The following is a 144,179-nucleotide window of genomic DNA, read 5'->3' as shown; positions in this document are numbered from 1 at the left end:
ATTTCCTTTTTTATTCTGGAACGCATTATATATAATAAAAAATCTTCTTTTAAAAAATTCAAATAGCTATAGCTTAGATGTTAGGCATGAAACATCTTCTGGTGGTTGTCTACAAAGCCTTTGGGTCAAAATTGGCCCGGCCCCAAGGGGTCATTGTTTTCCCTATATGTATAAGGTAAAAAAATAAAAAATCTTTTTAGAAAACCCAAATAGCTAGAGCTGAGATATTAAGGCCTACACATCTTCTAGTGGGTGTCTATCAAGTTTGTTCAAATAAAAGCCCTAGGGTCAAAATTGTCCCCGCCCCTGGGGGTCATTTTTTTCTCTTTATGTATATAGTAAAAACTTAAAAATCCTTCTTTAAAAAAATTTATATAGCTAGAACTTAGATTTCAGGCATGAAACATCTTTTAATAAGTGTCTACCAAGTTTATTCAAATAAAAGCCCCAGGATCAAAATAGGCCCGGCCTCAGGGGGTCATTGTTTTCCCTATATCAATATGTATATGGTTAAAAACTGAAAAAATCTTCTTTTAAGACCCAAATAGCTAAAGCTTAGATGTTTAGCATGGAACATCTTCTAATGGGTATCTACTAAGTTTGTTCAAATAAAAGCCCTAGGGTCAAAATTGGGTCATTGTTTTTCCCTTTATGTATATAGTAAAAACTTAAAAAAAATTCTTTTTGAAAAAATCAAATAGCTAGAGCTTAGATTTTAGACATCTTCTGATGGGTGTCTACCAAGTTTGTTCAAATAAAAGCCCTAGAGTCAAAATTGGCCCCAACCAGGGGGTCATTGTTTTTCCCTTTATGTATATAGTAAAAACTTAAAAAATCTTCTTTTAAAAAAACACAAACAGCTAAAGCTTAGATTTTAAGCATGAAACATCTTCTAGTGGGTGTCTGCCAAGTTTGTTCAAATGAAAGCCCTAGGGTCAAAATTGGTCCGGCCACAGGGCCGAGGGGTCATTGTTTTTCCCTTTATCAATATGTATATGGTTAAAAACTTAAAAAACCTTCTTTTAAAAACCCAAATAGCTAGAGCTTAGATATTTAGCATGGAACATCTTCTAATATTAGGGGTATCTACTTAGTTTGTTCAAATAAAAGCCCCAGGGTCAAAATTGGTCTAGTCCAGGGGGTCATTGTTTTTCCCTTTATGTATATAGTAAAAACTTAAAAATCTTCTTTTAAAAAAAATCAAATAGCTAGAGCTTAGATTTTAGACATCTTCTGATGGGTGTCTACCAAATTTGTTCAAATAAAAGCCCTAGGGTCAAAATTGGCCCCGCCTGGGGGGTCATTGTTTTTCCCTTTATGTATATAGTAAAATCTTAAAAAATCTTCTTTTAAAACAAACACAAATAGCTAGAGCTTAGATATTAAGGATGAAACATGTTCTAGTTGGTGTTTATCAAGTTTGTTCAAATGAAAGCCCTAGGGTCAAAATTAGTCCGGCCACAGGGCCGAGTAGGTCATTGTTTTTTTTCCCTTTATGTATATAGTTAAAACTTATAAAATAGAAAAAAAGATTTAAACAGCTTCTTCTACAGAACTAATTGATGGATGATCACCAAACTTTGTCTGTAGCTTTCTTAGGTAGTCTTTATCAAGTTTGCTCATAATTATTTGATTAGCCCCTTTTAGGGGCTACTAAGCTAAAAATAGAAATACCTTTAAACATCTCCTTCTGCAGAACTACATTGTACAAGTGTTTGTGTTCAGTCATAGTTAATGTTGGATTTTCTTGAATTCTTACAAATTGGTCGATAATAATATTTTTTTCTCTAGAAATCAAGATGGCACATGAGATACATTTAAAGAACAACAAATACCGGCAGTGGGTTAAGGCTGGCCTAGGCTTGGGTTATCTTAAGGAGGGACTTGCGCCATTTTGTGATGACATAGGAAGACAGCAGCACAAAGATATTATAAAACAAATACAACAAACAAATACTCCTCAACCAAACATACCATGCAGCACCTGTCAGATAACAACTATCCAGCCAGATCATGTCAGAGTCTCAAAAGGGATATGTCCCCTCAAGCAAGATAAATGTAACTGTTGTTTTCCTAATAATAAGAGACCCTGTCCAAACAATGTATGTGGTGCCATCTATGACAGCATTATACAGTATCATGCATCAATACCACCAGCACCTTTTTGGAAAAACAGTGATGTCCAACAGTGGTCAACAGAACCGTGGGAGGTTTGCAAATGTTTTATAAATGCTCCTGGGTACAAGGACAAGACATCAGCAGTCGACACTGATTGCACTGGGTTGCTTCATGTTATCATAAATAACAAGTACTTTCATAGTCATATTGGATGCAAAGTTATGGTACCAAACAACATTTTTTCAAAGGTAACTCGATATGTATACTATAATTATTATGCTTATTTTAAAATTTGTAGAATATAAAAGCAGCACGCCTCCGTTTCATGCTTATTTTCATGAAAATTTTGATAATGTATTTGAATGTACAATATTAAGAAATAACTAAAAAAAGCCATTTACACATTTTCAATGGCACTTAAAACCCAAGTAATTTACAAAAAAGTGGTCAAAATATGCATAAATAGCCCTTACTGCATTAGTAACCCAGTAGAAATATAGTTGTAAATACTGACAAATCAGTCATTTATTGCACATAACATGTAAAATATTACTTGAATCTTGAATCATTTTACTTTTTCAAAAATATTAGTACATGTTTTTCAAGTTTGATTTTATTGAAATATTTTAACTCATCTGGAGGCATTTACTGTAATATTTAAATGTAGTTTGTTAATTGAGTATTACAGTAAAAGAGAATATTGTTACCTTAATGCAGTTATTGGTAAAGTTTTATTGAATTTTTATAGGAGTTTACCCATTACCGCACTAAGGTGAAATTATATCCATATAACTTTGAGGTTGTATTCTCAAATATATTTTGGCAATACAATCTTTTGGCTAGCTGTAATTTTTGTGGGTTTGAAACAAAAACTATTTCCATTTTAAGCCTTACTGTAAAATGTACAGAAGTAGGTTATTTGTGCTTTATAAGTAAATGCAACTCATTTAAATACCATTACTTCAGTAAAATAATTATAACATTTATCAAAAGCCATTTCTATTCCCTTTGCTTTTATATAATCTGCGGTTTACATGGTTTAAACACAATAATAATAATTATTATTATGTTAAGTATTTTAAAGTAACTCCTTTATTACACTTTTAATTCTCAACTTAAGAATTGTGTTTAGTCTCATTGCTGAACACTGTATTTATGTGAATGTTGTATTATTTGTTTTCTGTATATTAGGTGCGGCAGTACCGAAACGAGATTTTTCATTCTAGTAGTATGGAGTTAGAGGAGAGCAAGGCTAATTCATATATTGATGATATGATAGCTGTTCTACAAGATAGAAAGGAACTTTTACATCGACAAGATGCACAACAAGCTGTTAGGAAACTCCAAGATGTAAGTGTACATAATGAATTAAAAGTTTGAAATCTTAAGTTAAGTTGTAATAATTTAAAATAAGCTCACCTCTAAATTCAGGTAAATTGATGATAATAGAATAAAATGCTTTAATTTGTTTCATTATAATCAAATTTAAATAACAACTGCCTTAAATTAAATTATATCTATGAAATCAAGTAAAAATACCTACAAAATGTAAATATATAAGATGCATATCTTAGTTCGTTAATATTAGGTTAAAGAAGAAAAAAATGAAAATAGAAAAAGTAGTCCATAAATCCTGCCTTGATTTTAGAAGTCATAACAAAGTATGAGAGTAAAGATTTGAGATGATTTTGAAAAATAAAGTTTGACCTTATATAATATAATATGTTATAAATATTAAAAATCACATAGCAGCTACATTTGAAAATTGTTTCTTGTTATAAGCTGAAGAAGAAGGAATTTATTATTACCACTGAAAACTTTAAAGAAATTCTGACACAAATCAAAGAAAACGCTGCAACAAAAGAGGAATATGAGGAGATCAAACATAAATTTACTGAACTAAAAGCACAGATGTCGGAAGCTGAGAAAAACGTACAGAGTTGAAAAGAAAATTTACTGTTCTTGAGACAGAGCAGAAAGAGGTGGAATGTGTTCAATTGTTTGTTTCCATTTGATATACCAGAACAATTGTATTACTGTTTGTTTCCATTCTATATATACCAGTGCATTGTATTACAGTTGTTTCCAGTTGATATACCAGTGCATTTATAACTGTTTGTTTCTGGATGATATAACAGTGCATTGTATTACTGTTTGTTTCCATTTGATATATACCAGTGCATTGTATTACTGTTAGTTTCTGGTTGATCATGATATACTGGTGCATTGTATTACTGTTTGTTTCTGGTTGATAAACCAGTGCATTGTATTACTGTTTGTTTCCGGTTGATATACCAGAGCATTGTATTACTGTTTGTTTCCATTTGATATATACCAGTGCATTGTATTATTGTTTGTTTCTGGTTGATATACTAGTGCATTGTATTACTGTTTGTTTCCGGTTGATATATACCAGTGCATTGTATAACTGTTTGTTTCCAGTCGATATACTGGTGCATGTGTTACTGTTTGTTTCCAGTTGATATACCAGTGCATTGCATTACTGTTTGTTGCCGGTTGATATACCAGTGCATTGTATTACTGTTTGTTTCTGGTTGTTATATCAGTACATGTATTAATGTTTGTTTCCGGTTGATATACCAGGCAGTACATGTATTACTGTTTGTTTCTGGTTTATATACTGGTACATGTATAACTGTTTGTTTCTGGTCGATATACTGGTAAATGTATAACCGTTTGTTTCTGGTTGATATATCAGTACATGTATTACTGTTTGTTTCTGGTTGATATACCATGCAGTACATGTATTATTGTTTGTTTCTGGTTGATATACTGGTACAGTACATGTATTACTGTTTGTTTCCGGTTGATATACTGGTAAATGTATAACTGTTTGTTTCTGGTTGATATACTGGTACATGTATTACTGTTTGTTTCTGGTTGATATACTGGTGAATGTATAACCGTTTGTTTCTGGTTGATATACTGGTAAATCTAATTATGTTTGTTTCTTCTTGATATACCCGTTAATCTATTACTGTTTGTTTCTATTTGATATACCGGTAAATCTGTTACTGTTTGTTTCTGGTTGATATACTGGTAAATCTATTACTGTTTGTTTCTGGTCGATTTACTAGTACATGTATAACTGTTTGTTTCTTGTTGATATACGGGTACATGTATTACTGTTTTTTCCCGTTGATATACCGGTACATGTATTACTGTTTGTTTCCGGTTGATATACCGGTACATGTATTACTGTTTGTTATCCCCCGCCGATGGAATCGGGAGGGGGATATAGTTTAGGCGTTGTCCGTCCGTCCGTCCATCCGCACTACCGAATAGGGATAAGGGGCCATCTAACTGTAAACAGAACAAAAGAGAACAAAAGAGTTCATTCCGTAACAATAGAGTAAGGGGCCATTGGCCCTCTTTTAAACAATAGAAAATAACAAAAGAAATGGCCCATTATTCCATTTCGGCCGGACAGACGTCCGTCCGAATTTTGTTTCCGGAGTAGTTCTCTGCAACTACTGGCTGTTTTGGCCCTTGATTAGTTATGCAGTATGCATATGGAGTAAAAATCGTTTCCGCGCTACTTCTCTGCAACTACTGGCTGGAATTCAACGAAATTTTATGGGAACCTTCAATACTAAAAGGAGATTTTTACTCGTGAAATTGAACGTAAAGAAAGTCTCAATTTAAATGATAAAACATTTACAATATTCAACAATTATAATTAGCGTATTAGACGTAATAATTAGTTACACCTGTGAACCTGTGAATCGGTAATAAATGTTGCACTGTATTGTTCTAAAAATGGAATATGTGCGAAAGTAAACAACGGATTTTAATTACATTTGTATTATTATCAAAGTAACAATTGGACAATTTGCTTTCATGCGTTCTTTGATGTAGTTCCAATTACATTTTGTAATTCTAATCTCGTTTTGTTGTTAACTAATTTTCATCCAGCTACTGATTGCAAAATGTATACACTGTACACTGTACATGTTCAATTGCTAAATATTAATAAATTTACATGACATTTACAAGATTTTTTCCAAGTTTTTACTATATGATAATGTATATAGTGAAAATTAAAGACCCCCCGGCCAGACCATTGAAGTAGTACTTTCTAATACAATTTTTGCTGTAGATTCGCGGTAAATTACGGCGATACATCGAGGCGATTTTTCGTGAACCGCCATTAAATTTGGCGAACTTACACGCGGCAATGTTTTACCGGGTATTGTCCTGTCGCGTCATAGACTACACTCGCGGCATAACGCGACTTTTGTGGGTTTCGCGTTTCCAGTACTTTATAGAGTAAAAATTGTTTCCGGAGTAGTTCTCTGCAACTACTGGCTGGAATTCAACGAAACTTTATGGGAATCATCAATATCAAGAGGAGATGCGCATATCGTCGGCTTGTTCCGGTCCGACCCTTTAACTCAGAGTTATGGCCCTTGTTTAGTTATGTAGTATGCATATAGAGTAAAAATCGTTTCCGGAGTAGTTCTCTGCAACTACTGACTGGAATTCAACGAAACTTTATGGGAATCATCAATATCAAGAGGAGATGCGCATATTGTCGGCTTGTTCCGGTCAGACACTTTAACTCAAAGTTTTGGCCCTTAATTAGTTATGTAGTATGCATATAGAGTAAAAATCGTTTCCGCACTACTTCTCTTCAGCTACTGGCTGGAATTCAACGAAACTTTATGGGAATCATCAATACTAAGAGGAGATGCGCATATCGTCGGCTTGTTCCGGTCAGACACTTTAACTCAAAGTTTTGGCCCTTGATTAGTTATGCAGTATGCATATGGAGTAAAAATCGTTTCCGCGCTACTTCTCTGCAACTACTGGCTAGAATTCAACGAAACTTTATGGGAACCTTCAATACCAAAAGGAGATGAGCATATCGTCGGCTTGTTCCGGTCAGACACTTTAACTCAGAGTTATGGCCCTTGATAAGTTATGCAATATGCATATGGAGTAAAAATCCTCTGGAGTAGTTCTCTGCAACTTCTGGCTGGAATTCAACAAAACTTTATGGGAATCATCAATATCAAGAGGAGATGAGCATATCGTCGGCTTGTTCCGGTCAGACTCTTTAACACAGAGTTATGGCCCTTGATTAGTTATGTAATATGCATGTAGAGTAAAACTCATTTCCGCACTACTTCTCTGCAACTACTGGCTGGAATTCAACGAAACTTTATGGGAACCTTCAATACCAAGAGGAGCTGCGCACATCGTCGGCTTGTTCCGGTCAGACACTTTAACTCAGAGTTATGACCCTTGATTAGTTATGCAGTATCCATATAGAAAATTATTTGTTTCCTCGCTACTTCTCTGCTACTACTGGCTGGAATTCAATGAAACTTTATGGGATACTAAGAGGAGATGTGCATATAGTCGACTTGTTCCAGTCAGATACTTATAACTCAGATTTATGGCCCTTGATTAGTTATGTAGTATGCATACATCTCATGGGCATTTCCAGATTTTACTATTTAACACAAAGTTATGGCTCTGTTTTTGCCCTGAATATTTATCAAGTTCAAAGAATATTACTGTTTATGCCATGATTAATATATAAATAAAGCCTTATGTCTTCAGTTGTTGTGTTAATAATAACCAGTACTCGGTGGGGGATATAAATTCAACGAATTTGCTTGTTTCTGCTTGATATACCGGTACATGTATTACTGTTTGTTTCTGGTCGATATTCTAGTACATGTATAACTGTTTGTTTCTGGTTGATATATATATATATATATCGGTACATGTATTACTGTTTGTTTCTGCTTGATATACTGGTACATGTGTTACTGTTTGTTTCTGGTTGATATACCGGTACATGTTTTACTGTTTGTTTCTGGTTGATATACATGTACATGTATTACTGTTTGTTTTCGGTTGATAAACCGGTACATGTATTACTGTTTATTTTCGGTTGATATACCGGTACATGTATTACTGTTTGTTTCTGGTTGATATACCTGTGCATTTATTACTGTTTGTTTCTGGTTGATATACCTGTACATATGTTAATGTTTCTTTCTGGTTGATATACGGGTACATGTATTACTGTTTGTTTTAAGTTGATATACTGGTACATGTGTTGCTGTTTCTTTCTGGTTGATATACTGGTGCATGTATAACTGTTTGTTTTAAGTTGATATACCGGTACATGTGTTACTGTTTGTTTCTGGTTGATATACCGGTACATGTAAGTAAGTAAGTAAGTAAGTAAGTAAGTAAGAAAGTAAGTAAGTAACGACTGTATTTTATGAGGCTAACACATTCAGTTTCCCGATCTTCCATGCGGGCCTATAAAAGTATATATAAAACAACATAAAATACAATCACAATCAACATTTAGACAACATAAATATGTACATTAAACATCATATCAATACAATAAATAAGTAAACATTTTTTTCTTCTTACATAGAGAAGTGACATTTTCATAACTTCAGCATGGAAAGTATATGTTTTTGAAACAATATGTACAAACAATTAGTTAGAAAATTGCCACTGGATATAGGAGGATTTAAATTTCCTCAGGGTATCAGAATTTCGAATATGGATTGGTATGCTGTTCCATACCACAGGACCAGAGTAATTAAATGATTTTCTAAAAAATTCTGTTTTTGGTTTGGATACAGTTAGTTTTTCATTTTGTATAGATCTTATTAGTTAAAGTCATATTTGTCATTTATTGTTTGGAATTTAGTTTTCATATAAATAGGAAAGGATGGTTTATTTATAGATTTATACATGAGAATTGCCCTTTTGTACATAATTCTTTTGGTCAAAGGACATCCAATTTAATTCTTTAAATAGAATATTTGATGGGGTATCAAAACTTTTGTCTAATTCTTGCAGCTCTTTTTTGAAAGTTGACAATTTGTGAAAGTAATTCACTACTGCAGTTTCCCCAAAAAGTGCAACAGTAGACAATATGTGGCAAAATATAAGCATTAAAAAAGAGTTTTCTGGAGTGGAGAATCAAGGTACTGTTTGATTCTTAGAAGCAAATAGAGCTGTGAATTGCATTTTTAGCTCACCTGTCATAAAGTGACAGGGTGAGCTTTTGTGATCGCTTTTCATCCGACGTCCGTCCGTCGTCCGTCCGTCCGTAAACTTTTACTTTAAATGACATCTCCTCATAAACCACTAAGCCAATTTCATCAAAACTTCACAGGATTGTCCCTTTCGTGGTCACCTTTAAAAATTGTTCAAAGAATTTAATTCCATGCAGAACTCTGGTTGCCATGGCAACTGAAAGAAAAAACTTTAAATATCTTTTTTTAAAAAACCGAAAGAGCTAGAGCTTAGATATTTGACATGAAACATCTTCTAGTGAGTGTCTACCAAGTTTGTTATCCCCCGCCGAAAAAACAGCAGGGGATATAGAAATAGTCTCCGTCTGTCCGTATGTCCGACCTTCCGTCCGTCCGTCCGTCCGTCCGTCTGTCCGTCTTTCCGTCCATCCGTCCCCTTTTCTTGTCCAGGACATAACTTTGAAAAAACAAAAGGTATCAACATGAAACTTTGTAGGTAGATAGATCTCATTGAGTAGGTGTGCAGCACACAAGAACCGTAACTCTGCCTTGCCTAATTTTTGAATGATTCCCCTTTGTTTATTTTTACACTTTGAACTTTGTCCGGGACATAACTCTAAGGTATTAGAGGTATCAACATGAAACTTTGTAGGTAGATAGATCTCATTGAGTAGGTGTGCAGTGCACAAGAACCGTAACTCTGCCATGCCTATTTTTTTAATTATTCCCCTTTGTTTATTTTACACTTTGAACATTGTCCGGGACATTACTCTCAATGTATAAGAGGTATCAACATGAAACTTTGTAGGTAGATAGATCTCATTGAGTTGGTGTGCAGTGCACAAGAACCGTAACTTTGTCTTGCCTAATTTTTTTAATTATCCCCCTTTGTTTATTTTCACACTTTGAACTTTGTCCAGGACATTACTCTAAAACTATATGAGGTATCAACATGAAACTTTGTAGGTATATAGATCTCATTAAGTAAGTTTGCAGTGCACAAGAACCGTAATTTTGCCTTGCCTAATTTTTTAATTATCCCCCTTTGTTTATTTTCACACTTTGAACTTTGTCCAGGACATTACTCTAAAACTATATGAGGTATCAACATGAAACTTTGTAGGTATATAGATCTCATTAAGTAGGTTTGCAGTGCACAATAACTGTTACACTGTCTTGCCTACTTTTGGAGTTATTGCCCTTTGTTCAATTTGACACTTTGAACTTTGTCCGGGGCATTACTCTAAAATTATAATAGATATCAACATGAAACTTTGTAGATAGATAGGTCTCATTGGGTAGAAGTGCAGTGCTTAAGAATCAGTACTCTGCCTTGCCTTATTTTGAAGTTATTGCCCTTTGTTTATTTTTACTTTTTTGACTTTTGTCCGGGACATAACTTTAAAACTATTAGAGATATCAACATGAAACTTTGTAGGTAGCTAGATATCATTGAATAGAACTGCAATGCTTAAAGAACCTTATCAAAGCCTGGTCTAATTTTGGACTCATTGCCCTTTGTTCATTTTTATATGCCCGAAAGAATTTCGGGCATATTATGTTATACCCCCTGGCGTCCGTCTGTCCGTCTGTCTGTCCGTCCGTTAGCAATTTGGTTTCCGGAGCATAACTTAAGTTCCATTTGGCCCACAGTATTCAAACTTCATAGGATGATTGTCCATATTGGGTAGAAGACCCCTATTGATTTTGGGGTCACAAGGTCAAAGTCACTATTAGCTAAATACTGAAAATGGTTTCCGGAGCATAACTTAAGTTCCATTTGACCCACAGTAATCAAACTTCATAGGATGATTGTCCATATTAGGTAGAAGACCACTATTGATTTTGGGGTCACAAGGTCAAAGGTCAAGGTCACTATTAGCTTTATACTGAAAATGGTTTCCGGACCATAACTTAAGTTTCATTTGGCCCACAGTATTCAAACTTCATAGGATGATTGCCCATATTAAGTAGAAGACCGCTATTGATTTTGGGGTCACAAGGTCAAAGGTCAAGGTCACTATTAGCGAAAAACTGAAAATGGTTTCCGGAGCAAAACTTAAGTTCCATTTGGCCCACAGTATTCAAACTTCATAGGATGATTGTCCATATTGGGTAAAAGACCACTATTGATTTACGGGTCACAAGGTCAAAGGTCAAGGTCACTATTAGCTTAATACCGGAGCATAACTTAAGTTCCATTTGGCCCACAGTATTCAAACTTCATAGGATGATTGTCCATATTGGGTAAAAGACCAGGTCACAAGGTCAAAGGTCAAGGTCACTATTAGCTTAATACTGAAAATGGTTACCGGAGCATAACTTAAGTTCCATTTGGCCCACAGTATTCAAACTTCATAAGATTATTGTCCATATTGTGTAAAAGATCCCTATGGATTTTAGGGTCACAAGGTTAAACGTCAAGGTCACAATTAGCTAAATATGTAAAATGGTTTCCGAAGCATAACTTAAATTCCATTTGATCCACAGTATTCAAACTTCATAGGATGATTGTCCATATTGAGTAGAAGACCCCTATTGATTTTGGGGACACAAGGTCAAAGGTCAATGTCACTTTAAGCTTAATACTGAAAATGGTTTCCGGAGCATAACTTAAGTTCCATTTGGCCCACAGTATTCAAACTTCATAGGATGATTGTTCATATTGGGTAGAAGACCGCTATTGATTTTGGGGTCACAAGGTCAAAGATCAAGGGATTGCTATCACCTTTAAACTGGAAACAGTTTTCGCTCAACAACTCAAGTATAAATCGAACTACAGCTGTAAAATTTTATAGGATTAACAGCTTTATACCCCTGACGTCTTGGTGTCCATCCATTGTAGCATTTCTACTTACAAGATAACAACTTGATGGTGGTGCTTTGAAAACAGCAACTGTATATATACATGAATGTTCTTCAGCTATAAAGGAGGATTGCTTTTTGCAGGAGGTAATACTGTGTTTAATTCCCATGTCTTTCTCACTAAAAGAAAAAGTACTTTCGGGCATATAATGCTCCGCCTAGCGGTGCTCTTGTTACATTTTGAATTTTACCCGGGACATAACTCTGATATCATCAGGAAACTTTATAGATAGATAGATGTCATTGAATAGAAGTGCATTGTAAAAAAACATAACTCCGCCTTGCCTAATTTTGGAGTTTTTGCCCTTGTTAATTTTTTATACTTTCCTTTGTCCGGAACCTTCTCGGGGAGCATCACCCGGTTCAACCGGTTCTTGTTTATCCTGATGTACATGTAACGTTTTTACAATCAGTTCAAATACCACTAAAGGTACATGTACAAGAACAGTGATATTGAAAAGCCTATATTTAAGAATAAAATGCATAACTGACAGCTGTACTGTTGACTCGTGGAGTTCTAGTCTATAAAGAATATAATGGGGAAAAATCAGGACTTTCATTTGACCTAAACACATCCAGAAAATCAACTTTTAGAAGTTTGTCTCGTAGAAATTCTACTGTATATTTGGACGCTGTATGTTATACAAACCAACTGAAAATACAAATATTACTTTATACAATAAACATTTTTGAAAATTTAATGAATAAAACACAATTATTTGTATTATATTTTATGTTGTAGGAGATAAAAAGACTCAAGGTAGAAGATTCTCCTGAGCAAAAACAGTTACAATATGAAAAGGCTAAATCAGGTATGTTATATAGAATATTAAAAGGCTGAATCAGGTATGTTATATAGAAAATGAAAAAGCGAAATCAGGTATGTTATATGAATATAAAAAGGCTTAATCAGGTATGTTCTATAGAAGATGAAAAGGCTAAATGAGGCATGTTATATAGACTTTTAAAAGGCTAAGTTAAGTATGTATAGAATATGAACAGGCCAAATCAGGTATGTTATAAAGAATATGAAAAGGCGAGATCAGGTATGTTATATAGAATATGAAAAGGCTAAATCAGGTATGTTATATAGAATATGAAAACGCTTAATCAGGTATGTTATATAGAATTTGAAAAGGCTAAATCAGGTATGTTATATAGTATATGTAAAGGCTTAATCAGGTATGTTATATAGAATTTGAGAAGGCTAAATCAGGAATCCCCTCAAATTTTTCCCAATGGATACAATGTGATCACGATCATTATCTTTACATTAATATATGTAAATAACTTCAGTCAAAGTACATGACAATTTGCTAGAAAAGATGAAACACGTACATCTAATATCAGATTCCTTAACAAAACTTATAAAAAATATCTTAATTTGCTTCTTCTGACATGTTGACAGTCGGTTAACCAAGCGCTGAATGAATTTGCAACGCTATTCCCAAAAATCACGTGTTGGTATAGCTTCCTCATGTGATCTGACAGGAATAAAACAGGAGAAATAATTTTCTTCTAATGCACTTTGTTTAAAGGAAGAACATTTTATTTCTGTATAGAATATGGAAAGGCTTAATCAGTTGTATATCAGTGACTACTTGTTGACTTAATTCAGTCTGTTTGCTGACTTACTAATTTGTCTTTATAATTTTAGGAGGCTCTCAGTGCTGTGTTCTATTTCTTTTATGTATTTCTGCATCATTTTCTAATTGATTTCTCCTTAATAATTGGATTTCATATTATCATTTAAATTACAGAATGGCGGGGAAAGCTTATAGAAAAGTATCACAAAACCCTGCTGCAAGTTCCTACAACACCTTTACAACCAAAAAGTGAAAAATGTAGCTTTAATGAGATTTATATTAGGCCCAAAGTAACGAGGGAAATAAAAGTAGAAAAGGGGGTGACAAAGGAGGTGGAGGTTGAAACAATGTCAGAAATCTTCACAAAGAACGGAGTCGCCCAAAAATCTATATATGTTCTAGGAGATGCAGGGTCAGGAAAAACTAGTTTTTGTAAATATCTGGTTAACTGTTGGTGTTTGGCACACGGTAAGGAACATGGAGCTGACAATGAAAACGAAGATGGCAATGGTAAAACTGAAGGTGAAAGTGAAAAACATGGGGCTGGAAATGAAACTGAAGATGGCAATGGTAAACCTGAAGGTGACGGTGGAAAACATGGAGCTGGGAATGAAAATGAAGATGGCAGTGGTAAACCTGAAGGTGACGGTGGAAAACATGGAGCTGGAAATGAAAATGATGATGGCAGTAGTAAACCTGAAGGTGACGGTGGAAAACATGGAGCTGGAAATGAAAATGATGATGGCAGTGGTAAACCTGAAGGTGAGAGTGACAAATATGGAGCTGGCAATGAAAATGAAAATGGTAATGGTAAACTGAAGGTGACGGTGGAAAACATGGAGCTGGAAATGAAAATGATGATGGCAGTAGTAAACCTGAAGCTGACGGTGGAAAACATAAAGCTGGAATTGAAAATGATGATGGCAGTAGTAAACCTGAAGGTGACAGTGAAAAATATGGAGGTGGCACTGAGGAACCAGGAGGTGATAATGAAAAACATGAAAAAAAGGGAAATGACATTGTAAATGAAGAGGTAAAGGGGACACATAGTGGAGATATTGAAAACGAAGAGAGCAGTAAGACACATGGAGGTGTTAATGAGAAACGAGGAGATGAAAAACATTTGGGTGGCATTAAGAAAAATGGGAGTGACAGTGAGGACATTCAGGATAACAGTGATAACTTAACAGACCCCGAATCCCTGACTGATATGTATACATGTAATAGTATTTTAAAAAAAATTAGAAAAAGATTCTCTGAATATGATAGCGACTCTGAATATGATAGCAAAAATTATGAACTTAAATTCAATGGTGTAAAAGAGATGAAGAAATTTGATTTTGTATTTTACATCCCTCTTAGACAGTATAAAAAAATTGACAATATAGATGAAATGCTTCAAAAACGTTATCAAATGAAAATGTTACACATACTTCTTGAAGAAGAATCCTCTAGAGTTATGATTTTGCTTGACGGCTTAGATGAATGGTCCTCTGAAAATGTCCCAGAACATAGTATCTTTAAGGAGTACACAATATTAACTACTTCGCGGCCATGGAAATTTCATACATTAAGATCAAGTGATGTGGAGATTGAACAGTCACTGATACTGAAAGGGTTTGATTTAAGATGTGAAAGGGAAATGGTAAATAGGACAGTCTCACAATTAAATGTTAGCAGACATGCTAATAAAGAAGCTAGAGATTGTATGGAAAAGCTAGAAGAAGAGTCTCTTGAAAGTTTAAAACAGGTACCAATAATGCTACAACAACTGATATGTTTATGGTTTGATGGTAAACTCGATAAAACCTCAAGATGTGCCATCTACACCGGCATGTTAGAACTATTCTTTACATGGAATGACATGAAAACTACAGGACCAAGTACTCGACTCATGAAAGGTGCTCAGAAAGTAAGCCTCCCTCATTATTTATCTGGAAGAACAAAATTAAGATTAAACAACCATTTCATTTATGAAGTATCACAGTTGGCTTATGAGACACTATTTAATTGTCCGAAGGATAAATCCTTGACATTTGACATTTGTATGTTTGATGAACTAGAAATATCAGATGAAGTAAGAGAAAATTGCTTGAAACTTGGAATAATGACTGAAGATGAATGTCCAAGTTTTTCTGTATCAGAAGCATCAAGTCCAAGTTTATCTGTATCAGAACCACCAAGTTCATTGTTCTCTTTTATTCACAAATCAATGCAAGAATTTCTGGCTGCAGTGTATATTGGTATCAATTTCAGTGCAAAAATTGGTTTGTCAGATAGTACAGGAAATGTTGAATTAGCCAAGAAGTTTATTAATGAGGTTTTTCAGAAATGTTCAACAGTTAATGACATATTAGAGCAGTCAAATGTTATCATTATGCTATCTGGTCTAGAACCTAGATTAGCAACACATGTTTCAAAATACATATATGATACTGTGTCAAAAGACTGTCGTGTTCAGGAATACAGGAGAACAATAAGTAGTGAAGTATTATATTTAATTGATTCTGATACTAAATATATTGCTGATATTCAAAAGTTTATGTTTGAATCAATGGAAGAATTCAATGCAAAATGTAGTATAGGAAGTAATCCTGTATTTTATATAGGAGATGTGGTCATTACTGAAAGGAATCAGTATTGTGATATTGTTTGTTCAAGTATTGATAAAAAACGCATTGTTCCTGACTCTGTTCTGTCTATTAATGTAGATGCCACCACCGCAAAAAATGTTAAATTTACAAAATATCTACCAATGTTTCATCATCTTGAAAAAATTGAAATAAAATATGAATCTATACCACAAAGGTTATCAAGTACACAAAATGATAATACACAGAGTATTGAGCAGATGATTGATGAGATGAACAATTGTATTTCTGAGACAATTAAAGTAAATACTTCAACATTAAAATCACTGTCTCTTGTTAGTAAACAAGATTACAAATATTACAAAATATATAAAACAGTTGTTAGTAACCTACCTAGTATGATCAATCTTGTAGCAATACGTATGAGTTGTATGTTTGGTGTGCATGGTATAACAATGAGTCATGAGGATACTACTACATTTTGTAATTTTCTTGAGGGAACCAGTAATCTTGAACAAATACATATTGATAATGTTGAATGTGAGTGTAGGAACCAGCATGATGTAAATTTATCAAAACATAAACAACTTCAGTACCTTGGTTTTGATAGTATTGCTAGTGTGATAAATGCTGATACTACAAACCTTGAAATATTTAAATATTGTACACTAAAAAATAGTAATTATGGGAAAATATTTGATATTATTACAAAATCTTACAAATTAAAAGAACTTAATTTGTATGGACAATTTATCAATGAATCTCAATTATATCATACCAACATAACAAAGGGACTAGTCACAGTATTACCATTGTTACACAATCTCAGTAAGCTTGAGTTATGGTGGTGTAAGTTAACTGACAATATAATACAGTCACCTTTAGAGATGAAGAGTTTAAAGAGCATTGAGCTTATTGCAGTCAGAATGAGTTTGACACCGTGGCAGAAGTTTGTTGATAGTCTTCCTCATATTTCTCATACTGTAGATGTGAGTATGCAGGAATGTTATATAACAAGAGATGGTGAGGAGTTTAATGATGATATGTTAGACGGAGGACTTAGAGAAGGGAAGGGATATGAAGCTACACAGTATGTAAAAGATCAGGATCAGTTATTTTATGTTATGTTTGATAATTATTGTGAGTTTAAATTTTCAACAAAAAAGTGATATAGTATACATGTACTAAACATAGTGTTTAAACTAAATTATTGCATGTTAAAAGAGATGATAAATTTAGTTTTTCATTTTCATCAACAAAAAAATTATCTGAATTTTTAACATAGTGAGAGAGAATACATGCAGTTAACATTGTGCTTAATCTAAATTATTTCATGCTAAAAGACATAATTATTAAAATATACATTATCAGCAAAATAAATACTTAAGTTACATATTGATAAGTTAAATAATGAATGTAATACAATATGATAAATAACAATCATCAAAAACAGTTCATTAAATATCAATTTCTGATCATTGTAGTAATATTGAAATTGATGAAAATAATATCCAAATATGTATTTAAATAAATAAATGAAAGATATGCAGTGAAATATTAATAATATATGATAAGAAAAGGGAATGGTAAACGTAAATACTGGTTATATGATATTATATGATAGGAGAAGGGAATGGTATATGTAAATACTGGTTATATAAGAATTATGTCAAAAGAGAAGTATATATCAATGGTAATTATAGGACAGTTGAATGTTATTAATAAATAAGGTATATAGGACAAGGGAATATAAATAAATACCAGTTACATGTTATATAACACAAAGGAATGTTATATGTAAATACATGTTATACAATATTTAGACAATAGAATTATTTATACCAATACCAGTTATATGATATATAGGACAAGGAAATGGTATATATCAATACCAGTTATAAGATATAAAGAAAAATGGAATGGTATAAATGAATATCAGTTATATGTTATAAAACACAAATGAATGTTATATGTAAATACATGTTATACACTATTTAGACAATGGAATTATTTATACTATTACCAGTTGTATGATATATTGAACCAGGGAATGGTATATATGAATATCGGTTATATGATATATTGAACAAGGGAATGGTATATATGAATACCAGTTATTTGTTTTAAAGGACAAGGGAATTGTATAATAAATACCACTTATATGATATATAGTACAGTGGAACAGTATATCTTATTACAAATTATATGATATATAGGATTGTATGATACAGAGGAAATGTAAATTGGTATATATGAATACCAGTCATATGATATATAGGACAGGTGATCAGAATATGTAATAACCAGTTATATGATATATAGGGTTATATGATATAGAGGAATAGTAAATGGTATATATGAATACCAGTTATATAAGATATAGGACAGGTGATCAGTATATCTAATAACCAGTTATATGATATATAGGGTTATATGATATAGAGGAATAGTCAATTGTATAATAATGAATACTTGTTAGATGATAAATATGACATGTAAATGGTAAACATAAATTGTTTCATTTACATGTTATATTTTAGTGATTCCTTCTTGGATTGTTTTATATTGTAAATATTGAAAAAAGTTAAAAATTATATTTATGTAAAACAATTAATGTGTACAAGTTAAAACTGTTAGTATTATTCAAAGTGTAAAGTTAAAGGGACTCCACTGAGGATTTTTGACATGTTTGGAATTATATCTTCTTGATTTTTGACATGATAGGATTGGAGTTATGTTCTTGAGGTTTCCTACTATTTCAATATAACTATTAACTTGTGTGCGAAATTTCAGATCATTCTTCGAAAATACTTGTAATCAATTTAGCTCGACTATTAAGAGAATAGCTACAGCTATATACAGGGGCGGATACAGAACATGGTTTCCTGGGGGGCTGACATATGGGTGGAAGATTTTGATAAAAATAACAAAACAGGCAAAAATTGTGCATGTTTGAAGATTAGGCCAGCATCTTGCACATGTGACAAAGTTGTAATTGATGAGTTTTATAGCTCATCTTATGAGTGGCAATGTACTTTGCTTATATATGTGTATACTATTTTATTTGTAAATATTTAAATGATATGGAAAAAAGAAAACTATATGTATTGGGAGGGGTGTCCCCTCCCAAAGACTGAGAAAAATTTGAAATATGAGGTTGAAAATTGTGTTATTTCTTGATTTTCTAGTGCTGTTTATGGTTTTACATTCCACTGTATTTTGTAGAGGTTAGTGTTTGCAAGGTCTTTCAAATAGAATTCCCTTGTGTTTAGTAGTAAGCATTCACACTTACCAATGTATGCGCGACCTTTGATAAAAATAATTTCAAACGCGTGTTCAATTTACTCTTCTGAATAATAGAAGATTTTCCAAAGTAAAGTGGTATAAAAAAATACTGCCCTTCTATTGTACAAAAACATAATTTCAAAAACCAATATTCAATAAGAATTTTTTTCCATCATTGAATCCAGAGGTCAGTACAATTTAATTTTTTTTTCTTAATACAACTATAATTGTCATAAAAAGTTATTAAAAGCAAATGATCAATCATTTCATCTTGATAAAAATATTAGTAAAACTAGTTATTAAAACACGATTCCTTTAATATTATCTTCATAAACTCTCCATCTTTTTTATTTACAAATAAAAATTTTCTTAATTATAGGGCTTTCATAAAGAAAATGGAAAAACAAAGATAGTAAAATATGGTGTAAAATGTAACACATCTATTTGCCACTATTTGTGACTATTAATTTCATTGGACCTCTTGAAAGTAATAAACCAATCAATTATGCAGTTTAAACTTTGAAGTCTTTCAAGCATGTTGATAGATAAAGATCTCTGACAAGCCCCCAGGCAGGAGATTAACAACTGGATGACAGCAATAAATGTTTTGATAAGGGAGTACACTACAGCCAATAAAATTTGAAACTGACAAAAATATATTCCAGCACAGCTGATAAACGTATCTTTGGGCAGACCTGGGGGGGGGGGACTGCAGCCCTAAAGCCCGGGCCTGAATCCGCCACTGATATACTTGTAGTAGTTACAAAGGTGTCGCATTGGGTTCACACTTAGGTTAAGGTTTTTGCGTGCAAAATTGGTATCTAAAAAGTACTGAAGTAAAATATCAATTGACACATTTGATTACCACAAGTACCATAGCTGTTTTTTCATATTTAATCTCCTTTCTTCGACTAAATAATAATTGGTTAAAGCTTTACATGTAAGCTCTATCTCCATAACAACTACAGGGTGGATTAGAACTTCACACATAATTATATGAGAGTGACAGGAAGTCCCAGGACCATGAACTATAACATAGATATTTGACAGAGTTATTTCCCTTTTTGATGTTAGAAAATTCTGCATTATCCATCACTGTGAATAATTGAGCACACCGTGGTGTTGAGAGCTCTTGTTGTTCAAAATTATATATAAAGTGTTAAAATGTTTATAATCAAAGTCCGCCTGATAATAACAGTTCATTAATATCGATTTTCAATTTTATTACCAGTATATTTTCTTAGTATCATTTTTATTTTTTTGCCGTATTGAATACCCCGATTAATCTGTTTTTTATTTTCTATTATTATTCTTTTTTGCTTGGCTTTTAGGCTTCAGTGGAGCTCCTATAAGTGAACTCTTTGCCGTGTGTGCTATAATGATCATTTTTAACACAAGGCAAGTACATGTATAGATATACCGTGTTGTAAATTTAGATGTACTAGTTTATACTGTTACTACATAGTATAACATAATTTTTAATCAAAACAAGTTATACACCATAGATGTAAATATGATTTCATTATACCTTCATACATTTCCTCAATAGAAATGAACAATTGAGATAAAAAATATGTATGGCTTTAAGGTGAAAGTGCTTATTGACTCTTCAACTGGCTTTGTTGCCTTTGGGTTACACCTCAGTGCCCCTCTGGGATAAATTCAAGTTCTAAGCTGCCCCTCGGGGATATACAAGTTCTCAGGTGCCCTTCAAGATATAAACCAGTTATCAGCCCCGCCCCCTCAGGATTATTTACCAGACTAAGCTGTCCTTCCGTAATATATACCAATTTTCAGTGCCCCTCGTGGATAATGATATATACCAGTCCGTAGTTGCCCTTTGTGGATATATACCAGTTCATTGCCCCTTGGTGGATATATTGTTGTCAGCTACATCTAAGGGATATATTCCAGTTCTAAGCTGCCCCTTAGAAATAAATACCTGTTCAGAGCTACAACCCTGGAAAATGTACCTGTTCTTCACTGCACCTTGGGGGATATATATACGTTCTCGACTACCCCGCAATAGGCCATGTATTCCAGTTCTCGGCATAGGTCAGTTCTCAGTTGCCCATCAGGGATATATACAAGTCTCAGCTATACCTGAGGGATATATACCAGTTCTCGGATGCCAATATGCTCTTTCACACAGACAGCCATATTTTGTAAGTTTATGTATGATAAGATGTTTATAGATAATTTATGTAACGGTTGAATTAAAAATTCTTAATGAAACAATTTGTCATATTTTAGTACCAAGACATTATAACATTATAGGTATATATAAGTTATATTTCTGCTGATGTTAACATTATTATGGTATGTTAGTTTACATGTATTGTAAAACATATGTTACATGAAATTACTCAAAAGGTTTGTTGTAATCTTGTGTTTTAAAATGCAGTTTTGTAGTTTTATGCTTTCAGACAGTAATGATATAACTACATCTTATTAAAGGTATGTTAGTTTTTTATGCTTGCTGATGTTTATTTTATACCAAGATTAAGATATGTTATATATAAACATATTTTACATGTCTGTTTGTTACATGTAATTCTGATTGAATGTACATGTATATAGTACATATTTAAACATATTATTACATGTCAATAAAATGTATTTTGGTATAATTACAAGCTATTGCAATCATTTTATGAAAATAAGATTACATTATTTTATAACAAGAAATGTTATGTGACATGTAACTATACATACATTTTAAACAGTTATACCTGTTTGTTTTAAAGGCCCATTAAGACTGAAAAAAATGCAATCACTTTTATTTTTAAAAACTTTCATTTTTTGTCCAAAAAGTTTCTAATTGGCCATATATAAGCCATCTTGTTTTTTGCATTTTGGCAACTAGTAAAGTTATGATGAATAAGTATTTTATATGGATGTGAAATAATCATTTTGTTACATTTTGCTACACTAATCATATTTTCTTTTCAAACTTATCTTTTTCGTGATAAGAATATTACTTGTTGTAAATCTATAACTACAATATTATAAAACACAAATTTGCCCTTTTTACAAAAATTTTTGAGGCATGATATGTCTTTTAAACTTTAAATGTATATGTAGAATAAATTCATCTAGTATATAAGTAAACATAATAATTACAATAAGATTGCTATATACTGTTTACTAGGTATATGTTACATGTAAACACATGCATTAAACATGTTTTTGTGACTTGGAATATAGATTAAAGTTAACATATATAATTACATGTACATGATAACAAATTTATATTGGTGATGCTTATGCTTCAACTATTCTATATGAAGTGAAGATAAGTTATATCATTTGTACATAATTATAAACTAAGCATGACTGTTTTAAACGTGCAATAATCATTAAAAACATTTTTCAGTATATGTTAGTATGCTATTATAAATAAAACTTTTTCTGTGAACACTTAACGATCTTGAAAATTTGAAACAATTCTATTTACTTTATATGGAACTTTATAGTTTATCATAATTAGATATAATTGGAAGTTAATTGATTACTTTAGATTTGAGGCATTGGTTGACTAATATTTTTAGGTTTAAAAAGTTCAAACTTCATCAGAAGGGATACATCTATATTGAATTTATCAAACACTGGTGGCATGTATATTGGAATAAAGAAATGTTAACAACATGTAGGCAATATATAACATTTACATCATGTCATAGATAACCTTTATGAAAGCATTGTTATTTTGCTAGATCTAGTTTTGTAATATTAGTATTTTATAAATGAAATAATTTATCTATTTGTTTGAATATATTTGATAGTATGAATGATTGTGTAACTTTACTTAATAAAGAATTGTATAAAATTGATTTGTCTATTATTGCTTTCCCCTCTCTTACAGAACTGGTGTAGTAAAAAACTTGTTGGATGTTTTTCTTCCCACATGTTTCTTAGTAAACAAAAACTAAGCTGTCAGTACATAAACAATGTTATCTATAATATATGCAGACTACTAAGAAGAGACCTTGACCTTTACACTTTATCCATATTACAAAAACAGTACATAAACAATGTTATCTATAATATATGCAGACTACTAAGAAGAGACCTTGACCTTTACACTTTATCCATATTACAAAAACAGTACATAAACAATGTTATCTATAATATATGCAGACTACTAAGAAGAGACCTTGACCTTTACACTTTATCCATATTACAAAAACTAAGCTGTCAGTACATAAACAATGTTATCTATAATATATGCAGACTACTAAGAAGAGACCTTGACCTTTACACTTTATCCATATTACAAAAACTAAGCTGTCAGTACATAAACAATGTTATCTATAATATATGCAGACTACTAAGAAGAGACCTTGACCTTTACACTTTATCCATATTACAAAAACAGTACATAAACAATGTTATCTATAATATATGCAGACTACTAAGAAGAGACCTTGACCTTTCCACTGTATCCATATTACAAAAACTAAGCTGTCAGTACATAAACAATGTTATTTATAATATATACAGACAACTAAGAAGAGACTTTGACCTTTATATTTAGCCATATTACAATGACTAAGCTGTCAGTACATAAATAACCCTATGTGCAATTTAAGCACTGTACAAGGATTGAGAGATTGACTCGTGAAATAGAGCTGGAATAGAAGCAATTCCCGTGTTAAACATATATAAGACAAAGATTATTATCACCTGCAGTAACAATTTCGCAACCAATGGTGTATTTTTATACCATATATGACGTCATACGATGGGTAACCACTTACATCTTAAATAAACCGTGACTGGTTTACCATATCGCATAAATATAATATATATTCAGGGGCTAGGTGTTTATGCCATCATATGTGACGTCACATATGACGTGATAAAAAAGTATACCATTGGTAACGAAATTGTTACTGCACATGACATGATCCGAGCGTTCAAAGTACTGTGTGTTAAGTTTATTCTATGATCCGGATGCATAATTAGTAAGTCAGAATAGTTGCATTACATGTTCCTGGTCTTTCTATTCATTTACCCATCATATATTACGTCACATATGACATGGAAACTGTTACTGCACCTGATATATTCCGAGTTTTCTCCTTACTGTGTGTAAAGTTTATTATTGGACCCAGCTTCATTATAAGTAAGCATATAGTTCCACGAAGTTGGCCTGGTCTTTCTATTCATGATTCAAATACCTTTAACTCTATAAAGTAATTTCTGGTAAAACACAAGTTATATCATTATAGCATCTTAAATTTACAACACGTGTCAATATATATGTGGAGATACATACACCGTGACACTGTAAAAAATGATATAGCACACAGATTAGGTTATGGTAGGTCCAGCAATATGTCGGAACCTCTGTATATCTGTGAAATTTTAGTGTTCACTAAAAACCAAGAGAGACTTCTGGAATTGGGGCATTTTTCTATATATGTATCTAGCACTATCTCCAGTCGGTGGCGAGTATAATTAAACCCAAATATACACATACACAAATGTCATAAGAATACATTTTTAGTTATATAGTTTAATATCAGTAAGAAAGACACTGAAAATGATCACATTATAGTTATAACATATAAAATACAAAACGTTCAAAACGCGATAACCTGAATTGATAATGCAGTTAATTCAAGGGAGAATAATACTCTACTTAATATCAATCTACTTAAAAAGAATTATTTCTCTTTAATCATAATTGACATTTATTTCGGAAAGTCATCATGTTAAAGGGAGACTAGTCATATAATCAAGTATATTTTCTTTACAGGGGTAATTTCCCTTCGATCAGACAGCAATATATATATATTTATAATACTGCACGTTTGTAACGTCATTTTTCATTGGGTAATCGTGACGTTTATATAGTTTAAATACACGCTTGCTGCCGATTCATGAAGACATCTTACTTTTTACTCAAAGAATGATGATTGCTGTATTATAAATTCGTTATAAAGATTGTTGACAGGTTATATGGCCGTATATAAACGGCTGTTTCCAATATAACCCTCGCCTAACGGCTCGGGATATATTTACAAATAGCCGTTTATATAGGGCCATATAACATGTCAACGATCTTTATAACTAATAATATCAGACAAAATATGAAATATGGTCTGTTATTTAATTATTTCCCACTATATATTAAACAGGCCACGGAATTTGTCTTTATAATGGAAAGAAAAGGAACAAAATAATGAAATAAAGCAATGAAAAATATGACATAGAGTTGGCAAAAACTTTTAAATCATTATTTAATCATTCCAATCCGAGCTTGGTATTGTCCTTTTTTAACATAGAAAATTAAACATTCAAGAAGTAGTCGGAATCTGTACGGAGGCTTACACTTTAACAACAACAACAACAAGTATTTTTTACATCGATAGGTAAGGTAAGCTTTTCTTTTGAGCATAGCAATTTAAACACATTGAAAGAATGCAAGAAATGTTCGAAGTCTTACCATGTACTTAAATGTTGACGTTTTATAATTCTAACCATTTATTTAACATTTTCTAATGTCCATTGACTTGATGAATTGGTGTTTTATAGATCTATTTTGTTTAGATTTGTATTAAAACTTCGTGTAAAAGCATCGAATACATAACTTTTTCTTGGTTAGTTAATCTTTTAGAAAACCAAAGTAACGGTAGCCATTAATTCCTATATCTTTCTTAAAATAGAATAAGGATTTGTTAAACAAGCGAATGTCTTAATTTGTTTGTCTACAAACCAGGTGTTCTAAATCATGTTTCAGGCCCGTCGTCACGATTTTGTGATTGGTGCGGCAAATTTGTTATGTTTAAACCAGAATCTAGGGGGTACGGGGGCATGCTCCCCCGGAAAATTTTGTATTCTAGGATGCTCTCAGGGGCGTTTTCCCGTATTTTTGGCACAGTTTATAGTCTGTCGCTAGTACATTTTATAATAAAATGTCAGTGATTTTTTTACAGATTTAAGCGGTGAAATTTAAGGTTTGCATAACGGACGGGCAGGTTTACATTAAAGATGAATTCATGTAATTGATATTTGGCAAATGAAAAATGAACAATATCGGATGTTGTTATAGTTCTTTAGATGCATTTTTATCTGATAATTTTTGTAAAACAAATACAAGAAATATAACAAGAAATATTACAGTACGTGAATTATTGTTTAACATAAATCACATAATGGTATAAGCTTAAATAAGTTTAGTCTATTGATCGGCATTCTACTTTCAAAAATAATTTGAAATCTACCAGTAAACTTTGTTAGTCTGAACAACAGTGATGAATGCATATACTGCATAAAGCGTTGCTCGGGGGGACAAAATATGTTAACAAAATTTAAAACTGCTTAAGGCTGTACTAGGTGGACGGAGATGTTGACGAAGACTAATTACAGCGCAAGTTGGTGCTATGTGGGTTAGAGTCGATGACTTCTAATCCAGTTACCTCTCTGACATGGGTTCGATCACCGGGAGATGCTTTGGTAGTTCAGCGCGGAGGAAGGTAGTCTAGTACTGGTGTAACTTTCCAGGAACGATGGTTAGGAAACTACCCGCCTATATGACTGAAATACTGTTGGAAAAAGGCGTAAAAATGAAACAAACAAACAAAGTGGGTTAGAGATTTTCAGAAAGACCTAATATGCTGTTTTAGGCGCTAGGTGGGTAAGATAAGTTAACAAAGACTGAATATACTGCTTAAGACGGTGCTAGGTGGGTGAGATATGTTAACAAAGACTGAATATGCTGCTTCAACCGAGGCTAGGTGGTGAAATTCGAACCCACAGCGGTTGTAAACCAAGTGGCATAAACTACGCGGCCAAATACAGCCCTAAATTTGGCGGTTTATTACGTTGCTGATGAGATCCTGTAATTTTACATAAATACACGCCATACTGCTGTTGAAAATAATTCTGACTTACTTACAACATATATACTCTATTACTTCGAAGATGCAATGATAACACCTGATTTTCAATATATTTCAGCCTCACATACTTCATTAATAATGAACGTTCGATAATGGATAATTGATTATATGTATAAATTTGTGCAGTTTTGTGTACTATTGATGTCAAATGTACAATAACAGCAATCATCACTGGTCGTTGTAAGAAAATTAGAGGACTGAAACAGTCCGACACTCGATCAAATTGATTTTTTAAGTATCAATGGCTATTTTGTTTATCATCTTATATCTTATACAGTCACGCGACAGAACGGTTCATCGTGAGAAATTCAAAATAATGAAAATTACAGACATTTTCTACAAACCAAAATGTATGGATACCATCTGCATGCATGGCTCTATTAAAAAGACACATTTTGAATTATGTTTTGCATATAAGACTTAAATGATAACAAAAGATAATAAGAATATTGTTTTTTTTTCTTTTTTTGCCATCCGGGCAGCTATTGATTGTTGATTGATTGTTTTAAACTATTTAATTTCGAATTTCAAAACACATTGTTTGAGGGGTCTGCAGTTAAATATGCTGAATGAGTCACGGTTAATATACTTTAGAGATAGCAATCGAATCTTCTCGGCCTTTTCCGTCAAACTTCGGATAAGGACTTATGAATAATAGCCGAGTAGAGACTTCATTTAAACACAAAATTCCGACCTCGGTAAAATGGCTTAACTTGTTCAAGCATTTTCATAAAGACTCCCAAGCTCAAAGACTGACGCCATCGGGCTGTCGCGCTTTGCCATCGTACTGCCATACTGTCGCTATCGTACTGTTGTACGTGCTTTTCGATATAAGAAAAAGCACGCTGGCCCTAACAGGCAGCCGTACACATGTTCTAATTACATGTATCAAAACATTATAAAACATATAATTGCCCTTTCTACGGAAGTAAAAAAATAAGATAAAAGACTAAATAATGGAAGTTTTAAGTGAAATATGATTCTATATAAAACCTTCTAATTGTTGATTAATACATGTGTAATTCAACGCTTTTTTATAATTATTGATACATTTTGTTACAGTATATTTCTTCTTTTCTCAATTCTCTAATTCTCTTTTCATTTTGTTTTTATTTTATTTATTTATTTATTGATTGATTGATTTATTTTTATTGATTGATTTATTTATTTATTTATTTATTTATTTATTTATTTTGGTAATTTCTTTAATCATGTCTAGGCTTTTTGTATAAAAATTACGATTTCTGTGCTTTAATGAAGTGTTAAAATGTTCCTTTTCTAAAGACAGTGAAAAGTAATAAACTTCTACAAATAAATGAAGTACTAATTTCTGTAATCACGTAAAGTACCGTAACGGATAACGAACGGTGAGTACATTAAACTCACACGTTTATTTTGAAGGGTCTTCAAAATGATATATGATAGATAATCCAAACTCCAATAATTCAAATAGTATAGGAAAAATATTTTAATCCATCTCTATTACCTGTGTTTAATCTTTACAAAGAAATATTTCAAGAAGAAGTATAATTAATCGTTTAAGTTATTAGCACGCTCAATCCTGAAAATGATTTGAAAATGTAGCATAATATAAAGGGAGAGAACCTTGTCAGAAAACACGTATACATGACCCATATCTGTAGACAAATACCTTTTTTATTTTGTTCAAGTATTCTAGCCTCGGTTCTGTTATTGTGTGTAGCCTCGGTTCCAGTATAGGTCTGTTGCCTCAGTTCCGTTATTGTTTTTCAGTCTCGGTTACAGTACGGTCTGGAAGCCTGGGTTCCGGTATTGCTCTGTAGCCTCGACTCCGGTGTTATCTGTAGCCTGGATTCCGGTATTGGTCTGTAGCTTCGACTCCGGTGTTGTCTGTCGCCTGGGTTCCGGTATTGGTCTGTAGCCTCGACTCCGGTGTTGTCTGTAGCCTCGGTTCCGGTATTGGTTTGTAGCCAACGACTCCGGTGTTGTCTGTAGCCTCGGTTCCAGCAATGGTTTCAGTTCTATAATACGTTTGTAAGCTCAGTCAGTTATGTGACGGAATGACGGAAGAATGACAGGAGAGATAGACTTTCGGTGAAAATAATTTGAAAAATTCAGAGGAACAAGAAATATCTTCAACAAAGCTCTGGCTTTTTTCAAGCTTATTCTTTTTATCAAGGAACATCAAGCCTTTCGAATTTATGTAGTCGGTACAACTTTTGATGTCAAGCTTCATTTTCTAATAGGAATCAGCTTTAGGCTTCATACATTTGTTCAATTACGTCTATTGTACGAGTATTTACCCATTTTTAAAAGTATTTTTATAACATTTGCAACGCAGTAACAATGTGGGGTACCCCCACCAACAATTGATAAAGTAAGATAGAAAAATAACTATTTCACTTTAGAGAAAAGCAACAATGGTAAAAAGAGGGATAACAAAACAAAAACAAGATAGTTATAACTATATAAACTTACAATAAGCTTCTTAAAAAAAAGAACGCTACCGGCATCAAAATATTGTTATTTAAGATCGCCAGCTTTTATTTACAATCCTCGGAACATCTCAAAACAAAAACTTAAATATAAAAAGGGGCAATAAAAATATTGATAAAGGATTAAAGTTTGAATAGATAACTAATACCGAAAGAATGTGAAAATGAATTGTAAACATGGTTTACAGTGGGTCTTTCAGGGGCTAAGTCCTTTAAAGGGGTTTATTTGTTAAGGGTGGTATTTTTTCACTCTTAAAGGGCTATTAAAGAATATTTGTTCAAATAAACTTTAGTGCGTACAAATATAAATCTTAAGTTTTACATGTCAACTTAATATTGAATACCAACCAGTAAACTCAAAAGGTGAGTGTCTCTGATCGACAATAACCTGCCTTCATGAGCTTAAGTCCTAAATAATATTCTAGTTAGCTCGAATCCTAGGTACTACATAGCCGTTTTCCATAAACTCGATCCCTAGATGTTACATAATAATTTCCATTTTCTACATAATTATTTTTCATAAGCTCTAGTCCCAGGATCTACATACTCATTTTTCATTATCTCTAGCCCTAGGGTCTACATAATCATTTTCCTTAAGCTCGAATCCTATGTGTTAATATATAATGACTCGTAGGGGATAAATTATTTAAAATTGTTATATTCAGAAATGACAAGCACACAGAGGTAAAGGTTTTTTGGTATTCAGAATATGTTAATGTAAAGTGGACTGGCCGATAATGTAGCCGAAATTTATAATAGACTGGTCGATAATGTTGCGGAGGTTTAAAATGGACTGGTCGATAATTTTGCCGAGGTTTGAAATGGACTGGTCTACAATGGACCCGACGTTTAAAATGGACTGGTCGATCATTTTGCCGAGGTTTAAAATGGACTGGTCGAAAATTTTGCCGAAGTTTAAACAATGTGCCTTTTTTCCCATTAGTATTTCAAAAATTGATATACAAACCTATATAAATGTATCATTTGAATATTATAATAAAGATAAAATCCTTCTTGGAAACAAATGTTGAACAAGTTGTTTTGTTGTTGTTGTTGCTTATGAACTTATAATAATAATAATAATAATAATAATAATTATAATAATTATAATAATTATATTTTATTCTGATTATCATAGATATGTCATATTTGATCATGTATCCCTGACACCCAATATAAATTAATGGTTTCTTGCGTCTTCAGATATTACTTAATATAACCAACATAATTAAAACAAGTATTAAAAACCCTGAATTATGGACAAATTCACATTAAAGCTGCATGCATCCAGATTAGCCAAAATATTTAACGAAAATCAAACTTGAGCAAAAAATGTTTTAAAATTTTAAGAAGAGTAAAACAATTTAAAAATCCTTATTATAATTTACATGATATTTGGGATTAAGGATTTATTTTGCAGTAATTATCCCCAAATTAATGCTGCGTTACTAACACAGTAAGGACTATTTTTGCTTATTTTGACCTATTTTGGTAATTTACGTTAGCTGCAAGAGCTGTTTGCAAGGTGTAAATTATTGGCTTTGTTCAGTTGACATATTTTACTTTCATTATAAATACATTTTTTTCATGAAAATTAACATGACTCTGGAGAGATGCTCATTACCAAATCATACATGAGTATATAAATGTATATAATTTCAGCAGAAGAAGAAATGAGGACGGCTTGTTTAAGAAATTTGAAAATTTATACTGTAATTTTAATCCGAAAGCAAGTGTACTTAAATATTCTACCGTTTGTAAATATACCGCATTGAATTAGGGGATTTTATAAATTATGAAATTGGACTAAAAATTGATTTTACACTGATAACACAACTGAACATTTAAAGGTAGTTATTCTAATGAAATTTGCAACTTAAGTCTTATAGAAAATCCAGGTAATACTGTTGATACGTCAAAGCACCGAAACTATCTCAAAAAGATATAAAAACGTCAAAACTGTCTCAAAAAACGTCAAAGCTGTCAATAGGTAATAATTACTAGTATAGTATATGAAACGAGTTAGTAACGAGGATACAACACTGGCTGGGGCGACATCAAGAGGTGTTTCTGCTAAAAAAAATGTCGAGGCCGTTAGGCCGAGACAAGTTGTTTCGCAGAAACATCCCGAGATGTCGCCCCGGCCTGTGTGGATGATGGGGTGTAGTGGTAGTATATTTTAATTGTTTTATCGCATTTTCATTTTAATCAAAAAAATCAAAAACAACAAAAAAAACGTGCATTTCTCTCTCTTGTGCCCTTTCAGTTTTTCACCTTCTCACTCCCAGATAATATGAATAAATACCAGCCTATGGTGTTGTAAGCTTTCTTATAGCAATATATAATATTGAAAACTTAAAACAACGTCCAATGATAGAGACGGATTGTAAACTGATAGTTTGCGGAGAAAGTTATTCGGATTTAAGATTTAAGGGCTTTTTAAAGTGGAAATAATTCACTCAGCGGATGTACCTTTTGATTTTAGCAGTTGCATAATTATATGAGAACAAATTCATTTCATTAATTTTCTTTCTTACTTTTTTGTTGCTACTTCTTGGGAATGTTTGTTACCCCTGTCCCATTGGAACCTCAGTGAAAAAACTACACTGATATATATAAGGTGCCAAAACACCCCCAAATGCTATATAGCAGTTGATTTTTTTTTCTGGATGATTCAATGAAAAACATGTACTGCTATATATCAATACAGTTTTCAAATGTTCATTGAAAGTCTACTGAATATAATGGTAAGAACAAAAAAAATCCAAACCATGCGATAAGACGTACCGGTAGGTCAGTTTCGCTAAAACAACGCGCTTGCATTTAAAGGTCGGTAAAGCCTTGCGAAAACTAACTCAATATCGAGGTTAATTCGCCAGACTTTTGTTGGACTTTCAAAGCTGCAAAAAGCAGTTTTACAAGGCAGTCCGAGTCAGGTATATTAAAAAACGTGTAACAACGATGCGTAGTCATGGGTGCATATTTTTTTCTTCGTTAATGTATAAACTACGTGCGCAGTTTTTATGTAAGATTAATAATTTGTGTTCACAAACTACAGCCCATCATCCACACTGCACTGGTTCTTGTCTTTTCGGCGTCTTGAATGATATTATGGATCTTTTATCTTTTAAAATTATCTTTTATAATTTCAATCTTAATTTATAAGTAACACTGTTGTCCTTCAAAGTCGATATTTTTATTGTCACTTATAAGAGATACTTTTGTCCTACAAAGTCGATATTTTATCGTCACATATAAGAAATACTTTTGTCCTACAAAGTCGATATTTTATCGTCACATATAAGAAAACTTTTGTCCTACAAGGTCGATATTTTATAAGTAATAAATATGTTTACATTGCTCTAGTCTATATCAAATCTTGAATTAAAATAATTATGAACATAGCATAAAATATTTTATGAAAAAAAAAGAATCTTGATAAAGTTTTAAGTAGGAAGTAAAATAATATTTTGTTTTTGAGCATTTTATTAGATTCTATCTTCTTTATATAGTTATATATTATATCAGATCATGCCTTTAACACTTTCTGGAACATCTTTACACATTTTTACTAGCTTGTTATCACTTATTCTAACACGACCCGCGTTTTTCCCTATTGACCATAGAAGAACCGAAAGTGTGTGTTATTATGCTATAAAATCACTGTTTGACGTACTATATTTAGACATGTGACGTAATCATTATACATGTGACGTAACCACTATAAAATCCGACGCGCTGACAATAAGTACGGAAGCAAATCAGGCGCAATTTTGCATAATATCAGGTACGGCAACCTTTATTTGTTGATGTCGTGTTAGAATCGAAATAATATATCCAAATCGCTTGATTACATCACTGTTTGTCGTTCGGATGCGCATCATTATATCACTCGGCCCTCGTGATATAATTCCTGGCATCCGACCTCCAAACATTGATGTTATTGAGCGATAAAATCACAGTTTGGGATATATATTATTTCTTAATGATATTAAATACTACATGTATCATCAAACTTATTTATGGTATACAGACCTTCCAGTTATAAACCAATTCACGTTAATTATAAAATCTACATGCAATGTTAGATCTTAACATTGTCAATATCAAATTTAAATAACCTTACACTAGCTCGATTGATAAAATTCAACGCTCAAGTACCTTTAAGGGATTCAAGTGCAATAAAAATCAGTTTTTATTAAACAAGATGACACCGGAAATGTAACCTCAAATCATGCATTTTAAATTTTACCGGTAATTTCAAATTTCTGATATGCGCAAACATTCAAACTGTAAAAAAGAGATAGAAAATGATTTCATTTTGAGGGAGAAAATAAAATAGAAATGATTGTTTATTTAAAATTGCACTGTGGTTTTATTCAGGCATTGTTTATACGGAATATCTAACGGATAAATAATGCAAAAGCTATGAAAATAAATAGTGAATTAATTAATCGTTTGTGCAGTCATTTTTGTGAAGAAAAACATTTTATTTCAACAAAACTTTTTATTCGGGTAACTCATTTTTCAATTAACCTTTGGGTAAAGTTACAGCATATGAGCCACATGCCCTATTTTGAAATTAAATCGTGTATTAGATTTATCGAAATCTACAACAAGAGCTTAAAACGTATCAAACTACACAAAGGGTCTTACGGGTGTTGATTTCATATGGATTCAGACACGGGTATCCAAATAAACAATTATTTAACAGTCTCCGTGTACTATATGCAATAGTTTAATAATCTTAACGTGGATGTACACATTGCTTTTGTTATAGACGTATATTTTGTGTCTTTCAATTTCTTTTGGATATTTCGAATATTCGGATGAAAAATTTGTGTATATATTATTTGGATACTTGTATCTATGATGTCTCCATCAACTTCACCAGGAAAGCCTTCGAATCCAAAGTAAGTAATAATTAATGTCATTATTTATAATGCATGTTGCTGTATAAAAGGAGGTGTTAACAATACACGTTATACGAAATTCGGTCACCCCCTCCCCACCTTCCATTGACAGTTCAATCGGCAATTGTCGGATAAACGCTCCGATTTTATTATCATCAGTCTAAGAAAGATTGGCTTGTCAAGTTTTTCAGCTCCAATGCATAGAAGTCAATAAATAACACGGGGAGTGTCCAATCTTTCAGTATAAAATTCAACCACGTCATCTTATAATCGAACCCCTTTCAATTTTTATTCAAAACATTATATACACTTACATTGCCCTATGACGCGTTTTCAAAACTTATTAGGGCCTCGTTATATAATACGCATATCCACAATACGTACTCATATACCTTTCGGATTTCTCTTCATTTTTTTGTTTTCAAAAAACCTCTTTTACAGCATTTACAAAAGTAGTTTTTTACAAAGCCAGACGCATGTAAATTAAAACCAAGACCTTATTCAAACACAAGAACTTGTCGTTCCTACTGAACACCGATTGTTTCACAGTTGAATATCCACGGCACAGTTTGCATTGTGACATGTTTCATAAATGTGGATGAACAAAATGCATTTGGTTTTAAACTACACAAAAACCATTTAGAAAAAGAACACGATTTATAAACTTTCTTGCGTTTCAAATGTTCCGGTTTCGAAATTTTATTATTTGACACAAAAGTTCTTTTGGCAGCATTACATTATGTTCGTCTAAAAAGGTCAAGGTCAAATGTTACTATAAGCTTATATGCAGCACTACATTCCGTCATTGCACGTCCGTCTTTAATGATAAATGTCATAGTCAATGGTTTTAACATAAGCTTCTAGGCAGCTCTAAAATCACGGATATGTAAGGGGGTATGATACATTGATTACTTATATTTCTACACTTTGAAAGGAAGACTCCATTACCATTAGGCCATAGCTTCCTTTATATTGCAAAAGAATTTTTACCGTAAATAGAAAAGTATATGAATTTATATCTACATGTATTATTGGTTTAAGTTTCCTCTGTTCAACCGGCTCCTGCATGAAAGTCCAGTTACAGCCCCTGTGCTCTCGTGCTCCTCTAAAACAAGTACTGAAGACATGGCAAAAGATACTGTTCATAAAGGTATGTTTTTAGTAAATTTTGATTTTAAATAACATATGATTTTTTTACTTTTTTTTGCTTTCAAGTCAATATATATAATTGGTTATGAATTAAAAAATTCTATGTATAAATTTGCCATTGTCAGTCATTATGAATGTCTTGTTAACATTGTACGTGCGTCATACTGAATAAATGTCGACACTTTCATACATATCATATACTGTACTATAAAATTATACGGAAAATTGCCGATGGTTCCCGAATTTATACGCAACAACTGCGATTTTAATTTTTCAATATTTTAACATATCAACTGTAGTACCTGTTGAAATTTCTTAACAGGTAACACGTTTAACTCAAACCTTAATCTTAATTCATTTTTTCCAGTATATGAATGAACACGTTTTGTATCATGAAAAAGCACTTCCTGTCCTGATAAAACGTTTGCCATTATTATCTTATCAATGTCATTCAATGGCAAATTCACGACAAAACATTTCAACCTACAGGTATCATATTCAATTATGTCAAATCTTATCAAAACCTGTATTCCAATTATAGACCTTATGCAATAAAACTTTTAAATGGTTAAATCACACTGTGTATATGTATTCATTTTGTGTAAACATTTATTTTTGTTTGAACATCATATTATTTACAACAAATATTATTAAATTGTGTACACCGTAACTTATTTTAATTTCAACCGTCTCACTCGTCATGTCTTACATGGTATGAAGAATGGAGAAGAAAAATGAAACATCTACACGCAAATAACTCGTTCACATTTTATGTTTTTTGATTATAAGTAACACTTTACATTTCTTTATAGACTTATTAAATTTCAAAAATCGCATCAAGTAATACTGTTAGTTTGTACATATTAATGTGACTTTCTTTGTCCAGTAAAAAATCTGAATAACAAAGAAGATGACAACCTAGAAGAATACCCTATCAAACTCCCTGGATCCTCCAACAAAGTTAAAACGTCAGCTCTCTATAGACACAGTTGATCGAACAGATGAACTACGTGTCAGAAAAAGACTTGCAATTTTTACGCCAGTCAGATTTAGGTCAATACATACCATCGAGGCAAGATGAGGTTGACGGCGGTAGACCATCTTCTTCAGCCAATGTTGTTCATTTTGATACACCTAGACACTACACAGCTAGTGTATATGAAACACGAGTAAACACCACTAAAACGTGTTACAGTAGTCACAAGTTATGTTAAAATTTGGATTATCATTTGGTCAGTTGAATGCTTCTCCTTTGTGTAAATAGTCAATCGTTGCAAATCAGATTCCAATTATTCAGTTTAATTTGCTTGCGTCACGTAGAGCAGAATTGAATGTCAAAAACAGCTTTGTCATCGTATACTATTGTGAAAACTGTAATCTGCTTGTTTGAAACTATCTGATTTTTCTATATTAATGGCTGCTTTAGATGATAGTCATTTTGGTCCGAAATTGTCGAAGAAGACGCAGGATGAATAAATATTTTTTTTTCAAATATTTCCTCCCTAATTACTTTTACGTTGGATTTCTTTTTCAGGAAATGTTTAGGAAACAATAACAAATAATAAGTCATTCATCGAGATATGGACGGAATAATGACGAAAGAATAACATGTTGCACTTACATTTCTGTGTGATTAAATTTACTTGTGGTTGACTTTACTCAAGACTGACTGACAGTTTTCTTCTAATTTGGTCTAAAGCTGTAAAGGTCAATAAAAAAGTCAATGTCACTTTTTAAAAGGTAACTGTAGATTTGTTATACATTATGATAATGTCAAGAACAAAACAGAAATATGTTAGAATTTATGCTTTTGCTTCTAATTCATAGTTCAAACAAAAAATAGTTTAAAACGTGTTTTGTTTTTAAAAAAAAATGATTACTGACATGTGTCACAAAGCCAAATGTTAAGTCGTTAAAATTTATGGGATATTCAAGTTTTTTTATAAATGCAAGATAATTATAACAAAAAGAACACAAACCTTTACAGTGAAAATACGGAAAAAATAAATGAAAATGCGATTTGTCCTTTGTTATTATATCTCACCATTTTTTTCATAAAATAAATTGTATTTATTCTCATATCTTTAAAAACTATTATCTGAAAGCAAGTAACTCATTCAAGGGCGTACGTAACCGATACACGAAATATAACTTTCTATAACATATAAAATTCTAGAAAGGAGGCACACTCAAAGAGATCAGTGAAAGCGAATTATTAAAACAAATATTTAAAAAAATCGCAGACGATTTGCATAAGTGATAACGGAGAATGCTACATCTCCGTCGACTGGTCCTTTGTTTAACCTTCAAATTTAATGTGTCATTTTTGCCTCAGAAATGCATACGTTTTTATTAATTCTAAGGAACGTCAAACATGTGTTTAATAATTTTGTAATAATGGATTTTAAGCATGAAATATGTTATTTCACTGAGGATAATAGTTCTGAACATATAAGTAATATGTTGTAAAGGGAGCAAAATGTTCAAAAATTAGTATTTTGACTTCTATACAAAATACTGTTTAAATTGGAATATACATATTGGCAACAGAAAAAATTAGCAGAAAATAGTTTATGCATATTTGTATAACGTTTCTTTGTGAAAATCGTAACAAGATTCTAAAAACAGTTTTTGAAAAAAAAAAAGATAGCATTTCTGAAGCATAAATGGAATCAGTGGTCCTTAAAAACTAGATAGATATCAAGACACTGAGGAGAAAGCATCCTTAAATATTTATAGTATTGATATTAACAACCTGGTTAGGCAAAGCAGCAGGCATCTGATTATATTAACTAAGTTTGTTAGCAATGAATATAAAGAGATGAAATAATACAAAAGCATCAAAATGTTGTAAAGCTTTTTAAAAAGCGTGGCTTCCGATATGTTCGCCGCTTATATCTATTCATTTTTGAAAATTGTTAATAACTTGTAACAAATCCTTAAATCAATCTTGACAGCACTGTTCTCGACTTAAGATTCCATATGTCTATAAATTATAGAGAGTTATTGCACAATTTTTCGTGCAGTCACATATGCAGAAGTACGAGGATGCATTTAAAGTGCACGTGAAAATCGATTTGATATGTCCGAACGGTTTCTGCAGGGTTCAAAATGCATTTTAGAGTTATAAATACATTTTAAGCACATTATAAGAGGTATTAGTAACGCAAACATTCTAGTTAAATATCCTATGTAGTCTAGTCATTTTACAATTAGACAAGGGAGACATTTGTTCAGTTATAGATTACTTCCTCTGAACTAAATGAATTACCTGACACGAAACATTCGAGATAAAGGTTATCGAGATACCATGTAATGATTTTACATATAGCACCATTCTTTCACTGACATCTTTGTAGTCCCCTTTGAAAATAAATAGCAAAAACTAATGTGTTTATAGGTAAGAGATCTAAATATCTTTTTACAGAAAATATACAACAGATAATATTGGACGAAAGTTAATATTATACTTTTCACGTGCAATATATACAAATTTTCAATTTTTCACGTGCAAAATATACAAGATTATGAAACAAGAAAATTAATTCTGTACAGATGATTAAATTTTGTTACAATTTTACAAGAAGTTAACAAATTTATGTGCTTCTATAAATCATGCACATATAAAATTACAAAAGAATGTAATAGTGTCAGGTCGGCTATAAAAATATTACACTCTTAATTAGACTCGGTATTATCTGCGATTTTGCATAATACATTGGTTTAGACTTTCTGCAAATGAAATATTTATCTCTAAATTTTCTAAATTTTCTAAAAGTTCTAGTGTTTATTTTATAGATGTACTGAAATTCCATCCTGTTCTATAGTTTTAAACTTATTTTTCAATGAAAATTTGACCTGTACTTGTATTGTCAATTTCAGATCAAATGTTGTTGTTGTTGTTTACAGATTTTTCTCTTGATTTTCAGTGCGACGGTAGACGATTTTGTCAATAAGTTTTAGTTTTAACTCCATGTCAGGACATTATTAGATAATTTGATTTACTTAAGCATTCAGCAATAACATATATTAACAAAGAAATTTAACATTTTATCATAACAATAATTTAAAAAGAGGACAATTATCTAGTATATTTTTCCATGACCTGATTTTCATCTTACAATTCACGTGATAGATAACAAAGTTATCTTGTGATATTAGCGCATGCGCTGTAAAATTGTGTATCAATATCGCAATGGCGGAGTTAAGTCCTGGATTAAATGATATAAACGTTACGGACAGTATGTGAGAAAATTACGGTAAATATAATTTATTTATTTTGATGTGATGATTTCTTTTATCAAATAATGTAGCTGGTTAAATCATCTAGCTGGATAACATTTCAAAATGGCCGTAAAATCTGTTTTGTCGAAAACGAAAGTAGGATTGGGCCAAAGTGGGCGTTTTTCTAGCCTGAAGAACAGTACAGATTGGAAAATAAAAGCTCTAATTTTCATTTCAAATTTTTTACAGGAAGTTAGCATTGCTACAATAACATAGTTTTACATTTTATATTTTATTTGCATGATGTAATTTAATTATTTCCATATCAAAAGATGTAGAAAAATAAATTACAGTACAACCCTTGAAGAGCAAAACCCGTTCAAATACAAATAGTTAGGTGGTTCCTGAAAGATGTTATAGTTACCCATTGTAAAGGTTGACTCTTGAGAAAGTTAAAACCGTCCTTGTTACTTGTTTATTACGAAAAAACTTAATACATTTGTCCATAATTTCTTCCTTAAACTCAAGTTCATTTACTTGATATAAATTGATTGCAAAGTAAAAGGACTTCGTTAATGCCATATCGGATTGCAGTCATTTGTATTGTTTATTAGAACGTTAACGTTTAAATATAATGCCGAATCAATATTTGATAAAGATTGGTAAAAAATAGTTATTTTTTAATCCTGTGTATGATCTAACATCGCAACATTCCAAACATTTAATCGGGAAATAGAAATAACGATTTAATGTAAATTGTGCTGATTGACATGTACATATTAAGTAAAATTAACTCTACTTTAATGCAAATTTTCTAACTGGTTATGGACGTACGCATAACGTCCATGGTTGACAGACAAATAATGTACAAGGGGTTAAAAATAGACAAATTAGGCCGAAACTAGAAAGAGAAACCAGAAAAACATGTATTCAAATTGAACCAATATCAAAATAAGCATCGTTTGGATATTTTTACTTAGAGTTTTACGAAAAATGCAAAATAATATAGCTATATTACTGTATGTGGCTGAAACCTATCTATCGAGGCAAACTATAAAAAATACCAGAAAAAATATGGGGCTTTTACTTTTCTAATTTTAATAGATTCAATGACAGGAATAAAACATCGCCAATAGGAAGAACATTATAGGCTATCTTTAAAAATTATCAACTGCAATAATAATACTGATAAAACGATGTTGTGGTTAGTTGTTGCTCCTTATTAAGACAAAGATTCGAATAAAATTATTAAGCACATATCTGTGCCGCTTTTGCAAGTCCGTAAAAACAGTATTATACATACATGCATACATTGTGTCATGGTATCATTTCCGCTATACAGAGAAATGTAAGCGTTACACTATGGGCGCGTCATTGGAAAATGATTCTTTTTCAGTATGAACACACTATTTTTAAAATTAAATTATCTCATTTCTCCACCATTTGGTCTGTTCTGTTCCTGTATGGCCAACTGTTGTCAGGGGAAATGGGTCTTTGGTCCATGAACACCGATATCTAATGTTGATTTGTCCTAATATTATGTTAGGCGTAACGGATGTAGCGGGATATTTCTTTTTTTTTTTTGTTAGTCAATATTGCTTTAAGGAATTTAATGATTCATCTGGCAAGTCGTCAGCGCAGAGAAATATTGATATTGCTAATATTATTTTAGATCTACTTTTGTTCAAAATTCATCTCGAATGCCAACATTGAATTGATATTTTAAATTCCGTTTCCATCGGGAATGATTCCTTTAACTGATATTGTCAACTCGAGTATTTTAAACAATATGTACTGGATAACCAGTAGCAACGGAAGTCGATCTCGTCATTGTAAGATAATATTATCATAAAGGTAAACAAAGAGGACAAATATTGAGTATATTTTTGCCATGGCCTAATTTTTTCGTCTAACAATTCAGTAGTCACGTGATTTGATAACAATTTCATCTTGTGATAATGACGCATGCGCTTTAAAATTGTGTGTCCATATCGCAATGGCGGAGTTAAGTCCTGGATTTAATGATATAAACTTTACGGAAAATATATGAGTAATTAAGGTAAATATTGATTTTTATTGGATGATAATTTTATCAAATTATATAGCTTGTTAAATCATTACCCATCTTGATGGATAACATATTAAAATGTGCGTAGAATGTGTTGGTCGAAATGGAGAAAGTAGGAGTGGGCCAAAGTGGGCGTTTTAATACCTATACAAAAATGGAAAAAAAACACCTTTTTTCAAATTTTCTACACGATTTTTACGTTGCTACAATAACATATATTTATATATATATATTACATGCAGATTGTAATTGAATAATTATTATATCAAAAACATGTAGAGAAATTAATTACAGTAAAACCTCGGTAGAGCGGAACTCAATCATATACATCATATACGATCAATAACGTTGTTCCTGAAAGACGTTGCACTAAAGATGTTGAACTTATTGTAAAGGTTTACTTTAGCGAGAATTGAAACTGTTGCTGTTCCTTGCTTATTATGAAATACTCCCATTTAAATTTTCTCATAAATTTCTCAGATACTTGATATAAATAGATTGAAAGATAAAAGCCCTTCACATTATGACATTATTTTTTTAAATTTATTCTATATTTTATGTTCGGCAGTACAATATGTAGATATTTCTACGTATAAAACTTCCAATTACAAAGTTTGTCGGCATATTACCGGATATTAGTTATGCACAACTTTTAATGCTTGAGTAGCAGTTTGTAAAATAAAAAAATCTCAATAATGTATATATTGATTATTCAAATATTTTACCTTTATATTCATATTATTGAATGTACATGATTTGATACTCAAAGAATTAGGAATTGATACACACAGTTACAGGCATGTTGGTCTGATTATTCAAACCATGCATTTGTAAACATTAATGCCCATAAATGCTTTATCCGTTATATAGGTTTTAGCTTTAGCCATTATGTTGATTCATGCGTAAGCCCATTATATTATACTTAAGTTGCTTCGTTGGTTCATACTTAGCCTATTTTATCAGATAATGCTGTCATTATTATGGTTCAAACTTAATTCACTGTAATGTTTGATGTTCAAACCACGTTGTTCCTTCTAAACGAATTCATGCTTAATTAATATTAATTATTCATGGCTTGCCGATGCTTGATTTTTTTTGTAAAACATTACCAGTATTTGCTACCAACTTACAAAGACAGCCAACCAGCTTGATAATTCTATAGCTATGATATCTTCATTTATGTTTTTTTTTCACGCAAAATTATTTCCTTATTTTTTGTCGATCCTTGCCAATTATTATTGTATGAAATATATAAATTACAACATCTGAAAACTTTTATAAATTCAACTCGTTTTTCTTGTTTATATTTAAGCTTTATCATTAAAACATTATTTTATTTCCATTAAAAATGGCGGAATCGAAATTTTATCCTATTCAAAGGGATATTCAAAATACGCTTACACATTCATTATTTTTAAATATTGACACATTTAAATCATTTTATTTTTACTTTGTTGTCAATCATAGGTTTGAATATAATGCCAACATCATATTCAATTCATATGCGTCAAAATAGTTCTTATCTTACCATGTGTGTTATCCTATGTCGCAACATTTCAAACATTTATCGGAAAAAAGAAGGAACGGTTTCACGCAAATTGCGTTGCAATGACATGTACAAGTAAAGTGACTTTAACTTTATGCAAAGTTCTATCGTCATATTAGGTCTAGTTTTTGAAACATTCCAGTTTAATTTGGTCAGTGACAAAAGTAAAAAAGAAAATTCAAAGAGACAGCGTATCCCAAATAGAAATATTTTCATTAAGCTAAACAAGTCCTCTACGACGACAATAAAAATCATCTGTTAACAGTCGCGTGCATGTGGTTTTAGCGTTTTTGCGACGTAATATATACAATTGATGATGATACCGGCTATAAGAATCCGACAATCATTTATTCAAAAAAGATAAGCCCCGATTCTTGTCTTCGTCCGGCACTTAAGTCAGAACTACTGGGTTTTGGGTTTGTTAATCGTAAGATTATCAATTGTAGCCAGTTGTACAATCCGTGAGGACCTTTTGTTTGCAAAAAAGGTCAATGGGTTAAGTGATAATTATGTCAATATAAAGTTATATAGTTTACAAACGAATGGAATCATAGTACATATAAACTGTTTTTGTTCCTTTCTTTCTTCTTATGAAATACTCCCTTATACATTCCCCCTACAAGTAAAGGGCAGATACTTGATACTAGATATGAATAGATTGCAAAGAAAAAGCCTTTAATATGATGACAGATCTGCCTATGTGTATATAAGAACTATTTGCTTCTTTGAATTCGGCAATCAACAGGTTGTGTTCTTTTCCTATGTATAATACTTGCAATGGCAATGACTGTTGGGATATTAGGATAAAAGTAATGCATACATTGCTTTGTTTAAGTGGCAGTTGCATACTGTGAAAAATGAAAATTTTACATAATGTATTCATCCGACATCTTGTTCATATGTTACCTTTATCTTCATGTTCAAATGTATTTATCATACTTGAGCTTCATACCTCAGTCGTTATCATTAATTGATAAAAAATAGTGGTTGTATCTGATAAACCTTGATAAAACTCTTTACAACGAGACACAAATCATGAATATATGCTTATGCAACTATGTTCGTAAATGCTTAAGCCGTTATGTGTGTTCAGACTTTTGCCACTAAATTGTTGTTAGGCTCGGCCGTTACATTAGTTGCTGCTTGAGCTGTTATGTTTTTTTCCTTAAGTTACTTTGTTGGATCATGCTTTAAATGCTATGTTGCTTAACACTTAAGCCCATTATGTTGTTTCATGCTTCATGTTTTATGTTTACGCAAACATTGCTGTTTACATTCATGCACCTGCTAGTCGATTAATGCTTCGGTATTATAGTGGTTAATACACATTTCACTCTAGCGTTTAAGCTCACACCACTTTGTTTGATCCAAAAGAAGTCTTCTAAATTAATAGTTAACCATGGGTTGTCAAAGCTTGTTATCATGTAAACCCTAACTAACATTATTCTGCACTCAACTTATTTATAAAGAGAGCAAACAAGCTTTTACATTATATTGTCATATTATTTACTTTATCTATATCGAGGGAAATTTTGTGGCTTATCAATTGTTTATCATTGCTAATGTTGTATCAATTATCATTATATGAAACATAAACCACAGGACTTGAAAAAAACAGCAGATCATTTTGTCCTCAGATAAAGAAAGTATCTAAATAAATTCTACTCATTTATTTTGTTTTCATTTCAACGATATCTTATTTCATTCAAAATGACGGGATAGAAATCTTATTTTGATAAAAATGAGGGACTATGAAAAGTACACGGACACAATCATAAAATTTAATTACCGACAAATTGAACCAATTCAATTTTTATTTTATTTATGTCCCCATATTACGTATAAATGTAATGCTAAATCGATGCGCGTCAAAATATCTATTTGCTTACCCTGTGTATAATTTTACGTCGCAGCACTCCAGACATTTAATCGGAAAATAGAAGGAACGATTTGAAGCTAATTGTGGTAAATTGATATGTATATGATAATTAAGTGACGCCAAATGTATGTTAATGCAAGTTTGCAACGTCAACCGCTTACAGAGGCGGGCATAAAGTCCATGGCGGACCGGCACGGAGGAGGCGGGCATAAAGTCCATGGCGGACCGAACGATAATGTACATGTGTTACAAGTGTTACTTTAAGTCCAGATATAAATTGAGGACGATACCGGAAAGGAAACCCCGAACATAATTTATTCAAGTTGAAACAATATGAAAATAAGCATCATTTGGATTTCTTACATAAAGTCGTAAAACTTAATTGCGGTATGGGTCTGAAATGTTACCTATCAATCGAGGCATGAAAAGTTGAATCAATAACATCAATAACAAATGCATGGCCAAGATCCTGATAACATTTCGCTCATTTGTGTCTTCCTTTGAGTGAGACAGTGCATTATCATAAGGGATAAATGACCATGTTATCACGGTGTCTGGTGAAAGTTTTGTAATGTTTATTGACACTTAAAATAGTCAACAAGTTTTTTGCACTTTGGTGTGTTCATAAATCTTCATACACTTTTGAAATGTGATTTATGCAACAATATTTGGTATTTCCGTTGCCACGACAAGAAAACGTTGAGAATAAAAGATACCAGAAAAAATATATATGTTACTTTTACTATTTTCAAGGAATCAGTGATAGGATCATAGATAACATAAAATAAATAAACTGGGCAAAATTTCTCTGATACCATAAAACATTTAAGAAAAAAAAGCTGGTGAGTTTTCAAAAACGTGTTAAGTGGAGATGTATGAATTGAGTTCTAATAAAATCAACAATTTGTTAGAATTGAGACAATGCTAAATGTTGTTTGTTTGTACGTACGATAAATTATGTTACAGTTGTACATACATGTTTCTTTAAATGTATAATTATAACCGAGCTTTTTGAATTTTTAGCTCCTTGTAGTTCTCATTAGTGGTGTCAAACCAAATGTATTGATACCGAAAATTGTTTAATAAATAACATCCCAAGAGAGAAAAACAATATCAGCTAATGTTAAATGCTATATTTGCCTTTTCACTTCTCTACCGTCCGTACTCATTTTGACTGTTGTTTTCCCCATTAATCCTATGTGACTTGCTATTGTCATAATAGAGGGGACATTGGTCTGTGGACGATGCCCTCCGTTGTTATGTGTAATTGAGATGTGTATTTGGTCCATGAACGTCGCTATCTAATGTTGATTTTTGCTTTCACATTATGTTAAGAGTAAAGAATGTAGGGAAATGTTTTGTTTTATTTTAAGTCAATTTCATCTTAATATGATTTAATGATATGCTTGGAAAAACGTCGACAGAAACCGGTCAAATGGTTGAAAACTGGGTGACTCAAATACTTTATATAATTCTGATATTTTTACACTGTACTTTTAGATAAGTCACGATGTGTAACGGAAAACACTGTTAGACTCTTTTGTTCTTAAAACATACGAATTCTAAGCAGTAACAATAATGAAATAAGTTGTCTCAAGAAACAGCAGCCTGAATGGCGGAACCCTTATTGGTAAAGAAAAAGCTTACATTACCCTACTAAAACTGATGTTCATTTTTTTCAATACTTTGTTTTTGCAAGCTAGACATTTTTGACATACAAATGAACCTATAGGTGTAACTTAAGCTGAAATAAGCCCAAATTTCAATTTAGTTAACAAACAAATAACCGATGAGAAAAACATTTTAAAAATTATCTCCATATGCAGAACAAATTAAAAAAAATCCTTATCAACATATGCCAGAGAGACAAAGACCGTATTTTACAAAAGCGCAGTAGACGATTTTGTCAATAGGAAATCATTTTTAACTGCATAACAGGTCTATATAAGATAATTTAATAAAGAAAATTCTGCTACAAACATAATTTTGTCAACTCAAATACGAAAGAAATCAACATTTTATCATAAAACAATTTATCTAGCATAGTTTCGCCTTGGCTTCATTTTCGTCTAACAATTCAGTATTCACGTGATTGATAACATAGTCACCTTGTGATATTTACGCATGCGCTTTAAAATTGTGTGTCTATATCGCAATGGCGGAGTTTAGCCCTGAATTGAATGATATATACTTTACAGAAAATATCTGAGAAAATTACGGTAACTATTGACTAATTTTTTAGGATGAAATTTATATCAATTTGTATGTTTTCCTAAACCATAACATCCTTGATTGTCGGCATATTAAAATAACCTTAAAATTTGTTCGTCGGAGACGAAAGTAGGATAGGGCAAAACTAGGCGTTTTATACCTATACAGAAATGAAAATTGTATATTATTACATTTTTTTCATTTTATGTTTTCTAAGCAAATGTAACATTGCTACAATAATATAGATTTAAATTCATATTAAATATGTAATTTGTAATTATCATATAAGAGACATGTAGAGAAATTATACACAGTAAAACCCTTGGTAGAGCGAAACTAGTTCCGATACTATAAAAGGAGTATAGTATGCAGGTCATGATATAAAATAGTAAAGTCCGCAGGCTATGTCATAAAATAGTAAAAGTCTGCAAGTTATGACATAAAATAGTAAGGTCTTCAGTTTATGACATAAAAAAGTGAAGTAAGTTAATAGTTATAACACGCCATTTATAAATGATACAGACGGGTCGACTATCTCCAGTCTTCAACCGTCACCGGCCTTAAAAATTCATTATTGATAAATTATTGTCAAATATATATACTCGATACAAACGTTTACAAAAAAAAAAATAGAAAAAAAATTAAAAGAGTTAAATGAAATAGCTTTACAATATTAAACATTTCCCCGCAGGGAACCATTTTAACTTGTCATCATTGTATAATGTATATGGTATACATTGTCCTATGATATCATATATCTGTTTTCTCAAATATTCTCAAACTATGTTACAAGTTAGATATCTATACGCATGCAGAAGAATTTTTGCTAACGTCAGTAATTGAAGTTACACAAGTGAAATAATTATGTAGTAAAGAAGGGCCCTATATAATGCAGGAAAAACGGAAATTCTCACTTCCTTTGATATTGCATAGTTACGTGTTGTGGCGATCATACATGAACATTTTATGAACACGGGGTCAATATAATAACACTGTGTGTATATTCTGAACAAAAATTCGTAGGACACGAAATATCCCCCTTCATACATTCCGTTTGTGACCTTTGACCTACTGATCTTATAACCAATAGGAATATGTGAATGATGATCAACTTCCTACCAACTTAAATGATTATAGGACAATACATACTGAAGCTATCATCCGAAATGGTCTGACAATTTTGTGCTACTTGACCGTGACCTATTTATCTCAAAATTTATAGAGGTCATATACCAGCAACGATTGAATGATTCTCAGCAATGTTTTAGCGTTTTGGGTCACTGTGACCTTGATCTTTGACCTACTGACTTCAAAAAAGATAGGAGTCATCTGCGAATGATGAACAATTTCCCTATCCTGAACCAAAGCACTCTTAAGTTATCATCCGGAAATGGTTTTATTACTTCGGGTCACTGCATGTGACCTTGGCCTTTGACGTAATAACCTTTAAATAAATAGGGGTCAACTGCCAGAGGTTATGAACCCCCATATCAACTTTCATAATCCTAGGCCAAAGCGTACTCAAATTATCCTTTAGAAATAGTTTAGCATTTCCGGTCACTATGACCTTGATTTTTATCTACTGAACCCAAAATCATTAGGTGTCATCTGCCAGTGATGATTAACCTCCCTATGAACTTTCATGATCCTAGGCCAAAGCGTTCACGTTATTATTCACAAAATGGTTTTGCCATTTAGGGTCAGTGTGACCTTGACTTTGACCTTATGATCTCAAAATCAATAGGGGTCATTTGCCAATTATGACGAACCGCCATTTGAACTTTAATGTTCCTAGGCCAAAGCATACTCAAGTTATTGTCCGGAAACGACTTAAGCATACTCAAGTCATTGGTATTCATTTTCAATATCTCATCTGCATCCAGGCCACACCATGTAGAGAAACTCTTTTTCATGGCCCCACCTTTTTTTGTTTGTTTGTTTATTTAATAATTATGAGTAGTTTAAAAGCCTTTTGATTAAAGTTAGTCGGGCTTTTAAAGAACTTATCTATTCAATTATCAAAAAAACATGTAGAATCTTTAAATCAGTTTGGAAAGTTGTCAACCAAAAGATGAAGAAACATGTAGGTTCGAATTTCATATCACTAGGAAAAAGACTGAAATATCCTCGTCACTACGAAGTCAAAGTCAAAGTTAATGTTGTATCGATAATGTACCGGATATATATTAAAGTAACAATGCGTTATTTTATCGCCAAATTTATGTTTAAGTATGAATTTATTTAAAAAGATTCACATTTATAAAATGACTAGCGAATAATATCGAAAATGCCTAACTAAAAGATTCCTCATTAAAGTTTAACGATACATTCAATACAATTCAATTTTTGTGGATAACTTGTTTCTTTTTTTCTTTTTTTGCTAAGTAAAACATTATTTTAACACAAAGATAATCTATTCATTGACCATTTACACTTGGATGAGCATAATTTCACTGCAATCTGCGCAAAGATATCTAGTTTCAATAAACAATGGGCAAGTGCCATCAGTTACATATAGATTAGTTGATGATTGGATTACAGTAATACCTAAGCGATATAGAACAAATGTATTGGCCATTACACATTGTATACATTAATAGATACGTAACAGTTTTTAAATGTTGGTGCAATAGATAAACACTGACAATATAATTTTACTGAAAAAATATGAATTAAGTTTATCTGACGTCTATAAAGGTAGGAATCACAAACAACCAAAAAGAAAAAAAAACAAATAAGTCAAAAAAATTATTTACGCAAAAATCGATTTTGTTTGAGTTTTATGATTTTTGTTCATGTTATCAAATTATATAGATATAGAAAGAAAGTTGGATTTATAGAATTAAATATACTGTACACTGACTTTGAAGTTTTCTTTCGTCGCCATTAAACATCATACACGTGGGATTAACGCGTGATAACTGTCAATTAAAGTGGGCGCGAAACTGTTATGACAACATGTGTTTGCACGTAAATAATCAAGCAAGATAATTTTCATGGCTAAACAATGTCAATGTTGATGAATTGTGATAATATATTTTGAAATACTAGTATATGTTTTCTCTGAAAATCGGGACATTTATGATACATTAATATTTCTACAAAATATATGAACATAACGTATTTATACTGTACTTTCTTTAAACTGCAATATTAGTTTTGTTATGTATGCAACATATTACATGTATATAATTTATATCTGACCAGTTGGTATTTCCAATATTATCATTGTTCTATTTTTAGAACATAAACTACATGTATGTACTAGAACTTTCTTAACTGTTGTAGAAAACTCATGCATTATATTTAGATAGAAATTTCCGGAATGATCTTTATTGTTGAAGTTGCTAGATTATGATTACTGTAGAAAATGGAAGACTAGTCTAGAAACTTCTTAGCTTAATATATATAGGAGACATTTTTCTTTCGTATTACCTTTTAAGTCATCAGTGATCTTTAAGTCATCAGTTACCTTTCAAAGTATTCAACTTGGATATTAAGTGATTTATTGGAGCTTGGAGATTTTTAAAATAGTTTAAATTATTCTTGTGGACTTTATTGTGGGAATTTATTCTAAAGTGTTTTTGGATTTAACTTGGATTTAACTGTGCTATTCAAAAAGGGATCATTCCAGGATCAGATAAGACATTTGAAATTTATATTTTTATTTGGACTTCAGGTATTTGTAAACATAAATTGTTCTTTAATTTTTCTTTAATAATTTTTCTGTAATAAATTTGTTATTGTTACAAGTTTGTTGCTGGTTTTTCTTTCTCGTTACACCTGGGCCGTAACAGTATTAATAAAATCTATTTAAACGCTACATTTCATTTTCAATAAGTCACTTTCGTCAGGTTCAAAATGAGCGAAAAGAAGATAGATGTCTCAGCTAATGTATAATGATTATGCAAATAAATGATTATTAAATCATCTTAATGATTTTTAAAAAAATCCATCAAACAAATTTAGTTTTCATATTATACGTCTACAAACTGCAAATTCAGTTTAACGCTACATTAAATATTTTTACTTTCATTACCTATGAAGTAGGTTATCTATATTACCTAATATACATTACCTATCTCGCTCACAGTCGTCCGAATAAATCACGTTCGTATTGTTTTCTGTGAGCGAAAAGAAGATCTCTATACGTATATACAGTATAGAAATTAAATCATCATAATTATTAATTTGGTATAAAAGTATTAGTCATTTATGAAAAATACGTCTACAAACTGCAATATTTGCATAAATTCCAATTTAAAAGCTTTTTTGATATCTTATAAGTCACTTTCGTTTTTTTTTTCAATGTGAGCGAAAACTTATGAATAGTAATAATGCAAATAAATGGCGATTAAATCAATATTATTATTATTTTTGATAATAAAAATAATAAGTTTCTAACAGTATTTGTCTGCAAACTGTAATTTTATTGTAAAATTCTATTAAACGCTATAATTGTCTTCGCTCACTTTCGTAAAAAAATGCGTGTGTAAACCATGTGGTTTAAATAACGCATTTTCATTGGATGTTTTTTTTTCTTTAGCGAGAACTTCAATCGCATTTTTTCGTCCCTTTCCGTCAGTCTTCGGATAAGGACATCGAGCACAATAGTAAGAATACACAGAACGGATGCGGATGCGGTATTTCGTTCTGACCTACGCTAACAAACTAAACATGTAAACAAATAGTATGCTGGGAGTTGTTGACAAGTTTATTCCAATATATGTAGTAAAAGTCAACCTAAAACAAGTGAATTCATAGGTAGAAAAAGCAAACAATACATAATTTATATATTTATTATTATGACGAAAGTACACAAAACAAACATGTTGCCATTTAGTCAGATTTGTTTAAAATTGTACATCAGTGAGAATATTTAAATTACAAATTGTTGTCAGACATACTTTCAACCATAAGAATACCAAAACAGACATTCCTTTTCTTTTGGATGTCAAATATATACATTAGTTTTACAAAATCTCTGTGCCTGTTTACATTTGAAACCAGGTGGTAGAACTACTTTCTATCCGTATTGTTTCCGAGGTTATTATTGATATTTGTTTTTCAAATAAATATTATGAGTTATATTCGTTCATGTTAAAAATGATGATTCTTGCGAGATTCATTCACTTGAGATTAGGCCAAAACAAAATTATCTTGTGGTTCCAGTAACCTGACCGACCCTATATTCCGCACCTAACTTGGAACTTTTTATTGCAAAAATGGAGTATCCTATAGTGTATATATCTGATTTTATATTTTAATAGCATTTTGCTTACATGGATTTAATAATCGGATGTAGAAATTGATTATCGATCGTCGTCTGCCCTAAATTCGTCCCTCTCCTAGAGTCAACATAACATCCTTACTTTATTTTTCAGAAAGTCTAATACCAAATGTTCATTTAGGGGGTTACGATCACATAATCCGAAGCTTAACGAAAAAAGCCAAGCAATTTTTAGCTCAACTTTTTTTTTTTTAAAAAGTAGAGGTATTGTTATTATAGTCCTGGCGGCGTTGCCTTTGCCGTCCACAATCATGTATGTGGATTGTAACTTTTTTAGTTCTTGGTGTCTTGTCTTTAAACTTGGCCACAACAACCCTTGGGACAAGACCTTTCAGTAGATCACACTAACCTTGACCTTCATCCATAAATGACCTTGACTTTCAAGTTCAAAAGTCAAACTTTTGCTTGCTCTTGCTATTATTGGCTGTAACTTTGTTATTTTTGAATGGATTGTCTCCAAATTTGAACATAATAAGATTTTAAGGATAGCCCTTTAAAATAATCAGACAAACCTTGACCTTCATTCATAAATGACCTTGACTTTGATGGTCAAATTATTGAAATTTTTCTTCTAGTGGGTCTCTACCAGGTTAATGCTATAATAAAAGCCCCAGGTCTAAAATTGGCCTTCGCCCAGGGGCCTATATATAGGTGAGTGATTTCAAAACCACCATGGCCCTCTTATTTTAACCGTGCCCAGATATTTACGATCAAGATGTGGTCTCAAGATTGCGGGTAAATGGCAATCATACAACAGAATCTTATTTGGGACTAATTTGTTTGAGTTTACAATCCCTTTTCTTGAACAAACCCAAAATGTTCCTAAATGCTTTGAATGTTTAGCTTTCTTTTTGTCCCAACAATTTTATGTTTTACACCAATTTTTAAGTGTTGCTAAGATATGGGCATAGACTAAAATGTAGACATTTTTGAATGATGAATCTCGGATCAAAAGACAGTTCAAAGTATAATAATAATTGATTTAGATCTATCAGATTTTTATTTTACAAAATAATTTTCAAAATTGGATTGTTTCGTATATAAAAATATTTCATTTTTAGCACAAAGAAATAAGTTTTCTGAAGCGAAATACAGCTACCATACAGTGGTTGTCCTTTTGGTATTAGACCTGTCCTTGACAGGGCACCTGTTTCCGTTATGTTTCGAGTTTGATTTTCGTCATTTCCACGGGTACTTGAACAAACTATTAGTAATGTTCTATATGGGCTATATACTATAGTAATTTCTAGACTTTTTGATAATTAATGAAAGTATCAATTTCTAAAATGTGTATCGATAATCGATCAACAAAGAACATCAATGATACATCGATATCGCTTCTATCGATGACAGATCTACCTGCAATATTTCACAGTGATCAACAGTGATGATATACCGCAGCGCAAATTTCACCTGATTAGTTGATAACGGAAAATCAAAAATGTAGCAGGGATGTTGCCGTGACAATCCACCCGTAAAATAATCAAGGGGGTTGGCGGACGTTAGTAAATTGTTTAATCTGTACTGTACATTAATGGATAGTAGAACTATAATTGAATTGATTTTGAGAGTTGTTTCTCATTTCTTTTATGGTTTGTAATGTTTCATTGCTTAAAATTAAAAAAAAGACAGGAAATATGTCTCGAGATGACGCCTAACATTACTTCTAAGTTCTACCTAAAGTCTCCTCACTTCTCCCTAAATCAGCTTGAGGGAGAAATGACTTCTGACCCAGCTTAAACTCTGCATTTGACACAGATTGAAATGTGAAAGCAAATTATAGAAATTAATTGCTGAAGCGTAGAAATGGTTGAACTGATTTTGGCCGCTCAATGTGGCCCAAATTATATCTACTTCTGTATATGACCATTTTATTAACAACAAATCTCAGTTGAGCAATCTAGGGCCAATATGTAATCTTGTGATTATAACAATGCCTTCACTGTAAGTCAAAGTTCATGGTCCCTTAACTAGGGCCAGCTTTTAGGGCATACAAGTGTTTGTGTTTAGTAATAGTTAATGTTGGTTTTCCATGGATTCTTGTTGTTAAAAATATTTCTTTTCTTTTTAGAAATCAAGATGGCACATGAGATACATTTAAAGAACAACAAATACCGGCAGTGGGTTAAGGCTGGCCTAGGCTTGGGTTATCTTAAAGAGGGACTTGCGCCATTTTGTAATGACATAGGAAGACAGCAGCACAATGATATTATAAACCAAATACAACAAACAAAGACTACTCGACCAAACATACCATGCAGCGCCTGTCAGATAACAACTCTCCAGCCAGATCATGTCCGAGTCTCAAAAGGGATATGTCCCCTCAAACAAGATAAATGTAACTGTTGCTTTCCAAATAATAAGAGACCCTGTCCAAACAATGTATGTGGTGCCATCTATGACAGCATTATACAGTATCATGCATCAATGCCACCAGCACCTTTTTGGAAAAACAGTGATGTCCACCAGTGGTCAACAGACCCGTGGGAGGTTTGCAAATGTTTTATAAATGCTCCTGGGTACAAGGACAAGAAATCAGCAGTCGACACTGATTGCACTGGGTTGCTTCATGTTATCATAAATAACAAGTACTTTCATAGCCATATTGGATGCAATGTTACTGGACCAAACAATCTTTTTTCAAAGGTTACTCAATTTGTATACTATATGTTTATTATAAATTTTGAAGAATATTAGGCTTTACTGTAAGATTAATATGTTGTCTGTTAATTGCATATAAAAGTAAAAATGATTATTGTTACCTTAGTGCAGTCTTTGGTTAACTCTTATTGAATTAATATTGTTTTTGCCTTCGCCGTCTGTCTGTCTGTCCATCCGTTTGTGGTCTGTGTGCATTGAGCTTGTCTTCCCTTCACAGGTCAAATTACTTGTGGCATTTCAACCAAACTTTACAGGAGTGATCAGTACCATCCCTAGTTGTGCACATCACTGGCATGTTCCGCTTTGCTGCACAAAATGGCCACCAGAGCTAAAAATAAGAAAATCTTGTCCGCCCTTCACAGGCCAAGCTACTGGTGGGATTTCAACCAAACTTTACAGGAAAGATCAGTACCATTCCTAGTTGTGCACATCACCGGCACGATCCGCTTCAATGCACAAAATGGCCACCAGAGCTAAAAATAGAAAAATCTTGTCCGCCCTTCACAGGTCAAACTACTGGTGGGATTTCAACCAAACTTTACAGGAGTGATCAGTACCATGCCTTATTGTGCACATCACGTGCATGTTAAGCTTCGTTGCACAAAATGGCTGCCTGACCTAAAATAGAAAAATCTTGTCCAGCCTTTATGGGTCAGACTACTGGTGGGATTTCAACCAAACTTAACAGGAGTGATCAGTTACCATTCCTGGTTGTGCACATTACTGGCATGTTCTGCTTCTCTGCACAAAATGGCCACCAGAGCTAAAAATAGAAAAATCTTGTCTGCCAGTCACAGGTCAAACAACTGGTGGGATTTCAACCAAACTTTACAGGAGTGATCAGTACCATCCATTGTTGTGCATATCACCTGAATGTTCTGCTTTGCTGCACAAAATGGCCGTCAGAGCTATTAATAGAACAATCTTGTCTGGCTTTCACAGGTCAAGCAAGTGGTGGGATTTCAATGAAACTTCACATGAGTGACCATTATATTACATGGTTTTGGGAGACATATGTTTTTGTGACAAAAACCCTTCTAGTTTTTATAGGAGTTAACCCATTACTGCACTAAGGTGAAATTATGTCCATATAACTTTGAGGCTAATACAGTTATTTTGTCAGACAAACAGTTTGCCACAAATGAATAATGATACAAAATTGTTATGCATAAAATTGTATTCACAAATATTTATTTTTTGTAATACAATTTTTTGGCTACCTGTAATTTTTGAGGGTGGGAAACAAAAAATATTGTATATTTTTAGCTTCACTGTAAAATGTACAGAAGTTATTATTTGTGCTTTATAAGCAAATGCGACTAGTAAATACTGTTACTTCAGTAAAATAATAACAGTCAAACGTGTATTAAGCGATCGCGCAAAGGGAAACACCCAAAGCAGTCGCAAAACGGTCTCTTAAGACAAAGCATGATATAAAAGTCAAAATTTATAAATAACATCTTTCTTTTTCGGTGAGAATGTTTTTCAACTTCATTTATATAAATTTGGAATAATTTGTACGCTCCTATAATCTAAATGGATGCTAATGTAAAATATAACTTTCTAATATTTATTGACAAAATAGTTTTAATACATTACGTACATGTTTGACATTTTTACCAGAATTTTTTAATTTCTCCGTTGTCCTCATCTCCAACAAGAAAATCCTACTAGTGAAGATGTTTTCTGTTGTGCATTGTTTCATTTGAAATAAACAAAACTACATTTATGTGACGATTCATTTAATTGCTTATCAAGTTCAAGGGCAATTCAATGCAGTCTAAATGTCAACAAGCAAAGCGTATACACCATCTCAGTAGGGGCAGAGCGTTGCATTGTTTATTTGATATTATTAGATAGTACACGTCACGCGATACTTAACTTCATTTGTATACACTAAAACAGTTTAGGAAAGAGAGATTTCACACATTTATTTGTTGTGTTTTGATTGTTAACACTTGAGACATTACTAGGCGGCGCTCTCCTCAAACACAATTACTTGACAGGTAAAAGTGGTCATTTTATGAAAAGATTGATCTCAATTAGCTGACTAATTAGTGATCGCTGGTCACGTTGAGCAAAAGTTGCTTAATACATTAAAGATATACAGAGAAAATGATCGGGGGAATTTAATGGTTGTTTAAGACACAAGAAGCTAAATACACGTGGTCGCATGGGCAAGTTAGACTGTATAACATTTATCAAAAGCCATTTCTATTCCCTTTGCTTTTATTTAATCTACGGTTTAAACACATGATTATTATGTTAAATATTTTAAAGTAACTCCTTTGTTACAGTTTTAATTCTCAACTTAAGAATTGTGTCTCATTGCTGAACACTGTATTTATGTGAATGTTGTATTATTTGTTTTCTGTATATTAGGTACGGCAGTACCGAAACGAAATTTTTCACTCGAGCAATATGGAATTAGAGGAAAGCAAGGCTAATTGTTATATCGATGACATGATTGCTGTTCTACAAGATGGTAAAGATCTTTTACATCGACAAGATGCACAACAAGCTGTCAGGAAACTTCAAGATGTAAGTGTACATAAGTTTGAAATCATAATTTAGAATAAGCAAATTTTACAGAGTCACCTAGAAAAAAGTGCTTGAAGTGGTTAATTTATACCCCCACCACAAAATGTGGGTAGGGGGGCTACATGTATAATGGATTCGCTTTGTTGCGTCGGTCGGTCCATCCTAGGATTTTCTTCAAACTTTGCTCAAATGTTCAGCTCAACAAAGGGTTGTGCAACACCCATGTTGCCCATGTGTCAGCTCAAGGTCAAGGTCACAATTGAAGGTCAAATATCAAACAATCAAATATTACACAGTATGTCGTGTCCACTGTAGTCCTACACTAATTGAAAGATTTTTTTCAGTCTTGGCTCAAATGTTCACCTCAACAAGGTAATGTGCAGAACCCATGTTACCCTTTTGCCGGCTTAAGGTCAAGGTCACACTTGACGGTCAAACATTGACTTAGAAAATTTTCTGAAATTTTAACATGTACTTGAATATTTCTAAAACTAGAACAGATAATCATTTGAAACTTCAAATATGTACGAAGTGTCGCAAGTAAGATATGCAGGTCAAATTTCATAACTAAAAAAAGTGGGGTGGGGGATAATTTTGTATTGTATTTTGACAAAATTAAGTCCATTTTTATGTCTTTAAATAGATCGGTCCCCTACCGGTTTAACAAGAGGGGAATTTAGGTTTACCCTCTGTCTGTCTGTCAGTCCGTCTGTCCACAAAACTGGATCCCGCGATAACGCAAAAAGTACTGAAAATATTTTAATAAAACTTGATATATGGATAGATGGCAGTATGGAGATTATGCAGGTTTTTTCTTTTCTTCCTATGTTGAAAATTCTGGTTGCTATTGCAACAAATAGACTGAATTTCAAGATTTCTGATTTGAATGTTTATGCTTTTTCACTATAATGTTCTTTATTTCTTAAGGTGTTTACTTCAAACTTTAAATATAAGTTTCTGGTCATCAATCACATCATATGTGACAAGGAGGAGGTCATTGTTTTTCATTATACCTGTGTAGTAAAAACTTAATATCATGAAAAATCTTCTAATGGGTGTCTTCCAAGTTTGTTCAAATAAAAGCCCTGGGGTTTAAACTGGCCTCGCTCCAGGGCCTGTAAACAGGTGAGCGACCTCAGGGCTATCATGGCCCTGTTGTTTAAATAACTTCTTTATTTCTTAATGTATCTACTTCAAACTTCATATGTATGTTTCTTATTATCACTCTACATTTGTGAGAAGGTTAAGTACTCTAGCAAGACTATTTGTAGAATTATGCCCCCCTTGAACTTAGATTTTTTTGAGAAATTGGTATTTTTTACTCCAACTTCTTCATTACTTATAGGATTTACTTTAAAATCCCACATCATAATAATATGACAAGGTTTATAAATCTAGATCCATATTTTCAGAATTATCTCCTCCTTAAACTTTGAATTTTTCTTATTCATTCTTTAACTTTCTTATTTCTTCATGGACTTTCTTCTTTGTTACTTACTATACATTATAGTTAATGCTATATTTGAAAATTGTTATTTTTTAATTATCTTCTTTGTGGCAATAAATGGTATCTTTAAACTTAAAGTAAAACTCACATCAATGTTCATTAAACTGGTATCGTTATTTCAAGAGTTATCTCCTCTTTAAGAATTTTGTATTAAAATATGTTATATTTTGGTAACAGTGATGTTTAAAAAAGTAACTTAAGAGTCTCCTTCATTCTGTCTGTCTGTCTGTTCATAAAAACTGTTTCCTGAGATCACTTTTAAAGATTTTTTCCAACAAATTTACTTAAAGTAGAGAAAAGTTGAAACATTATTTATACTTATTCATCCTGAGAAAAAATGACCTTTTGATTATCTGTTGTATAAACATAATTTCCTTATTAGGCAGGGAAACTTAACACTTTACTGTGATATAGACAAACTTAGAACTCAAAAGATTTAAGTTCATTCATGTCATTCATTCACTGGTAAAATTGAATGGCCAATGGCCCATCAGAATGTTGCTGGGGTTCTAACAGGTAGGGGACTTATGGATTGCTTGCAATACTATGATTATTGCTTGTTTACTATAATATTTCTTAAACCAGAACAGATATTTACTTGAAACTTAAATTTAATATGAATGGTAACAAGTGAGCTCACGAAAATTCTTCCATTCCATTGAATTATTACACAAGTTATGCCCCTTTTTTGGCTTAGAAAATGTTCTGATATAACCATTAATACTTAAATGTTTCTGAAACTAGAACAGATATTCACTCGAAACTTTATAATATATGAAGGGTCACATGCAAAGTTTTTCCACTCTTAATTACATTTTGACATAATTATGCTATTATTTCAACTTCACTGCTTTTGTTTGGAAAAATGGAGGGTTATTTGTAACTGTTTTGAACATGATTTGACAATATATATTTATACAATTTCCTGTAAAATTTGTCTTTTTTCACCAGAGATAATTTCATTATATATAATTATATGTATTTGTGCCACTAAAGTTATTCCCTTAACTTCCTTTCCAAGTCATCTTCTGTCAAGGACATTGGTGGGGGTATGAATCGCATTCAGCAATAGTTTAGTTCATTTTAGTTAAATTTAAGTAACAACTGCCTTAAGTTAACTTATCCTGATGAAATAAAATATAATTTATAAAAACCTTCTTAATGTAAATATCAAAAATACAGATCTAAGCTTGTTAGTAATAGGAGGGGCCTCCGTGGCCGAGTGGTTAAAGTCGTTGACTTGAGATCACAGGTCCCTCACCACTGTATGTTCGATCCTCACTCTGGTCGAAATCTTTCATGTGAGGAAGCCATCCAGCTGGCTTATGGAAGGTCGGTGGTTCTACCCAGGTGCCCCCTCGTGCCTGAAATAATGACCGGAGGGGCACCTGGGGTCTTCCTCCACCAATAAAGCTGGAAACAATCTCGGCGGGACGCTCTAGGATGACCCGACTTGAGTGTACGGTTGCCCATATGGGCTTTCCGGCGGCGACCTTAAATAAACGCATCAAAAAAAAAAATTAGTAATAGGTAAGAAAAACAAATGTGATGAAAATAGGTAAATCTGGCAATCAAATGACTATACCACACATCCTGCCTTAAAAGAAGATTTTAGAAGCCCTCAGAAAAAGTATTAGAGTTAAAATAAAAAACCAATTGAGATAATTTTGAAATTTTACCTTGTATATAATATGTTACATAGAAGAGTAAGTATTATAACTCACATAGCTTCATTTTTTATGAAAGAAAATATAAAAGAAATTGATATTTTTCATTAGCTGAAGAAGAAGGACTTCATTATAACTACTGTAGACTTTGATGATATTCTGGGACAAATCAATGAAGAAATGAAAAAAGTTCTAAATTCAATTGATGATGCTGCAACTAAACAGGAATACGATGATCTAAAGAAGAAGTTTATAGAATTTGAAACCAAGATGTCAGAAGAAAAGGATGGGGAAAAGCTTGAAAATGAAAAAGAGCTTAAAGATCTTAAGAAAACAATCACAGAACTTGAATCACAAATGGTCCAGGAGAAGAAGGAAAAACTCGAGATGGAAATAGAACATGTCGATTTAAAAAAGAAATTTACTGTCCTAGAGACTCTTGTTGCAGAACAGAAAAAGGTAAAACAAATTTCCTTCTGCTTGTTAGCTAAACGATGTGTGTCACACCTGTATCTGCATCTTTGCATTAAAGAAGATAAAGACAATATGTTAATTGTAAAGAAAAAAACTTGATAATTTAAGTTCTTATGGCAAAAATATTAAAACTTAATATCTAGCCAATTAACTGGAAAGGCAACCAGGTTCATTATATGTAGAATGGGTATGAAATGTATGTAGCCATTATTATCTGCTGCAAAAGAAAATAGTGTTTGAATTTTGATTTAAAATAACGTCATTCTTCAAGGTTTATTGTAAGCTGTGCAGGCTTATGGAGAGGGTCACAATTAGATATGCTTGCTCATGATGAACGTCACACTTATAAAAGGTTAAATGTTAGCCGTGCTTCCTACAAATGAAGTTTAGGGGGGTGTATATAGGAGTCAGCTTGTCGGTTGGTTAGGCGGTCCGTCAGTCTCTCTGTCGGTAGTCCACATCATGGTTTCCGGACGATAACTAGAGTTTGGAATGAGGTATTGTAATCAAACTTGGTATATAGCAACCTTATGTAGAAACTCAGGTTGGTATTGCATTTGAACCCCTAGGGGTCAAGGTCAAGGTCACCGTTACTAAAAATAGAAAAATGGTTTCGGATAATAACTAGAGTTAGGAATGAGATATTGTTATCAAACTTAGCGTAAAGGAAGCTTATATGAAGACCTGGGTTGGTATTGCATTTGGGCCCCCTGGGGTCAAGGTCACCGTTACTTAAAATAGAAAAATAGTTTCTGGACAATAACTTGAGTTAGGAATGAGATATTGTAATCAAACTTGGTGTATAGCAAGCTTATATGAAGACCTGGGTTGGTATTGCATTTGGACTCCCGGGGGTCAAGGTCACCGTTACTAAGAATAGAAAAATGGTCTCCGGACAATAACTAGATTTAGGAATGAGATATTGTTATCAAACTTGGCGGATAGCAAGCTTATATGAAGACCTGGGTTGGTATTCCATTTGGACCCCCTAGGGTCAAGATCACCGTTACAGTGTAAAAATAGAAAAATGGTTTCTGGACAATAACTAGAGTTAGGAATGAGATATTGTAATCAAACTTGGTGTAATTTTTAGTAGGCTTATATGAAGACCCTAGCTGGTATTGCTTTTGGACCCCCCTGGGGTCAAGAACAAGGTTACTGTTACTAAAAAAAGTAAAATGGTTTATGGAAAATAAGTGGAGTTAGGAATGAGATATTGTCCGTGGCCGAGTGGTTAAGGTCATTGACTTCAAACCACTTGCCCCTCAACGCTGTGGGTTCGGATCCCGACAGGGACTTTGGATTCTTTCATGTGAGGAAGCTATCCAGCTAGCTTACGGAACGTCGGTGGTTCTACTCAGGTGCCCGTTCATGCCTGGAATAATGCAAGGAATGGCGCCTGAGGTCTTTCTTCAACAGTATAGCTTGAACGTCGCCAAATGACCTCTACTGTGTCGGTGTGACGTAAAACCCAAAACAAACAAACAAACAAACATTGGAAATAACTAAAATATTTCATGACAGCAGCTTTTTGTTGATAATTTTTTTACCTGAATCTTGTTTTCCCTTGTTTTTAATTAATTAAAATTTTCTTCTGTTGAAATTTCCCCTTGAATGAAAAATATTTGAAAATCATGCAAAATTCCCCTCCTGCATGGACCCTGGCCCCAGTCTCAAAATGCTTAAGAGAGCCCTTTTAGCATAAGTGATTAAATGGGGCAATTTATGGTGGTAATTTTACTTAAGTTAATAATATATTGTTGATTATTTTTGTACTATAATTTTATGGAGTAAAGTGAATGATTTGTTTTTGCAGGAAATGGCAAAAATTAAGACAGAAACTTTCTCAGGTCAAAGTCAGACAGATTATGATCAAGCCAAGTTAGGTGAGTGAATATTTGTTTTGATGGTGTATATACAAGTGTATGACATTTGTTAATTAAAAACAAGTAAAGGTCATTGTTACTTTGTAATTGTACAGGTTTATATAATGATAAGACTCTAAATTATATTTTATTATGAAATTCATGCAATTAACATTTCATTATACCCTACCACATTATATGGTTGGGGCTATACTGGAATGACTTTGTGTCATTGTTTGGTCATTCATTTCATATATTCGTTATATTAATATTATGTTGATATGTATTATAAGCTCACCAGGACCGAAGGTTCATACTGAGCTATCAGCTAGTATCAAAGGGGATACTGCGGTGTCCGTCATGTGTCAACAATAATCTTCTTCTCTGAAACTGCTGGGCAGATTTACTTAAAATTTGGTCTGTAGCATCCTTGTGCCAGTCACACTTGAATTTGCTCATGTTATTTAAATTGGCCCCTTTTAGGGGCCACTAAAGCTAAAAATAGAAATACCTTTGAACGTCTATTTCTACAGAACTAATTGATGGATGTTTATCAAACTTTGTCTGTAACATTCTTAGGTAATATTTTATCAAGTTTGCTCATATTAATTTGATTAGCCCCTTTTAGGGGTCATTGGAGCTAAAAATAGAAATACCTTCAGACATCTTATGGAACTAATTGATGGATGATCACCAAACTTTTTCTGTAGCATTCTTAGGTAGTATTTTATCAAATTTGCTCATATTAATTTGATTAGCCCCTTTTACGGGCAGCTAAAGCTAAAAAAAGAAATACCTTTAAACTTCTATTTCTACAGAACTAATTGATGGATGATCACCAAACTTTGTCTGTAGCATTCTTAAGTAGTCTTTTATCAACTGTGATCATATTAACTTGATTGGCCTCTTTTAGGGGTCATTAGAGCTAAAAATAGAAAAACCTTCAGACATCTTATGGAACTAATTGATGGATGATCACCAAACTTTGTCTGTAGTTAGGTAGTATTTTATCAAATTTGCTAATATTAATTTGATTAGCCCCTTTTAGGGGCAGCTAAAGCTAAAATAAGAAATACCTTTTAACTTCTATTTCTACAGAACTAATTGATGGATGATCACCAAACTTTGTCTGTAGCATTCTTAAGTAGTCTTTTATCAAGTTTGATCATATTAACTTGATTGGCCCCTTTTAGGGTCATTAGAGCTAAAAATAGAAAAACCTTCAGACATCTTATGGAACTAATTGATGGATGATCACCAAACTTTGTCTGTAGCATTCTTATGTAGTATTTTATCAAATTTGCTCATATTAATTTGATTAGCCTCTTTTAGAGGCAGCTACATATGTAAAGCTAAAAAAAGAAATACCTTTTAACGTCTATTTCTACAGAACTAATTGATGGATGATCACCAAACTTTGTCTGTAGCATTCTTAGATACTCTTTTATCAAGTTTGCTCATATTAATTTGATTAGCCCCTTTTTGGGGCCACTAAAGCCAAAAATAGAAAAATCTTTGAACATCATTTCCTACTGAAATAATTCAAAGATTATCACCAAACTTTGTAGCATTCTTAGGTAGTCTTTTATCAAGTTTGCTCATATTAATTTGATTGGCCCCAATTAAGCTAAAGCTTAAATGCCCCAGATCATGGGATTTCTTAAAATTATTGTTTAAACATATTCTATAGAAAAAAATTGACAATGAATAATTTCCAACACTGAAAAGCAGTTGTTTCTGGTGAGCGACTCAGGGCCATCATGGCCCTCTTGTTTATATATTTGTGTGACTGTAATGAATCATTTATTACAAAACCCTAGCTGTTGTCATATAGATAACACTTTTTTGCTTACACAAAAGTTTGTTTTATTCAAGACCCACTCTACCAAATGCATGGACCGCTACACCACCAAAAAACTCAAAAATTTTCTTTAGGAAAATAGTGTTCTAACTTACCTCATACAGTACCCCCAATACATTTTACAAATAAAAATGTAAATGTTTGTACTTTGCAAAAAAAAACAGTTTAAAAATAATCCATTGCCCACTTGCCCTGCAAAGTTGAAAATTGGCTGGGCAAGTTTAAGTCAAGATATTTCAGTTCATTTTCACAAAAAAAATCCATTCTTTTTTTCCCTCTTTTCTGTAATTTTTTTCTTTTTAAGATTTTTAATAGCCAAACTGTTATCCTGATTAAAAATTGATTAAAAAATGGAATTGACAAGGTTCCAGTATAAAAAGAAAAAAAGAAAGCTTTACTTTGCAGATGTATAGTAACAATGAATATGGGCCATTTGTGAAAGGTTCCATTTTTAGTTGCCAGTACTTTTCCCAGCTACATGTAGAGTTATTGCTAACCCCAATTTCAAACCGCACCGCACAGGGCAACGCTTTGATGTTTCATATCATATCAAGTACTGTGTAATCATTTGTATATGTGGACATGAAATTTCGTGGTTTTATCAAACTGGCATTTTCTTGGGTTCTTAAATTTGTGGATTTTCATTTTCTTGTAAAAAAAATATTATCAATGGAAAGTATTATTTTTCACTTAATCACAAGACAGTAGTACCCATAATTGACAGCAATTGTGTGACATGATATGCAGCTCCATTGGAAACACTGCCCCTATAATTCGCCAATGTAAACATCGCATAAATAATACGTCATCTGTCACCAGCGATTTAAAAAGTTTTCGCCCCGAAATGGTCCAAAACTACACACTACGACTGCGTAAATTGATATACATATAAATTAATACGAGTAAGTGCCTCAATACTGTTAGATATGTATGTGTGTATCTAGTAAAAATACGGAAGCTTCTTTGATATTTTAGGAAAAGCAGTCACACAAATACATATTGAAATTTATTTAAATGGATCATATAAACACTAGTCGTGTAAAGTTTTATTGGCGCTAACTAATGCACTGGGTTTCCATATTTACTGGATTATGTCACGTATTTTGGCTAACACAATCAAATAGGCTTCAACGATCAAGTAGTCCCCATGATGATATTTGTGACAGCAAACTGAAGACATACAATGGATTTTTAGCTCACCTGACCACGAAGTGGTCAAGGTGAGGTATAGTGATGGGGCTATGTCCGGCGTCCGTCGTCGTGCCTTGTGCGTCTTGCGTTGTGCGTCGTCAACAATTGGGTTGTTAACAGTCTAGCAGTCACAGTTTTGATTGGATCATTGTCAAACTTTGTCAGAATGTTTGTCTCAATGAATTACAGATCGAGTTTGAAGATGGGTTATCTCCGGTCATAAACTAGGTCACAGGAGCTAAAAATAGAAAAAGCTTGTTAGCACTCTACTGGCTGCAGTTTTGATCCAAATATTCTGGAAATTTGTCAGGAAGATTGTTTTAATGATTTCTAGTTCAAGTTCGTAGATGGGTCATCTCCGGTCATAAACTAGGTCACAGGAGCTAAAATGGAAAAAGCTTGTTAACACTCTACTGGCTGCAGTTTTGATCCAGATATTCTGGAAATATGTCAGAAAGGTTGTTTTGATGATTTCTAGATAAAGTTCAAAGATGGGTCAGCTCCGGTCATAAACTAGGTCACAGGAGCTAAAAATAGAAAAAGCTTGTTAACACTCAAGTGGCTACAGTTTTGATCCAAATATTCTGGAAATTTGTCAGGAAGGTTGTTTGGATAATTTCTAGGTCAAGTTCGAAGATGGGTCATCTCTGGTCAATAACTAGGTCACAGGAGCTAAAAATAGATAAAGCTTGTTAACACTCTGGTGACTGCGGTTTTGATACAAATATTTTGGAAATTTGACAGGTAGGTTGTTTTGATGATTTCTATGTCAAGTTCGAAGATTGGTCATCTCCGGTCAAAAACTAGGTCACAGGAGCTAAAAATAGGAAAATCTTTATAATACTGTAGTGGCTCCAGTTTTGATCCAAATATTCAGGAAATTTGCCAGAAAGGTTGTTTTGATGATTTCTAGGTCAAGTTCGAATATGGGTCAGCTCCAGTTAAAAATTAGGTCGCATTGCCCAACTTTGAAAAAAAACCTTTTTAACACACTAGAGGTCACATTTTGGCCAGGATGCTTGTCTAAGACATTGCTTGGATGCGGTTGATGGGTCAGGGGAGCGATCCAGGGCCATCATGGCCCTCTTGTTTTTCAAGTTTCTTAAATATTGCAATACTAAACTATTTATCGATTTAATTTGTCACTGACCTGATTATTAGTATACATTCATACCACAAAAATCGGCCGGAAAAGTGCTGACTCATGTTGTGATATATGGAACAGAGACATGGTAAGAAATATATGTTGAGATAAAATTTCGTCGGGACTTAAATTCGTAGATTGACCTATCCACGAAAACTACGAAAATTTGTGCCCCGCGAATAATAATGATTTCACAGTGTTATGTTTCATTATGAAGAAAAGAACACAATAAAAAAAAATGCGTCCAATTTTTATCCGTATCATATCTCCTACACCCATGGAGGAATTTTAATGAATTTTAATAGAAATGTTAACCATTATGTGAAGATGTGTCTTGTGCATTAAACAGGCCTCTAGGTCAAAGGTCAATGTCACACTTAGAGGTCGTTGAAAAAGTTTGTCCAGAGCAAAACTTCTACATGCATAGAGGGATTTCAATATAACTTGACACTAATGTGAGTCAGAGTGTTGCGTACAAAATTTAGTTCGCAGCGGCTAAGGTCAAGGTCACATTTAGGGGTTTAAGTTCAGGAAAAAAACACATGTCTTAATGTACAGATATTTTCCAGATATTGCCCAGAGCATAATATCTCCTATATGCATGTCTATAATGCCCACACTTCTGTCAAATGTTTCTGTGGTTATTGCGACAATGTTGCCCTTGTTTGGCAGGTGATTTTGTAGTGCCTGTCTCTTGTCATAAACTGTCATAGGCTTTTTAATGTTTGCTGACTGGCTGATTGATCTTAATAATTCAAGGAGGCCATCAGTGCTGTGTTCATTTCTTAAATATATTTCTGTATTATTTATTGGCCGGGTTGCACTGGTGCAAATCCGGGTTATAGTATGGTGAATGTCTGGCAGCAGGCGGGTGGGCGGGGAAAATATTTTCGTAACAGTTTTCTCAGCAACTACTTATCACAGCCTCTTGATATTTGGCATACAGCATTGATACATGGTCCTATACCGTGGGATTCAATTTCAGGTCTGTCGCTCATCCACTTCCTGTTTATCCACTTAGTTAAATTAGTTAGATTTTTCAACATTAATGGTCAATGGTAGGAAATTTTTGTAACAGTTTTCTCAGCAACTACTTATCACAGCCTCTTGATATTTGGCATACAGCATTGACACATGATCCCATACCGTGGGATTTGATTTCAGGTCTGTCGCTCATCCACTTCCTGTTAATCCACTTAGTTAAATTAGTTAGATTTTTCGACATTAATGGTCAATGGTAGGAAATTTTCGTAACAGTTTTCTCAGCAACTACTTATCACAGCCTCTTGATATTTGGCATACAGCATTGACACATGGTCCCATACTGTGGGATTCGATTTCAGGTCTGTCGCTCATCAACTTCCTGTTTATCAACTTAGTTAAATTAGTTAGATTTTTCGACATTAATGGTCAATGGTATGAAATTTTCGTAACAGTTTTCTCAGCAACCACTTACCACAGTCTCTTGATATTTGGCAAACAGCATTGACACATGGTTCCATACCGTGGGTTTTGATTTCAGGTCTGTCGCTCATCCACTTCCTGTTTATCCACTTAGTAAAATTAGTTAGATTTTTCGACATTAATGGTCAATGGTAGGAAATTTTCGTAACAGTTTTCTCAGCAACTACTTATCACAGCCTCTTGATATTTGGCATGCAGCATTGACACATGGTCCCATACTGTGGGATTCGATTTCAAGTCTGCAGCTCATCCACTTCCTGTTCACATTAATGGTCAATGGTAGGAAATTTTCGTAACATTTTTCTCAGAAACTACTAATCACAGCCTCTTGATATTTGGCATACAGCATTGACACATGGTCCCATACTGTGGGATTTGATTTCAGGTGTACCTACTGAATTAAATTTTCGACATTAATGGGTCAATGGAAATTTTTTTTTCGTAACATCACAGCCTCATGATATTTGGTGTACAAATGCAACCCGGCCTTTTCTGTCTTTGACCCATTTTTCATTGATTTGTCCATAACAATTTGATGTCATTTTATCATTTAAATTACAGAATGGCGAGAAAAGCTGATTGAACAGTATCAAAAAACCCTGCTGCAAGTTCCTACAACACCTTTACAACCAAAAAGTGAAAAATGTAGCTTTAATGAGATTTATATTAGGCCCAAAATAACGAGGGAAATAAAAGGAGAAAAGGGTGAGACAAAGGAGGTGGAGGTTAAAACAATGTCAGAAATCTTCACAAAGAACGGAGTCCCCCAAAAATCTGTATATGTTCTAGGAGATGCAGGGTCAGGAAAAACTAGTTTTTGTAAATATCTGGTCAACTGTTGGTGTTTGGCACACAGTGAGGAACATGAAGCTGACAATGAAAATGAAGATGGCAATGGTAAACCTGAAGGTGACAGTGAAAAACATGGAGGTGACGGTGAAAAACATGGGGCTGGCAATGAAAATGAAGATGGCAGTGGTAAACCTGAAGGCGACAGTGAAAAACATGGAGGTGACGGTGAAAAACATGAAGCTGGCAACGAAAATGAAGATGGCAGTGGTAAACCTGAAGGTGACAGTGAAAAACATGGAGGTGACGGTGAAAAACATGGAGCTGGCAATGAAAATGAAGATGGCAGTGGTAAACCTGAAGGTGACAGTGAAAAACATGGAGGTGACGGTGAAAAACATGAAGCTGGCAACGAAAATGAAGATGTCAGTGGTAAACCTGAAGGCGATAGTGAAAAACATGGAGGTGACGGTGAAAAACATGAAGCTGGCAAAGAAAATGAAGATGTCAGTGGTAAACCTGAAGGCGACAGTCAAAAACATGGAGATGACAGTAAAAAACATGGAGCTTGCAATGAAAATGAAGATGGCAGTAGTAAACCTGAAGGTGACGGTGAAAAACATGAAGGTGACGGTGAAAAATATGGAGGTGTCAATGAAAATGACAGTGGCAATGAGGAACAAGGAGGTGATAATGAAGGACATGAAACACATGGAGCTGGAGGTGTCGATGAAATTGAAGATGGCAAAAAGAAACACAGAGGTGATTTTGAAGAACATGAAAAAAGAGGAAGTGACATTGTAAATGAAGAGGTAAAGGGGACACATAATGGAGACATTGAAAGCAAAGAGGGCAGTAAGACACATCAAGATGTTAATGAGAAACGAGGAGATGAAAAACATGTTGGTGACATGAAGAAAAATGGAAGTGACAGTGATGACATTCAAGATAACAACGATGACTTAGTACACTCCGAATCCCACAATGATGACTCTGATGGTGACTCAATGCCTTCCGAATCTAACATTTATGACTCTGATGATATTTTAACAGGCTTTAAATTTGACAGTGATGGCTATGTTGATAGATTAAATGACTACATATTCGACAGTGATGACACTGATGATATCATAACAGACTTTAAATTTGATAGTGATGGCTCTGTTGATAAATTAAATGACCCTGAATCCGATAGTGACGGCTCTGATGGTGACTTAAAAGACTCTGAATTTGACAGTGATGACTCTGAATATGATAGCAAAAATTATGAACTGAAATTCAATGGTGTAAAAGAGATGAAGAAATTTGATTTTGTATTTTACATCCCTCTTAGACAGTATCAAAACATTGACACTATTGATGAAATGCTTCAAAAACGTTATCAAATGAAAATGTTAAACACACTTCTTGAAGAGGAATCCTCTAGAGTTATGATTTTGCTTGATGGCTTAGATGAATGGTCCTCTGAAAATGTCCCAGAACATAGCATCTTTAAGGAGTACACAATATTAACTACTTCGCGGCCATGGAAATTTCATACATTAAGATCAAGTGATGTTGAGATTGAACAGTCGCTGAATCTGAAAGGGTTTGATTTTAGATGTGAAAGGGAAATGGTAAATAGGACAGTCTCACAATTAAATGTAAATAGACATGCTAATAAAGAAGCAAGAGATTGTAGGGAAAAGCTAGAAGAAGAGTCTCTGGAAAGTTTAAAACAGGTACCAATTATGCTACAACAACTGATATGTCTATGGTTTGATGGTAAACTCGATAAAACCTCAAGATGTGCCATCTACACCGGTATGTTAGAATTATTCTTCACATGGAATGACATGAAAACTACAGGAACAAGTACTCGACTCATGAAGGGGACCCAGAAAGTAGATCTTCCTAAATATTTAGCCGATAAAACCAAATTAAGATTAAACCGCCATTTCATTTATGAAGTGTCACAGTTGGCTTATGAGACACTATTTAATTGTCCGAAGGATAAATCCTTGACATTTGACATTTGTATGTTTGATGAACTAGAAATATCAGATGAAGTAAGAGAAAATTGCTTGAAACTTGGAATAATGACAGAAGATGAATGTCCAAGTTTATCTGTATCAGAACCACCAAGCTCATTGTTCTCTTTTATTCACAAATCAATGCAAGAATTTCTGGCTGCAGTGAATATTGGTATAAATTTCAATGCAAAAATGTGTTCATCAGATAGTACAGGAAATGTTGAATTAGTCAAAAAGTTTATTTGTGAGGTTTTTCGGAATTGTTCAACAGTCAATGACATATTAGAGCAGTCAAATGTCATCATTATGCTATCTGGTCTTGAACCTAGATTAGCAACTCATGTATCAAAATACATATATGATACTGTGTCAAAAGACTCTCGTGTCCAGGAATACAGGAGAACAATAAGTAATGGAGATTTATATTTTATTGATTCTGAAACTAGATATATTACTGATATTCAAAAGCTTATGTTTGATTCAATGGAAGAATTAAATGCAACATGTAGTATAGGAAGTAATCCTGTATTTTATATAGGAGATTTGGTCACTGGTAGACGGGGTCAGTATTGTGATATTGTTTGTTCAAGTATTGACCAGCATCAAATTGTTCCTGACACTGTTCTGTCTATTAATGTACGTTACATCAACACACAAAATGTTAAATTTACAAAATATTTACCAATGTTTCATCATCTTGAAAAAATTGAAATTAGATATGGATCTGAATCACAAAGGTTATCAAGTACACAGAGTAATGAACAGTGGATTGATGAGATAAACAATTGTGTTTTTGAGACAATTAAATTAAATACTTCAACATTAAAATCTCTGACTCTTGATGATGTCTCTGACACTGACAAGTATTACCCAGTGTATAAAACAGTTGTTAGTAACCTACCTAGTATGATCAATCTTGTAGCAATAAGTGTGAGATATATAACAATGAGTCGTGATGATACTACTACATTTTGTAATTTTCTTGAGGGAACCAGTCATCTTGAACAAATACATCTTGATAGTGTTAAATGTGGGTGTATGAAGCAGCATGATGAAAATTTAACAAAAAATCAACAACTTCAGTACCTTTATCTGTGTAATACTGTTAGAGTGATAGATGCTGATACTACAAACCTTGAAATATTGAACTTTGGTGAATTGAAAGATAGTAATTATGAGAAAATATTTGATATTATTAGAAAATCTTACAAATTAAAAGAACTTGAATTGTATGGAGATTATAACAATAAATCTCAATTATATCATACCAACATAACAAAGAGACTTGTCACAGTATTACCATTGTTACACAATCTCAGTAAGCTTGAGTTAGGGTATTGTAGGTTAACTGACAATATAATACAGTTACCTTTAGAGATGAAGAGTTTAAAGAACATTAAGCTTGTTGATGTCATAATGAGTTTGACAACATGGCAAAAGTTTATTGATAGTCTTTCTAGTATTCCTCATACAGTAGATGTGAGTGTAAGGGACTGTTATATAACAGGAGATGGTAAGGAGTTTAATGTTGGTAGGTTAACATTGACATATCAAGCACTAGGTGGAGAGAAGGTAAATGATGCTATACAGTATGTAAAGGATAAGGATCAGTTATTTCATGTTAAACTTGATGATTATATTAAGTTTGTATTTTCAACAAAAAAGTGATAAAGTAAACCTGTAGTAAACATAAATTATTGCATGTTAAAAGAGATGATTTGTTTGAATTTTCAACAAAAAGGGGATAAAAGTATCAATTTAGAATACATGAAGTGTTTAAACTAAATTATTAAAAGAGATGATAATTTGGTTTTTTCATTTGGTTTTTCGACAAAAGAAAATTATCTGATTTTTTAACATAGTGAGAGAGAATACATGCAGTTAACATAGTGCTTGATCTATATTATTTCATGATAAAAAGACATAATTATTAAAATAAACATTATCAGCAAAAAAAAAAATAATAAAAACAATACTTAAGTTACATATTGATATGTTAATTAATGAATGTATAGCAATATGATAGATAACAATCATCAAAAACAGATCATTAAATATCAATTTCTGGTCATTGTAGTAATATTGAAATTGATGAAAGTAATATTCAAATGTGTATTTCAATGAATAAATGAAAGAAATGCAGTTAAATATAAAGAACATATAGGTAACTGTTTTTTTAAAGATCAGGGATAGTTTGTGAAAAGTATAATTTGAAAAAGTAATAGGTTCTTTGAATTATAAATACATAATTAGATTAGCAAGTATATAAATTAATCAATAAGTATATATAATAAGAAATTTGAATAGAAATATCATAAAACAGAAATTTAATGTACAAGGTCAGAAAAAGTAAAAGATAAATATAACATTCAAATACCAGTTATATTTATAATATATATGATAAGATAAGGGAATGGTATATGTAAATACCGGTTATATGAGAAATATGTCAAGAGAATGGTATATATCAATACCAGTTATATGATATATAGGATAAGGGAATGGTATACATTTGTATATGAATACCAGTTATATAATGTATAGGACAAGGGAATGGTATATATTAATACCAGTTATATGATATATAGGATAAGAGTATGGTATATATAAATACCAGTTATATGATATATAAGACAAGGGAATGTTATATATGAATACCAATATGACATTTAGGACAATGGAATGGTATATATAAATACCAATTATATGACATTTAGGACAAGTGTATCGTATATAAAAATACCATATATGTATATTATATGTTAAATATGCAAATGAAATGGTATATATCAATACCAGTTATAAGATGTAAAGGAAAATGGAATGGTATAAATGAATACCTGTTATACAATATTTAGACAAGGAATGGTATATATTATTAGTTATAAAGATCGTTGACAGGTTATATGGCCCTATATAAACGGCTATTTGTAAATATAACCCGAGCCGTAGGCGAGGGTTATATTGCAAACAGCCGTTTATATACGGCCATATAACCTGTCAACAATCTTTATAACGAATTTATAATACAGCAATCATCATTATTAGAGAAAAAAAGTAAGATTTCTTCATGAATCGACAGCAGCCGTGTATATAAAACTATATAAACGTCACGATTATCCAATGAAAAATGACGTTACAAACGTGCAGTATTATAAAAATACCTGTTAGATGATATATAGGACAAGTAAATTGTTTCATTGAGATGAGGACCATTTACATGTTATATTTTAGACATTCCTTCTTTGATTGTTTTATATTGTAAAGATTGTAAAAATTTACAAATTGTAATTATGGAAAACCATAAATGTGTACAAGTTTATACTGTTAGTCAGTATTATTCAAACAGTATCGTTAAAGGGTCACCACTGAGGATAATATTTTCTTAATTTCTTGACATGATAGGACGGGAGTTATGTTGTTGAGGTTTTATACTATTTGAAGAAGATATATTACTTTTCATGTATAAAATTTGTATGCAAAATATCAGATTATTTGCTCACTTTGTTTTTCCAAAATACTAGTAACCATTTTAGCTCGACTATTCAATGAATAACTAATGCTATAATAGTACTTACTGCATTGGCATCAAACTTAGGTTACTTTTATGTGTGCAAGTTGGTATCTAAAGAACTACTGAAGGCAAAAATGACATGCTTGCTGTCTTAAATTATTTAACATGACTAACACAAATCCCATGCCTCTGATATTTTTTTCTCGTTTAAATTTCACAAACAATATGAGAATAATAGGACGTCACTAGGCACATAGATATTCGACAGAATTGTTTCCCTTTTTAAAGCTAAAGAATTCTGCAATGTCCATCACTGTGGATAGTTGAGGGCACTTTGATGTCAACAGCTCTTGTTGTTTAAAATTTTGTTTAAATCTTTATAGGTTAACTTTGTTAAAAAAATACGCTTAATGAATATCGATTTTCAATTTAATTCTGAGTATTTTTCTTTAGTATTATTTCTATATTTTTAGCTCACCTGTTTTATAGTGACATGGTGAGCTTTTGTGATCGCTTTACGTCTGGCGTCTGTCCGTCAGTAAAATTTTACTTTAAACGACATATCCTCATAAACCGCAAAGCCATTTTCATCCAAACTTCACAGGAACGTTCCTTTGGTAGTCAATTTTAAAAAATGTTCAAAGAATTTAATTCCATGCAGAACTCTGGTTGCCATGACAACAAAAATAAAAAACTTAAAAGATCTTCTTTAAAAAGCCGGAAGAGCTAGAGCTTCAATATTTTGCATGAAACATTGTCTAGTCAGTGTCTACCAAGTTTGTACAAATGAAAGCCCTGCTGTCAATATATTGGCCCCGCCCTATATACAGGTGAGTGTTTTCAGGACCACCATGGCCTTTTTGTTTTAGTATTAAGTACACAATTTGATCTCTTTTGGATTTTCTATTTTTATTCTTTTAGACCTTAGTGGAGCTCCTTTAACAGAACTTTAAATGTGTATTATTTGTAAATTGTAAAGATAACCCTTAGAGGAAAAAATAAACTGTTAATTTGGATGTACTAGTATATACTGTTATACATATTATGTATCCTTTTATAACTTTACCCATTATATATCCTTTAATATAAAAATATATTTACAATGAATTAACACATGGCTGTCAGGTGCAAGTGCATATTGCAAACCCTTCAAACTTTCTTTTTTGTCTCTCTGCTGTCCCATAGGGGATATATTTACCAGATCTCTGCAGTCCCTTTGGTATATATACACGTTTGCAGCAGTGCAGCGTGTGGATAGGATATATACCAGTTCTATGCTGCACGTTGAGGATATATAGAAAATAAATGGTTGATGTCGGGATGGAGAAGGTTTATCCAGTTTGCTGCGAAAGTGAATCTTGGCCTGCTAAAGCTCACCAAGTTATACTTTCTCGCTCACCGGATAAACCTTCTCCATCCCGACATCAACCATGTTTTTGATTTATCCTGCTTTTAATCATGTTTTTAGAATAGTTATATGGTTTCATTCTTCTTTTTTCCCCGATAAAATAACATCTATAAGTAGTTTTGTTTTGCTGCTAACCGTGTGACGTCATCATATGACTGGAGATAGATAAGTTTATCCGGCAAGGCTTTATCCAGCTGATGATTAAGACAGTAGCAGGATAAATAGCAATTCTCGGCTATTGGCCTTTTGGATATGTATCGCCCTTGAGGATATATACCACTCAGTCTGTTCTTCACTTACCCTTGGGGGAAATATACCAGTTCTTGTCTGCCCCATTGGCAAATACCAGCCCCTTCGTCATCAACATGTGTACCAGTACTTTGCTGTCCCTTGCAGAAATATACCAGTACTCGGCTGCCCTTTGAAGAAATATGCCAGTTCTCAGTGGCACCTCAGGTATATATACCAGTTTTTGGTTACACTTAGGAAATATGTACCAGTTTATGAATGCCCCTTGGGGATATACCAGTTCTCGTGATGACAAATTGCCATTTTCACCCCGACAGCCATAGGTTATAAAATTATTTATAACCATGATTATGTAATGTTTACAATAAAATTTTAAAGTGTTATTAAATTAATTATGACATAAATATCTGTCAGTCTATAATTACTCAGCTTATTTCAATATTTCAGTAAAAATGTTACATTTGTCTTCTTTATATTTTGATTTTTCGCACATTTAAGTACCATTACTTTGAAATAAAATTTACCATTAAAGGATTGCCTAGTTTTTGAAATATTTTGCACTGAGAAAATGTAAATTTTAATTGAATCAGTATAAATGTGAATGGGTAACCCATGCATATAAACAAATACACTTCATTTGTGATGAATGTAGTTCAGCCCAGTACCTGTGGATACATATGATGTTAAGACTGAAAATTAAATGTTTTCAGACAGTAAAGATAAAATTACATTTTATTAAAGCTAAGTTAGTTTTTTTATGCTTGCTGATGTTAGTATATACATGTACCAGGATTAAGATATGTTATATATAAACATATGGTACACTTGTCTATGCCTTTATTCTGAATGAATGAATGAATGAATGAATGAATGAATGAATGTATCTAGTACATATGTAAATATATACATGTACCAGGATTAAGATATGTTATATATAAACATATGTTACACATGTCTGTGCCTTTATTCTGAATGAATGAATGAATCAATCAATCAAGTGCATATGTAAGCATGTTATCACATATATATACATGTTTGTTGTTTAAGTGACATGCTATTGCAATGCTTTTATGAAAATAAGATAACATTATTTTATATAAAGAAATATTTTGGGACATGTAATCAGTTAAACAGTTATACCTTTTTGTTTTAGAGGCCAATTAAGCCTTAAAAAATACAATCCCTTTTATTTTTCAAAAGCTTAATTTTGTTTTGTGTCCAAAGAGTCAGTCATTGTCCATATACCAGAGCCATCATTTGTTTGTTTTTCATTTATTCAGGTTTGATTAAAAGGCCCATTAAGCTTAGAAAATGCAGTATGTTATTTATCAAAAGTTTATATTTTTGGTGTCCAAAACTTTTTTCATTGGCCATATATCTAAGCCAACTTGTGTTTCTTTTGCATTTTAGCAACCAGTACAAGTATGGTGAATAAGTATTATATATGGAAGTCAAATTACATTTTTTTTACATTTTGCATCTCTATTAACAAACTCAATTTTTTAGCAGGTGATAAGAATAGTACTTTTTCTAAATATATTATTACAACATTATAAAACACATATTGGCCCTTTTACAAAAATAAAAATCTATTCATTTCTGGGGCCAAATGTGCCTTTAAACTTTAAATGTATATATAGAGTAAATTCATCTGGTATATAAGTAAACATATAATTACATGAAGATGTTATTAATTGTTAACTAGATATATGAATGTTTATGTTTATGTCTTGTTTTAGTTATTTTATGTCTTATGCACACATGCATCAAACATGTTTGTTTGTGACTTGGAATATAGATTTTATAATTCTAGTATATTTGTAAACATATATTAATTTACATGTACTATTAACAAATCTATATTGTCAAGGTTTATGCTTAAACAATTCTATATGAAGTTAAGATAAGTTCATGCTGTAATATTTTATGTCAATTATACATTATATATTAACTATGTCTGTTTAATGAATATTGTATGATTAAATCCGTCTAGTACATTTGTAAACCTTAAATTACATGCACTTGATAACACATATATTTTGACAAGGTTAATGCTGAAACAATTATATATGAAAATAAGTTAAGCTGTAATATGTCAATTGGACATGTTTATGGAAAACAGTATTCAGTATATGATCTTATCATGGAAGCTTCATAGACAGAATTGTTATTATACTGTTTTTGTTTTTAATGTAGTACTAAAATAGATAACATGTTTGTTTGAATGGTTTTGATAGCATGAATGTGTGACTTTTCTTAATAAAAGATTGTACAAAATTGATTCGTGTATCATTTGTTTTTCCTCTCTTACAGAACAAGTTGAGGGTATAAAACTTTTTTAAAAATTTACTTCCCACTATTTCCATATACAGCAAAGACTAAGCTGCCAGTACATAAATAACGTTTGTAAAATATATGCACTGTACTAGGAATGAGACATTGACTGGTGATATAACGTTTGTAAAATATATTGACTGTACTAGGTATGAGACATTGACTGGTGAAATAACGTTTGTAAAATATATGCAATGTACTAGGAATGAGACATTGACTGGTGATATAACATTTGTAAAATATATGCACTGTACTAGGAATGAGACATTGACTGGGGATATAACGTTTGTAAAATATATGCACTGTAGACTCGTGAAATAACGTGTAAGATAAAACGCAATCGTTTAAGATAAAACGCAATCGACAAGTCTACAAAATTCATTAACACATGATATATACAAGGTGTTACAGTTATAAGATGTCACATATGACTTTATTCAAATTATTTCAATTTTGTAAATACGTTGTTACTGCATGTGATATGATCCGAGTTTTCTCCTTATAGTATATATCACAAAGCTGAATGTTATTCTATGATCCGGGTGCATTATAAGTTATTCTGAGAAATCTTGCATAAATAACAACAAAATTACATGAAAATTTACTCGTTTTGCTGGTGTGACTCGATTGTGTCGGGGACTGCGTTCTGTGGATGTCACCTTGCCTTGATCTTTGTTCTCATTGTTTTGTTATTGAGTCTGTACACGAGGAATGATGATAAAGTACAACATCCCTCACGCCCCATAGCACCGGCTTGAGCGGTACTTAATACAAAAGTGTTGGAATTAATAATCTCGAAGGATAAAAACAAAAAAACACTATATACAAATATTACGGCTGCTACACAGAACTTGGTGACCTTTTGTGATCGCTTTCCGTCTTCTACTTTAAACGACATCTCTTCATAAACTGCTAAGCCAATTTCATCCAAACTTCACAGGAATATTCCTTTGGTAGTCATCAAAGAATTTAATTCCAGCAGAACTTCTGTTGCCATTGCAACCGAAAGAAAAAACTTAAAATGTCTTCTTTTAGTAAACCGAAAGAGCTAGAGATTAGATATTTTGCCATGAACAGTGTCTACCAAGTTTGTTCAAATAAATGCCCTGGGGTCAAAATTGGCCCCGCCCGGTGGTGGTGGGGTCATTGATTTTTCTTATTCGTACATAGTAAAAACTTAAAATCTTCTTTTGAAGAACCCAAATAGCTAGAGCTTAGCTATTAAGAATGAAACAATTTCTAGCGGGTGTCAACCAAGTCTATTCAAATAAAAGCCCTCGGGTCAAAATTGGCCCCGCCCCATGGGGTGATTGGTTTTCCCTTAATGTATATAGTAAAAACTTAAAAACGATTCTTTTAAAAACACCTAAGAGCTAGAGCTAATTAAGATATTTAGCATAAAAACATCTTCTAATGGGTGTCTACCATTTTTGTTCAAATAAGGACCCTAGGTTAAAATTGGCCCATCTGGGGGCCTATATACAGATGAGCGATTTCATGGCCATCATGGCCCTTTTGTTTTCATATTGACTCTGTACACGAGAAATGATGAAAAGTACAAAATCTCTCACGCCCCATAGCACCGGCTTGAGCGGTACTTAATACAAAAGTGTTGGAATTAATAATCTCGAAGGATAAAAACAAAAAAACACTATATACAAATATTACGGCTGCTACACAGAACTTGATAAACAAATATCTTCATTATCAATCTGAAATCTTCATTGTCATTCTGGTATGTTTTTTTATCATTCTTATATCATCATTTTCATTCTGAGAATATCATTGTTATCTTGATATAATCATTTTCATTCTGATATCTTCATTTTCATTCTAGTATCTTTTTTGTTATTCTGATATTTTCAGTGCTAAACAGATATCTCTATTGTCATTCTGATATCTTTATTATCTGACTGATATCTTAATTTACATTCTGATACCTTCATTATCATTCTTATATTTTCATTATCATTCTGATATATTCATTGTCATTCTGATATCTTCATTATCATTCTTATATTTTCATTATCATTCTGATATATTCATTGTCATTCCGATATCTCCATTGTCATTCTGATATCTTCATTATCATTATTATGCATAATTATCATTCTGAATTCATTTTCATCATACATTTGTATCTACATAAAAATTCATTCACATCAGAATGATAATGGTGATATTTAATGATTATAAAGATATAAAAATGACAATGAAGATATCAGAATGACAATGAAGATATCAGATTGATGGTGATATTTGAATTATAATAAAGATTTGTAATACATAATCTATAGATCATAAAATTGATCATCGGTAGAAAATATTTTAATTTCTGTTGATCCAGAAGTGTACTTGAACACTCAAATGTAAGGTAAAGTTCAACTTTTTCAAAAAAAAACTTGTGAAATTCATTTAAAAAAAAAGATCGAAATTCAATTATATCCTTCTGACTTTCCTCTGTATTCCCCATTTTATGATTTCCACACAGTGTGGACATATTTTTTTCCTGCGTGGGTCCTGGTCGACGTGGCGTAAACATGCATTTTGTACGAAGAAAATGCCATAAAACGGACTAAAACAGAAAGATTTTGTAACCTCTTAACGCGGGACGTTGCAAGTGTGCATTGGAGTTTCATATAAAGAAGATAAAGAGATCAATTTCAATGGCTGTTACATTTTTTTAAATCCAGTTGCAATATAGCAGAGTTTAATTCAATGTGGGATCTGACATGTGATTTGAAAAGTTGTAAAAACATTTCTTTATTTATATAGGTAAAAAAATTAAACCACAACTCCAAGGCTCCTAGTTGCCTTATTAATTTATCTATTTATGTGATTACTCAGGTATTTTAGGCTTTCATAAAAATAATGTCATAGGGTACTTTACCTAATGTGCAAAGTTTTGCTGTTTTACCCCTTTTTATTGAAGAAACTTTGTCATTTTCTTGACTAGTAGCGTCAAAATGTTATCTTGAAGTCTCATTTCATCATTGTGTTCATTTATGACATAATATATTTTAGTGTCTTCTGTAAAAGTTTATTAGTATAGAATATTGCCTCAGGAAAGTCATTTATAAAATATTAAAAATAAAAACAGGTCATATTATATTTCCCTTCGGAGCTCCACTCTTGAGAAAGTTCCGTTTATCTGTACTATTTGCTATCGATTTTTATAAATAACTGGTTATCCATCCATACTAGTAGATTTTGCCCCTTACACCTATAAGCTCCAGACCTTACTTAATTAATACCAATAAATAACTGTTTATCCAACCATACTAGTAGATTTTGCCCCTTACACCTATAAGCTCCAGACCTTACTTAATTTAATACCACAGCTCAATTCTGAGATCCATATGTAGTACCGGAAGTGTAAAGAATTTAATGCATAGCCTCTTATCCCTCAAAATTTCATTTTATTTCAGTTCCGCCCATCGTTTTCTCGTTATAAGTGCAAACGCATTGTTTTACTTTGGGACGATACGACGCTTTTCGTGGAAAGCAAGAACATACCATAATGAAGGTTCCATGATATCCGCCGTATTAACGCATATCTGCGGATATTTCTATATTAAAAATTTCGCTGTTTTCATGTTTAAATGTTGAATTTTGCTTTAGCGATGCTAGAGGGCGTGGCGGTAGCTTGCACTTACCAATACTTTCCATGAACAGACTCAATCAGACTGAGCCTGCAACGTTTTCAATTTTGTCGTTTCTGGGTTTCTTTAGGGATTCCGTTTTTCGCTATTTTAATAATGTTGTATTATGGGTTTATTATCAATATGTTCACAATTTTCAAATACATCATTCAAGTTTTTCCACCTTAAACGGTTAAATAATTATAGAAAATTAGAAATATCGCGTAATAGTTTTTTGTTCTTATTAGGTGTAATTCTGACTAATTCCCTAGAGGTAATTCCGTAACGTACCGACAAACGGTATTCAGCCAGGTTTTCGAAAAGGTCAATTAACCAATCGTGTACGGTTTACAGATCACATGCTCCTCCATGTACCGCAAACAGGTCACGTGCTCCTCCATGCCTCAAAAGTTAAACGCGTACCAATACCCTGCGGTCTCCAGACCGCAGGGAATAGTTACTGTTATTTCTGTAACTTACCAATAACAAGCTATACTATTTGAGGCTGAAACACAAACAATTGATACTACAAAATCATGCAGATTTATCTAGTTAACTCAGTAATTCATATACACGCGTCGTTTTCACCCAATTTCACCCCATTTCAGTGAAATAATACTCTATTTCGGCCTTAAACACTTGTTTTCGTTTGAGAATGTTTTATAAAAAGTGATCACATTTTTCGGCCATGCCCCATCAAGAAAATTTTGGACTTGTAAGAGGCTAAAAATTGTCTGAGGTCGATCTGAATTAATGTGTAACCAACGCTGAAAAGTCTTTGACTTAATTTCAATTCATTGATATTTCTTTATATGTTATATTCATGAAATAAAATGTTTATTTTTATTATTATTATTATTATTATTATTATTATTATTATTATTATTATTATTATTATTATTATTATTATTATTATTATTGAGAAGATGAAGCACTTCGAAATCAGTTGGCAATTTTGAGATGTCCCATCGTTGCCGTGGTAACAGGAAATTTAAGAGTTAGTATGCCGTTACAAAGGCTATGGTCAAGTCAACTCTGTGCCAAGTTTGATCAGTAATGAGTATTGAAGCATTTTGTATAGTTTCATAGCAATTTTAATTTGTAACAGGAGGCTTTTCAATAAAAACAGCAATGTTTTACAAAATGCCCATGAATACGGTGTATAATGGGTTAAGTTGAAATACAGTTGATTCAAGACCGGCTCCGGCGCATTGACCAGTTCCAAACAATCAAGCGAGCCATTCATGTCAACCACAATAAATAGTTTTGTTGTTTATTGACATTAACAAATAAATATTTTAGTCATTATTCTATTTCAGCTTCTAATATTTTTTGTCCGATAATTGACTCTACATGAGGTAATCAAAGTGCTGCAGCACTGAATGCGACGGACATGCAACCGGAGAGACATTAATTAAGGCTTCTTTTAGAAAAAACAAAACAAAACGAAAACAAAACACAAAATATATAACAGAGAAAATTTGTTCCATACAAGTTCGAGATTTGTAGAGCAATATATTTTGTGTCCCAAATTGATATAATTCAGATTTTCTACTTTCAAGCACTTAAATACAGAATGAATTTTATGCCTAAAAACTCTGGTCAAACTTGTAAATCAGTGTCCTTATCGATTTATTCTAAGAAATGATATGTAAATAGAAAAAAAAAACTATCAACGAAATATTTCTAGAATAAATCCAGGCAAATAAACTTCAAACATAATACATTATAAATTTGAGAATGCTATTTAGAATTGCTTCGTGTTATATCATAGTGGGCATACAGACAATAAAATATAAGTAATTTGTATTTTTATTTCTCTTGGATATGTCTCATTAAAAAAAAATTGGTTAAAATCATCAGCAATTAATAGTGTATTTCTTAGATTTTTTTATTTACAAGGTAAAGATGTAGAGGCCAGAGCACATCGTTTTTATTTTAATTTAAATGTCACTTAAGCACTACAGTGTTTAGTTGTCCTTTTCAACTTCACACTAAATTCCATTTTCAACTTGTTTGCTTCTTACAATTGTATAGCATTTCTAAAAGTATTGCATTACAATCCGCTGGTTTATTAATTACATGTTTAATGTGTACTTCCTAATCGCCTGTCCAAAAATCAGAACAGGTGAAGCAGAATCTATTTTTAGAATAGCGAAGGTTAACTCATATCATGACCTAGTAAAATATGTAAACAAACCACAAGAATCGGAAGTAGAACTGATATTATAACTTCCTTACCATGAAAGACTACATGGCGGTAAAGTGTCTTACATGCATTTTCAAAAATAGATATTTATACTAGCCATTGTACTGTATCTAATATATTAATTACTGCTGAATATTCAGCTAAACCCGCGGTATGAGTCACGAAAATAGTTCTTCTTTTATTAATGCGCGAGTTATCCTAGAGTCACGAAAAACTTTTGATTTGTTAATAATAATGTTTTGTATAATGTAGAAATATTTATTTCCTACTAATAATGTCTTGGAACTCAGAGGTTACACCTTTATTGAAGTATAATTTGCTGTCCTACTTTTTCGACAGCGGTAAATCGTTTCAGCAGTAATTTGCATATTGCGCAATAATACTACGGGACTACAACGTTTTTATCAATAATATACGTTCATATTTTAACTTGGATAACTTAATTTGAAATTGAAAAGGATAAATATGGAAGACATTAAGATATCCAGACAAAGTATGGGAGTTTTGAAGGATCAAATTCATGTACTATTTCTTGGGCTGTTAATTGGTTTAGGACACATTGCGCGAGTGTAGCCAACGAAATCCCATGTGTAGATGACTTAGCTCTGAACGCGCCTGAGGGCGCGTCCGTCGCAAAAATGCTAAAATCCATATCGGCATTTTTATCGGTACATGCTATAATGTAAACTGAAAGAAAGGGACACATTTTATATATCGATGGAAAAGTTGTTATTTACCATACAACTTCATCCAAAAATATATGCAAAAAAAGTAAACAAAAAGATATTCATACCTGTCAGCAAGGAGACCTATTTTGACCAGTTCCGAGCACGTACATGTATTTTTGATGACGGGATTATTATCAGACTGTACCCAAATGAAAACGTTTCCGAGGTTTCTGATCAGAAAACAAGTTCTTTAATGTTGAAATATATGAATGAGTATATGTTAGAAAGTGTGCCAACATTATATTTGAGTTATATGTATTAAATTAAAATCATGTATTTAAAATGCACTTACTGTAGGCCATTATAATATAGTAGGAAAGTCGTTACTAAAGATTTCCTACCATGTTATTATTTTATAACAAGTACGTGTAGTGTAATATTAATATACATTTATCCCTGAAAACTGAATAATGAAATAAAATGCAGAATATAGAGCAAAACAAAACATGGACATGGATGTCTGTGTCAGTGTTGACAGATATTATTTAAACTAAAGATGTTTGTCAATATGGATATAATTAAAAACATAGATTATCTATAAAAATATTTACCAGTAATGGGACTAGAATGAGTGTTGCTCAAGCATTATTGCCAAATAAAAACTTATTTTCATCTTGGACATTGTATACGATCCCTGTTTTAAACAGAACTTACCAGAAATAATGAGAAAAATCAAATGCATGCAATTCAATTGCAGTTCTGCTTCATCTCACGCCAAGCATGGTGGTGCTTTAAAGTTTACAATACCATATACATGTATACCCCGAATGAATATTAAAATAATAAATAAGACTGAAAGTTGGCAGTGTACTTACTTAGTTTAAGTATTAGCTCGCAAAAATAGTCAAATTCTACGTAGGTAATATTACAAATGGCATTTGTAACGTTATGTGCACCGGACCTTGCTTCGGAAATGGTGAAACCAACCAGATTCAATCAAGCAGTATTCTTACTAATAAAAGAAAGATAATATACAAAATGTATTTTCCGATAATTGTTAGGTTTGAAGTCGAATCAAATATCAACTAGCTAGCAGGTACATTTTTTAAACCAACTATTCGGAACCGGTAAAACAACAGCATCACATTTTTATTAGATTTATTTTATAACAAAGTAAAATATACATTGTATATTTTTAAACCAAAACAAAATGCTGAGGCCATTATCATACTTAATTTTATTGCATTAAGAACACATAAATTTACGGACGCTATATAATTTTATGTAAATCATTATACGAGTATAATACATTTTACCATTGAGTTTTTTTAGTTAATATAGAAAAACAATCAAAACAAAATCTATTATTTATAAGTCCAAAGTTTTCATGCTATTTTTGCCTCATCATTTAGAAAATTAGAAATATATATAGCCATAGAGGGAAAATACATTTTACTGGTAAGTGAAGGACAATATTTAGTGTTGTGAGGCCTTTATGAATCGCGCATGCGCTGTAAAATTGAAGAAAATATCATAATGGCGGAGGTTAGTCCCGGATAAGATTTTCTTAGAATTTGAAGAAATTGATGTAAGTATCTTTTAAATCTTGTAGCCGTTATGTTACACATTTTATACTAAAACGAAATGATTACTTCATGGAACAGAAATAACTAATGTGCCAACACAAATTACAAAACGTTAACAATTAAAAACGAAAGTGGATTATGAAAAATGGGGGGAATTCCCTCATTAGGCTAATAATTATAGATATTTTCAAATGGAAAGGCAACACCCATTTATTAAGCATTTGTTAATCATTTTTGTTATCTGAAATCATAATTTTGATGAATACTTTATTATACTAATTTTATTGGGATTTGATAATTTACCAAAAGGTGTTTGGTGAAAACGAAAGTAGAAATTATAAACCAATTATTTCGTTCCTTAAGGTAGCACTCCACACTAAATTTCCAGTTTCTGCCGTCAATGTCCTACAAGCAATATGTCTGATAAATCTGATCCCAAACTACACAACCTGGAAAAAGAAAACACATTTTGTTAAGAACATATATGTCATACCATTGCAAATCTGTAATGAAATCATCCCATGTGCAACAGTCAGGCAGTTAAAAAGATTCCAATTCATTCCGTAAAAGCCAAAAATCTATAGTGGTCCGAGACCCAAAACAACATTTTTCGTCCCTCCGGCTAAAAATACCTGCAAATATACGTTCTACAAAAACTCTGTCACTGCTTTAGCAACTCCCTATGCATGCAAAATATCACAAAGAAATAGGTGCTTGGCCTATTAGATTTTTTGCTATTGCTGAAAGTTTGTACCCCCCTGTAAAATTACTTGTTTTCACCGAGCATGCTGTTTAAAAGCAATGTTTACAAACAATGGCAACCTTGACATCAATTATTATCAGCATGTGATTTCTAACCATGTTTTCGAATTTGCCAATGATCATATTACATGTCACAAAAACAAATTTCATGCTGAAAATGCATTTTAAACACAACCAGTCATTTAAATCCACAATAGTCACTATATCCACAGGAACTTGAAATTCTATCAAATAACCAATATTAATTATAATATCCAAATATACCCCGTATATACTATAAAAAACACAAGGAATGAAACGCCTTTTCCCCACCCGAACATAATTTACGCCGAACAAATCAACAAAACAACGGATCAAAATAATCTATCTGGCCATTTCGATAAACAATACATAAATGCATCAAATACCACCGATAACTTTTTTTAATTTCGTAGCTATATATAAATAATTCAACATTTTCTGATTATTTCCCACGATCTGAGTTTGTCGCCGACTCCATTTCGTGACGTCACTGGATGTTGATTCGAGGAGAATAATATTTATTAATATAAGTGAAAGAAATAAAATGATTTAATTTTGCTAGGAATTGTTTGCTTTTCTTTATATGTGCCTTTAATGAACTATACCGTTTGCCCCATTTTCAGCCCTCGGCACGCTGTTTTTAGTACATGTAGAAAAAGAAAGAATTCCCAATGTAAGGTGTAGACAAAATGGGTTCCACACTATTTATACAACTAATTTGCACAAATATATCCTTATGTCATATGATATGGAAGAAATATTCAACAAATTGCCATACAGTTTAAATATAAACTGGCTTCATGTGACACTGTGGGGGGGGGGGCACAAAATATATCAGATATGTTCCTGCCAGACACTAATATATGCTATTTTTTCAGTACTACACAGTAGAAAATCTATTTGGCATGCACAATGTTCATATAGGTTTATGTGTAAAGTCAAAAACTGATGTGACGTCATGTGCGACACCAGGCGTTCGAAAAATGTGCTCCGACAAAATTTAATTTAATTTAATTCTTTCATGGTAATTACTGCAAGATAGATGACGACACTTGCTGGAAACGTGGATTATGATCGATAGTATCATTTGGAAAAGGAACTTTTGAAATTTGTTGTAACTTTTGCGTGTAATTTTGGGTGAAAATTACGACCACCTTATCCCACCCACCTACTTTTACATTAGTTTGAGTGCGCATCATTTCGCGCAGGATTCCAAAAATCGACAAGCGCGCGCATCCCACTGCGCAGCAACAATGGCCGCGCCCATGAAGAACAAGGGAACTTTACATTTGCTATGTTTAGCACTATTTTTACTAGTTATAGCTCTGTCTAGCGAACTAAATGCTACTAATTCCTTCCAGGCATTGATCGAACCTTCGAAACCCAGTATCATGAAGCTTGCAATTGCTACAAGAACCATTAAATGGCGAAGCGCATGTTATATTAAAAACAATGTTGGAACAAACTTTATATTGTGTTTATTATTGATCCAGTCGGGTGACATAGAAATTAATCCTGGACCTAAAACCTTGAAATATCCTTGTGGAATTTGTAATAAAAATATTGGTTCCTGGAATGTTAAAGCTGTACAATGTGACTGCTGTGACACTTGGTACCATGCTAACTGTGCAAAAATCAGTAGTGAAACTCTTGCATACCTTGATATTTCAGAGGTAGTTTGGATCTGTAAAAAGGATGATTGTGGCATCCCAAACCTATCTAGAGTGTGCTCTTTTGACTTAGATGACTTTTTATTAGAAAATACTTTCTCACCATTGGTGAAAGACTCTGCTAGAATTAGCAGTACACAACCAGTACCACCAGTAAACATTAACTTATCTTCGTCCCCACCTCGGAGGAGAATCTCGCGTCCCTTGAAACCAGATAGTTTATCGTTTGTAGCATCAACACCGCGCGTATTACTACCGTCTACCGATCTGGATAGTAACATTTCACATATTTCTAACGTAACATCAACACATTCCGGTAGTGTTGAATCTGAGCTTACATCATCATTTTTGGGTGACATTGAATCAAGTAGTGATAACCCATCTGTGGATAGTATTCGTTCACTTTCTAAATCACTCCACGTTAATAAGTCTCACTTGAAATTTGAAGTGATAAATTTCCAGAGTATTCGTAATAAGAAAACGGAGTTATACAACATTATAGCTAGTAAAGCGCCGGATGTTATCTTAGGCACTGAAACGCATTTGAATAGTGAGGATTTGAGTGCTGAACTCTTACCAACAAATATCCCGTCTATTGACAAATATCAAATATTCAGGAAAGATCGGTCAGAATTAGTGAACAAACGCGGCGGTGGTGTTATTATAATGGTTAGACCTGGCTTACAAGCTGAGGAATGTTCAGATTTAGACTCTGCCTGTGAAATAAAATGGATTAAAATCAAAATCGATAAAAACGAACAAGTTTTAGTTGGATCTTTCTACCGTGAACCAAAGGCTACTTTAGAAACATTAGATGAACTTGAAAATTCACTATTAAAAGCGAACTGTACTTCTCCATACAAAAATATGAAGAAATTTCTAGGGGGTGATTTCAACCTCGGAGACGTGGACTGGGATAATGGATGTACATTGCCAAATGCTAGGGATAAGACTTTTTGTGATAAATTAATCGATATAACTTCAACCAGTTTTATTGAACAAATTAACAGAACCCCTACACGTAAGGGTAGGATTTTAGACTTATTCTTTACGAGCCATCCAACACTCATACAACGACACGTAGTCGGACCACCTATCGGGCTTAGTGACCATGATATCTTATCTGTAACAACATTTATCAAACCGGTTATTAACAAACTACCGCCGAGAACCGTGTTTAATTATAGAAAAGCGGACTGGCGGAAAATTAAAGACCGTGTGCTATCATTTCAACACGAGTTTCTGCGTAATATGCATAACAACACAGTTGATGTAAACTGGAACAATTTTAAACAAATATTATTAGAATCAATGGAACAATATATACCGAAAAAAACTGTAAAAGGGAAATCGGACATACCGTGGTTATCAAAGAATATCAAACGGCTTATTAAGAAAAAACGCTACTTATATAACATTGCAAGAAAAAGTAATAACGCAAGTGACTATAAAACATTTAGTGACCTTCGCAAAACTGTAAGGAATAAATTACATACTTCCTACTACAATTACATCAGTAATCTTCTAGATCCAGAAAATGATAAATCTTCGAAATCCTTTTGGAAATATATAAAGTCTCGTAAACAAGACAGCGTGAACATTGGAACATTGAAAAACAACGGTCAAATCGCCGAATCCGCTAGTCATAAGGCAGAAATGCTTAACAACCAATTTTGTTCAGTATTTACGAAAGAATCTTTGGACAATCTACCTAATAAAGGATCTTCGCCATACCGCTCGATGCCCAAGATAAACGTTACATTAAATGGTGTTGTTAAGTGTATTAACAGACTTAATCCCAAGAAAGCTCCTGGGCCAGATAAAATACCTATCATAGTATTGAAAGAATGTGTAACTGAAATAGCACCAATTATACGGTCTTTATTCCAACAGTCAATTGATAAATCTGAAGTACCATTGGACTGGAAAAACGCTAACATTGTACCAATTTTCAAAAAAGGCGACAGAACCAAACCATCGAACTACCGCCCTGTAAGCTTAACCGCAGTTGTTTCTAAAATGATTGAACATATAATAGTCTCACAAGTAATGAACCATTTAGACAGCCAGAACATTCTTCATGAAAACCAACATGGGTTCAGGGCTAAACGCTCGTGTGAATCTCAACTTCTATTAACTACAGATGACATTGCTCGTAGTGTTAATCTTGGTCACCAGGTTGATATGGCGGTGCTTGACTTTTCTAAGGCTTTCGATAAAGTATCACATCAGCGTCTCTCTGTGAAAATGCAATATTATGGTATATGTAATGAAACCAACTTATGGATTAATGAATTCCTTAACGGTCGTTATCAACGAGTAGTAGTAGACGGAGAATCATCAAGACCGTCACTGGTAACATCTGGCGTGCCCCAGGGAACCGTGCTTGGTCCTGCATTGTTTTTACTATATATTAACGACATCGCCTCGGATATTAAGTCATCAATTCGCCTATTTGCTGACGATTGTGTCATTTATAGACCCATACTCACCAGTGAAGATCATAATATTTTACAAAAAGACCTGGACACCTTAGTTGATTGGAGTAATATCTGGCAAATGGAATTTAACGTCGATAAATGTGCAACCATGTCAATAACAAATAAACGTAACAAATCTGTATTTGACTACAAAATGAAAAATCAATCACTACATATTGTTAAAAACCATCCATATCTGGGAGTTGAACTAGCAGATACTATGAAATACAACCTACACATCGATTCAATCACAGCAAAAGCTTCTAGTACTCTTGGTTTCATCAAACGGAACTTAAAACATTGCCCGACCACAGTAAAGGAAAGAGCTTATCAAACTTTGGTTCGACCTAAACTGGAATATGCGTCACCAATTTGGAATCCACAACAACTTAATACATCAAAGAAACTTGAACAAATACAACGGAATGCGGCAAGATTCGTCATGAATAAACCATTCAATCGTAACAATCCATCTAGCGTAACATCAATGCTACACGACCTTAAAATGGCCAACACTTGAACAACGTCGTCAGTGTGCGGACTTAATTCTTATGTATAAAGTGTTTAATAACCTGGTGGCTGTACCAGTTGAATACCACCCACAACTATCTACAAGATACACAAACTCGGTAAAGTTCGTCACTTATCACTGCAGACTTAATGCGTACAAACATTCATTCTTTCCAAGAACTGTACCTTATTGGAACAACTTACCAACTAACATCACATCTGTGGACAATCTGGACAGTTTTAAAACCGCTGTCCAGTCATACGTATATGTGTAAATTATTAAAATCATGTATAGTGTACAAACATGTTGGATTTTACTTCACACTACGTTTTCACATTATTTTAACTCGAACGCCTGGTGCCGCACATGGGGGACAGGTTTTTAGCCCACGTTTTTAATGGAGCACATTTCACATCACCACTCGTCGCTGATGTCTGCACAGCGGATTTACAGACGAGATCAACATAGAAGTAGAAGTAGAAGTAGAAAAAACAAAGAGACAAAGCATTTGTCAGGGCCTTCACAGCATTATAGACATCACAATGTGGGTCTCCTAGGGAATCGAAATTCACCAAGTGACAGTGCAAAAATCAAATTTTCCGACTAGTCGATCTTGCTCGCTCAGCTTTAAAATGGTCACAATCTCACCAGAAACCCTAGATTATATACCCACTTGCCCTTAAAAGTGATTTCCAGCAAAAATTTACCTCCATACAATGATTTTGCATCACTCGAAACACTTCGGATGGCCATATTTCACACATACAGCTGAAATTCATTTAATGCATGCCTTTTTCCTAATTTAAAAGTCATAAAAAGCAGGAAAACAACATCTAATTTAACCTTTATAGCTCTATATGTGAAAATTAGCATTCTTCTAAAGCTGTATCTCCTAGAATAAGTAGGTGTAATCAACACAGCAGACACAGCACCTTTAATACATTTCACAAATAATTTCTGGAATTTGAGTTACCTCCCCTTTTTAAAGCTGACCTCATGGCACTGTGTTTAATATTATTATAAAATTTCATCATCATTGTAGTCAGTGTGTATTCTAGAGTATTTACACAAAGTTTAATGAGAAAAAACAAGCATTGAAAAAATTTCATTTTACCTTAAGGTAGCACTCCACACTAAATTTCAAGTTTCTTCCGTCAATGTCCTACAAGCAATATGTCTGATAAATCTGATCCCAAACTACACAACCTGGAAAAAGAAAACACATTTTGTTAAGAACATATATGTCATACCATTGCAAATCTGTAATGAAATCATCCCATGTGCAACAGTCAGGCAGTTAAAAAAATTCCAATTCATTCCGTAAAAGCCAAAAATCTATAGTGGTCCGAGACCCAAAACAACATTTTTCGTCCCTCCGGCAAAAAATACCTGCAAATATACGGTCTACAAATACTCTGTCACTGCTTTCGCAACTCCCTATGCATGCAAAATATCACAAAGAAATAGGTGCTTGGCCTTGTAGATTTTTTGCTATTGCTGAAAGTTTGTACCCCCCTGTAAAATTACTTGTTTTCACCGAGCATGCTGTTTAAAAGCAATGTTTACAAACAATGGCGACATTGACATCAATTATTATCAGCATGTGATTTCTAACCATGTTTTCGAATTTGGCAATGATCATATTACATGTAACAAAAACAAATTTCATGCTGAAAATGCATTTTAAAGACAACCAGTCATTTAAATCCACAATAGTCACTATATCCATGAAATCCTCCCTGGCCATTCGAAGCTGCGGCTTCATTTAGTGTGGTGTGCTGCCTAAGCCAAGGTGATTCTGCTTTGTCAGCCATGTTTGTTTTCACTATGTGGGTCCAAAGTGAAAGTAGGCCAAAATTCATATAACAACAAAGCTCACATTGTTATATGATGAGCCATTTGCAAGTACACTTCCAGTTCTATGTTTTAAAGACTATTTTAAACAAAAATAAAAATGATAATAATAAGAAAAATTACCTTGAATGTGCTACATTTCTGAAGACCAAAAACATTCTGTTGCAAAGTTTTATGCACATTTCATGAATGGCAAAATCCTTTTTAAAGTCTGTTTTAGTGCCTACAAAAGCTACTTTTTGCAGAAAATACAAAAAACTTTAAAATATAAACCTGGAAGTGTACTTTCAAATGGTTCATCATTTTAAAATAAGAGCTTTGTTGTTATATGAATTTTGGCCTACTTTCACAATGGACAGACTTGAATCTAACCAGTTTCTGACCTAAAATATACCAATATATAGCAATAATGTAACTAAAATTTGTCCATAATCTGACCAAATTCAGACATTCCGAAAATAAAATTGCCATAGTCAGGCTCACATGCAGGAAAATTTGTCCTTATTTTATTAAATCAATATTCATGTATATCACAGGGTGAGAAAAATGTGCAGCCTGACCAGGAGTTCGAACCAGAGACTGTCAGAATACCATACCCCGGCTCAACTGACTGAGCTATCTGGCCGCTTACACATCTTCTCCCCTATATAGTGAACAGTTCTGAACTGTAATATATATATACATGTGTATAATATAAACAAGGAATACACGTTGTCGCCTCCCATTACCAGCACAGGTTCGTAAAATGCATTCACACGTGTAAACTGTATAAAATATCATCTTTTCCATCAAAGTTATTGAAGAAGTTAATATATGAATCAGGGCTAATCCTGGGGGAAATTTTAGGGAGAAGTGACTTCCCTGCGATAATTAGGGAGAAGGGAAACAACCAAATGGGTATGTAGGGTTCTTTCTAGGACTTTAAAACATGGAGTCCATGGACTCCCAATCCTGAAAAAGTTGGAGTCCAAAAGCGCGTCGCAACTAATATGTTTACAGATTAGTCATTCAATGCTCACAATAGCATTGCTGATATTTTGAATCTTCAAGAGACTTCAAAAGTTTATAGTTATTCAAAAGAAACTCTGAACTACATAGCATAGGTAATTATTGTTTTGTTGATGAAATTATTTCATTATAATGCATCAACACATGGAAATCGTTTTTGTTTTTTTTTTCACTTTAATACCAAATCAAATTTTATTCTGGTTAAATAAGTCCACTCTAAAGACAAAAAGTTTATATTTGTAAAAAAAAACTTAAATGTATGTAGGCAGCATTTAGCGGAATGAATAGGAAACTCGTGTACAGCTTCACACAGTGTGTAACATATTCATCCGATCGACAATTATTTTAGCAAATACAGTCGACTTCACTTATAACAAACTCACTTATAACAAATTATCGTTAATAGCGAACTAAATCTGAGATCTCCGGCCGATTCCTTCTTTATTTTATACTAAATCACATTGCTTAATACATTTTGTACTTACTCGCTTATAGCGAATTTTCGGCTATAACGAACCATTTTTTCAAGCCCCAAATGACGGAAAACATTTAAATTTCCTCGGTTATAACAAACTGTTATTATTGAAATATCAGGATGCGCTTGATTAGGATCAGTACATAAATAACACTATCTGATAATTAAACAATCGAATGATTGCACAGGTTAGTTATGGCTTCAGGTAATAAAGATTTTGAAAATATTCTCATAACATAATTTCCTACTTGTTACGGAATATTTGCAGTTGATTGCTGTAAATACCGGATAATTGCCAAGTAATCGATTTTTGTGCCCCCACGTTAGTGGCGGGCATTTAGATTTACCCTTGTCCGTCCGTCCGTCTGTCCGTCCGTCCTTCAGTCCGTCCTTCCGTCCGTCCTTCCGTCCGTCCGTTCACATTTTGTGTCGCACGTAACTCAAAAAGTATTTAACCTAGAGTCATGAAACTTTACAGGAATGTTGATCAGCATGTGTAGTTGTGCACCTGGGTATTTTCGTCTGGATATTTTAAGTATTTTCAGAGTTATTGCCCTTGACTTAGTAAAGTTTTGCAATTTTCAACTTGTGTCGCATGTAACTCAAAAAGTATTTGACCTAGAGTCATGAAACTTTACAGGTATGTTGATCAGCAAGTGTAGTTGTGCACCTGGGTATTTTCGTCTGGATATTTTTAGTATTTTCAGAGTTATTGCCCTTGACTTAGTAAAATTTTGCAATTTTCAACTTGTGTCGCATGTAGCTCAAAAAGCATTTGACCTAGAGTCATGAAACTTTACAGGAATGTTGATCAGCATGTGTATTTGTGCACCTGGGTATTTTCGTGTGCATATTTTTAGTATTTTCAGAGTTATTGCCCTTGACTTAGTAAAATTTTGCAATTTTCAACTTGTGTCGCACATAACTCAAAAAGTATTTGACCTAGAGTCATGAAACTTTACAGGAATGTTGATCAGCATGTGTAGTTGTGCACCTGGGTATTTTCGTGTGGATATTTTTTAGTATTTTCAGAGTTATTGCCCTTGACTTAGTAAAATTTTGCAATTTTCAACATGTTGCATGTAACTCAAAAAGTATTTGACCTAGAGTCATGTAACTTTACAGGAATATTGATCAGCATGTGCAGTTGTGCACCAGGTAATTTTGTCTGGATTTATTTAGTATTTTTAGAGTTATTGCCCTTCACTTAGAAAATTTTTCCAATTTTCAACTTGTGTCGCAAGTTTCTCAAAAAGGATTTGACATAGTCATTAAACCTTATGGGCAGGTTGCTCAGCATATTTTGATTTGCACCTGGGGTTTCGCTTGTGGATTTATCCAGTATTTGTAGAGTTATTTCCCTTGACTTAGTAAAAAGATTGACAGAACAGTGGCGCGGTGGGGGCACCCGTGTCCTATGGACACATTTCTAGTTTGTGTTTGCATTATTAACCAAACGATAATAAACAAAAAGCAAAAGAAAACAAATGGTAAGAACTCCATAGACAATTAATACATGAATAAATATATGTACCATGTACATAATAATTTATATTGCTCAATTAAATGCCCCGCATTAAATAACGGCTGCACTTAAATACCGGTTACACCGGTAACCAGTGAAGAGTATGGCTTTTTCACAGCAAATTTGCCCACCCAAATAAGTCAGTAAGTTGTTGCTACTCCGCTTTTAGCGAACTTCGGATATAACGAACTATATTTTAATGTCCCATTGAGTTCGTTATAACCGGGGTCGACTGTATCTTCAAAAGGGGGCAAATTGAAGATCGATATTTAAAGATTTAATGTTAATTAAATAATAAAGGAACAATTCATTCGCATGTTTGGCTTGGAAACCGAGAATTTTTGCGAAATGTTAGGGTTTCTGGCTAACGTGAAATCGCTGATGTTCCGATAGAATATCAAAGAAAAGCGTATACGTATTTTGATTTGTTGTCCTGGCATTTCGGCACAATATCTTAAATTCTTAATACTCTTATAGAATGAAACTAAAGCAAAATTGTGCCTAGAAAATGCCAAAAATATTCGACAATCATTTAAAATTACACTCATTTGTAATTTGAGAAAACAGTCTTTAAACTTGCGGCGTAAATAGTCGATAATTTTATCCTTTTTTCGGTAAAATTTGCTAATTTCCAATTAACTTTTGATCAAAGATATAAAATTATCGCCTCGTGTTATATCTGGTTATTACATGTACTGTACAGCGCGTGTCTAATCACTATTGTGTGATAATGATCGGAAGCATTATCGCTGATTGGCTAAATGCTTCACGGGTCGATGTGCATAGGACCGCCTACCTATAGACTGACACGCGCTGACGCATTTTTGTATTTGTGGTTGTAAACAATTGGTAATGTTTATGCGTCCCCGGGCAAAATGAAGCGTAAGTGGAATCCTTGCTCTGAAATATTTGCGTCCAGCTATAATAAACATGCGTACCGGGACGCCGAATAAGCGTCCCAGAGAACCCGAGATACACTGTGTATGCATTAATGAATTACGGACGGGGCGGACCATATTTTGGGACAGGGCGGACCGTAAGGAACAAATTTTAACCTGTACTAATACTAAATGCAGTTTATTGATTAAGAATATTTTTTAGGATATTATTAATAACCACACTGAGTTGGATATTATACAGGTGATAATTGACCATTCAGGGCATTTTTTCCTTCTATAACATTAGGGTCGTTATAAGACAAAGTGGCAGAAAAAAATTCACAATTTCAAGAGATTTCACAAATTATTAGGACTTTGTCTTCGAAATACTTTACCTTACGGGGGAAAAACTTGATTTATGCCAATTGCAATAACACAGATATTATAGTTTGAATTAAGTTAAATGGTTTTTGTGCATGTTTACCCAGGTTAATGTACTGACTTGAAGCAAATTTTACACAGGTCAGAAATTATAAACAACTGTTTCCGGTTTTAAAATGTCACGAAATGCCAAGAAGTATGTCCTTTTTTTTCCCACAATTTTATGGCATATCGCGCTTTTCACAAAATGAACAGGCCCAGGCCCCTTCACAATTTTGACAAAAAATGCCCTGCAATTGTTGGGATATTACATGCGATTGCTTGTTAGATAATAAGACAGTAACGCTGCTAAAATTGAATTTTTTTATTAAACAATATGATACAGAAAATACTTGTTATTCACATCTGATATTGTAAACATAGTGACATAGTAAATATATCAGATTTAACATTTTTCTACGAAATAGTGACAAAAAAATATGTCTTGCTAGAAATCACTTCTTATGACAAATGAGTGTGTACCGTTCCTCTCGGCCCCGGCTATGAGCAGAAAACTGTACTCGAATGTTCTCAAAAACCATTCAGGGGTTTTCAGAATTTTGATATACCATGGGTAGGCTAGCTGATATAATTATGGGTACTCTGCGCCTTATCTGATCAAAATCGGTTGAGTAATAAATAAGATGTGAATAAAAAACCTACCTGAATCGGATGAAAAATCGGAGTGCTCCGTACCCGAAAAGTCACGTGGTATGGCCACAGATTTATATTACAGGGATCTGACACTCTCAGTTAACCCTATATAAATGCTTAAATATCTTGTCCCGCACCCGATAAAGGTACATCGATCGATAATTTATCGGTGCTAAGCGTAATTGCCCGTTCGCAACGGATACCTACTTCACAAAATACCATACAGCTTTTCCATTTATTATCCGATTTTGGAAATTTAAAGTTTATTTTGAAGAAAAATACTTGTTTAATTCAAATATCTAATTTATTTTTTAGCTTGACTATTCGAAGAATATGAGAGCTATTGTAGTCGTATTGTAGTTTTATGCATTCATAATGCAAATGTAATAAAGCAGTGATTTACTTGATAAAACATCTTAATAAAAAGCCTTTGTACCTTTTTGGTCAATTTTATGTATTCACAGGTAATTAGCATTATTATACTAAAAAACACCCTTGTCACAACTTTTTCGAATAGTCGAGCCAATACTGTCCTCCGACAGTTCTTGTTTAAGATACAGACTATCTGTCCGCAATGACGATTATAAAATTAACTTGACGAAATCCGCTGTGAATTTACTTTTTTTGTTTTTTAGCTCCATTTTTTTTTTTTTTGAAAAAAAAAAAGTAGAGGTACATTATATAGACAAAGAGAAGTAGACAATCAGCGTAACAGGAAAGTCGTAACTCCCGTGTGGCTGTCTCGATTTCGGTCTTTTTAATGTCACTCGTATATTTTAATTATTCTTTTTATTTGAATGCCTGTAGAAAGATATATTTTCTTTACATTAAAATGATGATATTTTTTTGTGATCCAAGTGTCGGCACTTCTTTGGTAGGGAATACACATGTGTCAACATCAAAGATTGGCAGATTCTTTTGAAGAGCAGACTAGTCAATTGTCAGAGGTCATCATGTGTGTAAATTTTGCGTATGTTATTTAAGTTGGAAACATTATATCTCATTTATTTATTGATGCTACTTTGTTGGCGAGTGTTTTCGTGTATTTTCGCACAATTGAATATTGACAGTCTGTGATGAATTTTTGTTAAAGTTTAAAATTTTTAAAACAGGGGGCAATTATCTGCCCTTTAGAAATTTAAGAAGACAAATGCTGGGTGTGTTATTTTTTTTCAGACGTACATATGTATTTTAGTAAATTACCGCGTGTAATAAATTGATCATTGGTCACCCAAGAGAGCGGAATGTCCCTGCAATATTTCACAGTGATCAACAGTGACGATATTCCGCAGCACAAATTGCACCCGATCAGGTGATAATGTAGCAGGGACGTTGCCGTGACAATCCAACCGAAAAATAATCGCAGGGATTGACGGACTTTAGTAAATTGTTTAAGCTGTACTGTACATTTATGGAAAGTAGATTTATAATTGATATTGAGATATGTTTCTTATTTCTTTTATGGTTTATAAAGTTTCCTTGCTTATAATTCCAAAGAAAAAAAGACACACAAATGTCTCGAGATGACGTCTAACATGTCTTCCAAGTTCTACTTGAGACGTAGAAATGGTTGAATTGATTTTGGCTGCTCAATGAGGAACAATTAATATCTACTTCTGTATTATGTGATGACCGTTTCTAACAGCAAATCATAGATGAGCAATCTGGGGCCGATACGGCCCTCTAGTGATAGTAGCAATGCCTTCATTGTAAGTCAAAGTTCATGGTCCCTTAACTAGGGCCAGCTTTCAGGGCATACAAGTGTTTGTGATCAGTCATAGTTAATAATGGTTTTCCTTGGATTCTTACAAATTGTAGCTAAAAATATTTTTTGTTTGTTTTAGAAATCAAGATGGCACATGAGATACATTTAAAGAATAACAAATACCGGCAGTGGGTTAAGGCTGGCCTAGGCTTGGGTTATCTTAAAGAGGGACTTGCGCCATTTTGTGATGACATTGGAAGACAGCAGCACAACGATATTATTAACAAAATACAACAAACAAAGACTCCTCAACCAAACGTACCATGTGGCGCCTGTCAGATAACAACTCTCCAGCCAGATCATATCCGAGTCTCAAAAGGGATATGTCCCCTCAATCAAGATAAATGTAACTGTTGTTTTCCTAAGAATAAGAGACCCTGTCCAAACAACGTATGTGGTGCCATCTATGACAGCATTATACAGTATCATGCATCAATGCCACCAGTACCTTTTTGGAAAAATAGTGATGCCCAACAGTGGTCGACAGACCCGTGGAACGTTTGCAAATGTTTTATAAATGCTCTTGGGTACAAGGACAAGACATCAGCAGTCGACACTGATTGCACTGGGTTGCTTCATGTTATCATAAATAACAAGTACTTTCATAGTCACATTGGATGCAATGTTAGCAGGACCAAACAATCTTTTTTCAAAGGTAAATACATTTGTATACTATAATTATTATGTTTATTTTAAATTTTGTAAAATATTAAAGCAGCACGCCTCCATTTCATGCTTATTTTCATGAATATTTTGATAATGTATTTGAATGTACAATATTGAGAAATAACTAAAAAGAGGCACTTGACACATTTTCAGTGGCACTTAAAACCCAAGTAAATTACAAAAAAAGTGGTCAAAATATGCAAAAATAGCCGTTACTGCATTAGTAATGCAGTAGAAATATAGTAAAACTGTTGTAAATACTGACAAATCAGTCATTTATGGCACATAACATGTAAAATATTACTTGAATCTTGAATCGTTTTACTTTTTAGCTCACCTGTCACAAAGTGACAGGGTGAGCTTTTGTGATCGCTTTTCGTCCGGCTTCCGTCCGGCCGGCGTCCGTCCGTAAACTTTTACTTTAAGCAGGGCTCTCAGTAGGGTCAGAATTTCACGAGTCAAAGACTCTTTGGCCAAAATTTTCATGAGTCAAATCATATTTTTCTAGTGTCATTTGACTACATGAATCATTTTTATGTTACAAAAATGACTGTATTGGAGGTCATTTTTGGAGATTCGAAAGTCTAAATTGATGGAAAAAATGCCTAATTATAAATGTCTACCCCCCTCCACCTATAAAAAAAACCCAAAAAACAAATAAAACAAAAAAATAAATTGCTGTGAAAGAATAAAATAAGCAGCAGCTTTTCTGATTAAATGTATAAAATATAAAAAAAATATCTTTACTGGTATGCTATATCATATTAATTTAAATACCAAAATGTACCAAGAATATTAAATGGAAAAAGAAATAACAAATGCACAGGTACTCCAATAAATCAAAGACGTATTATAAACCTTTAAAAGCAATCAATAATTGACACCTCAAGTTTATCGCATGACCACCACAACTTTCCTTAATAAACTGGGCATGCACGAGAAAGTGTACTGATACCTCATTTAGAGCACCCCAAAGCGTACTGATACCTCATTTAGAGCACCCCAAAGTTTTCCAATACTGAAATTTAGAGAACGCCGATCTTCAAAGGAAAGTTGTGGTGGTCATGCGATAATTAATAGATGGAAGTAGTGTTAAAGGCACATTATGCGTCAGAAATGCTATCATTTTTATTTCTCCAAATTTTTAATATTTGGTGTCTAGTTACAAGTTCCACAAAAAATACTTACCTCTGAAAAATACGCGTACAAGATATATCTCTAAAATATACACCGGGATACTTATCGACACTATTTCCTTGATTATATTTTGAAAATGAGCTAAAAAGATGATTATTATTTCGCATGTAGCATTTTCATGTAGAAAAAATGCATCAACTTACCTCGTTAAATGGGTATTTATGTCCAGTTCACATCTAATGGTGTATTTCTGTGAATATTTCTTAAAATATTTATATGTTTAAATAAAGAAAATATTACGAGAGAAGATGGTCATGCGATAAAACAGTTACAGAATAAATACTCGGACTTCACCGGCTGGTATCAGCGCATGGGGCGACAAAAGGGTCAATCATGGAAATTAATCTCTACGTTCCGTCTCGATTAATTTCCTATGATTGACCCTTGTTGTCGCCCCATGCGCTGATACCAGCCGGTGAAGTCCTCGTATATATTCTATAACTATTACATGTAATTCTTATCAGTTGTGTTGAGCTATTTTTAGCGCTGTCAAATTGCAGCCACTGAATTGTTGCGCTTCAGTGCACAGGCTATAAACAATTGCCGTGTGTAAAGCATTTTATACATGGCTTAAACTGCCTGTTGACATTTTTAGTGAGTGTACTTTGAACATATGTAGGATTTGATAGGTAATTAGGGGTGGATTTAAGGTAATTATTATTGCATAGCTAAAAATCCCATGTGGCAAATTGACTCTTGAGCAGATTTTATCACGTGTCAAATATGTGCATTTCCCGATTTTCACGAGTCAAAACCCTTATCCCCTTGTCAATCGAGAGCCCTGCTTTAAGTGACATCTCCATAAAACCACTAAGCCAATTTCATCCAAACTTCACAGGAATGTTTCTTTGGTGGTCACCTTGAAAAATTGTTCAAAGAATTTAATTCCATGCAGAACTCTGGTTGCCATGGCAATCGAAAGAAAAAACTTCAAATAGCTTCTTTTAAAAAAAACCCTTAAGAGCTAGAGCTTAGATATTTGGCATGAAACATCTTCTAGTGAGTGTCTACGAAGTTTGTTCAATAAAAGCCCTGGGGTCAAAATTGGCCCCGCCCCAGGGGGTCATTGATTTTCCCTTTATGCATATAGTAAAAACTAAAAAAAATTTCTTTTAAAGAACCCAAAGAGCTAGAGCTAAGATATTTAGCATGAAACATCTTCTAATGATTGTCTACCAAGTTTGTCAAATAAAAGCCCTGGGGTCAAATTTGGCCCCGCCCTGTGGGTCAATCATTTTCCCTATATGAAAATAGTAAAAACTTAAAAAAATCTTCTTTTAAAGATGTCAAAGAGGTAGAGCTAAGATATTTAGAATGAAACATGTTCTAATAGGTGTCTACCAAGTTTGTTCAATAAAAGCCCTTGGGTCAAAATTGGCCCCGCCCCAGGGGGTCATTGATTTTCCCTATATGCATATAGTAAAACCTTAAAAAATCTTCTTTTAAAGAACTCAAAGAGCTAGAGTTAAGATATTTAGCATGAAACATGTTCTAATGGGTGTCTACCAAGTTTGTTCAAATAAAAGCCCTGGGGTCAAAATTGGCCCCGCCTGGGGGATCATTGATTTTCCTTATATGTGTATAGCAAAAACTTAAAAATCTTCTTTGAAAAAAACAGCTAGAGTTTAGATATTAAGCATGAAACATCTTCTAGTAAGTAAAAAAATGTTCAAAGAATTTAATTCCATGTAGAACTCTGGTTGCCATGGCAACCGAAAGAAAAAACTTCAAATAGCTTCTTTTAAAAAACCCTAAGAGCTTAGATATTTGGCATGAAACATCTTCTAGTGAGTGTCTACGAAGTTTGTTCAAATAAAAGCCCTGGGGTCAAAACTGGCCCCGCCCCAGGCTGTCGTTGTTTTTAACTATTTGTAAAAACTTAAAAAATCATCTTTTAAAAAACCAAATGAGCTAGAGCTTACATGAAGATGTTTAGCATGAAACTTCTTATTATGGGTATCCACCAAGTTTGTTCAAATAAAAGCCCTTGGGTTAAAATTGGCCCTGCCAGGGGGGGGGGGCAGATCATTGTTTTTCATTATTTGTGTGTAGTAAACACTTAACATCATGAAACATCTTCTAAAGAGTGTCTTCCAAGTTTGTTCAAATAAAAACCCTAGGGTTCAAACTTCTATGTACAGGTGAGCGACTTCAGGGCCATCATGACCCTCTTGTTCAAAAATATAAGTACATATTTTTCAAAGTTGATTATTGAAATATTTTTACTCATCTGGAGGCATGCAGCTTTAAGGTTTACTGTAATATTTAAATTTAGTTTGTTAATTATATATAAAAGTAAAAGAGAATATTGTTACCTTAGTTACCTTTTTGAATTTTTAAAGGAATTAACCCATACCGCTGAAATTATGTCCATATAACTATGAGGTTAATGCAGTTATTTTGCCAGAAAAACGATTTGCAACAAATGTGTAATGATTTAAAATTGTTATGCATAAAATCTTACTCACAAATATTTTGTTTGCAATACAAGCTAGCTGTAATTTGTGTGGGCGGGAAACAAAAACTTTTTTTATTTTAAGCTTCACTGTTAAATGTAAAGAAGGAGGTTATTTGTACTTAAAGGGACTCCACTGAGGTTTAAAAGTCTAAAAACATAACATTTGAAATTCTTACATAAATGAGCTGGGGCACTTTAAATAGTAATATATGCAAAGATATTTAAGAAATATACTTTGAAATAAATTGAAAATCGTATTTTTATGCTTTTCTTAGCCTAATTTGAGTGAAAAGCGTTTTAACACTTTTCAGTTTTGGTCAGTTTCTTACAATTTGAATAATTATTCTGGAAAAACGAAGTGCGTGAATGATCTTTAATTTTGCAGAAAGATTAGTGGTCTAAACCTACATCAAATGGTACAATTATCTGGAAAAAATATTTTCAGTCCCATCATGTCAAAAAACCTCAGTGATTAGTCCCTTTAATAAGCAAATGCAACACGTACATACTATTACTTCAGTGAAATAATTATAACATTTATGAAAAGCAATTTCTTTTTCATTTGCTTTTATATAATCTGCGGTTTAAACACAATAATAATAATGATTATTATGGTAAGTATTTTAAAGAAACTATTTTATTACAGTTTTAATTCTCAACTTAAGAATTTGTGTTTAGTCTCATTGCTGAACACTGTATTTATGTGAATGTTGTATTACTTGTTTTCTGTATATTAGGTACGGCAGTACCGAAATGAGATTTTTCACTCTAGCTCTATGGAGTTAGAGGAGAGCAAGGCTAATTGTTATATTGATGACATGATAGCTGTTCTACAAGATGGTAAAGAACTTATACATCAACAAGATGCACAACAAGCTGTCGGGAAACTCCAAGATGTAAGTGTACATAATATATCATAAAGTTGAAATCTTAAGTTAAGCTATAATAATTAAAATAAGCTCACCTCTAAATTCATGGTAAATTTTATGACAATATAAAATTAACCAGATTAGAAAATATCTACAAAATGTAAATATGTAAAATGTCTGTCTTCATTAGGTAAGAATAAAAAATGTGAAATAAAAATAGAAAAATCTGACCACAAATCCTACCTTAAAAGTAGATTTTAGAAGTCATTAGAAAGTATGAGAGAAAAGATTGAAGAAACATTGAGATGATCTTGAAAAATATAGTTTGACCGTATATATGATATGTTATAAATATTATAAATCACATAGCAGCTACATTTGAAAATTGTTTCTTGTTATAAGCTGAAGAAGAAGGAATTCATTATCACCACTGAAGACTTTGAAGAAATTCTGACACAAATCAAAGAAGAAATGAGAACAGAAAATGCTGCAACCAAAGAGGAATTTGAGGTGCTCACAAGTAAATTAACTGAACTAAAAGCACAGATGTCGGAAGCTGAGAAAGAACGTACAGAGTTAAAAAGAAGATTTACTGTTCATGAGACAGAGCAGAAAGAGGTAGAATGTGTTCAATTGTTTGTTTCCCTTTGATATACCAGAACAATGTATGACTGTTTGTTTCTGGTTGATATATTGGTACATGTTTTACTGCTTGTTTCTGGTTGATATACCGGTACATGTAATACTGTTTGTTTCTGGTTAATATACCGGTACATGTATAACTGTTTGTTTCTGGTTGATATACCAGTGCATTGTATTACTGTTTGTTTCCAGTTGATATACACCAGTGCATTGTATTACTGTTTGTTTCCGGTTGATATACCAGTGCATTGTATTACTGTTTGTTTCCAGTTGATATACCCGTGCATTGTATTACTGTTTGTTTCTGGTTGATATACCAGTGCATTGTATTACTGTTTGTTTCTGGTTGATATACCAGTGCATTGTATTACTGTTTGTTTCCGGTTGATATACCAGTGCATTGTATAACTGTTTGTTTCCGGTTGATATACCAGTGCATTGTATTACTGTTTGTTTCTGGTTGATATACCAGTGCATTGTATTACTGTTTGTTTCCGGTTGATATACCAGTGCATTGTATTACTGTTTGTTTCTGGTTGATATACCAGTGCATTGTATTACTGTTTGTTTCTGGTTGATATACCAGTGCATTGTATTACTGTTTGTTTCTGGTTGATATACCAGTGCATTGTATTACTGTTTGTTTCTGGTTGATATACCAGTGCATTGTATTACTGTTTGTTTCTGGTTGATATATACCAGTGCATTGTATTACTGTATGGTTTCCGGTTGATATACAAGTGCATTGTATTACTGTTTGTTTCCGGTTGATTTACCAGTGCATTGTATTACTGTGTGTTTCCGGTTGATATTTACCAGTGCATTGTGTTTCTGTTTGTTTCTGGTTGATATACCAGTACTGTACGTGTATTATTGTTTGTTTCTGGTTGATTTACAGGTACATGTGTTACTGTTTGTTTCCTGTTGATATATGGTACAGGTGTTACTGTATCCACTTGATATACCGGTTCATGTGTTAATGTTTGTTTCCGGTTGATTAACCGGTACATGTTTATGCCCCCACAAAGTGTGGAGCATATAGCGTTGCACTTGTTTGTTCGTCCGTACGTACGTCTGTCTGTCCCTATGTCCCGAAATCTTGTGAACACAACTCCTCTTAAACCGGATGACAGATTTTGCTTAAAAATTTCAGGGATGAACAACCTTCAATATGTAGATGGAAGTAAATGAAGGAATTTTTGCTGCGACCAAATTTAACAGAATTATGTCCCTTTGTTGATTTTTCACTATATTCCATATAAATGTTGTCAGTGGGGGCATCCATGTCCTTTGGACACAGTTCTAGTTTTTAGTCCCCTACCGGTTTACCGGAGGGGACTTTAGGTTTACCCTCCGTCTGTCTGTCCGTCCGTCTGTCCGTCCGTCTTTCTGTCAGTCCGTCAGTCCGTCCGTCCACAAAACTGGATCCCGCGATAACTTGAAAAGTACTGAAAATATTTTTATGAAACTTGATATATGGATAGATGGCAGTATGGAGATTATACACGTCTTTTTCTTTTCTTCCTATGTTGAAAATTTTGGTTGCTATGGCAACAAATAGGCTGAAAATATGGCAAATTTTACACATAAAGTGGATCCAGTGATAACGCAAAAAGTACTGGAAATATTTTTATGAAACTTGATATATGTATAGATGGCAGTCTGGAAATTATGCACGTCTTTTTCTTTTCTTCCTATGTTGAAAATTCTGGTTGCTATGGCAACACATAGACTGAAAATATGGCAAATTTTACACATAAACTGAATCCAGTGATAACTCAAAAAGTACTGGAAATATTTTTATGAAATTTGACATATGGGTAGATGGCAATCTTGAGATTATGCAGGTCTTATCAGTTCTCCCTATTTTGAAAAAAATATTGTTTGCCTTGGCAACAAAACATGGCAAATATAACAATATTTGTGATTAGTCAAAAAGAGTTATCTCCTCTTTAAGAATTTTGCTTTTTAAAATGTTATATTTTCATAACAGGGATGTTTCAAATATTAACTTTAGAGTGTCCTTCAGTTCGTCTGTCTGTCTGTTCACAAAAACTTTTTCCTGTGATCACTTTTAAAGAACATTTCCAACAAATTTACTTAAAATAGAGAAAAATTTACACATTAGTGAATGGCCAATGGCCCTTCAGAATGCTGATGGGGTTCTATCCGGTAGGGGTCTTATGGATTGCTTGCAATACTATGATAATTGCTTGTTGTTTTTAGCTTGACTATTCGAAGAATATGAGAGCTATTGTAGTCGCCGTGGCGTCCGCATCGGCGTCTGCGTTAGTAAATGTTTTTTGTAAATTCAAATAACTCAATTATTGCTTGAGATATTCAATTGAATCTTACAATACTTATTTATAGTAACAATGTATATCAGATTGACAAGTTGGATAACTCTGCCTACAATATTGACAGAATTATGCCCCTTTTAACTTAGAAATTTTGGTTAAAGTTTTTTGTAAAGTCAAATATTTCAATTATTGCTTGAGATATTCAATTGAAACCTACAATACTTATTTATAGTAACAATGTACATCAGATTGACAAGTTGGATAACTCTGCCTACAATAGTTACAGAATTATGCCCCTTTTTAACTTCAATTTAAAATTTACAATACTTTTCATCTCACCTGTCACAAAGTGACAGGGTGAGCTTTTGTGATCGCTTTTCGTCCGGCGTCCGTCCGGCGTCTGAAACTTTCACTTTAAATGACATCTCTTCATAAACCACTAAGCCAATTTCATCCAAACTTCACAGGAATGATCCTTTGGTAGTCACCTTTGAAAATTGTTCAAAGAATTTAATTCCATGCAGAACTCTGGTTGCCATGGCAACCAAAAGAAAAAAACTTTAAATATCTTCTTCTAAAAACCCAAAGAGCAAGAGCTTAGATATTTGGCATGAAACATCTTCTAGTGAGTGTCTACCAAGTTTGTTCAAATAAAAGCCCTGGGGTCAAAATTGGCCCCACCCCAGGGGGTCATTGATTTTCCCTATATGCATATAGTAAAAACTTAAACAATCTTCTTTTAAAGAACCCAAAGAGCAAGAGCTAAGAAATTTAGCATGAAACATCTTCTAATGGTTGTCTGCCAAGTTTGTTCAAATAAAAGCCCTGGGGTCAAAATTGGCCCCACCCCAGGGGGTCATTGATTTTCCCTATATGCATATAGTAAAAACTTATAACATGTAAAAAATCTTCTTTTAAAGAACCCAAAGAGCTAGAGCTAAGATATTTAGCATAAAACATGTTCTAATAGATGTCTACCAAGTTTGTTCAAATTAGAGCCCTGGGGTCAAAATTGGCCCCGTCCCGGGGGTCATTGATTTTCCTTATATGCGTATAGCAAAAACTTAAAAAATCTTCTTTGAAAAAAAAACAAATAGCTAGAGTTTAGATACTAAGCATGAAACATCTTCTAGTGAGTGTCTACCAAGTTTGTTCAAATAAAAGCCCTGGGGTCAAAATTGGCCCGCCCCGGAGGTCATTGATTTTCCTTATATGTGTATAGCAAAAACTTAAAAAATCTTCTTTGAAAAAAACCAAATAGCTAGAGTTTAGATACTAAGCATGAAACATCTTCTAGTGAGTGTCTACAAAGTTTGTTCAAATAAAAACCCTGGGGTCAAAATTGGCCCCGCCCCAGGGGACATTGATTTTCCTTATATGTTAATAGCAAAATCTTAAAAATCTTCTTCGAAAAATCCGAATAGCTAGAGTTCAGATATTAAGCATGAAACATTTTCTAGTAAGTGTCTACAAAGATTGTTCAAATAAAAGCCCTGGAGTCCAAACTGGCCCTGCCCCAGGTGTGTCATTGTTTTTAACTGGTATATGTTTAAAGAAAAAACTTGACCAGCTAGACCTTAGATGTTTAGCATGAAACATCTTCTAATGGGTGTCAAAATAAAAGCCCTGGGGTTTAAACTGGCCCCGCTACGGGGGCCTATATACATGTGAGCGTCTTCAGGGCCATCATGGCCCTCTTGTTTATAGTAACAATGTACATCAGTTTGCAAAATTGCATATCTCTGCCTGCAATATTTGCAGAATTATTTTCCCCTTTAAAACTTAGAAATTTGGTTAAAGGTTAAAAGTCTTCAAAGATATTTAATTGAAACTTTATATGTACTCTAAGGGTCATAATTGGAGACTCATAATTGTATGTCACTGACCAAGTTCCATAACTTTACTCGCATTTAGGCTGATTCATCTCCCTTTTTCTACTTAGTCTCTTGGTTAATGTTTACATGCAAGTTTTACATATCTCAATAACTATTAAAGATTTTATTTAAAACTTCACATATGCATTTAGAATCATAGTTGTAGGTCACTGACCAAGATCCATAATTCTTTCTTGCATTTAGGCTAATTTTTCTCCCCGTTTTCAATTTAGAAATTTATGGTAAAGTTTTGCTTGTAAGCTGTTATCTCCATAACTACTGAAGAATTTGTGCCTTTTTTGGGTCATTTTTATGCATTCATAATAATTAAGCAGTGATTTACTTGATAAAACATCTTAATAACAAGCCTTTGTTCCTTTTCGGTCAATTTTATGTATTCATAGGTAATAAGCATGATAATACTCAATAAAACACCCTTGTGACAACTTTTTGAATTGTCGAGCCAATACGAAAGTTTGCTTTTATCAATTTTAGGTCAAGTTCGAATACGGGTCACCTGGGGTCAAAAACTAGGTCACAGCGCCCAAATATGGAAACGACCTTGTTAACAATCTAGTGGTCACTTTTTGACTCAATTATCTTCAAACTTGGTCAGGATGTTTTTCTATGTAAATGCTTAGATAAGTTGGTTCATAGGTCATCTCTGAGGAAAAACTAGGTCACAGGAACTTAAAATAGAAAAAATCTTGTTAACACTCTAGTGGCTACTGCTTTGATCCAAACTATGAATATCCTTGAAATTGGTCTGAATGTTTGTTTTCAAGGTCAAGGTTGAAGAAGGGATCAAGTTGGGTCAAAAACTAGGTCAAACTGCTCAAATATGAAAAATCCTTGTTAACACTCTAATGGTCACATTTTTGATTTACCTGTCATGAAACTTGGTCAGGGTGCTTGTCTAGGTAATTGATGGATGAGTTTGCTGGGTCAGGTGAGCGATCTAGGTCATTCTTGGCCCTCTTCTTTTCTAGAGTCATAAGATTGACAAAACAGTAAAGTGTGGTGGCACCAGTGTCATATATGGACACATTTCTAGTTTTCTTTATCTTTTGGTAATTTGAGATTTGTTAAAACCGTTTATTTGTTTGCTTTAGAAAAAAGTCGATTGTTGCCCCTGCCCAGTGTAGGCTCTTGTTGAGTTATTGCCCTTTGTTAATTTTCTTACTTAATAATCTTGTCCAGAGCATAACTGGGTGACTATAAGTTTGATTGACCCCGCAGTTGGTATGTAAGCTTTTTTAATTGACCTGAACATCTGAAGTGCATTGCATAAGAATTCATCACAGAGTCCTTCGTTTGATCTGTGAGTGAAATTTTTTTCAATGGTATTTGCATTTTTGATATCTAGTCTATAAAGAATATAATGGGTAAAAAAATCAGGACTTTCATTTGACTTCAACACATCCAGAAATTCAACTTATAGAAGTTTGTCTCGTAGAAATTCTACTGTATAATGGGACACTCTATGGTAAATAAATAGACTGAAAATACCAATATTACTGTATGCAATAGACATTTTTGAAAATTTAATGAATAAAACACAATTATTTGTATTATATTTTATGTTGTAGGAGATAAAAAGACTCAAAGTAGAAAGTTCTCCTCAACAAAAACAGTTTGAATTTGAAAAGGCTAAATCAGGTATGTGATTTAATGAAAAGGCTTAATCAGGCACTAGTAGGTTATATAGAATATGAAATGGCGAGATCGGGTATGTTATATATAAAATGAAAAGGACAAATCAGGTATGTGATTTAAATATGAATAGGCGAAATCAGGTATATTATATAGGATATGAAAAGGCCAAATTAGGTATGTTATATAGAATATGAAAAGGTTATATTGGGTTTGTTATTTAGAATATGTAAAGGCTAAATCAGGTTTGTGATTTGAATATGAAAAGGCTGTATCAGATATTTTGTGTACAATAAGAAAAGGCTAAATCAGGCATGTTATATAGATTATGAAAAGGTTATATCGGGTATGTTATATAGAATATGTAAATGCTAAATCATGTATGTTACATAGAATATGAAAAGGCTAAATCAGGTATGTGATTGAAATATGAAAAGGCTAAATCAGGTATGTTATATAGAATATGAAAAGGCGAAATTAGGTATGTTATATAGGATATGGAAAGGCCAAATCAGGTTTATTATATAGAAAATGAAAAGGCTAAATCAGGTATGTTATATAGAATATGAAAAGGTTATATTGGGTATGTTTTATAGAATATGTAAAAGCTAAATAAGGTATGTGATTTAAATATGAAAATGCTAAATCAGATATTTTGAATAGAAAAAGAAAAGGCGAAATCAGGTATGTTATATAGGATATGAAAAGGCCAAATCAGGTATGTTATATAGAATATGAAAAGGTTATATTGGGTATGTTTTATGGAATATGTAAAGCCTATATGAAGTATGTGATTAAAATACGAAAAAGCTAAATCAGGTATGTGATTTAAATTTGAAAAGACTGTATCAGATATTTTGTATTGAATAAGTAAAGGCTAAATCAGGTATGTTATATAGAATAAGTAAGGCTAAATCAGGTATGTTATATAGAATATGAAAAGGTCTAATCAGGTATGTTATATAAAATATGTAAGGCTAAATCAGGTATGTTATATAGAAAATGAAATGGCTAAATCAGGTATAATATATAGAGATTTTAAAAGGCTATATCAGGTTTGTTGTGTAGAAATTGAAGAGGCTAAATCTTGTATGTTAAATAGAATATGAAAAGGCTAAATCAGGTATGTTATATAGAATATTAAAAGGTTATATTAGGTATGTAATATAGAATATGTAAAGGCTAAATCAGGTATGTTATTTAATCTATGAAAAGGCTAAATCAGGTATGTTATATAGAATATGAAAAGGCTAAATCAGGTATTTTTATAGAATATGAAAAGGCTAAATCATGTATGGTATATAGAATATGAAAAGGCGAGATCTGGTATGTTACATAGAATGTTAAAGGCTAAATCAGGTATATTGTATAGAATATGAAAAGGCTAAATCAGATATTTTGTATAGAATGAGAAAAGGCTTAATCAGGTATTTTGTATAGAATAAGAAAAGGCTAAATCAGGCATGTAATATAATCTATGAAAAGGCTAAATCATGTATGGTATATAGAATATGAAAAGGCGAGATCTGGTATATTACATAGAATGTGAAAGGCTAAATCAGGTATGTTGTATAGAATATGAAAAGGCTTAATTTTTTGATTGTTGTCATTAACTAGCTTCAGTCTGTTCAATATTTGCTGATTTACTGATTTGTGTTACATTTCAATGAGGCCCCCTGTGATGTGTTCTACACATTTTCTATATGTCTGTGATAATCTGTCCAGGCCTATACTCATTTTCTGTATCATTTACTCATTGATTTGTTCTTAAGAATCATTTGATGTCATATAATCATTTAAATTACAGAATGGCGGGAAAAGCTGATAGAACAGTATCAAAAAACCCTGCTGCAAGTTCCTACAACACCTTTGCAACCAAAAAGTGAAAAATGTAGCTTTAGTGAGATTTATATTAGACCCACAATAACGAGGGAAATAAAACGAGAAAAGGGTGAAACAAAGGAGGTGGAGGTTTAAAAACAATGTCAGAAATCTTCACAAAGAACGGAGTCCCCCAAAAATCTGTATATGTTTCTAGGAGATGCAGGGTCAGGAAAAACAAGTTTTTTGTAAATATCTGGTTAATTGTTGGTGTTTGGCACACAGTGAGGAACATGAAGCTGGCAATGAAGACAAAGATGGCACTGGTGAACCTGACTGTGACGTAGAAAAACATGGGGCTGGCAATGAAAATGATGATGGCAGTGGTAAACCTGAAGGCGACAGTGCAAAACATAGAGGTGGCAGTGAGGAACCAGGAGGTGATAATGAAGAACATGAAAAAAAGGGAATTGACATTGTAAATGAAGAGGTAAAGGGGACACATAGTGGAGACATTGAAAACGAAGAGGGCAGTAAGACACATGGAGTTGTTATTGAGAAACGAGGAGATGAAAAACATTTGGGTGGCATTAAGAAAAATGGAAGTGACAGTGATGACATTCAGGATAACAGTGATGGTTTTAATACGCTCCGAATCTCACAATGATTGACTTCTGGATGAGATCTTAACGGGCTTTAAAATTTAACATTTATGACTCTGAATATGATAGCAAAGTTATGAACTGAAATTCAATGGTGTAAAAGAGATGAAGAAATTTGATTTTGTATTTTACATCCCTCTTAGACAGTATAATCAAAACATTGGCATTGATGAAAGATGCTTCTAAAAACGTTATCAAATGAAAATGTTAAAACACACTTCTTGAAGAGGAATCCTCTAGGGTTATGATTTTGCTTGATGGCTTAGATGAATGGTCCCTCTTGAAAAATGTCCAGAACATAGTATCTTTAAGGAGTACACAATAGTAAACTACTTCTCGGCCATGGAAATTTCATACATTAAGAAAAAGTGATGTTGAGAGAAGAACAGTCGCTGAATCTGAAAGGTTTGATTTTAGAATGTGAAAGGGAAAATGGTAAATAGGACAGTCTCACAATTAAATGTAAATAGACATGCTAATAAAGAAGCAAGAGATTGTAGGGAAAAGCTAGAAGAAGAGTCTCTGGAAAGTTTAAAACAGGTACCAATTATGCTACAACAACTGATATGTCTATGGTTTGATGGTAAACTTGATAAAAACATCAAGATGTGCCATCTCACCGCGGTATGTTAGAATTATTCTTTTTACATGGAATGACATGAAAACTACAGGAACAAGTACTCGACTCATGAAAGGGGACCCAGAAAGTAGATCTTCCTAAATATTTAGCCGATAAAACCAAATTAAGATTAAATTGCCATTTCATTTATGAAGTGTCACAGTTTGGCTTATGAGACACTATTTAATTGTCCAAAGGATAAATCCTTGACATTTGACATTTGTATGTTTGATGAACTAGAAATATCAGATGAAGTAAGAGAAAATTGCTTGAAACTTGGAATAATTACAGAAGATGAATGTCCAAGTTTATCTGTATCAGAACCACCAAGCTCATTGTTCTCTTTTATTCACAAATCAATGCAAGAATTTCTGGCTGCAGTAAATATTGGTATAAATTTCAATGCAAAAATGTGTTCATCAAATAGTACAGGAAATGTTGAATTAGTCAAAAAGTTTATTTGTGAGGTTTTTCAGAACTGTTCAACAGTAAATGACATATTAGAGCAATCAAATGTTATCATTATGCTATCTGGTCTTGAACCTAGATTAGCAACACATGTTTCAAAATACATATATGATACTGTGTCAAAAGACTCTCGTGTTAAGGAATACAGGAGAACAATAAGTAGTAGCATTTATAGGGATCATCGTTGTATTACTGATATTCTAAAGCTTATGTTTGACTCAATGGAAGAATTAAATGCATCATGTAGTATAGAAAGTAATCCTGTATTTTATATAGGAGATTTGGTCATTCATGATAGTGTGGATTGTGATATTGTTTGTTCAGGTATTGATCAGCATCAAATTGTTCCTGACTCTGTTCTGTCTATTAAGGTATTTGGCATCAACACAGAAAATGTTAAATTTACAAAAGAAAATGTTAAATTTACAAAATATTTACCAATGTTTCATCATCTTGAAAAAATTTGCAATATCATATCAACCTGAATTTTCTGGAGGGTTATTCAGTACACACAGTCATAGTACACAGAGTAATAAACAGATGATTGATGAGATGAACAATTGTATCTCTGAGACAATTAAAGTAAATACTTCAACATTAAAATCTCTGTCTCTTGATGTCTATTACAATGACAAGTATTACCCAGTGTATAAAACAGTTGTTAGTAACCTACCTAGTATGATCAATCTTGTAGCAATAAGTATGGGTGGTATAGCAATAAGTATGAGTCGTATAACAATGAGTCATGATGATACTACTACATTTTGTAATTTTCTTGAGAGAACCAATCATCTTGAACAAATACATCTTTATCATGTTGAATGTGAGTGTAGGGAGCAGCATGATGTAAATTTATCAAAACAACAACAACTTCAGTACCTTTGTTTGAGTAATGCTGTTAGTGTGATAGATGTTGATACTACAAACCTTGAAATATTTAAATTTACTGAATTGAAAGATAGTAATTGTGACAAAATATTTGATATTATTAGAAAATCTTAAAAAATTAAAAGAAACTTAAAAATTGTATGGAAATTCTGACAAATAAATCTCGAATTATTCATACCAACATAAACTAAGAGACTTGTCCACCAGTATTCCATTGTTACACCCAATCTCAGTAAGGCTTGAGTTCCACTATTGTTACGTTTAACTGACAATATAATAAGTTACCTTTAGAGATGGGAAGAGTTTTTAAAAACATTAAGCTTTATAGGGTCCATAATGGAAGTTTGACAACATGGCAGAAAGTTTTTTTTTGATAGTCTTTTCCTCATATTCCCTCATACACTTAGATGGTGTGTGTAGGTGGGTGTTACATAAACAGCAGATGTGTGGAGGAGTTTAATGCCTGATAGGTTAAATTATTGACATCACAAGTATTAGAGGAGGGAGGGAAATGATTTATACAGTAATGTAAAAAGCATCAGGATCAGTTATTTCATGTTAAACGTGATGAGGATTATTGGTTTGAATTTTCAACAAAAAAGTGATATTTAGAGTATCCATGTAGTTACATAGTGTTTGAACACTAATTTTTGTTTTTCTACCTTTTCAACAAAAATAATGCTTTGAATTTTTAACATAGTGAGATAAAATACATGCAGTTAACATAGTGTTTGAACTGAATTATTTTATGTGAAAATTTACAATAAATTAATTTTTTATTTTTTTCTTGAAAAAAGTGATACTTATGACAAGTAATTAACATATTATTGTGAAGCAAGAGGATGAATTTAATGCATTATGATAACACATGGAGCACATGAAGCAAGAGGGTGAATTTAATGCATTATGATAACACATGGAGCACATGAAGCAAGAGGATGAATTTAATGCATGATAATAACACATGGAGCACATGGAGCAAGAGGATGAATTTAATGCATTATGATAACACATGGAGCACATGAAGCAAGAGGATGAATATAATGCATTATGATAACACATGGAGCACATGAAGCAAGAGGATGAATTTAATGCATTATGATAACACATGGAGCACATGAAGCAAGAGGATGAATTTAATGCATTATGATAACACATGGAGCACATGAAGCAAGAGGATGAATTTAATGCATTATGATAACACATGGAGCACATGAAGCAAGAGGATGAATTTAATGTATTATGATAACACATGGAGCACATGGAGCAAGAGGATGAATTTAATGCATTATGATAACACATGGAGCACATGAAGCAAGAGGATGAATTTAATGTATTATGATAACACATGGAGCACATGGAGCAAGAGGATGAATTTAATGCATTATGATAACAATTTAAAAACAATTTAAAATTAAATATTGATGTCTTGTCAATGTAACAAAATGTATTTATAATATTGAAATTGAAGACAGTAATATTCAATTTGTGTTTATAAATAAATAAATCAATTAAAAAAATGCAGTGAAATATAATAGATATATTGATCTTAATAAAGGTAAAGGTTCTTTTGTAAAGATCAGGAATAGTTTGTGAAAAAAAACTGATTTGAAAAAAAGTAATGTTCTTATTATAAATGCATAATAGATTTGTAAATAAACAAGTAAATAAATCAATGAATAAGTAAATTAAATGAATTATATATTATAAAACAAATATTGAAAGTACAAAGTCAGAAAGGAGGATGATGTCAGTTAATAGGTTGAAAAAGTAAAATAAACTTTATTAATAATTAATAAGCCCATTTCTAAGCACATTTACTTTTTATGGTAAAAATGGAAAGACAGATTATAATAATCCAGAATTTGACAAGAGTTAGGGGTTGAACTTGTTTTTATTATCATTGAACAAAATGTAATATATAAATGGATACTATCATACATGAAAAAAAACACAAAGAGAATGGTATATACATGCTTAAATAGTTATATGATATATGATACAAGGAAATGGTACCAGTTATATGTTATATATGACAAGGAAATGGTATATATAGATACCATATGATATATAGGACAAGGGAATGGTATATATAGATACCAGTTATATGTTATATAGGACAGGGGAATGGTATATATATATAGATACCATATGATATATAGGACAAGGGAATGGTATATATAGATACTAGTTATATGTTATATATGACAAGGGAATGGTATATATAGATAGATACCATATGATATATAGGACAAGGGAATGGTATATATAGATACTAGTTATATGTTATATATGACAAGGGAATGGTATATATAGATAGCAGTTATATGATATATAGGACAAGTGATTGGTATATAAAAATACCAGTTATATGTTAAATATGCAAAGGAAATGGTATATATCAATACCAGTTATAAGATGTAAATGAAAATGGAATGGTATAAATGAATACCAGTTATATGTTATAAAACACAAAGGGATGTTATATGTAAATACATGTTATACAATATTTAGACAATAGAATTATTTATACTAATACCAGTTATATGATATATAGGACAAATGATTGGTTTATGTAAATACCGATTATATGATATATTGAACAAGGGAATGGTTTATATAAATACCAGTTATATGTTATAAAGGACAAGGGTATTGTATAATATATATGATATATAGTACAGTTGAACAGTATATCTTATTACAAATTATATGATATATAGGATTATATGATAAAAAGGAAAAGTAAATGGTATATATGAATACCAGTTATATAAGATATTGGACAGGTGATCATTATATGTAATAACCAGTTATATGATATATAGGGTTATATGATATAGGAATAGTTCATTGTATAATAATGAATACTTGTTAGATGATAAATATGACAAGCAAATGGTATACATAGATTGTTTCATTTATATGTTATATTTTAGTGATTCCTTCTTGGATTGTTTTATATTATAAATATTGAAAAAAAGTTAAAAAATTATATTTATGTAAAACAATTAATGTGTACAAGTTAAAACTGTTAGTATTATTCAAAGTGTGAAGTTAAAGGGACTCCACTGAGGATTTTTGACATGTTTTGGAATTATATCTTCTTGTTTTTGACATGATAGGATTGGAGTTATGTTCTTGAGGTTCCCTACTATTTAATTATAACTATTAACAGGTGTGCGAAATTTCAGATCATTCTTCGAAAATACTTGTTATCAATTTAGCTCGACTATAAAGAGAATAGCTACAGCTATATACATGTAGTAGTTACAAAGGTGTCGCATTGGGGGTCACACTAAAGTTAAGTTTTTTGTATGCAAAATTGGTATCTAAAAACTACTGAAGTAAAATATCAATTTGACACATTTGATTACCACAAATACCATAGCTGTTTTTCATATTCAAGCTCCTTTCTTCGACTAAATAATTATTGGTTAAATTTTTACACGTAAGCTGTATCGCCATAACAACTAAAGGATGGATTAGAACTTCACACTTATATAAGAGTGATAGGAAGTCCCAGAACCATGAACTTTAACATAGATTTTGACAGATTTATTTCCCTTTTTTAAGTTAGAAATGTCTACATTATCCATCACTGAATAGTTGAGCACACCGTGCTGTTGAGAGCTCTTGATATGAAAAGTGTTTAAATGTTTATAGCTAAAGTCTGTCTGAAAATAACAGTTCATTAGTATTGATTTTAAATTTCATTCTGAGTATATTTTCTTAGTATCATTTTTATTTTTTGCCGTATTGAATACCCCGATTAATCTGTTTTTGATTTTCTATTATTATTCTTTTTTGCTTGGCTTTTAGGCTTCAGTGGAGCTCTTTTAAGTTAAATCTTTGCCGTTTGTGTTATAATGATAATATTTAACACAAGGCAAGTATAGATATACTTTTCTGTAATTTAGATGTACTAGTTTATACTGTTACTACATAGTATAACATAATTTTTAATCAAAACAAGTTATACACCATAGATGTAAATATGATTTCATTATACCTTCATACATATCCTCAATAGAAATGTACAATTGAGGTAAAAAATACTAAAAATATATATGACTGGCTGTCAGGTGAAAGTGCTTATTAACTCTTCAACTGGCTTTATTGCCTAGTTACACATTGGGGAATATAAATCAGTTCTCACCTGCCCCATTCGGGGATATATTTTAGAAGTCTGGTACCACTCCGAGATCCGCTGCCATATATGACATATATACCAGTTCTCAGCTGCCCCACTGAGGGATATATTCTAGAAGTCTGCTACCATTATCCAGGTCTCGGCTGCCTTAAATATTCTCAGCTGTCCCTCAGGGATAAATGCCAGTTCTTGACTGCCTCTTTTGGGAGTTAAACAAGTTATAAGCTACCCCTAAAGTGTGATGTATACCAGTTCGTGGCATAACTCATTTCTCAGTAGGGATACATACCAGTTTTCAGTTATATTTTAGGGAAATATACCAGTTCTGGGATGCCAATATGTTCTTTCACAAAGACAGCCATCATGTATTATGAATTTATATAATATCGGATGTTTATGTTCATTGATATGTAATGGTTGAATGAGAACTTTTTAATAAAACAATTTGTCACATGTTTGTACCAAGACATAACATTAAAGGTATACAGAAGTTATATTTCTGATGATGTTTACATAATTATGATACTATATTTTACATGTATTGTAAAACAAAAGTAACATGACATTACTCAAAAGATTTTGTGTTTAAAAAATACATCCTGGGTAACCCATGTATACTCGTTGTGTATACACTTCATTCGTGATGAATGAAGTTCAGTCAAATCTGTATGTATTGGTTTGGACGATGCTAAAATGAAGTTTTATGCTTTCAGACAGTAATGATATAACTACATCTTATTAAAGGTATGTCAGCTTTTTTTTTTTTGCTTGCTGATGTTAGTATATACCAAGATTAAGATAATGTTATATATAAACATATTTAACACATGTCTGTTTGTTACATGAAATTCTGATTGAATGTATATAGTACATAATATTACATGTTAAAGGGACTTCACTGAGAAGTCTTGACATGCCGGGACTGTAAATATTTTTTTAGAGATTATTACTCCATTTGATGTAGATCTATACTAATAACCTATAAGCAATATTTCAGATCATTAGCTCGCTCCCTTTTTCCAGAATTATTATTATAATAGTGAAAAATGACCCAAAATTCAAAAGTGTTTAAACGCTTTTCAATCAAATCGGACTGAGAATAGCAAAAACATACAATTTTCAATGTATTTCTTGTATAATTTTCTTAGTTATATTTAATTTATATTTCTGTTTAAAGTGCTCATGTTTATTTATGTGAAAATTAGAATGTTATGTTTTTAGGCTTATAAACCTCAGTGGAGTTCCTTTAATATTGTTAATTGTATAATCACAAGCTATTGCAATCCTTTTATGAAAATAAGATTATATTATTTTATAACAAGTTATGTTATGTGACATGACACTTATACATACATTTTAAACTTTCGTACATATTTGTTTTAAAGGCCCATTAAGCCTTAAAAATGCAATCACTTTTATCTATCAAAAGCTTTCATTATTTTTTGTTACACAAAATATTTTCTTTTCAAACTCATTTCTTTGCAACGTGATAAGAATATCACATGTTGTTAGTCTATTATTTCAACATTATAAAACACATATTCGCCATTTTTACAAAAATAAAAATATATTCGTTTCTGAGGCGTAATGTGTCCTTAAACTTTAAATGTATATTTAGAGTAAATTCATCTAGTATATAAGTAAACATATAATTACCGGTACATGAAGTTTGTTATTAATTGTTTACTAGATGTATTGTATATGAATGTTTATGTTTATTTCATGTTTAGATATGTTATGTCTTTTGAATACATACATCAAACATGTTTGTTTGTAACTTGGAGTATAGATTAAATCAAGTACATTTGTAAAACTATAATTACATGTACATGATGACAAAACTATATTGTCAATATTTATATTTTAACAATTCTATATGAGGTTAAGATAAGTTCAATCTGGAATAAGTTGTGTCAATTGTACATATGCTTATGTATTAAACATGACTGTTTTAAACTTGAAATGTTCATTGAAACTATTATTCAGTATATGTTATTTTGTTAGCATCAATAAAAACTTTGTCTGAGACTGAACTGAACTAAACAATAGTGAAACTTTTCGAAACAATTCTATTCACTTTATATGGAACTTTGTTTGTTTATTAAAAATAGCTGGTTTTGTTTAAGAATTGACAACTTTAGATTCAGGCCTTGGTTGACAAACATTTTGTACAATAATATAATATAATATATATATATAACTCGTGTAATAAATGAAATGTCTAAAACATTATGTATTTTATATGGTTAAAAGGTTTAAATTTTATCAAAATGATTGCAACAGATCCATCTTTGTTGAATTTATCAAACAATAGTGACATGTATATTAGTATAGAGAGATGTTTATAAAATGAAGGCAATATATAACATTTAGATCTTGTCATAGATTACCTTTATGAGAGCAATGTTATTCTGCTGGTTTAGTTATAAATAGTATACTTTAAATAGTAAAATGTATCTTTTTGATTGGTTCTGATATCATGTATGTGTGACTTTTCATAATAAAGAATTGTACAAAATTGATTTGTACATTATTTGTTTTCCCCTCTCTACAGACCTAGTTATGCTGTCCGAAAAATTTCGGGGGAGCATATAGTCGGCGCCTTGTCCGTCCGTCCGCACTCACAGGAGAGTAATTATGTGGCTAGAGGGACAATAGGTAACTCTTCTTTCTCTTTGTGTCATTCATTCCGTAATGCTTTTATGTGGCTATTTTCTTTTGTGTGGCTAAAAAGAACAATAGAGAGAACAATAGAGTAGCCACACAATTACTGTCCTGTTAGAACGTCCGTCTGTCCGTCCGTTGTCTTGTCTGGAGCATAACTTGAAATCCCTTGGAGATAATTTGTGTAAACTTCAGTGGTAGAGGGCAATGAGGGGGAATTGCAGTGTCAAAGAACCATAACTTTATTTTGCTTGGTTATTGAATTATCTCCCCTTATAGAAAAATCTTGTCCGGGACATTACTCTAAAACTATAAGAGACATCAACATGAAACTTTGTAGGTAGATATATCTCAATAGGTAGATGTGCAGTGCATAAGAATCATAACTCTGCCTTGCCTTATTCTGGAGTTATTGCCCTTTGTTTATTTGTCTGGGAAATTACTTTAAAATTATAAGATATATCAACATGAAACTTTGTTGGTAGATTGATCTCATTGAGTGAAAGTGCAGTACAAAAAAAACATAACTGTTTCGCCCAATTATTTAATTATCTCCCCTTTAAAAAAAAAATTGTCCGGAAAATAACTCTAAAACTACAAGAGATATCAACATGAAACGTTGTAGGTAGATTGATCTCAATGGGTAGATGTGCATTGCACAAAAACTTGAACTCCGCCTTGCCAAATTTTGTAGTAATTGCCCTTTGTTCACTTTTACATTTTGAAGTTGTCCCAGACATAACTCGGAAACCATAAGATATATCAACAAGAAATTTTGTAGGTTTGATAGATCGCATTGATTTCAAGTGCAGTGCAAAGAAACAAGTTACTCTGCCTTGGCCCTAACTTTCGAATTATTGCACTTTTGAACTTTTTTCAGGGAAATAACTCTGAACTAAAAGAAGGTGTACTTTCCTGTGTCCCAAAAAACTATTCGGGAGCATCAAGCCGGCTCAAACCGGGCTCTTATTTAAAATTTGTTGGATACATACTTCCGCACCATTTTTCTTATAAATAAAACATCAACAACATTATGTATAATATATGCAGACGAACTAAAATGAGGACTCTGACCTTTTCACTTAATCCCCATATTAAATGGCTAAAATTTCAATTCCATAAATTAAGCTAATCAAAATATGCACTGTACTTTTGATTGGAGACTGACTCTGAATAGAAAAAGGAATTTTAAGCAATTCCGTGTTAAATAAAATGTAAATCACTGCATTACAATTTCGAAAAAAAAGTGTTTTTCATACCATATTGACGTCAAAAGATGGGTAAACCCCTAACATCTTGAATAAACCGTGACAAGTTTGTCAAAAAGCTAAACTTACAAATATATTTCGGGTGTACGCGTTTTTCCGTAATGATTTTGACGTTAAACAAATCATACCGTTGAATACGAAAAATTTTTATACGTGTATATATTCCGGTTTCTCTTTTTATGTGTTAAAAAAGATTTATTTTGCCCGCTTCATTATTTTTAAACCCGTATGTTTTTTTGTTGCCTTGCGTTTCTATTCATTTACCAATCATATTATGACGTTACATATGACATTATACCATTGGTTACGAACTTGTTACTGCACGTGATATATTCCGAGTTTTCAGTTCAGTTCATTCTATGACCCGGCTTGATATTCCGAGTTGTCTCTTTATTATGTGTTAAATTAGATTTATTCTTTGACCCAGCTTCATTATTAATAAGCCTGTATAGTTTTTTTAAGTTTGCCTTGCGTTTCTATTCATTTACCAATCATATTATGACGTTACATATGACATTATACCATTGGTTACGAAACTGTTTACTGCACTGTGATATATTCCGAGTTTTTCAGTTTCAGTTCATTCTATGACCCGGCCCTTGATTAATTAATTAGCCTGTTTAGTTCCATAAAGTTTGCATGGTCTGTCTTTTCATGATTTCGTACACTTTTTTAGTTCTAAAAATGTAAATACTGGTAAAAACACAACTCACTTTGTTCCAGAATTTTGTTCTTCACAACAGCAGGTGCCAAGTGCCGTGTGGCAGCCGTAAAAAGTTGCCCCGTACATCACTTCAGTGTTTGTTATATTTCTTCTGTCCTTCGGGATCATTGATGCCAAACTATAAAAGTGTTGAGAATTGAAGTACCCGCTCAAGCCGGTGCTAGGGTGCGTTAGGGATGTTGTAGTTATTCATTATCCTCATGTACAGACTCAATCAAAACCGAGTCTGCAATTCTTATGTTATTTTGTTGTGATTAAGGGCTTCCAGAGGGATCACTTTTTTTCCCCATTTTTAAATAAAAAAATTTAAATTTTCCAAGAACCCTTTTATAGTATTTTAAAGGGCTTAAAAACCTTTGTTTTGAACATGTGTGGAAAAAAATTTTATATTTTGCCCTTTAAAAGAATAAGACGTTTAAAAGGGTATTTTTAAAAGGATGGGTTATTTGGGTCCCAAGAATAAGAAAAAAATTAAAACCCTGTTTGTTTAATTTATGATTTTCCAAAAAATTTTCCGGGAAAAAGCAAAAATTTTAAAAACAAAATTATTTTTTTATTAATTAAAAATTTAATTTTAATTATAATTTAATAAGTTGGGGGACATTTTAAATTTAGGGCCCACTTTATAGATTGCCCAATTTAAAAAAAAATCTTTTTTTAAAGGGCCGATAAAAAAATGCAATTAAAAGGGAGGGGGGGACTTATACTGAAATTTATACCCCCAAAATCAAATTTAAACGGGAATCTTTTCCCCTTTTTAAAAATTTTAAAATATTTAGTTTGTATAAACAAAAATTTTTTTTGGGAAAAACCCCCATATGTGGGGGGGATAAAAAATTAAAACCAAAATATAGGGAACCCTTCCCAATTTTTCCCAACGAAAAATTTCCCTTTAAAATTTTAATTTATAAATCAGGGGGGCCCAAAAAAAAAAATTTAAATTATTTTTTTTAATTCACACCCTTTTTTTAAAAAACCAACCCATTTTCCTTTTTGGCCCCAATTTCCCATTTTTAAAAAATTGTAAATTTTGAATTAGGTTTTTTACTTTAAATTCAAGGTTGCTTTTCATTTTCTAACTTCCTTTAAGCCAGTTAAAAAACCACTTTTTTCCCCTTTATTTGTTTTTTATTAAAAATTTTTTTCTTTTTGGGGATCATTTTTACTTTTTTAAATTTTAAGAACGAGCGTTACTTTTAAAAGCGTTTGGGGAACCCCATGATTATTGTCCCTGTCATGCTGGTGCTTTATTATACAGATTACACCATGATATACCAGAAATGTGTTAAAAAACCAAACGTCTTTCAGTTGATTTGAATATTTTAAGCATGGCAATATTTTTGAAATATTTGATTACTTTTATTGCCAAAATTTTGTTGCTACTGTGTATGCATGCGAATCATGAAGGGATTCGATGAAAAAGCCCCTAAAATGGAAATAAATTGTGGTGATTTGATTTTTTAGTTATGAGAAAAGATTTAAATTCAAGACGGAGAAAATATAAACTATTTTTTTATTTATTTATCTATTTCCAAACTAGGTATTAGCATAAGCCACGGATGTTGACATAATAAAAACGAACAGAAAAAGAAAATAATTAATTTAAAACAATAAAATAATATAGACCACCTGAGTTGTCCCCAAAATGTTAGGTAAACCCTTTTTAATCAATTTTCCAAATTTAGCCCAAATGGTTTTTCCCGTTTTAAAAATTTTACATTGCCCATTAACACAAAGGGAATTTAAAAAATTCAAGAAAAAAAGTCCCGGGAAACTGTTAAAAAAATTTCTTACCCTTTAACAACACCCCAAAAACAAAAAGTTAAAAAATTATTTTTTTTACATTGGATGGGCCAAATTTACGTTTTATTTTAAAAAAAAAGCCCAAAATTTTAAAAAAATATTAAAAGGGAAAGCAAGAAAATTTGAAGTTTATCATTTAAAAATTTTGAACATGGGCATTTTTTAATTTTTTTAAACCCCTTTTTTTTAACCCTTTTCTCAGAAACCCGAAAGTTTGGGGGTTTTATAGAAATTTTCTTGTTTAGATTTGCATTTTAATTTTTTCTGTTTTTAAACTTAATTTTGGGGAATTTAAAATGACTTTATCTTGGGTAAGTTTAAACTTTTAGCAAGGGGAAAGTAAAATTTTAGCAGTAAAACCATTTTAAATCCCTTTAACCCTTTCCCTTTAAAAAAAATAAAGAAACTGGTTTTTAAAAAAAGGGGTTGTCTTAATTTTTTTCTTTAAAAAACCCGGGGGTTTTTTTAAAAAACAAAGTTTAAAATCATTGATCTTTCATTTTTAAGCTTTAAAAAAAATTTTTGATCTAACCCGCTAACTTTGTTAATCTGAAAAAAAACATTGATATACCCTACACTTTCAAAAGAAGGGGTTTTGGGCGAAAAAATTTTATTAACAAACGATTTTCTTAAAGGTGTGGGTAGGTGGCGAAGGGTCCCCAATTTGTTTGCCGGGGGATTATTTACGCGTTTAATTTTCGTGAAAAAAGGGGGGGAAGAAAATTTTTTCAAACCCAAAAACTTTTTTTAAATTTTTTTCCTTTTGACGGTCTTGGTAGGTATGGTGAACAATGTTAACCCAAAGAACTTAATATTGCTGCCTTTAGTTAGTCTAGGTGAGTGAGATATGTTTATCAAAAGGACTAAATAAACTGCTTAAGACAGTGCAGGTGGGTTGAAAGGTATGTTAACCAAAAAAACTAAAATAACTGGCTTTTAGACGGTGCTTTGGGTGGGTAAGATATGTTAACAAAGACTAAATATGCTTGCTTTTAGATGGTGAATGGGTGGGTGAGATATGTTTTAACAAAGACTAGATAATTATCTTGCTTTAAGTGGTGATGGATGGGGGGGTGATTTATGTTAACAAAGGACTAAATATGCCTGCTTGAGACGGTGCTAGGTGAGTGCTGAATATGTTAACAAATATTTTAAAGTTTCCTGCTTAAGACGGGGCTATGTGGGCAAGAATATGTTAACAAGGACTGATTATTACTGATTTTGACGGTTGCTAGGTGGGTTGTGAGGACTAAAAATATTGGCTTTAGACGGTGTAAAATTGGGGGTAAGTATGTTAAAAAAAAACTGAACACACTGCTACGATACATGTTATATGTGGGGTGTGACATGTTTACAACGATTGAATATACTGAGACTGAATATTACTGATTTTAGTGCTAGAGGACTGAAAATTTAATTAAGTTAAACATAAATTGAATATACTGATTTAGACGGTGCTAGAGGATTGAAAATAATTATATTAACATAGATGAATATACTGATTTAGACCAGTGCTAGAGGATTGAAATAATTAAGTTAACATAGATTTAATATACTGATTTAGACGGTGCTATAGGATTGAAATAATTAAGTTAACATAGATTGAATATACTGATTTTAGACGGTGCCTATAGGATTGAAATAAAATTAAGTTACATAGATTGAATATACAGATTTAGACGGGCTAGAGGATTATAATAATTAAAGTAAACATAGATTGAATATACTGCTTTAGACGGTGCTAGAGGATTTGAAATAATTAAAGTAACATAGATTGAATATACTGCTTTAGACGGTGCTAGAGGATTGAAATAATTAAGTTAACAAGATTGAATATATTGATTTTAGACGGCGCTTTAGAGGATTTGAAAATAATTAAGTTAACATAGATTGAATATATTGATTTAGACCCCGTTTTTGGGCTAGAGGATTGAAATAATTAAATAAGTTAACATAGATTGAATATACTGATTTTAGACGTTGCTAGAGTATTGAATTAAGTTAACATACATTGAAATATACTGCTTTAGACGTTGCTAGAGGATTGAAATAATTAAGTTAACATAGATTTGAAAATATACTGCTGTATACGGTGCTAGAGGATTGAAAAATTAAGTTTACATAGATTGAATATAACTGATTTAGACGGTGCTATAGGATTGAAATAATTAAGTTAACATAGATTGAATATACTGATTTAGACGTTGCTAGAGTATTGAATTAAGTTAACATAGATTGAATATACTGCTTTAGACGTTGCTAGAGGATTGAAAATAATTATGTTAACATAGATTGAATATACTGATTTAGACGGTGCTATAGGATTGAAATAATTAAGTTAACATAGATTGAATATTTACTGATTTAGACGGTGCTAGAGGATTAAAATAGTTAAGTTTACATAGATTGAAATATACTGATTTAGACGGTGCTAGAGGATTGAAATAATTAACGTTAACATAGATTGAATATACTGATTTAGGTGGTGTTATGTGTGCGAGAGCCTTCATTCAAAAATTTATTCAATTAAAATTAGATGATAAAAAATGATATAAGCCTCACAGAAGAAACGGCACAATATTGCCTACAATAATAAAGTTTGCAGAGTCTCTTCCAGATGTTTTCTTTGACCTTTTTTTACTAAAGAAAGTGTAGGAAAATATTTTAAAGTGTTGTGAAATCTTTCTATAATCTAGTAGTGTTCGTTTACAGGTCGCATCCAGACTGGTCCCCTGCCGCCACTTTCTTGGATGGGAAACCTAAATCGGACAGGGAAACCAGATTACTGTACGCATGCGCTGTCAAATTGGAGACAATTCAGAATGGCGGAAAATAGCCCCGGATTTTTATTTTTTTCCCAAAATTTTTAAGGGAAAATTTCCCCGGTAAAATATCTTGAAAAATTTTTTTAATAATAGGTTAAAAAATTTTTTTTTTATTTTAATTTAAAAGGGTTTAAATAAAAAAAGCCCAAAAAAAACAATTAAACCCCGCCCCAAGGTTAAAATTAACAAATTTTTTCATTGAAAAAGAAAGTTGGGTTTTGGGGAAAATTTTTTTCCGCGTGAGGCTAATTTTTCTTCAATATTTAAAAACACTTTTTAATTTTGACTTTTATTAAACTCTTCCTTAAAAAGAAAATTATAATATTTAAAATTTAATTTAAATTGCAAAAAGCTAAATCCCCAAATTGGGATGGGGTATTTTATTATTAAGGTTTGGGGTTTTCCCCTTTTTAGCTTTTTTCAGCCCTGTATCCTGTTTTCTCGTAAATTTTCGGGGGGTTTTTTGAAAACTTGGGTTTAAAAATATTTTTAAAAAAAATTTTTTTACAGGTTTGCCTTGATTTAAAAACCCGGGGGGGGGGGAAAAACCTTTAACCCAAAAAATTTAAAAAAAAAAGAATTTGTAATGTAAGGGAAAACTAAAGGGTATTTTCTTTGTATAAATGACCTTCCCCCCTCTATGTGAGGCGGTTTCTTTCTCGTATTTTTTCGTTTGGGAATTTTTATTTTGGTTTTTAAAGGTTTGGGCGCTATTTTGGATGATTTTTTTTTACAAAACCCCGTTTTAAAAAATTTTAAATCCCCCACCTTTAATTTTAAATGGGTTTGGGTGGCCTAAATCTTAAAAATTTTTTGTGTTTTTTTAACAGGGTTGGCAGGCCATATTTAAAAATTTTTTGGAAAAAAATTGGGCGCCTCTTTTTGGGACGAAAATTTTTTTATTGTTCCCAAAAATTTTTGTTTTTAAAATCCATTTAGTTTATGTTATTTTCATTTTAAACTCCTTTAAAAATATATTAAATTTACGTTCATTTTTTTAGTTTTCTTATTTTGTTATATTGAGCATTTAAAAAATGAATTTCTATTTTTTTCCCTTTTCAGTTGTCAAAAAGAAATGTGTTTAGGAGAAAAATGTTTATTTTTGGTTTTTTTTTGGAGTTCATATTTTTTTTTTAATATCTTTTTCGGGGAAAAAATTTTTTGGGTTTTTATTAAATAGTAGTGTGGGACCGTATTTTATGCGCTTGGGGGAGGGACCCGTAAGGGGGTTTTAGCAAAATTTGGGAAAAAAAAAGAAAAATTTGATTTTTGGGGGAAATTATAAATTTAATGTTTATTTTCTTTGGATTTTTTAAAATTTTATTTCCCAGTTATTTTTTGGTTTTTTATCCCTTTTTGTCGCAATTTTTTTTATTTTTTTTAAAGGAAATTTAAAAATTGGGTCGGCAATTAAAATGGGTTTTTGGATAATTCGACGGGAAAATCGCGACGTTTGCTTTTCCCTCCGTTTTTAATTTTCAGGGGGAAAAAAGAGAAACCCCCCAGAATACGGGGGAACGGGATTTAATTTGGGTTTTAAAAATATAACGAGGGGCTTTAAGGGTTGGGATCCAAACGCAAAGGGGGGGACAAAAAAAAGGGTCAATCAAAAGGAAAATTTAAACGAGGGCGGGGAAAGGTTTTGAGATAAATTTCCCCTGATTGACCCCCCCTTTTTCACCCCTGCGTGATTTCCCGGTGGTAAAGTCCGTGCCCTAAATACCGGAAAGGGTTTTGCAGTGTATACATTTTTAGATTTTTAGACCTGCCCGTGAATTTCCCGGGATTTATTCTGTAAAAAACTAACGTTTATCGGGGTGACCATTCACGATTTTTTTTTGGGGATTTACCCCTCTTCGTTTAAAATTTGCTTTTTTTTAACAAAATTTTAAAATACTTCCATGAGGGCTTGGGATGAAAATACAATACACCAAAAGGCATATTTTTAATAATATTATTCCCCCCCTGTTAAAGGGGGAATTTTTTTGGTTTATATACAAAACAGGAAAATTTGGGTATAAAAGTAAAATATCACCCGCACCTGTAGGTCGATATATTTGGGGATGACATATACAATACACAAATTGGCCATATATTATACATAGTGCATATTACCCGCACTGTAGGTGATATTTTTGGATGGATATACAATACACAAATTGGCATATATTATACATAGTGATATTTACCCGCCACTGTAGGTGATATATTTGGATGATATTAACAATACACAAATTGGCATATAACATAGGTTTGATAAATTTACCAGCACTGTAGTTGAATATATTGGATGATATACAATACACAAAATTGGCATATATATACATAGTGATATTACCCGCCACTGTAGGTGATATATTTGACATGATATACAATACACCAAATTCGGCATTATACACTAGTAATATTACCAGCACTGTAGGTGATATATTTGGATGATATACAATACACAAAATTCAGGCATATACATAGTAATAATTACCCGCCACTTGTAGGTGATATATTTGAATGATATACAATACACAAAATTGCGCATATTACATAGTAATCATTACCAGCACTGTAGGTTTATTAAAATTTGGATGATATACAATAACAAAAATTGGATTTTAAAATAGTAATAAATTTCCCCCCATTGTAGGTTTATATATTTGAATGATATACAATAACAAAAATTTGGGTATTTCTTATAATAACCGCATGTAGGGGATAATATTTGAATGATATTTCAATACACCCCAATTTTGGGAAACCATAGGAATATTACCCGCACTTAGGTGAAAATTTGGATAAAATAAAAAAACAAATTTTTCCCTATTTCATATTGATATTACCGCAAATGTAGTTTATTTTGGGGTGAATACAAAACACAAAAAGGGTATACTAGTGATTTTCCAAACCCCCATTTTAAAAGGGGATATATTTTGGATATTTTCAAAACAAAATTTTGGGAAAAATTAAAATAAATGATTTTCACCCACAAATGTAGGGTTAAAAATATTTGGTTTATTACAAAACACAAAAATTGGGGGATATTTCATATTTAAAATTACCGCATGTTTGGTGGGTTTTTATTTGGATGAAAAAATTAACCCAAAATTGGGTTTTCTAGTTGTTTTTTACCCGCACTGTAGGTGGGTTTTATTTGGATTTATATACAATACAAAATTGGCATTAATAGTTTATAAAACCCCCCACGTAGGTTATATTTGGTGATATACAAAACACCCAAATTGGCAATTTTTTAAAAATAGTTTTAAAAAATTACCCCGCACTGTAAAGGTTTATTTTATTTTTGGGTTTATATTTCAATACCCCCAAATTGGAATATAATTTGTTTATTAACCCCCCACCCGTAGGGGATATATTTGGGTGATATTTCCCAAAAACCCAAAATTGGGATATTTTTATGATTTTACCGCACTTTAGGTGATTTTTTTGGATGGATATACAATTCACAAATTGGGATATACATTAAATGATAAATTTCCCGGGATGAGGTGTAATATTTGGATGATATTTAAAAAAACAAATTGCAAAATACTAGTGATAAACACCTCACTGTGGGTTTATAAATTTTTATTTTTAACACAATACACAAATTTGGGTATACATAGTTTATATCACCCCAATGTAGGTGGGTATTTTTTTGGATGATTTAAATACACCAAAATTGGGATATTTCCCTATGATTTTCAAACCCCGACTTTTTGGTTTATAAAATTTGGGAAAATTACAATACACAAAGGCATATACCCTAGTGTATTTCCCGCACTGGGAGGTGAAAGGATTTTAAAAACAAAAAACCAAATTTTGGGATAAAATTAGTAAAATCAAAACCGCCCCCTGTAGGTGATATTATTTTTGGGTGATATTTACAATACACAATTGGCATATACATAGTGATATTACCAGCACTGTAGGTAATATATTTGGATGATATCACAGGGACATGGAGAGGCAAGTTTCTTAAAAATTTGCTACTGTGTCTAAATGTGTTTATGTTTTTGTTACTTTTGAAAAACACCACTAACAAATGACTTAAAATTTTGATGCTGACCATATAATCCATTATAACTTTTTATGTTTTGTGCAATTTAAAAATAAAATAAATTATTAGTTTAAAGCATTGTATCTTTTTAAGGTTTCAAGCCCCATTTTAAAATTGAATTGAGATTATTAATGAAATTACATGTATATGTATCAATTACGTTACATAAAAGATATTACATTAAAAAAATGTGTTACAAGTTACACAAATTCTATATACATTTTTTCATCTGGAAATTATTTTATACATTATTTTATTTTTGTTTTATTAATATTTTTCAACCTTTGTCCTTTAGGTTTAAACTTAAAGGGTGATAACATTGGGTTTTCCTATGATAATTCCCCGGAGGAACAAACAAAAACTAGAAATTTTATTTAATTCTTATTCTGAAATTAAAAGATGATTTAAAAAAAAGGGGTATGGAAAAATTTTTAAATTTTTCAGTTTCGAAATTTGTGCCTTCAGGATTTAAAATCCAAAAAATCGAGTCTAGATAAATTAAAAATTTAAAGCCCCCAGAAAAATCATAAAAACCAGGAGAAAAATTATGGGAAAAATTTAAAAAGATATTGGGAAAAACAGTGGGAAAAAATATTTTTAAAAAATAACAAAAAATGAAAAAGGGAAAAAGGGAAAAAATTTGGGAAAATAAATTTGATATACAGGTATTTTCAAATTTGAAATTTCAAGTTTATCTGAAAGAAAAAAAGCCTTTTTATGCTGCCCGAAAAAATTTCAGGGGAGCATATAGTCGTCACCTTGTCCGTCCGTCTGTCCGTCCGTCTTTCCGTCCGTCCCCTTTTCTTGTCCGGGACATAACTTTGAAACAACAAGAGGTATCAACATGAAACTTTGTAGGTAGATAGATCTCATTGAGTAGGTGTGCAGTGCACAAGAACCGTAACTCTGCCTTGCCTAACTTTTGAATTATTCCCCTTTGTTTATTTTTACAACTTTGGAACTTTGTCCGGGACATAACTCTAAAAGTATAAGAGGTATCAACATGAAACTTTGTAGGGTAGAATAGATCTCATTAAGTAGGTGCAGTGCACAAAGAACCGCTAGCTCTGCCTTGCCTTATTTTTGAATTACCCCCCTTTGTTTATTTTTACACTTTGAAATTTGTCCGGGACATAACTCTAAAAGTATAAGAGGTATCACAATGAAACTTTGTAGGTAGATAGATCTCATTGCAGTAGGTGTGCAGTGCACAAGAAACGTAACTCTGCCTTGCCTAATTTGTGAATTATTCCCCTTGTTTATTTTACACTTTTTGAACTTTGTCCGGGACATTACTCTAAAAGTATAAGAGGTATATCACATGAAACTTTGTAGGTAGATAGATCTCATTGAGTAGGTGTGCAGTGCACAAAACCATAACTCTGCCTTGCCTAATTTGTGAATTATCCCCCTTTGTTTATTTTACACTTTGAACTTTGTCCGGGACATAACTCTAAAAGTATAAAAGGTATCAACATGAAACTTTGTAGGTAGATAGATCTCATTGAGTAGGTGCGCAGTGCACAAGAACCGTAACTCTGCCTTGCCTGATTTTTGAATTATCTCCCTTTGTTTATTTTACACTTTGTCCTGGACATAACTCTAAAAGTATAAGAGGTATCAACATGAAACTTTGTAGGTAGATAGATCTCATTGAGTAGGTGTGCAATGCACAAGAACCGTAACTCTGCCTTGCGTAATTTGTGAATTATTCCCCTTTGTTTATTTTTACACTTTGAACTTTGTAGGTAGATAGATCTCATTGAGTAAGTTTGCAGTGCACAAGAACTGTAACACTGTCTTGCCTACTTTTGGAGTTATTGCCCTATGTTCATTTTGACACTTTGAACTTTGTCTGGGACATTTACTCTAAAAATTATAAGAGATATCAACATGAATCTTGTAGATAGATAGGTCTCATTGGGTGAAAGTGCAGTGCTTAAGAATCATTACTCTGCCTTGCCTTATTTTGAAGTAAATTGCCCTTTGTTTATTTTTACTTTTTGACTTTTGTCCTGGACATTACTTTAAAACTATTAGAGATATCAACATGAAACTTTGTAGGTAGCTAGATATAATTGGATAGAACTGCAATGCTTAAAGAACCTAAACAAAGCCTGGTCTAATTTTGGAGTTATTGCCCTTTGTTCATTTTTACACTTTGACTTTTACCCGGGACATAACTCTTTGACTTTTACCCGGGACATAACTCTGATATCATCAGGAAACTTTATAGATAGATAGATCTCATTGAATAGAAGTGCAGTGCAAAAAACCATAACTCCCCTTTGCCTAATTTTGGAGTTTTTGCCCTTTGTTCATTTTTTTTATACTTTCCTGTGTCCAGAACCTTCTCGGGGAGCATCACCCGGTTCAACCGGTTCTTGTTATTTGATGTACATGTAGATATTATAATGTAATTGCATACTACTTTGAACCAGTTACCAAATGATAACAAAAACAGTCAAAGATATGAATGATATTTTAAAGATTACTACTACGGTATATATATTTTTATGTGTTTGTATAGCGATTCACCTGTGTTTGTGTGTGTGCATGTGTGTGTTATATAGATTATAATTATAGTGAACTTAAAAAATCTTCTTGTGAAAAACCACTAGTCCAATTTCAACCAAACTTGGCAGGATTGTTCCTCGGGTGAAGGGCTTCCAAAGTTGTTCAAAGAATTTCATTCCATGCAGAAATCTGGTTGCCATGGCAACCAAAAGGAATTATAAGAATAAATTTAAAAAATCTTCTTGTAAAGACCCAAAAGGCCTAGAGCTTAGATATTTTGCATAAGGCATTGTCTGGTAGACTTCTAACAAGATTGTTCAAATTATAGCCCTGGGGTCAAAATTGGCCCTGCCCCGGGGGTCATTGATTTTCACTATGTACATATAGTAAAAACTTAAAATACCTTCTTGTAAAAACCCAAAAGGCCTAGAGCTTAGATATTTTGCATAAGGCATCATCTAGTAGACCCTTACCAAGATTGTTCAAATTATAGCCCCTGGGTCAAAATCAGCCCCACCCCAGGGTCATTGATTTTCGCTATATGTACATATAGTAAAAACTTAAAACACCTTCTTGTAAAGACCCAAAAGGCTTAGAGCTTAGATATTTTGCATAAGGCATTGTCTGGTAGGCCTCTACCCAGATTGTTCAAATTATAGCCCTGGGGTCAAAATCGACCCCGCCCAAGGGGTCATTGGTTTTTCTTATATGTATATGTGAAGGAAAGGTATTTTATGGGTAACTATTGCCTTCCCTTTCTATAAGCTCGTCATTTATATTGGAAAAATATAATGTATTTGTAAATTTATCATGGTATAAAGAGTAGGTATTTTAGGTATTTTTACTTTCAAATGTGATAATTTTAGGGTATCCTTCAAAGTGTTTGTATTTGAAATTGTTTATCTATTGTTCACAGTAATTCATAAGAGAAATAACTTTAAGTAACAGACACTTATAAGATTTTGTTAGAATCAGTATCAAGAAACGTTTTATTTTTATTAGCCAATCAAAATCATTGTTTTTATTCACTGCGGAGATGATGCACTCACTAGTATAAATAGAGCGTTCGCAGTGCAAAATATTCAGTTTGGTTTCGTCCGTGGGGCAGATCAGAGCAGTATTATATTTACTGGTACCGATGCATCTAAGATATCCGGTGCTGTGAAACCTCATGGACAAACGTTCGAGTGAAGAAAGTTTGAGAAATGAGTATTTTAAGTTGGTTTGAATATGTATGTGTATAGAAGGGAACGACGTAGTAAATACATACTAGTGTACAGAAATCGCGGATATCTGGTACTAAGGATGCTATATATTTATAAGGCAAATGATTATTGAGGAACTATTTGTTATCAATGTGTGAATTATTGTATCTTAAGAAAGGAATGTAGGATAAGAGATTGTTGAAATGTAAAAGTAGGGGAATGAAGGATAGGTTTAGCTTTCGACTGGTATATGTTTGAGAATTGTTTTTGAGGGGAAAAAGATTGTGTCTTGGAATATATATTTTTGAATGATTTAAGAAATATATCAAGATTGTTATTTTGCAATGAATGATGTTTTTTAGCTCACCTGTCACAAAGTGACAGGGTGAGCTTTTGTGATCGCTTTTCGTCCAGCGTCCGTCTGTCATCCGTCTGTCGTCCATAAACTTTTACTTTAAATGACATCTCCTCATAAACCACTAAGCCAATTTCATCCAAACTTCACAGGAATGTTCCTTTGGTGGTCACCTTTGAAAATTGTTCAAAGAATTTAATTCCATGCAGAACTCTGGTTGCCATGGCAACCAAAAGAAAAAACTTTAAATAACTTCTTCTAAAAAAACAAAGAGCTAGAGCTAAGATATTTAGCGTGAAACATGTTCTAATGAATGTCTACCAAGTTTGTTCAAATAAGAGCCCTAGGGTCAAAATTGGCCCCGCCCCAGGGGGTCATTGATTTTCCTTATATGTGTATAGCATAAAACTTAAAAAATCTTCTTTGAAAAAAAAAAACAAAAAAGCTAGAGTTTAGATACTAAGCATGAAACATCTTCTAGTGAGTGTCTACCAAGTTTGTTCAAATAAAAGCCCTTGGGTCAAAATTGGCCCCGCCCCGGGGCTCATTCATTTTCCTTATATGTGGATAACAAAAACTTAAAAAATCTTCTTTGAAAAAACTCAAATAGCTAGAGTTAAGATATTAAGCACGAAGCATCTTCTAGTGAGTGTCTACAAAGTTTGTTCAAATAAAAGCCCTAGGGTCAAAATTGGCCCCGCCCTGGGGACATTGATTTTCCTTTATATGTGTATTTGCAAAAAACTTTTAAAAAAAAATCTTTCCTTTGAAAAAAACCCGAATAGCTAGAGTTTAGATATTAAGGCATGAAACATCTTTGAATTTGGGTGTCTAAACCAAGGGTTTGTTCAAGTAAAAGCCCTGGGGTTTAAACTGGCCTCTTCAGGGCCTTATAATTACAGGTTTGAAGGGCGGGGAAAACCCTTTTAAGGGGGGGGGCCCCCAATTCCATTTGGCCCCCCTTTTTTTTTTTTTTTTAAGTTATTTTTTTTCCCCAAAATCAATAAGGATTATGTATCCCGAGAAAAATTAAACATGTATTTGGGCCATTTAAGAATTGTTCAAGATTATTTGAGAGAACATTGGGTGATTTTATTTGTGTAGCACTTGAATAAATTAAAAATCAACAGCTCCCGGTACACCGCTAATCATATTTTAGTAAAAACTTAAAAAAAACCAAATTCTTTCCTAGCCCCAATTGACAAATGCTAAGAGGGTTAGATATTTTGCCATGAAAAATTGTGTTTGTAAACCTCTAGCAAGATTGTTCAAATTATAGCCCTGGGGTCAAAATTGCCCCCGCCCTTAGGCCGTCATTGATTTCAATATATAAAAAGTAAAAAATTAAAAACCCATTCTTATTGTCTGAAGGTACAAGGGCTTAAAAGAGCTTTAATATTTTGTTAAATAATTCATCTTAAAAGACCTGTACTCTTAACCAAAAAGTTGTTCAAATTTTGCCTTTGGGGGTGTAAAATTATTTGGGACCCATAGGTTTATCTTATTATGTAATAGTTTTAAAAACTTAAAAAATCATCTTCTCCTTTAATTTTTAACAAAGGATAGAGTTTTAAAATTTTTTGCCATGAAACATTTCTGATTGAACTTTCTACAAGATTGTCAATTTATAGCCCCCTGGGGTCAAAATTGGGTTTCCGCCCCGGGGTCCCCCATTGATTTTCTTATGTACATATATGAAAAAAAAAAAAAATTTTGTCTGAAGGTTCAAGGCATATAGAGCTTTGATGTTTGATATATAACAGCGTTTTTTTCCCTTTACTTTGGGAATGGTGCCGGTACCAGACTGATTCAATGGGAAAAAATGCGTTATTTTGACTCAAATTGGGAATTTTTATTAAGCATCTTTCAGCAACAAATAAGATTAGTCATCATGAATAAAGACAGCTAACAGCTTCCACTGTCCAGGTAGAACTTTTGAGTGATGATTTATATAAACATGTTTTGATTTTAAATGATTTAAGAGAAATCTTATTGCCTTGTTGGAATTTTGAACAGTCATTTTGGGAATTTTTACATTAGAAATTGGGAATTTTCATGTCTTTTTTCCATTGGGAACAGTACCTTTTTCGAGTAGTAGTTATTATAAAGAAAAAAGCACTGTATAATATCATCTATAGGTCCTCTACCAAAGTTGTTCAAATGTCATAAATTGGCCCTGCCCGGGGGCAGTGATTCTCATTATGTACATGTAGTAAAAACACAAAATAAAACAAATGTTTTCTGAATGGGAGAAAGCTATAGCTTAGATATTTGACTTGAAATGTTGTTTGGTGGACCTGTATCAAGATTGTTATTAATTCCTTGGGTCAAAATTATGCCTTGCCCAAGGGGACAGTGCCCTACTTTCTTGTCCTTTGATGTACAGCAATGACATTTAGACCATGTGCACAGTTTTAGTTGTAAAATTGAACTTTGACCTATATTTTGATGATGTGACCTACTTTTTTGTCCTTTAATGTACAGCTATGAAATTTGAACCATGTGGTGGCATAGCATTTTTCTCAAATGCAATCTTGTTTTCAAGATCTTCTAAATTACTAGTACTTGTATGCATTAACTGAAATATTACTTTAGAACGGTAATCATAATGTTTTTATTCAGTTTGGAATTTAATACATGTACATGTAGATATCAATTTTGAGTGCATTGTTAAAGAATTATGCATGGTTTGCGTTCATATATACAGGAGCATAATCACGAAGACCGATACTCCGGAGTGATTTATTACAAAGCATTTGAACAATAATCCATGCATTATGATATTATAATCAGGGTGTTCACTAGCTATGAAATCCTGAGTGTCATTTTGACTTAAGTTTTACTGACTATAAGGTCAAATCCCCATGATTTTAACAAAATTTGACCCTCCATTTAAAATCCTGAGGGTCAAATCAGGTCTTTTGTAAATTTGAAGGGTCAAAGAGTCATTTCAAGGGTCAAACGGACACCCTGATAATATAGAACAAATAACATATATTTCCATTCTTATACATTAAAGGAATTTATAAGAATATGCAAAAATTATATTGAGGGTAATGATATTGTCACTGACGTTATTTAGTTCATTGACGTCATATATGACATCACATAACCTATTTTTAGCTCATCTTGCACAAAGTGCAGGTGAGCTTTTAGGATGGCCAACCAAATGGCGTCCGTCGTCTGTCGTCCGTCCACATTTTAAATATTCTCAGGACATCTTCTATGATACCACAAGGCCAATGTTAATGAAACTTGGCAGGAATACTCTTTGTATGAAGCTCTATCAAGATTGTTCAAAGAATTCCATTTCATGCAGAACTCTGGTTGCCATGGCAACCGAAAGAAAAATCTTTAAATATCTTCTTTTAAAGAACCCAAAGAGCTAGAACTTAGATATTTGGCATGAAACATCTTCTAATGAGTGTCTACCAAGTTTGTTCAAATAAAAGCCCTAGGGTCAAAATTGGCCCCGCCCCAGGGGGTCATTGATTTTCCCTATATGCATATAGTAAAAACTTAAAAAATCTTCTTTTAAAGAACCCAAAGAGCTAGAGCTAAAATATTTGGCGTGAAACATCTTCTAGTGAGTGTCTGCCAAGTTTGTTCAAATAAAAGGCCTGGGGTCAAAATTGGCCCCGGCCCGGGGGGTCATTGATTTTCCCAATATGCATATAGTAAAAACTTAAAAAATCTTCTTTTAAAGAACTGTAAAAGCTAGAGCTTAGATATTTGGCATGAAACATCTTCTAGTTAATGTCTACCAAGTTTTTTCAAATAAAAGCCCTGGGGTCAAAATTGGTCCCGCCCCAGGGGGTCATTGATTTTCCCTATATGCATATAGTAAAAACTTAAAAAATCTTCTTTTAAAGAACCCAAAGAGCTAGAGCTAAGATATTTAGCATGAAACATCTTCTAATGAGTGTCTACCAAGTTTGTTCAAATAAAAGCCCTGAGGTCAAAATTGGCCCTGCCCCAGGGGGTCATAGATTTTCCCTATATACATATAGTAAAAACTTAAAAAATCTTCTTTTAAAGAACCCAAAGAGCTAGAGCTAAGATACTTGACATGAAATATCTCCTAGTGAGTGTTTACCAAGTTTGTAAAGTTTGTAAGTTTTGACAAAAAACTTATTTATTCTTTTACGTTCTAATAAATACTTCTTTAATTTTGGTTTTTGGCTTTCATTCATTTACTGATATATAATTGATTGGAAAGGTTATTTTATTTTGTCAGCATAAAGAGATAATTTCTTTAAGTTATTTTAATATTTAGTATTTAAAAAAGCATCGAAACACGAGGCTGTTGGATTTGTATGAGAGTATAAATCAGATTGCCGATTGTTTTGATGTTCTTTCTCTCTTGTATCTTAGGCAAAAAAAAACACATTCCCAGTCATCCAAGAAAAAAGTACCAAATGTATAAGCATCTGAATATGAATTTTCTACTGTTATCTCCTTCCCTGTCATCACAATATGTAAAAATCAAAGCACAGAAGGCGCTGAATTTGTTTGGGTCATAAAGTTGAAGGTTGTGAGA

General features: G+C 32.5%; 2 protein-coding genes across 2 annotated transcripts; both read left to right on the top strand.

The window, feature by feature from the left end:
- Nucleotides 1-40,059: 40,059 nt before the first annotated feature.
- Nucleotides 40,060-73,993, top strand: LOC132743780 (uncharacterized). Its single transcript, XM_060732343.1, has 6 exons — nucleotides 40,060-40,190; nucleotides 55,221-55,795; nucleotides 58,193-58,351; nucleotides 61,637-61,984; nucleotides 63,816-63,885; nucleotides 70,086-73,993. Exons 2-6 carry the CDS (start codon nucleotides 55,229-55,231, stop codon nucleotides 73,991-73,993), a joined length of 5,052 nt encoding a protein of 1,683 aa, XP_060588326.1. The 5' UTR covers nucleotides 40,060-40,190; nucleotides 55,221-55,228.
- A 13,861-nt stretch (nucleotides 73,994-87,854) lies between these two features.
- LOC132743781 (uncharacterized) lies at nucleotides 87,855-115,601 on the top strand. The gene is made up of 6 exons (XM_060732344.1): nucleotides 87,855-87,936; nucleotides 102,037-102,612; nucleotides 107,016-107,174; nucleotides 107,550-107,765; nucleotides 113,553-113,622; nucleotides 115,424-115,601. Exons 2-6 carry the CDS (start codon nucleotides 102,580-102,582, stop codon nucleotides 115,591-115,593), a joined length of 648 nt encoding a protein of 215 aa, XP_060588327.1. The 5' UTR covers nucleotides 87,855-87,936; nucleotides 102,037-102,579; the 3' UTR covers nucleotides 115,594-115,601.
- The last annotated feature ends 28,578 nt before the right edge of the window (nucleotides 115,602-144,179 follow it).

This window comes from Ruditapes philippinarum, unplaced genomic scaffold (assembly GCF_026571515.1).
Source record: "Ruditapes philippinarum isolate M1 unplaced genomic scaffold, ASM2657151v2 ctg3569_1_1_1_1, whole genome shotgun sequence".
In the NCBI taxonomy this organism is placed as follows: Eukaryota; Metazoa; Mollusca; class Bivalvia; order Venerida; family Veneridae; genus Ruditapes; species Ruditapes philippinarum.
Note: the sequence above shows the minus strand (reverse complement) of the source record. Positions and strands in the feature narration are given on the sequence as shown.

Coding starts and splice junctions, on each gene's coding strand:
- LOC132743781 (XM_060732344.1), top strand. CDS start 102,580: ATGTTAGCAGGACCAAACAATCTTTTTTCAAAG. Junction 102,613..107,015: donor CAAACAATCTTTTTTCAAAG/GTAAATACATTT, acceptor TCTGTATATTAG/GTACGGCAGTACCGAAATGA. Junction 107,766..113,552: donor ATGAGACAGAGCAGAAAGAG/GTAGAATGTGTT, acceptor TTTATGTTGTAG/GAGATAAAAAGACTCAAAGT.
- LOC132743780 (XM_060732343.1), top strand. CDS start 55,229: ATGGCACATGAGATACATTTAAAGAACAACAAATACCGGCAGTGGGTT. Junction 61,985..63,815: donor TTGTTGCAGAACAGAAAAAG/GTAAAACAAATT, acceptor TTGTTTTTGCAG/GAAATGGCAAAAATTAAGAC. Junction 63,886..70,085: donor TTATGATCAAGCCAAGTTAG/GTGAGTGAATAT, acceptor TTTAAATTACAG/AATGGCGAGAAAAGCTGATT.